This window comes from Ictalurus punctatus, chromosome 14 (genome assembly GCF_001660625.3).
Source record: "Ictalurus punctatus breed USDA103 chromosome 14, Coco_2.0, whole genome shotgun sequence".
Classification (NCBI taxonomy): Eukaryota; Metazoa; Chordata; class Actinopteri; order Siluriformes; family Ictaluridae; genus Ictalurus; species Ictalurus punctatus.
Window position 1 is genome coordinate 6,866,864 of NC_030429.2, and position 133,222 is coordinate 7,000,085.

General features: G+C 39.3%; 2 protein-coding genes and 1 long non-coding RNA gene across 6 annotated transcripts; all 3 read right to left on the reverse strand.

Moving 5' to 3' along the window:
• Positions 1-38,209: 38,209 nt before the first annotated feature.
• LOC108275127 (uncharacterized) lies at positions 38,210-39,870 on the reverse strand. Its single transcript, XR_001814631.3, has 4 exons — positions 39,733-39,870; positions 39,594-39,612; positions 39,138-39,241; positions 38,210-39,028 (listed from the first exon to the last, which is right to left on the reverse strand). It is a non-coding gene; the product is annotated as an uncharacterized LOC108275127 (long non-coding RNA).
• A 5,208-nt stretch (positions 39,871-45,078) lies between these two features.
• Positions 45,079-67,732, reverse strand: kif3a (kinesin family member 3A). Its single transcript, XM_017485732.3, has 17 exons — positions 67,542-67,732; positions 65,352-65,634; positions 62,147-62,291; positions 61,803-61,887; positions 61,009-61,114; positions 59,701-59,840; positions 59,408-59,605; positions 59,061-59,235; positions 57,507-57,605; positions 50,463-50,619; positions 49,592-49,772; positions 49,299-49,409; positions 47,953-48,078; positions 47,603-47,656; positions 47,453-47,521; positions 47,228-47,355; positions 45,079-45,864 (listed from the first exon to the last, which is right to left on the reverse strand). The coding sequence occupies exons 1-17, from the start codon at positions 67,545-67,547 to the stop codon at positions 45,816-45,818; spliced, it is 2,112 nt and encodes a 703-aa protein (XP_017341221.1). The 5' UTR covers positions 67,548-67,732; the 3' UTR covers positions 45,079-45,815.
• A 7,030-nt stretch (positions 67,733-74,762) lies between these two features.
• On the reverse strand, positions 74,763-119,240 carry sh3rf2 (SH3 domain containing ring finger 2). 4 transcript variants are annotated; one of them, XM_017485731.3, is made up of 10 exons: positions 119,074-119,240; positions 104,759-105,028; positions 102,444-102,539; positions 91,897-92,190; positions 84,896-85,017; positions 83,934-84,104; positions 80,981-81,237; positions 79,071-79,363; positions 77,752-78,038; positions 74,763-76,641 (listed from the first exon to the last, which is right to left on the reverse strand). In XM_017485731.3, exons 1-10 carry the CDS (start codon positions 119,083-119,085, stop codon positions 76,461-76,463), a joined length of 1,983 nt encoding a protein of 660 aa, XP_017341220.1. In that variant the 5' UTR covers positions 119,086-119,240; the 3' UTR covers positions 74,763-76,460. The 4 variants fall into 4 exon arrangements, with proteins under 4 accessions (XP_017341220.1, XP_047015717.1, XP_017341219.1 ...); XM_047159761.2 differs by lacking the exon at positions 119,074-119,240 and adding an exon at positions 114,457-114,735; XM_017485730.2 differs by lacking the exon at positions 119,074-119,240 and adding an exon at positions 114,254-114,450.
• Positions 119,241-133,222: the final 13,982 nt, after the last annotated feature.

Consider the following 133,222-nt stretch of genomic DNA (forward strand, 5'->3'; position numbering starts at 1 on the left):
CTTCATGCTGTTTAAGGTCACAAAACTCTGGACTTTTGATAATACCGAGGACATCAGAGTCTACTAAAGGAGGTCAAACTTACTCACACTTAGCTCCTAAACTCTGGAATAGCCTTCCTGATAATGTTCGGGGTTCAGACACACTCTAATTTTAAATCCAGATTAAAACACATTTCATTAGCCTATCATTCACATAACACATCTCATAACCTTGTACTCCAGTCATCTCTGATGAAATGATAACAACTGCACATGGTCATCTGTGCCTGAAATGCAATGAACAGCAGCAACTGTATGCTAATCCTTCTCCTTTTGTTTCCTGTTGCTGAGGATGGCCTCATATGGACAGCCTGGGGACACACGCGAAAACTGTGAAGATGGCATTGGACTGCAATTGATGCGGGCAATTTTGGTGCAGTGTCTGGGACAGTGGTTGTGATTATGGTTGGGACTGCAGTTGCTACAAACAATTGCACAAACAGACTTTGAGATTAGGTCTCCATCGGTGGACAGTTCATGACTTCAGCGGAATAGACTTCATGTTGAGACTGTGGTGAATTTCCTGATAACACAGTTGCATTTTTTTGTTTTATCATGTATCATGTCAGTTATGGAAAGGAATTATTTATAATTACACTATCCGGTGTCACCCAGATGAGGATGGGTTAATTTTTAAGTCTGGTTCCTCTCAAGATTTCTTCATCATATCATCTGTGGGAGTTTTTCCCTTGCCACCATCGCCTCTGGCTTGCTCATTAGGGATCAATTGATCAATTTAAAATTTTGATCTGAAATTTATATATTTCTGTAAAGCTGCTTTGTGACATTGTCCATTGTTAAGTGCTATACAAATAAAACTGAATTGAAATGAATTCTGACCATTCTCAGTGTCCCTGCTGCTGAAAAGAACCCTCATAACATGATGATTCCGCTGCCACCAACATGCTTCATTAGAGGGATGGTATTAGCCATTTCTTTTTGGTTTTGGTTTTGTCAGATGTAGCATCTGGAGTTTAGCCCAAAAAGATTTTTAAAAATTCTCATCAAACCAGATCTCCTTTAAGTTCCTGCCATATACCTTGTAAAAGGGTCAAGGGAAAGCTATAAAACCATTTATAATTTGCATGTTTCCAAGAGCAAAATTGGTTCCATTATTGAGAAATGTAAGAAGTTTAGAAGCACCAGGAACTAGCCCTGTGCTTGTTAAAGAGAAGCTTCATGCCACTACTATAGATCAGTCAAAATGTCTTCAGTTCTCATCATCCTCGACCATTTCACTTGATCTTCAACACAGTCAATGAGAAGACCCTCTTGTCCATCCCCATGAGTCTTTCATGACACAGCAAGGCAATAGTTTTGTTTTTATGTCATATCAGATGACATAGAGGAGATCCACATCTGCTTCATGCACACTGTCCATTGGTGTGCCATAATGCTCAGTGCTGCATCCTCCACTATTCTCCATTAATAACCATTCTCTCGGAGAGGTCGTTTTTATACCACTATGCTGATGACGCTCAACTCATCTTTTCCTTTCCTCCCTCAGACACTCATGTTTCTGCATGGATCTCAGCATGTCTGGCAGCAATCTTGTCAAGAATGGCAGTTAATCAACTGAAACTAAATCCAAACAAAACCGAGTTGCTGTAGATCCCCATGCCAAGATCGTGTCATATCCCGTGTGATATTCCTGGACAACTCTCAGATCTCGCCATCTGTCTCTCCCCACACATTGTCACAGCCAATAGGCAACAACTTCCCTCATTACCTCATATCACTAAACTGACTCAGTCATGAAGGTTTCTCTTTCAGGACATCAGGAAGATCCAGCCAATTCTATCCACTCAGGTGCTTGTTCAGTTCCTTGTCATTTCAAATCTAGACTATAGAATCAGTATTTTGCCAACACTTTATTGCCTGTGAGTTGTGCTCACAGGGATTGGTTTTGGTTTGGTGCCATTATGCAACATTAAACAATACTTCAAAATATACAGTGTAGCAAAATCAACAGTGCAAACAGTGACAGATCCTGGCATTGGCCATATACGCAGCCACGTAGGAGGCGGCATTGGGTGTCACACTTTCAGACACAGGAGCAGTTTCACACAGGAAAATTCATTCTTTAGCTTGTGGTACATCTCCCCTTTCTGCCAGCCCTCACACCTATGCTATGCTGTTGTCTGTCTGTTCATGAAAAGTCACCTGCTGGAAGTCTCAAATGTGGGATGGATGATATTTTAATAGTGCCCCAAAAAAATTAACTAAGTGAAATTGCAAAATAAAAATTTATCTCTACTCCTGATGTACATCCAGTGACATACAGTAGCAATTTCCTTGGATTACTATAAAACATTAATAAATGACAATGAGTGACTGAACAGCACAAATGTGGAATGGTTTAGTCTTGACTTTTGATTGACGGCTGCAGAATGGGATGGGCGATGTTTACATGCGTGTGTGTGACATAATGAAAAGAGAGACTGTGAGTGAGACTAAAAATATCTCAGAATGAAAAGATCAAAGCCAACAGGATTTCAATTTCGAAAAAGAGAAAGGAGGACAATGAGAAACGGCTCAAAGATAAAGGTATGCTATGATGTCATCTCATATGATGTTTTGCAGTAACTTTATTAATGTGTAATTTTGCAGTGCTAACATCATAATAGTCAGCAATAAGTCTAAGACCAAATTACTTGAAACTTTGGATTATGCATTATAACAATTTTAATAACCTAAATTGCATAATTAATATAAGCATCTTAATGTTATGTTTTTATATTATAACAAACTCATTTTTTCCCTGTCACTTTCACTGCAGTATTACCTTGTCATTATGTCTCAGTATTATTGATAGTACCTCATGTACTATAGGGGGGACCCTCTGAAAGTATTGGAACAGCAATTCTATTATTTTCACTATGCATTGAAAACATTTTGGTTTGAGATCAAAAGATGAATATGAGGCAATAGACCAAAATTTCAGCTTTCATTTCCTGATATTTATATCTGGATGTGTTAAACAACTTAAAACATGGCACCTTTGTTGGCAGACCACCCAACTGAATTAAAATTAAGTAAATTCCACTTAATATTTGGTTGCATATCCTTTGTTTGCAATGACTGCATCAAGCCGGTGACCCACTGATATCACCATACTGCAGTTTTATTTTGTGATGCTTTTTTAGGCTTTTTCTGTCACTTATTCAGTTGTTGTTTCTTCTGGGGGGTTTCTCCCTTCAGTCTCCTCTTCAGGAGGTGAAATGCTGCTCAACTGGTTTAAGGTCTGGTGATTGAGTTGGACAGTTTTAAGTCTTCCACTTTTCCACCCAAAAGTCCTTTGTTGTGTTGATAGTGTGTTTTGGGTCATTGTTTTGCTGCATGATGAAGTTCCTCTCAGTTAGGTTGCATGCATTTCTCTGTAATTTGGAACACAGATTGTTTCTGTAGACTTCTGAATAGTGAGCCTGTTCCAGATACAGCCATGCAAGCCCACGCCATGACACTACCTACACCATGCTTTGGATGTTGAGGACCTTGAGCAGATCTCCACACTTTGGCCTTTCCATCACTTTGAAGAAGAAGCCTTTATTTGTCACAATAGAGCAAAGTGAAGCAGCGCCCCTGGAGCAGAGATGGTTTCTTAACCCGCACATGACAGCTTGGTGGTACTGGGGCTTGAACCCACAAACTTCTGACCCAGAGCCATAACCATTGAGCCACCTTGTAGAGGTTAATCTTGGTTCCAGAGCATTTGTGTCTCATCTCTGTATTTGTTTGTGAATTCCAATCTGGCTTTCTGATTCTTACTGCTGTTGAGTGGTATACATCTTATTGTATGGCCCATATATTTCTCCACGTGAAGTCTTCTTCAAATGGTGGATTGTGATACCTTCACCCCTGCCCTGTGAAGGTTGTTTGGTGATGTCACTGACTGTTATTTTTGGGTATATCTTCACAGCTCTCACAATCTTTCTGTCATCAACTGCTGCTGTTTTCCTTGATCAACCTGTTCCATGTTTTTTTGTTAGTACACCAGTGTTTTTTTTGTTTGTTTGTTTGTTTGTTTATTTTCAGGACATTACAAATTGTTGTATTGACTATGCCCAATGTTTGTGCAATGACTCTGATTGATTTTCCTCTTTAATCAGCTTCAAAATGGTTTGCTTTTCTCCCATAGACAGCTCTCTGATCTTCATGTTGGTTTATCCTTTTTTAACAACAATGCAGTCTTCACAGGCAAAAACTAGGGATCAAATCAAGAGTAAATTAGAACTGTCTTGATTGCCACAAACAAATAGTGCTGTAGTGCAGTAGACACAAAATTATAAATTGGACAGACAAAGACAATAGACATTGCAACAGCATTTATGATTACACAGAGACAGGACATGAAACAAGAGACATAAGACAAGGTGTGTGCAAAGTGCAATGCATCCAGAAAGAAACTGTTCTGGTTGTGTTTACAGTGCATCCGGAAAGTATTCACAGCACTTCACTTTTCCCACATTTTGTTATGTTACAGTCTTATTCCAAAATGGATTAAATTCATTATTTTCCTCAAAATTCTACAAACAATACCTCATAATGACAACGTGAAAGAAGTTTATTTGAAATCTTTGCAAATTTATTAAAAATTAAAAACAAAAAAAAGCACATGTACATAAGTATTCACAGCCTTTGCCATGACACTCAAAATTGAGCTCAGGTGCATCCTGTTTCCACTGATCATCCTTGAGATGTTTCTATAACTTGATTGGAGTCCACCTGTGGTAAATTCAGTTGATTGGACATGATTTGGAAAGGCACACGCCTGTCTATATAAGGTCCCACAGTTAACAATGCATGTCAGAGCACGAACCAAGCCATGAAGTCCAAGGAATTGTCTGTAGACCTGCGAGACAGGATTGTATCGAGGCACAGATCTCGGGAAGGGTACAGAAACATTTCTGCAGCATTGAAGGTCCCAATGAGCACAGTGGCCTCCATCATCCATAAATGGAAGAAGATTGGAACCACCAGGACTCTTCCTAGAGTTGGCCGCCCAGCCAAACTGAGCGATCGGGGGAGAAGGGCCTTAGTCAGGGAGGTGACCAAAAACCAGATGGTCACTCTGACAGAGCTCCAGTGTGTCTCTGTGGAGAGAGGAGAACCTTCCAGAAGAGCAATCATCTCTGCAGCACTCCACCAATCAGGCCTGTATGGTAGAGTGGCCAGACAAACTCCAGCCACAGCCTGCCTGGAGTTTGCCAAAAGTCACCTGAAGGACTCTCAGACCATGAGAAACAAAATTCTCTGGTCTGATGAAACAAAGGTTGAACTCTTTGGCCTGAATGGTAAGCGTCATGTCTGGAGGAAACCAGGCACCACTCATCATCTTTCCAATACCATACCTACAGTGAAGCATGGTGGTGGCAGCATCATTCTGTGGGGATGTTCTTCAGCTGCAGGAACTGGGAGGCTAGTCAGGATCGAGGGAAAGATGAATGCAGCAATGTACAGAGACATCCTTGATGAAAACCTGCTCCAGAGCGCTCTGGACCTCAGACATGGGTAAAGGTTCATCTTCCAACAGGACAATGACCCTAAGCAGAAAGCCAAGATAACAAAGGAGTGGCTACAGGACAACTCTGTGAATGTCCTTGAGTGTCCCAACCAGAGCCCAGATTTGAACCCGAATGAACATCTCTGGAGAGATCTGAAAATGGCTGTGCACCGACGCTCCCCATCCAACCTGATGGCGCTTGAGAGGTCCTGCAAAGAAGAATGGGAGAAACTGCCCAGAAATAGATGTGCCAAGCTTGTAGCATCATTCTCAAAAAGACTTGAGGCTGTAATTGGTGCCAAAGGTGCTTCAACAAAGTATTGAGCAAAGGCGGTGAATACTTATGTACATTTGCTTTTTTTGTTGTTTTTTATTTTTAATAAATTTGCAAAGATTTCAAACAAACTTTTTTTGCATTGTCATTATGGGGTATTGTTTGTAGAATTTTGAGGAAAATAATGAATTTAATCCATTTTGGAATAAGGCTGTAACATAACAAAATTTGGAAAAAGTGAAGTGCTGTGAATACTTTCCGGATGCATTGTAGCTCAGGAGGTGATGGACCTGCAGTGTCTCCACAATGGCATCTTAACAAAGAGGTGCACTGCACTCCTCTTTGCCATGATGGTGTATAGGTCCTTGATTTATAGAAACTCACTCATGGCAGGTCTGCCACATGTGCCATCTGACCTCTACAACTAATCCAGAATGTTGCTACATTATTTGCTTTCAACTTCCCCAAGTTCTCCCTCAACACCCCATTGCTGCACTTCATCCAATGGCTTCTTGTAACTGATGCTTGGACAAGGGCATCTGCTAAATTCCGTAATTGTAAAATGTGTTCCCGGGCCAGGCTCTGGATTAAAATTAGTAGAATGCTAGATTTAAAAGTACGATCTACAAAGATGGCACGATTGTGCAACCTGCATTTACATAGAAAAGTGTTGTACACTAGTGATACTCATGGATAACCAGAAAAAAAAGGGTAAATCAGCTGTTTATGCGCTAGCCCAGGTCATGTTTTTACTGAACTGGGCCAACTTTGACTGCCCCAGGCCCCATGTTTCATTGACACATTTCTATGTTGGTATTCTTGATAAAAATTAAACGAGCTATAAAATGAACAGATGGTCACACTGCATCTCTCCATGACCCAGCCTTTATACTTAGAATTCAGAGTGAGTCCAATTAAAAATATTTCACCCTTTTTTAGGAGGAGAAGTTGGTTTGCATATGCTTTGGACTTGTCAAGAGAATGCTTTTATGTTAGCAAAAAGGTGAGTAGATTTTTACCGTTTGACTGGGAAATTTTAATTATTATTTGTAATGTGAATTGTGGAGTATCTTTTTTATGAAGGGTACCAGTTATTCTGGAGGGCACTGTATGTGCTGCAGTAACTGCCATGATTGTCAGAAGGCAAATCAGAAGGTTCATCAGGTTTGAGTTCACTGTTTTCAGTGCTGATTTTATTCTACCTCAGTCTTTTTGTTAGGGGAAAATGATGTGACTGAGATCTCGTTGTGACTGGTGGATGAGATCTCGATGATTATCTGTTATGAAGCTATCACACCACCTCTCATGACATTCCAGTGGACATAGTATGTCTTATGATAAGCATGAAAACTAAATGCCAAAAAATGTTTCCACAAATTGGAAGAAAATAATGCATGTTTTGGATTATAAACCTTAAACACGTTCTGAGAAGTGAGAAAATGATGTATTGAATTGCTTATCTAGAACAGTGTATAACACAATGCTGATAACAGTTTGGGCCAACATCTTTGTGCTGTAACAGGAACAGTCAGAAAAGACTATGTATCAGACACGTTACACAGAGCCACAGTTTTGTGATTAGGATTAGTCAGCACTTTCAGTTTTCTGAAGGCTGCCTTATCAAATTTTTATCATTGCATCTCTTCTGCAAGCAGTTGCAGGAGAAGATGCAGTTACTGCACCTTATCATTTGCCCCTCACTTAACAATGCTAAACCAAACTACACAAACTTCCTGGCAAAAATTTGGGTAGTAGTCAATTACTTTGCCCTCATGTGCGTATGATGATAAATGATAATCAGCTGTAAATTACTAAGCATGTTACGGCTCAGCTTATTTACATTTAGTGACAGCCAAACAACACCATAAAAGGGCAACAACTTACAATGAGCTGAAAAGAACAAAATGAAGACTAAACGATAAGAGTGCCTCCCAAGCATAGTACATGAAAAATGTCCCAGTAATGCGGCTCTACCACTGCAGCCCCTCAGCTACCACAAATACACACTAACACATCCTTTTTTTTTATAGGATGCCATTTCTTTTTTCCTAATTGAATGGCTAGTTTTATTTGTTTCAACGAATACTATTTTCATTAAATTCATGCATGCAACTGAAACTAATCAATTCTATTAAACATAACAGAGTAATCCATATAAATTTGCAGAAAATTGCTTGTTATATGATTTGAAGCCAATCAGTCAAAGTTCATATTAGCAAGTCTCCTTATGCATAAATTGCATATTAAAAATATGCTTCTTTTTTTTTTTTTTTTTTTTAGGAGAGGAGCTCTCGTAGGATAAGAAATGTTTTATAAATTAACTGGATTCTCATAAATACTATATGTCTTGTGTAAATGCTCTTTAGCATTTATTTTGATAAATGAGACCCATTATTCTTAGTTTTTTTACTATTAGTACCTCACAAGATGGTGTCATTAGTATGAAATTGGGGCAGCATGCAACAAACAAGCAAAACAACTAATTAAAGAAAATGAGTACTTGAATTCCTGGTACCTCTGATGTAGCACACTGTATTTGACTCTCAACAAAAAGGCAACATTTCATGAGCCATGTGTTTCTTTCCTTGTATTGCACATCAAAGACATTTTTTAAATCTGGCTAGAATCTTTATCTTTAGTTTGACTTGTGTTTTAATGCATGGTGTGCTAGTAGTAGATCATCCATCAATTGTGTAAGCTGATGCTCATACTCAAGTTTCTGTTAACACAATTAGCACTATTTGATAATAGAAATGATTTATCCGGTGTCACCCAGATGAAGATGTGTTGCCTTTTGAGTTTGGTTCCTCTCAAGATTTCCTTCTCTTTCATCTCAGGAAGTTTTTCCCCTTCACTGTTGCCTCTGGCTTGCTTATTAATCATAAATTGTATATAAGGATTTCTATTAAGCATCTTTGTGACAATATCGATTGTTAAAAGCACTTCATGAATGTAAATAAATTATTCGAATTAATCTAAAAAAAAAAAAATAGTTCCTATTGTTTTTGTGTCTAGTGTGTCATGCAGTTGGATTTGCCTAAATGTATTTTCTCACTAATTACAGCATTAATCATAGACTGTACTTATAACAACTACAAATAAAGAACTAATGTCCTGAACACATTATCTAGTGATTTCTCCACAAGTATTCTTAAATTTATTCTACCTGTAGATTTACACTTTAGGCAGATACCTTTATGTAAAGGCATAAAATAATTCAAGTACAGAAACAGATCCATCCATTCATTTTCTACACCACTTATCCTTCAGGGTCGTGGGGAACCAGGAGCCTATCTCAGGGAGCATTGGGCACAAGGCAGGGTACATCCTGGATGGGGTGTCAATCCATCGCATGGTACACAGAAACAGATTTCAGTGAAAAATCTCTTTTAAAAATGTCAGATATTCATATACCGGAATACTGTACTTGGTGCTGTGTGGTTAACTTAAATTTCTCTCTGACGGGTAATCAATAACATCTTAATCAAGATATCAGAAGGTACGAGCAGTATGCGCAATCACATCCTCTCTCCACACTATAAGAAGAGAGAGAGAAAGAAGTCACACAGCACTGGACCCACTGAATTCTGACAGTTCTGACAGACTGGAACAAGCTACACCATGAAGATCTTCTTGCTTTTCCTCACCACCATGATGGTTACTGCAGCACCTCATGCACCTTCATCAGATGGACATAAACTTAAGCGTTTGATTTTAGAAGAAATCATTCAAAGTATAAAGGACGTGAAAGACAGCCTAACAGCAGAGGTAAGATGAATTAGTCTTTTAATTTAGTCACTGAATAATTACTAGAGAACATTTAAAATACAGAATAAAGTCACTGATCGATTAACATTTCACCTTATAATTTCTCAGATTTTTGTCCAAAAAGTTATAACAACTGAACACTGCACTGTAAGTTGGAGAAAATAAATTTCACTTTCTTTTATTTTATATTATAATTTCTGTTGAAGCTAACAATACTTTGATGCAATATTCCAGCATAAGAACTTCTGCAATGCAGGTAATATCCTGTCGGTGTATAAAGCAGAGGATCTCGGACTAAAAGAAAAAGACTGGCTGCTGCCCAGGAAACTTGTAGCCTACACCAGGGTGAGTGACTATTATGTACAAACATGTCTTCTAAAAACCTATTCTAAAACGTGGTTCTCCATAGTTCAGCATAGTCAGGGGGTCTGGAATTTTGTTTGTTTACCCATCATCATCAAAATGTTTTTTTTATTAAGTTCTTTTAGGTTAAGGTTTTTCCTAGGCTGCTACACATATTGCCAAAATATTATTGCACTTATTTAAATAATTAAAATAATATTGACTATTTGCATTATGTTCATAAAACAGATATGTACTGATGGGGTTTGTGGAATTTCCCCTTTAAAGGTGCAAAAAGGTTGAACAATTGTCCTCTTGAGAATTAACACTACTAATACAGTGTAATTCAAAATCATCAAGACATATAAAAGAAAGCACTTACAAGCACTTTAGAAAGACATGTGAGCACAATGTATGTGGACCTTCTAATCTGAAAAATCTTAATACAATAGTAAACACATCATTTTAATTTAAATGAAAATAACTGTGACTGTTTCACCTGCAGGACATTACCTGCAAGGAGCCAGCATCAGTGGACAAAGTTAAACTTCACCAACTTCTGGATATCATACGGCAGTGCGCTCAGAAGGAGTACACAAATTCTTAAAGTTTTGAGATCTTAAGGTTTATTTAACCTTTGAGTGTTTTAATGCAAACACATTACATGATATATAGGCATTTTGCATATTGCTCACAATGTAGCATTAATGATTAATCTTTCCTCTTTTTTCACAATTCATTTCATAATGTGGTTTTAAATTAGGGATTGAAATATTTGCAAAATGTAAATACAAATGCTATTTTAAAAATAAATTCTAATAAAAAACAAGCAGTATGTGTCATGTCTCATAGTAAATGTACACACTTTTAGTGGTAATTAACATCACTTCTTTTTTTTTTACAGTGCATATTATTATTATTTGTTGTTCAGCCCTCTATTAATAATCCATTTATTCACTCATGTATATAAACAAGGTGTTACACATCTGCACATATTCAAATTATACACATACATTGAGGTGTCCATAGTGTACATATTACCATTGTTATTATTTTTTTACTAATTTAATTCTTATTTCTCTATTCCTATTGTGTTTGTGTATATATATATATATATATATATATATATATATATATATATATATATATATATATATATATATATAGATAGATAGATAGATATATAGATAGATAGATAGATAGATAGATAGATATAGATATAGATATATAGATACTTTATTTCAATTCTATTCCTATTTAATGTGTATTCTTTCCTATCTGTTTTTTGTGTAATTGAGCTGCTGTAACAAGGGAATTTCCCCAGTGTGGGATCAATAAAGGTTATCTTATCTTATATTATCTTATATAATGTAAACAGGCAAAAAAAAGAAAAGAAAAAAAAACAGCTGTTGTTAAATGGTGCTACAGTTGATGTAGAATGATATGAAGGCTCACTAGCTAAATGGCATTGAAGTAATTGCCATTCATTCATATTCAAAGTAATTTTTAAAGAGGAAGAAATCATTAAGGGAATCACAACTAATATCTTGATACTGAGAAATTAGGGTGCATTGACATTTTTCTGTTTCAACATCTTTACTGAGGGAAATATTTACATAATATTAATAATCAAAGTTATAATCCACATTTCTAAAGCATTTCTCAATTTGGGTCAAAACTGCTTCACGATAAATGTTTAAACCAAATATTCATGATGAAACATATTAATGATATAACTGACAATGATTAATGAAACTGTTCAGTAAGGGGTGTTCAGCAAGGGCCACCACTAATGAACAGATCTGATGGAAGATCTCAACAAAGGACTTTCATCAGGGGGAAAAGTGGAAGGTTTTCGACTGACCAAGTCAATCACCAGAACTTACCCCAATTAAGTAGCATTTCACCTCCTGAAGAGGAGACTGTTAGGAATGTGATCTTCGTATTGTGATTATTAAGAAAAGAGAAGGTGAAAGTACACGAGAAAACAAAGCGCCCCCGCCCTGCTACACACTTCTTGTATCAAGCGCTTGGGAGAGTTACCAAATGACATACAGATACACAAAATTCAAATGGCAAGATCTCTCTTTATTCAAAGAAAAACAGAGTATATATACTGCTTGTCACACAACAGAGACAATGGGTTAACTATTGATTGGCTAGGCAGAAGGGCATATTTGCACAAAACAGGAAGTATGTCAATGTAAGATAGGAACAACTCCATATATGGTATTTGGAGGACATAGGAATGCGCATAAATGGTATTCTGGAAGGTAGGTAAATGCATGCAAATGGTACTTGGGGAGACAAAGGAATGCACGCATATGGTGAGGGGTTTTATCTGTCTGTACCCGATTAAAAATGTTAACAAGGGAACAGAGAGGGAAGAGTGTTAACCTATAGTAAACTCGAGAAACCCATAACGTAAAAGCCTGGAAAAACATCACAAAAGAAGAAAATGACAATTTGGTGATGTCAATGAGTCTCAGAATTGATGCAGTTATTGCAAGCAAGAGATATGCCACCAATATTAAGTGTTATTTATTTTAATTTACTTATTTGTTCCTATACTTATACTCACTTCAAATTTGCGTGGTATGATGCAAAAGGTTATATGTTTTCTATTGTCCAACACATCTAGCTGTATATACCAGGAAATAAAAGCTGAAATCTTAAACTCTCATCTCATATCCAGCTTTTGATCTCAAACCCAGATGGTGTACAGCACAAACAGATTAATTGGCCTTGCCATTCCAATAGTTTCAGAGGCGACTGGATCTATCAACATTAAATAATATTAAATAGATTAAAAATGTAAGACCATTAAAGACTGCTACACATGTCTGAGCATGCAACATATACTTCCTAACCTGGACCCATTTCCAAATGTGTACAGCTGATTAAAAGACGAATCACTCCTGATAAGCGATATCATGGATGTTTATTTCATAATCATTGTCATCATTTTATCATGGATTTAATGTTACCATATTTATTCCTCACAGGACACTCACTGCATTGACTTATCATCAGCTGACAAAGTTGAACTTTGCCAACTTCTGGAAAACATATAACTGTGTGCTAATAAATACTTTGGGTCAGTGTAATAGGAAGAGCCATAAAAGGCATTGCCTAAATTGTCAGATGTTGCACTACACTCAACCAGAATTTTACAATTAGGATGTCATCATTTTCAGTTTATGTGAGGGCTGCCTTATCGGTTTTTATCACTGCTCCTCTTTTTGCAAGCAGCTGTGGTTGCTGATAACTAGATAACTCAACTACAAATGGCATTTTCAGTGTATTCCTTTGTTTAGTTATAATCACAGAATTGGTGAAATACCAGTGGTTGATGCTCTGATAAGTTCGTGTAAGTTAATGAAATCTCTTTTTTAACCCATTTTGGATCACTCTTGAATGCACATTTCTTTACGACAAACACAAGACTCAGCTCTCCATTGTTTCTTGCAGTTATTCATTACTTTATTGTTGTTGTTAGTCTGTTGTTATTACTATTAGAATACTTTTAGTATTTATCCTGGTCAGGGTGAATTTGGGCTGCACTACCTGCTGCACTACCACGCCACCCTAGAATATATCATGGTGGTGTAATTATTCGTTTGTCTTCACTGGGGCAGAATACAAAATACAAGCCGACATAGTAATCTGTGATTAAAGATATTTTACTTAAATAAGACTTATCAGGAGCATGGTGGAAAGGTGGTACAGTGAGTAGTATTGCTGCCTCACAGCTTCACTGTCCCTGGTTTAGTCTTAGATGATACTGTCTGGGTGAAGTTCCACATGTTCTCCCTGTGTCTGTGTCGGTTTTTTCCAGGTTCTCTGGTTTTCCTCTACCTCCCAAAAATATGCTGGTAGGAGCACAGGGCTATGACAAATTGCCACTAGTGTGCAAATGAATATACTGACAACCCCTACAGGGTGTATTCTCAGAGTTCCTAGAAAAGACTCCAGATCCAACAGATCCAACCCTGATCAAGAAGAACTTAGTAAAGATAAATGAATGAATTGACAGCTGACAGATTTCAGTGACAGATTAATGATTTTTTTTTTTTTTTTAACTGTCAGATATTCAGATATTCACTGTATTTAGTGGTGTGAGGTTAGCTTCAATTCTTTCTGACGGGTAATCAAGAACATCTTAATCAAGATATCAGTAGGTATTCCCAGACACCAGGGCTAAGTCGCTAAGTCACATCCTCTCTCCACACTATAAGAAGAGAGAGGTAAAGAAGACACACAGCACTGGATGCACTGAAATCTGACATTTTGACTCAAACAAGCAGCATCATGAAGATCTTCTTGCTTTTCCTCCTCACCCTCATGGGGATTACTGCAGCACCTCATGCATCTGCATTCACTGAACATAAACTTCAGCAGCTAGTTTTAGCTGAAATAGTACAAAATATAAAGGAAACGAATGATAGCCTAACAGAACAGGTGAGCTATGAATTAGTGTTTTATTTGATTATATAATTCAATTTATAATACAGAATAAAGTCACTAATCTATTAACATTTAACCTTATTATTTCTCAGATTTTGGTTCAAAAAGTGATAACGACTGAAGACTGCACTGTAAGTTTTTGTTACTTTCTTCCTAATATTATTTTACAATTTCTATTAAATCTAACAATACTTTGATGCAATATTCCAGCATAAGAACCTCTGCAAAGCACACAAAATCCTGTCGGTGTATAAAGCAGAGGATCTCGGACTAAAGGAAAAAGACTGGCTACTGCCCAGGCAACTTGAAGCCTACATTAAGGTGAGTGACTTTGACATATAAGCATCAACCTTTGGTTTGTCTATTGGTTGTCCAAAAAAACATTTTAGATTTCTAAACATTAGTTTTCCAGCCCAAACCACCATTATCAAAGCTATTTGTTATTAAGTTCTTATAGTCGTTATCCAGTTTGACTGGATATTGAATCAATTGAATGGGTTTATTCCTTACCTTAATAATTAAAAAACAAGTCAGCCTATAAATCATGTAAAATTTAAAGTAATGTGTTCTCTCTATGAATAGTTTAAAAGGATTAAAAATCTGTTTGGTTCCAGTATTTGTGTGGTCGTGTGGGAAAAACAATCAGATGTTGGTATGATTTAATTCTAGAAAACAGCCAAAAAAAAAAAAATTAAATAGAGATCATATAGAAAATAAAGTTCAGAATTTTACTGCCAGTAATATACTTTGACATTTCTGTAATTCCATGACTTAATGACAGCAGACAAAGTTTTAAAAATGTTTAAAAGACCTAATAAAAAATGGGAAATTTAGCCAACAGTACAGAAATAACTGAAAGAATCAGCTGTTATTTTCCACTGATGTTAGAACAGATATAAATTGAATTACAAGATGATTATGACTTGTATTTTATTTTTCTATAAGTAGATTAGATAATAAATGTAGAGGAAGGTGGGGCATCTTTCTGGAATTGGAATAAAATCTTATCAAACAAAATTTTATCCCTTTTTACTTTTGGTAACCAGTACTTAAAATGCTATAACTTTGATTGTGATTGAGATACATGCAAAAGACAAAAAATTCAGTTTGGAAAGGTTTTCAGAGCAACCCCTTACTTGACTTAATCCATGGCCTGTAGGTAAGAGATAGGGTGACTTTCTCTAGTCTAAGGCGAGTAAGAGTTACAACTTCTATGGGCATTCCTGTAACCAAAGTGAATCCACTGATGAGTTGGCCCTCCAGCTTCACCAATAACCCATTTGCCAACCAAATGTCATTACCAGGCTCCATGATGATAAGATAAGATAAAATAACCTTTATTGATCCCACACTGGGGAAATTCCCTCATTACAGCAGCTCAATTACACAAAAACAGATAGGAAAGAATACACATTACATGGGAATAGAATTGAAATAAAGTAGTAAATACACACACACACACACACACACACACACACACACACATACACAATAGGAATAGAAAAATAAGAATTAAAGTAGTAAATAATAATGATAATAATAATAATAATAATAATAATAATAATGGTAATATGTGCACTATGGACAACTCAATGTATGTACAGATGAATACAAATTTGAATATATACAGATGTGTAACACCTTGTTTATATACATGAAAGGATAAATGGATTATTGCACAGTTAACAATAGAGGGCTGAGCAACAAATAGTAATAATGTGTGGGTTGATGATGCAAAAAAAACAGCTAGCAGTGCTACATTATGTTGTTGTTGCATTAAAGAGTCTGACTGCTGTAGGGATGAAGGACCTGCGGTAGCGCTCTTTCTTGCACTGAGCGTGCAGCAGTCTGCTGCTGAAGGAGCTGCTCAGGGACCCCAGTAACTCATACAGGGGGTGAGAGGAATTGCTCATGATAGACGCCATCTTAGCTAACATCCTCCTCTCCCCCACCACCTCTATGCAGTCCAGAGGACAGACCAGGACAGAGCTAGCCTTCTTAACCAGTTTGTTGAGACGTTTCCTGTCCCTCTCTGTGCTCCCGACTCCCCAGGAACCTACTGCATATAAGATGGCGATGCAACCACAGTGTCATAGAAAGATTTAAGCAGGGTCCTGCACACACCAAAAGACCTCAGTCTCCTCAGCAGGTGGAGACAACTTTGGCCCTTTTTAGTACAGGACATCTGTGTTTGTGGACCAGTCCAGTTTATTGTTGAGGTGAACACCCAGGAATTTATATGAGGGTGTGGGTTGGACTTTTGAAGCCCTTTCAGAGCTCTATTTAGTAGAAAATGGGTGTCACACATATTGCCAAAAATGTTATTATGTACATTTAAATAATGAATCTAATATTTGAATATTATTATGCTCATGAAATAAATATGCACTCAGGGGGATTTTTTTTCTTTGTGTGTGTGTGTGTGTGTGTGTTCACAAATACATTTTATGTTGTATGTTAGTTATATAGACCTCCAAATCTGGAAGGTTTCACATTGAATTTGTTTATACAATAGTAAACACATAGTCTGAATTGAATGTGACTCTTTCCTGTGCAGGACATAAACTGCAAGGACCCAGCATCAGAGGATCAAATTACCCTTCTCCAACTTCTGGATAGCATATACCATTGTGCTAAGAAGGAGTACTCAAAACCTTTTGATGTATCTACCAGATCATCTCTCAATTAGAGAAACTAATTATACTTGTATGTTCAGTTAATCATAAATTGTTGTTTTTTTAACCTTAAAGTATTTCAATGAAGGCACAGTACATATTACATTGGCATTTTACATATTGCTTATAATGTTGTGTTAAATCTTTTTGTTCTTTTTTCATAAATTTACAGCTTTCTCATGTGGTATTTAATTAGTCAAGGTTTGAAATATTTGATAATTGTAAGAGTTATTTTTAAAATAAAGAGAATATGCTATGCCTTGCAGTTAATACAAACACTTTAATGGTAATATACATTACATGCTTTTCTATGGTGCCCATGTGGTAGCTCATATATGATACACACACACACACACACACACACACACAGTAATTTGCCATTTATTCATATCCAAAGCAATTTTGTAAGATGAAGAAATCATTAAGTGAATCCCCTGACTAATATCCTCATTAATCTAATTTCTAAAGCACGTCTCAATTTGAGTCAAAAATAAACACTAAAAGATTTAACAAAACATTCATGGTGGATCATATTCATGAAATTATTTACAATAATTAATGAAATGACTAGGTAAGAGATGTAATCATAGGCATATTTTTAAACTCCTCTTCATTTATTGAGGATTTTGTCATGAAGAAGGGTATTGTGTACTTTAGTGAATCTCAGGGCTATATTACTGGGAGCGTAAAGCTTTCAGTAAGGCCACTCTTGGTGAAAAAATCTGAAGGGAAAGGTCAAACAAAGACTGATCTTAAAGGTGAAGGGTACTGAAAAGGTATTTTTAAAAGACTTGAGTGTACCCTGTCTGAATTTTGGTTACTGGTTACATAAGAATTTAAGAATTTAATTTGATTCTCAGCTTCAATGGGTCCATCAAGTGGAGTGTGTTTGTAGACGAGTGTCACGTTCCAGAACGTAAGGGAGTATTAGGTCGGATTCAAGTGCAGTAAAAGAAGTTTATTAGAGAGATAGGCAGACAAATCCAAAAAGGTAATCCTAAGCATTATCTAATAACATGCAAAAGGTCAGGTGATATACAAACAGGCATAAACAGGGCAAGGCTAGAATCAAAACAAGAAATGAGAAACAAGGTCAATAACATGAATCAAAATGAGAAACGAGAAACAAAGAACAACTGCTTGGTAAAGAGATAAACACAATACTATACAATGTGCACAGAAACATGAGGGGATTATATAACAAACGTAATCATGGGTTAAACACAGGACAGTTAAAACCAATGATGGCACACATTTGGGAAACAACCAAGACAGGGGCGGAGACAGGACAAAATCCATAATAAAAGCACATGCCCAAAGCAAACAAAGTCAATGTCACTCAGGATTGTCCCTTTTTCGGAGACTTTGGACATTGCTGTCTTTGTCAGGCCATTTTTTAGTTATTACCTGCTTCAGCCCTGCATTGGCTTTCTTTTGGTTGTGCTCCCTTATGAAGACACTAAATAAAGACAGCATTTATATTTCTCAAAGTCCTGCTTCCAGTGTCTCTCTGCACTTGGGCCCTCGCTCCTGCATAGTGTAGTTGTTAGAGCACTGGGTTTCCAGCACCACACCCAAGGTTCAATTCCCATGACAGCAAGACTGAGTAATGATGGACCCAGCAAAGTCTGAAGAGCTTCAGTAAGCAATAGTAAACAAGGAGCCTTGCTTGGAACACACCAGGAACAACTGCAACAGCTGGCAGAGGCTGTGATCCTGATTGCAAAGTCCTCTCCAAGAACTTCAGGCACGTTCACCTCAGGACTCTGAGGAACCCAAGATCCCAGCCCCTCAGCATTATGATGCCTGGCACCTGCAAGGGTTTCCTAACCTAAGTTTCCCTCATCTTTAAACTCCAACCCTCTGCCCTTACATATGTAATCCTCCCTGTAATGTGATCGTGCACTCAGGACCTCTGGAGACAGCAGATCCCTGTTTGCTGGGATCTAAAAGTGTTCATGGACACCATTCAACAGGTGTTCAAGCATCCAGTCAGTGGCCATGAAGCAGAGAGGCAGCTACTAGACCAATGCCAGGTATACCCATCTGTGGCAGATTATGCCATTTGAGTTCTTCACTCTGGCATCTGGCGGTAGATGGGATTCAAAGACTCTAATATGGTCTTCTTTTTCTTTCCAAAAAGGTAAAGGATGAACTTGCTAGTAGAGAATGGGGTCCTAACCTGGAGGAACTCATAACTATAGCCATCCGTATTGATAACCATGTTTGGTAGAGGAGGAAAGAGCGCTGCACTACCTGAGCCATGCCCATGACATCACCTCTGAATGCACTAGCTCCTGATGTGAGAACCTTAGCAAGGGGATGTGAGGACCTTAGCAAGGGGATGTGAGGACCTTAGGAAGGGGATGTGAGGACCTTAGCAAGTGGGACAGCCCAGTTTGACACTCCTCACTCCTGGTTATTGTTGTCAGCTAGCCTTACTTGGAGGAACACCAAGGAAAGGACTGTCTCAGTAAGAGCATTTGTAGAGTCAGGTGCAGCTGACAACTTTTTGGACACTGAATTTGCAAGAAAGATGTGCCTTCCATTTGAGGCTTGTCCATCATCCTGGAAGGTGCAGGCCCTGGATGGCAGACCTATCAGGTCTGGAGTGATCAAATTCAGAGTAAGGCCTCTACATTTGACCATTGGAGGAAGCCACCATGAAATAATTTCTCTTGACCTTCTTGCATCTAATAAGAAACCCCTGATTCTTGGATAACCCTGGTTGCAGCTTCACAACCCTCAATTTTCTTGGACGTCTGGGACTCTGCTTCATTGGGGGCCTGTGTACAAGGAATGCTGCATCCAACATCCCACCCTTCCTGCATCCTCTAGTTAAGACTCAAGGGATTCAATCAGCAACAATCAGTGAAGTGGGTGTCTTCTTTGAAGAATCCTTTAGGATTTACACTTCTGCCTCTTGAATACCATGACTTAAAAGAAGTATTTAGCAAACAGTGTGCTACCAAACTGCCCCCCATAGGCCCTATGATTGTGCTATTCACCTCCTCCCTGGTGCTCTCCCACCTAGAGGTTGTTTATATTCCCTCTATACCCCAGATACTAGAGCCACACATGAGTATATTCAGGATGCACTGGTGCTGGTTTCTTTTTTGTTTCCAAAAAATATGGTGGTCTTCACCCCTGTATAGACTATTGTGGGCTTAACAAGATAATAATTAAGAACCGTTACCCTCTTCCTCTGATGTCATCTGCATTCAAACTGCTTCAGAAAGCTATGACTTTTTCAAAACTTGATTGCGAAGTGCATACAACTTGGTACGCATCTAAGAGGGTGATGAATGGTGGACCGCCTTCAGGTCCCCAACTGGGCAGTGGGAATACCAGGCCATGCCCTTTGAGTTAGCCAATGCTCCAGCAGTGATTCATTCCTTTTATTAATGATGTTTTGAGTGTGATGTTGAACCACTTTGTGTTTGTTTATCTAGATGATGTACTAATCTTCTCTAATTCTCTACAGGAAAACATTCAGCATTTTCTTTAAGCTTTAAAAATGTGAGTTCCTTGTCTCCCAAGTTTCATTTTTATGTTATGTTGTCTCCCAAGAAGGCATCCAGATGGAACCAGGGAAAGTATCAGCCATCACCAACTGGCCCCAGCCCAAAACATTGAAGCAGGGGCAGAGATTTCTTGGCTTTGCCAATTTTTACAGGAGGTTCATTCGTAACTTCAGTACTATTGCAACACCCATTTCTGCTCTCACTAATGGCTCACCAGCTCATATTTACTGGACCACTGAAGCTCAGAATGCTTTTGAAAAGTTAAAGACATTTCTCCTCAACCCCCAACCTGGTACACCCTAACACTGAACTACCATTTATTGTTGAGGTGGATGTGTCTGAAATGGGTGTAAGAGTGGTTCTCTCACAAAGGTCTATTACAGATAACAAAGTTCATCCTTGTTCCTTCTTTTCCATATGCCTGTCTCCAGCAGAGATAAATTAAGATGTTGGTAACCGAGAACTCCTAGCTGTAAAACTTGCACTAGAAGAATGGTGCCACTGGTTGGAGGGGTCCAAGCATCCATTCACTATATGGACAAATCACAAAAACCTGTCCTGTTTACTGTTAAAACCTGTGGTAACCTCTCCTTTGTCTCCTCCAGCTCCCGATCCCCCCCCCCCCCCCCCACACACATTATAGATGGTGGCCCCACATATACAGTGAGGAGGTTACTAGACTCTCGACACTGTGGCTTTCACTCTCTGGTTGACTGGGAAGGATATGGACCAGAGGAGCATACCTGGGTGCCTGCACAACATATCCTGGACCCAGACCTGACCCAGACCTTCAATCGTCAGTACTCTGATTGCTCTGGGCTGTCTGGAGCCAGGCTTGGAGCGAGGGCCCATGTCACAACATGATCTGTCCAGCAGAGGGAGGCAGAGAGCAAAAGACCAACCTACCCCTGACTTCCCATTACTCCATTATTAGTTCAGTGAGATCACCTACGCCACGTTTGTTTGAATTGTTGTGCAGTCTTGGAGTTTCTTTTGTTCTCAGAGCTTCTGAGAGTTCATCTTGAACTTTTTTGGACTTTTTTTGGGATAGCTATCTAACCCTTTTGTCCTGTTTTTGTTTGCTCTTTATTGTTCTTTATTTTACCCTTTTTTTTGGAGACTTTGGACATTGCTGTCTTTGTCAAGCCATGTTTGAGTTGCTAACTGTTACAGCCCTGCATTGGATGCGTTCTTTTGGTTGTGCTCACTTATGAAGATATTAAGTAAAAACTGTTTAGAGTTCTCAAAGTCCTGCTTCCAGTGTTTCTCTTCACTTGGGCCTCACCCTTCCATAGTGTAGTTGTTAGAGCACTGGTTTTCCAGCACCACACCGAGGGGTTTGAGTCCTGCCTGTGACAAGTGTGATTGTATGTACCCAACTGTATGAGTGTATTTTTTCATATTATGCCTGTTGAATTGAATCACACTAACCAGGAGTATAATATTTTGCCTCTGTTATACTGCTGTTTGATAGACATGACAATAAATCTGAATCTGACCTGAATTGAAATTCACCCGATTTAACAAATTGAATGTTGCTTCATTGCCCACCAAATGCTCTGTGGTGTGTTTGAGGGATTATCACTAGTTTTTGGATGTTGCTATGGCTGTAGTTGAAGATGGTTGTTTAACTGCCAGTTCATTATTAGCTTGGAAAAATTCAAAGGGTCTCTGCTATTTCTAAAGGAAAATACCCTGGCAGGACCGAATGTAAGGCAGTAGAATGGAATGTTGCGTACATAACTCTGAAAACCTTTTCAGACATTGATATGTTGCTGTGATTATTTTAATTATCATTTTATATAATTTCATAGCTAGGTGGTCATATGACACAGTATGTGAATGTGATTATATTAAATGAATCTACTTTGGTAGAATTACCAAAAGATATTTACTTAGATAATGTGGATTTTCTGACACTCTATTGCATCATGTTTGTGGCTTTTCCATTTTAAAGATAAGGGAGTGCTATGAGTGCTATTTTCAGTGTATTAATGTGCATTACTCTGAGATAATGATGAGTGGTAAAACATTTCTGATACTTAAAAGGGCTTAATTGAGACTTATTATATGCAATGGTGTCCTGGTTTTTGCTATATAATTCATAGTGTTTTCTCAGCAAAAACACAAACTTAATTACATGCCTTACTCAAGGACCCCAAAGAAGCTTTGCACCGCTATGTCTTGAAATCTCTATCTTCTGATCAGTAGCTCAGAGCCTTGCTCACTGAGACACCATCACCCCACAGCCACTGACTTGAAATTATTCACACTTTGCATGATTTCTACTAAATTATATTAATGGTGTTTCATCTATTTCCCATGGCAATGGTCAAAGGAAAAGCATGAAGATATTCATGGTGTTGCTGATTCCCATCCAAGAGTGTAGCAAGTGCTTTGTTTATCTTCTAAACCTGTCTCTTCCAATAATTTAGATAAACGATTCGACTGCATCACTTAACTCTTGTGTCTGGTAAAAGATATCTTGACTTAGATGTTACTGATGTAACTCTTCAGAAAGCTCATGTTTGGATAAAAGAAAAATGACTTGTTGATAATAATTGCAAGCAAGAAGAATTGCTATTACAGTGAAAAGTGAGAAACCGATTTATGAAATCACAGATGTAGGATTTAAATGCTAAATAGGATAAAAATGCTAACACTTCAGTAGAGAATATTTGTGCTGTAACCGGAAGCACCATAAAAGGCCTTTTGATCAGATATGACAGAACACTGAGCCACAGCTTGCGCCTCTTCATCAAGCAGCTGTGGTTGCTGATACTTAATGAACTAGGGAACACTTGATTTTCAGTTTATTCCATTAATAAACTGGCTCTGACTATGACTCTGAGTCATAGTCATGAAATTAGTGAAATATCAAAGGGATCACTCTGACAGATATAATATAAAATAAAGAAAAATGAATTTCTTTTTTTCTTAGCTGGGTTTAATTTGTGCTGTTTCATCACAACAAACATGTGTCTCAGTTCTCCGTTGTTTCTTACATTTACTCATTGCGTATTACTATTAGTATGTATCGTTCATTTGTTTATCTTCAGTTAGTGCTTTATCCTGGTCATGGTTGTGGTGGATGTGAGGAAGGAATACACCCTGGATGGGATGCCAGTTCATCACAGGGCACCACACACACTCGCACACCAATGGTCAACATGCACAGAAACGGCACACAGAAAGAAACCTGAGCTTGGGATTGAACCAGGGACCCATTAGTATGCATAGCTTACCACCTTCTACCCATGTCTGTGTGGCTTTCCTCCACGTTCTCTGGTTTCCTCCCATCTTCCTAAAACATGGTGATGTGAGGTTAGCATAAATGTCTCTCTAACGGCTAATCAATGACATCTTAATCAAGATATTAAATGAGTTTCCCACACAAGAGGTACGTCATGCAGTCACATCCTTCCTCAGAACTATAAGAAGAGAGAGTTATAAAAGACATACCCACTGAACTCTGAGATCTGACAGCTATCAGCACCATGAGGATCTTCTTGCTGTTGCTTCTGACCATCGTGATGGTTACTGTAGCATTACATGTACCACGTGTATCAGACAAATGTAAGGTTCAGCGTGCACTTTTAAAAGAAATCATTGACAGCGTGAACAAATTTAAACAGGTAAGATATATTCATTGTTTTAATCCCTGTGCAGCAATTTTAAAACATGAGTAAAACCCACAATACAATGATTACAGTGATCCAATAATTATATATTTCCAGAGTTGTCCGATTTATGTTGAAGATGTGATATCCAATAACTGCACTGTAAGTTACCATTGGTTTTGGCTTTTTTGTTTGTTTGTTTGTTTGTTTGTTTGTTTTGCTTTAACAAATATAAAGTTTATATCTCATAAATAAATGTGCATTACGTTACATTAGTTTTACTATAATTACAGTACATCTTACACTATGCAATATCTATCTAGCATGAGAACTTCTGCAAAGCAGGGGTAGTTCTGTCTAAGTATAAAGCACAAGAACTTGGACTGAAGGAAAAAGACTGGCGGCTTCACAGGCAGCTGTCATCCTACACCGAGGTGAGTGACTGTGATGTGAAGGCCTTTAGGCAATTAGTTTGAACAAACAGCAGAGACTGATTTTAAACATGAGTGTTTAAAAAACAAGTGATTTTTACACAATGCAATCAAATATCAGGCCAAAATATTAAGGAATGTTAAATATAATGAATTAAATTGAAGAACAAAAGACTATTAAAGTCTATTACACATGTTTGAGCATGCAGTATACACTTCTAATCTGGAGCAATTCCTAATGTGTACAGCTGATTAAAAAGCCATTTAATTCTGATGAGATATTAATTAATAAATAATTCGTTCATTTTAAAAACCCTTCTCAGCATTTTACTGCGGATTTAATGTGATTTAATTTATTCCCCACAGAATATCAAATGCGAAGTTAACTCTTCATCGGCTAACCAAGTTGAGCTTCACCACTTTCTGCAAGAAATAAGACAGTGTGCTCAATATCATTACAGACAATTATGTAACTTCTACTCTATGCATTAAGATTTATGAATGCAGTATTTATATGAATGTATCATCTGTTCTAATCAGTTACCATTTATTTATAGAAATTATTTATAGGTATATTTATGTTATTGAATTCTAATTAATAAATATGTTAAATATGTACTGTTAATGTCGTGTGATTAAAATGTTAAATTAATCAATGATTAAAATGTGTTCAAAATGTAAAGAGAAAATGTGCAATATGTGTGTGTGTGTGTGTGTGTGTACATACATGTCATGTGAAAAAATAATTACACCCCATGGAAATTGTTGGCTTTTTTTTTTCTTTTCTTTTTTTTTTTTTTTACATATTTGGTAAAGCAAATATCTGATCATCTTTGAAACTGTCTCTATTAATAAAGTCGTTACACTCTATCAAATAACATACTTGAATGAAACCACAAGGAAACATAGCTTTTTCAATCATTTAGACATGGTTAATAGGGAACAATTCTGACTCTTCGGTTGAGCTAGCTGGATTTACACTAGTGCGAGCAGACAGAGGAAAACAGAGTGGCAAGAAGAAGGGAGAAATTATACGTCTTTGTTAACTCAAAATAGTGTAATGCTGTACACATAATGGTGAAAGAGAGCATCTTTACTTCAGATCTAGAGCTACTTGCTGTGGGGCTGAGACCATACTACTTGCCCAGGGAGTTCTCTCACGCCATTGTTGTGACAGTCTGCTCTGTCCCTTCTGGTAGAGAGCTTCAGTGTTTTCCGACCAGTCCAGCTTGTTGTTTATGTGCACTCACAGTAACTTGTATGAGTCCACCATCTCTATTTTCTCCCCATGAATGGTAACAGGTGTTGGGGGCTTTCTGTTCTGGTAGAAGTCCACTATCAGCTCTTTGGTCTTGCTGATGTTGAGCTTATTGGTGGTTATTCTCAGAGCATCTGATGAAGCGCTACACCATGTGTACTCCTCCTCCTAGGAGGAGTCATCAGAGAATTTCTGGAGGTGGCATGTTCCAGAGTTGAAGCTAAAGTCAGAGGTGTTGATAGTTAATAGAAATGGTGAAAGTACAGTTCCTTGAGGTGTGCCGGTGCACATCACTGCATTTAACAGACTGCCCTGCAGTCACACATACTGTAGTCTGCAGGTAAGATAGTCAGTGATCCAGGCCAGCATGTTGCATCTGTCCAGAGCACATTATTCTAGAAGTCCTTCTCTTTGCCTATGTGCTCATTGGCAAACTGTAGTCTTTCTCTAATGTTACTTTTTGACAGCAAAGGCTTTTTCCTGGCACGCCTCCCATGCAGGTCAAATTTGTGCAATCTCTTTCTGATTGTAGAAGCATGTACTTTCACACCAACAGTTGCAGGACTTACTAGCAGATCCTGTAATGAAATGTTGGGGTACTTGGAGACTTCTTTTTGCATCAGATGGCCTGCTCTTGAGCTGAATTTACTGGGATGGCCAGTCCTGGTGAAATTGGCAGATGTTTCAAATCTGCGCTATTTATAGATTATTTGCCTTATAGTGGAAGTATGCATTTCAAATAATTTGGAGATCTTTTTAAATCCTTTGCCAGACTCCTAGGCATCCACAACCTATTTTCTGAAGGCCTTATAGAAGGGCTTTTTCAATCTTGGCATGATGACATCACAGACCTCAATAGCAAAGGGAACACCAGACACTAGATATGAGAGGGGTGTAAATAAGATAGGTTACACCTGCACCCCGTAAACAGGTTCTAATCCAACTATGAAGATTTGTAGGCCTTGACATGCAATAATTGCCCTCTCCTACTAGAATGTGCTGTTAGAAACACATTAAATATGTTCATTACTTTAAAAATCTTTAATATTTAATACATATTTTAACCTATGGAGGTTGCCATTACGTGACATGTGCGATGCGCTCGGATTCGATGATGCAAAATGGTTCTGTAATCTGTAAATATAATCAAACCTGTAAGCATCTTGTTAGTGTGTTTTTTCTGAATAATCTCATATTGAACATCCATGGTTTTGGTCTCTTTTGAAAGGAGGGCTAAATATTTTTCGATCGCATCGTTTTGCTCATAACATGGTGACAGTGTGCTGGTGGGCCGTCTGTATTTTAATAGGGTGAAATATATGACAGCGAGATGGCTGATAATCTCTAAAATGATTGATATTAGAATATGTTTCATCATAAAATGCTAGTTTAATCCATATGCTTACTTTGAACAACAAACGCTCTCAGTTGACGTGTAGTTACTATACAGACACCATCGATTTTGCCCCACTCTTGACTCCTCACCTCTCTGATCATCTGATCATCATTTTGATATACATTTTGAGTAATGTTTTCTATATTAGCCTCCTCGCTTATGTTACGCTCAGGTTCAAATTGAAAAGGCGGAATACATGTTAACATCGCTGTAGGGTCGCTGGAGAATTAAGTCCATTTCAACCATTTGACGTCACTGCCCAGAATGCATTGCAACATAATCAGCAATGGCCACCTAAGAGTGCAAGGATTTTTATTATTTAAAAAAAAAACTGTCATCTAGAGTGTTTTTGTATAGCAGTATATATCAGATATCAGCGTTAATCTAATAAGCAATACAAGTCTTCATAGTCGGGGTTCCCTTTAACTGGAAATGTTATGAATCAACCTGGAATTGGAAGTGTGCCTATATTGTCTCAACCCACTGTGAAGAGGATGGTTTGAGTGGCCAAAAAATCTCTAAGGACCACAGCTGGAGAATTGCAGAAGTCTGTTGTATCTTGGGGTCAGAAAATCTCCAAAACTACAATCCGAAGTTGTTCGGATGGGTTTAAAAAAAAAAAAAAAAAAAAAAAAAAAAAAAAAAAGCCTCTACTCTCATCCAAAAAAACAGTACTAGAACTTCAAGTACTAGAACAGACAGTACTAGAACTTCAAATGTGATCAGGTTCTATGGTCAGATGAAACCAAACTAGAGCTTTTTGGCAATAAATATCAGAGATGGTTTTGGTGCACAAAGAGAGGTAGCCATATGAAAAAGTACCTCATACCCACGGTTAAATTTGGTGGAGGCTCTTTAATGTTTTTGGCTGTTTTTCTACCAGTGGACCTGGACATTTTGTTAGGATACATGGCTTCATGGACTCTATCAAATATACAGATATTAAATAAAAACCTGACTGCTTCTGCCAGAAAGCTTAAAATGGGCCATGGTTGGATCTTTGAGCAGGACAGTGATCCAAAACATAAAAAAAAAAACAACAGTAATTGATGGAGACTTTTGGCTTTTCTGGCTGGGTGCACTATCAAGATGTGTTATGAACCATTCTAAGGGTCTCCACTAGTTCAGAAGGAAAATGCAACATGTAAGTCACTGTGAGAATGGAAGGTTGCATATGTAATCATGAAAGCTTTTGCTCAACATATCCTAGCTTGTAAGCTGAGCCTCCATTATATTGCATCCCTGGAGCAGACAGAAGTAATGGGCTTGCTCAAGAGTTCCACATTGGCAGCTTGGCAGTGCCTGGGCTTTGAACTCTCAATCTTCTGATCAGTAGCGCAGCATCTTAACCACTGAGCCACAACTACCCATTCACCACTGCCTTCATGTTATTGACACTTGGCATTTCTGCTAAAGTTAAATGAGAACCTATAGGTTCATCTGATGTACTGTAGATGCTGCAGTAACCTTTGCAATGTTCAGGAGGAAAATCCATATGGTGTTGCTGTTTCTTATCCAAGCATTCTGTGAGTTTAACGTCCTGTCCGTCTTCTATACCCCTCTTTTTTGCATCGTGCTGAGAGAGGATGTAACTTACCCCTTTCGTGCTTGGGGTATGCTATCTTGATATAGATGTCACTGATTACACGTCAGAGAAGTTTCATAGTTAAATGATGCCAACTTCTATGATGCCAACCTCAAAACAACCCAGTGTGGTCTTCCGGTGGATGGAATATCTGCACATTTAAAATAATTTTTCATTCAAAAATTTGAATTTTATATTTGTTCAATATAAAAAAAAGCACATGTTGGAATAAAAGAAAAAGGACTTTTTGATAATACATCTGAATTTGACTTTGTGGCCCTGATACTGTTATTCTGGTCCAGACAAGCATAGTTTTGGAGCAAGAAGAACTGTTATACAGTGAGAAGTGAGAAACTGATTTATGAAATCACTGATGTAGGCTAACACTGCTAGAGAGGATAATAATGCTAACACTTCAGTACAGAGTATTTGTACTGTAACATGAACAGCCTTAAAAGGCTATGTATCAGATGTGGCACTACACTGAGTCACAACCTTGTGATTAGAATGTCATCATTTTCAGTTATGTGAGGGCTGCCTTATCTTTTTTTCATCATTGCTTCTCTTCTGAAAACAGCTGTGGTTGCTGATAAATAAGGAAGGAGGTGACATGGCTGTAACTTATTTTCAGATTATTCTATTGTTCAGCAATAATCATGAAATAAGTGCAACAACAAAGGGATTACTCTGAATATAATATAATGAAAAGCAGTTTTCTAGACCAATTTTCTAACCAAGCTGATATTAATTTGCACAGATAGGAGGTATAATTACTTTTGAACTACCTATGGATTTCAGCTGGTTCCTTGCCTTGGAGAACTGCTTTTTCTTAGCGTGTTCAATACTTTTTTCCTGTGTCATTCCGCTTTATTACACATAACTTCATTTATGAACTTTAATGTTTGGATTTCATTATATGTGTGGATTTCTTCAGTTAATACCAAAGTCTGGTGAAAATTTCATGTGAATAACCTCATTGGAAATATATTTACTGAAAAAAATGTTGACGCGTTCAACAATATTTCCCCCTACTGTAAACATTTATTTTGAAATTGATGCATGCAACACGTTCCAAAAAAGTTGGAAGAGGGGCAATTTAAGATTAATAGCGATGTGACGAGTTGAAATAAGAAGGTGATGTGAAACAGGTGAGACAATCGTCTAATCGTAGTATATAAGGAGCCTCCAGAAAGGCCTAGTCCTTCAAGAGCAAGGATGGGTCGAGGCTCACCAATCTGCCAACAGATGCGTCAGTGAATAATCCAACACTTTGAGAAAAACATTCCCCAAAGACAAATCAGTAGGATTTTGGGCATTTCACCTTCTACAGGTAACCACATTCCCACAGGAACAATACCATATTTGATTGTCGTTGCAGAACTTCTTCTTCTGTTGTCTTCCTCCATTTCGTGTTTTAACCATTCCCATTTGTGTTTCATTTTACTGATTGATTAGTGCTCCTATTTAAGTTCCCTGGTTTTTCTCATCAGTTGCTGGAGCATTGCATCAAGTCAGGTTATGTTTGTGGTTTGTCGTCGTCATCGTCGTCATCGCGGCCCTAGTTTGTCTACGTTTCTGATAGCCCCGGTACCTAGTGTGTTTTATTCCTCTTGTTTGTTTCCCTGAGCCTGTTCCCTGTATCTGTCTCTCCATAAAGTTCTGCATGTTGTGTCTGCCTCTCTGGACTCCCGTCACGACAAATAATGTGTTTTCAATAAGTGAACTGAATTTTCAAATGATTCTCTTTTTTTTTTTGGTTTTGTATTTTCCATACTGTCCCAACTTTTTTGGAATTTGGGTTGTAATATAAGTATAATATAACTGAATAAAATCTCTTTTCTTATATTTCTTATACCCAGTTCACCTTGTACATTCCCTCAACAAACACAAGTCTCAGCTTTCTGTTGTTTCTTGCAGCTACTTTATTGTTGTGAGTAGTATTTATCATTCATTCATCTTCACTTTATATTGAACAGGATTGTGGCATGAGGCAAAAATACACCCTGGTGGGACACCAGTCAATTCCACAGCAGCGTGCCCACACTCATTCACAGCTAGGGCAATTTAATGTACTCAGCCCCCATCCTGGTATTTTTTTTTTCTTTGTTGGAAGATGAGAGGGAACTGGAGAACATGGAGGAAACCCATGGGAGATCATGCACAGAAAGGGACCAAGGTTCCGTGAGCTGTCTGGTAGCAGTGCTACCCACTACACCACTGTGGTGAATTAATGATTGAGAATACATCTCAAGCATAAAGATGGCTTGATCAACACTTTATCCACCAGAACACTGTACTTGGTGGTGTGAGGTTTACTTTTGTTCTCTCTGACGGGTAATCAATCATATCTTAATCAAGATATCAAGAGGGTTTCCCCACACACAAGGTAAGTTATCATGTCACATCCTCTCTCAGCTCTATAAGAGGAGGGGCAACGAAGACATACATACAGCACAGGACCCACTGAACTCTGAGAACTGACCAGCCATCAGCACCATGAAGATCTTCTTGCTGTTTCTTCTCACCATCGTGGTGGTTACTGCAGCAACTCATGTACCATCTGCATCAGACAAATGTAAATTTCAGCATGTGCTTTTAGCAGAAATCTTAGAACATGTCAAAGGCATGGAAGGAAAGGAGATAAACAAGGTAAGATATATTCGTTGTGTTGTATTTCCAGTGCTGAAAGTACTCTTTAAACATGAGTAAAAACCATTATACAATGTCAGTGATCTAACAATTGTATATCCCCAGAGTTCTTGGATTTATGTTGAAAATGTGATAACACCCAAACACTGCACTGTAAGTTACTGTTTTATTTTTTGGGTTGTTGTTTGCTTTTTGGTTGTTTTTTTTTGTTTGTTTGTTTGTTTTTTTTGCTTTAACAAAAAAAAAAAAGGTTTATATCTAGCAAATGAAATTCATACTTTAAATGTTATATTAGTATTTCTGTGTTTACATCTGACTCTATGCAATATTCTAGCATGAGAACTTCTGCAAAGCAGGGGTGGTTCTGTCAGCATATAAAGCAGAAGAGCTTGGACTAAATGAAAAAGAATGGCTGCTACCCCGTAGCCTTGTAGCCTACACCAGGGTGAGTGACTGTGTTGTGAAAGCCTTAACAATTAGTTTGAGTCAAAAAATAATAATAAAACGCACACACTGATTGCACAAAATAATTACGATCTTATTATTATTGCTGCAAATACAATGCAATAAAATATCAGGCTGAAATGTTAAAGAATAGTAAAAAGAATTAATTCATCAAATGACCACTATTAAAAGTATATTACATATGTTTGAGCATGCAGCATATACTTCCAAATCTGGAACAATTTATAATGTGTCCAGCTGAATCACTCCTGATAAGAGATCCAGTGGATCTTAGTTTGATAACACTTCACAGCAATTTACTGTGACTATATTTCTTCCTCACAGAACACGCAATGCAATGTCAGTTCATCGCTGGACCGAGTCGAATTTCCACAACTTCTGGAAAACATAAAACTGTGTTCTCAAAAGGAGTACAAAAAAAATTGTGATCAAAAGGAGCACTCCAAACCTTAGGATTTATGAATACAACATTTATATGAATATACAGTATATCTGTTCTAATCCATTACCCTTTAATCATGGAACTGTTTATGGTCTGTTATTTATAAATGAGAAGTTTCAAATGTTACATATTAAATTTGAATTAATAAAGATGTTTTTAACATAAAGTTGTGATAGTGCTGTTCTTTTTTCCTTTTTCTTTTTCATAATGCTGTTTTGTCATAAGACAATAAATTAGTCAGTAATTAACATATGTATTTACAAAATGTAAAGACAAAATGTGTGAGATAGATGCATTTACACCACAGCATGGCAGAATTCTTGAGTCTGGTTGGTTTTGAACTGATTGAACTGTTTATTATTTGTTTTGGGGGGAAAAAAATCGTGAAGTCGATACATTGTCATTTATGGAAGGAATGCTGGTAGTCCGTGCTTTGTAAGTTTCCATGCAGGAGAAAGTTTCTGAGAGAGAGAGAGAGAGAGAGAGAGAGAGAGAGAGAGAGAGAGAGAGAGAGCAGCTTTGTCATCATTGGCAAATCACTATTGTATAAGGGGAATAACAAGGGGAATAACACACTCAATACTGTGCGATTATACAAAAATAATCCAGTTTGGTCTGTTCCTTTAGCTGTTCATTGTTGGCAAAGTTTGGCATTGTTGTGTGTGGATAAAATAATATTGTATTTTGTGCACAAATACAAAAAAGTGATTGTTGTCATATGTTGCTGCAATCGATGGAGAACACCATACAGGTTCTCCAGCTTATGGGAAACATTGCAGAATTTGCCAGTGATTCATATCCAGATGACTTTTTTCAAAGTGGCCTACACATCTCATTAGTAACATCCTGCATCTGAGGTTTTGTGGTGCACTGACCTACAATGGCTGACTGCATTACGTCACATTGCAAGGTTGTATACGTGTGCTGATTTTGTTTTCGGATTTTCGCAGGCAATCCAAATAACAAAACAGTGATGTATGCATGCATGCATATATGTATGCATTTGTTTGATCAAACCTAAAACCATCACGACACATTGTGGAAGGTTTTTATGCCTCTACCATTAGACATTAAGACATTATATTTTTGGTTGTCCTTGAATCTGTCCAAGATTTTCTTTAGTGCTGTATCACAGGAAAGACTGGATGTTTGTAGGATTTATGTGAAATTATCATCGTAACCAACAAATGAGCCGATTAGATTTTTGAATAGATTGGAAGTGGTTTGAGGTCACAGCAAGGTTAAATGTTGGAAATATTTTTTTCTTCAATAGCTTCCTTCTTGTTTGAAGTATATTTTAAAGGTATTTGAAGTAAAAAAATATATTAACAAGATGGACAAGACTTGGTGCTGGAGGCATCTCCGTTGACACTGTTTGCATCAATTTCTACTTGTTTACACAGTCTGCCTGGCTGTGGATTGATGGAGTCCAAACTCTTTGCTCACTCACAGCTGATTGCCACCTCATTCATTAAAAACACCTGACTCATTTCACCTTCAAATGAACTGCTAATCCTAGAGGTTCACATACTTTTACCACTCACAAATATGTAATATTGGATCATTTACCTCAATAAATAAATGACTAAATATAGTATTTTTGTCTTTTTGTTTAATTGGGATCTCTTTGAATGCTTTTTGGACTTGTGTGAAAATCTGATGATGTTTAGGTCATTTACAGTGGGGGAAATGAGCATTGAACGTGTCAACATTTTTTTCAGTAAATACATTTCCAATGAAGTTATTCACATGAAATTTTCACCAGGCTTTGGTATTAACTCAAGAAGTCCACCCATAGAAAGTCCATAAATAAAGTTATGTGTAATAAAGAGAAACGACACAGGAAAAAAGTATTGAACAGGCTAACTGAAAGTTATTTAATACTTAGTGGAGAAGACTTTGTTTGTAATGAAAAGTTTAAGACGCTTCCTGTATGAAGAAATTAATGGACCGCAGTATTCAGGTGTGATTTTTGTCCGTTCTTCTAAACATATAGTCTTTAAATCTTGTTTAATTGGATTCGAGTCAGGTGATTGACTGGGTCATTCTAACACCTTGATATTTTTTCTCTGAAACCATTTGAGAGTTTCCTTTGCTGTATGCTTTGGATCGCTGTCATGCTCCACCCACATCTCATCTTCATCATCCTGGTGAACTGCAGCAGATTCTTCTCAAGAATCTCCTGGTAAAGGGCTCCATTCATCGTTCCTTTAATCATATATGAAGTCTGCCAGTACCATGTGATGAAAAACAGCTACACAGCATGATGCTTCCACTTCCAAACTTCCCTGTTGGTGTAGTGTTTTTAGGATGATGTACGGCACCATTTCTTCTCCAAACATGGTGTGTAGTATGACAACCAAAAAGTTAAATTTTGCTCTCGTCTGGCCAGACCACACTCTCCCAGTATTTCATAAACTTGTCCAAATGAGTTGTAGTAAACTTTAAACGAGCCTCGACATGCCTTTTCTTTAGTAATGGAGTCTTGTGGGGTGAGCGTGAGCAGTGGAGTGCACGTCCTATTGTTTTCTCTGTGACGATGGCACCTGCTGCCTCCGAGTGTTTCTGGAGCTCTTTCCGAGTGGTCCCTGGCTCTTGGGTACTCTTCTGACTATTCTTCTGACTCCCTGCTCAGAAATCTTGCGAGGAGCTCCTGTGCGTGGCCGGTCGATGACAGAGTGATGTTTCTTCCACTTGCGGATAATGACCCCAATGGTGCTTACTGGGGGATTAAGAAGTTTTGAAATACATCTGTATCCGATTCCATCAATGTTTTGCAACAATAAGGTTGTGAAGGTCTTGGTAGAGCTCTTCGCTTTTACGCATCATGAGATATTTCTTGTGTGACACCTTGGTAACAAAAAGCCTTTTTATAGACCATCAGTTTACTAACCCAGCTGATATTAATTTGCACAGATAGGAGGTATGATTACTTTCTAACTACTTACAGATTTCAGCTGGTTCCTTGCCTTGGAGAACTGCTTTTTCTTAGAGTGTCCAATACTTTTTTCCTGTGTCATGCCACTTTATTACACAAATTTATTTTTGGACTTATTGTGCTGTAATGTTTTGAATGCTTTATATTTCCAGATGCCTTGAGTTAATACTGATGTCTGGTGAAAATTCCATGTGAATAATCTCATCGGAAAAAAATGCTGGCGTGTCCAATACTTATTTCCCCCACTGTATACATGCAGGTCACATTTTTGCAATCTCTTTCTGATTATCGAAGCATGCACTTTGACACAAACAGTTACAAGACTTAATAGCAGATACTGTAATGAAATTTTGGGGTTCTTGGAGACTTCTTTTTGCATCAGACAGTCTGCTCGTGGTCTGAATTTTCAGAGATGGCCAGTCCTGGACAAACTGGCGGTCGTTTAAAATCTGTGCCATTTGTAGAATCAAATAATTAGATCTTTTTAAATCCCCTTGCCAGACTCATGACTAGGCATCAACAAGCTTTTTCTGAAGGCCTTACAGATCTCTTTAAATCTTGGCATGATGACACCACACACCTCAATATCAAAGGGAACTCCAGACGCTACATATGAGAGGGGTATAAATAAGACAGGTTCCACCTGCACCCCCTAAGCAGGGCCTAATCACTGGCACTCAATCTTGAATACCTTAATTGTCGGGGAACACACAGTGGCTTAGTGGTTAGCATGTTCGCCTTACAGGGCTGGGGGCTCGATGTTCTCCCTGTGCTGCGGGGGTTTCCTCCCAATCCAAAGACATGCATGGTAGGCTGATTGGCATGTCCAAAGTGTCTGTAGTGTATGAATGGGTGTGTGTATGTGATTGTGCCCTGCGATGAATTGGCATCCCGTCCAGGGTGTACCCCACCTTGTGCCCCATGCTCCCTGGGATAGGCTCCAGGTTCCCTGCAACACTGTAGGATAAGCGGTATAGAAAATGGATGGATAAATGTAGGCGTGTACTTACTTTTTCCATGTGGCTGATCTGTTTGTTGTTGTTGTTTTTTTTTATATTTAAACTGTGAAAATTACTACAAAATGTCATTTGAAAGTGTATCAACTTTATTAATACATTTACAGTATTTGGCAGATGCCCTTATCGAGAGCAACTTACAGAAGTGCTTTGAAGTCTCTATCAATAAATGCATCCTGATACTGGTTCGCTAGGTCACGGGCTAAGGATACCATTAGTCTAAAAACTCTGTTGGGAGGTAACATAGTAAGAAAAACACACTGACTACACAACTTTTTTTAAACAAAAAATGCTAATTTAAGTATTTTAGGAAGAGGTAGGTTTTTAGACGTTGTTTGACTCAGCTGTTCAGCCATCTAGGGGAAGTTCATTCCACCACCTAGGTCCCAGAACAGAGAAGAATCTTGATGCATGTCTTCCTTGTACCCTGAGAGATGGTGGCACCAGTCTAGCGATGCTAGAGGATCGGAGGGAGTGTGGTTGAGTGCGGGATGTGATAAGTGATTTGAGGTAATTTGGTTCTGGTCCATTTTTAGCTTTGTAGGCAAGCATCAGTGTTTTAAATCTGATGCTGGCAGCTACGGGAAGCCATTGGAGGGAGCACAGCAGTGGAGTGGTGTGGGAGAACTTAGGAATGTTAAAAACAAGTAGAGCAGCTGCATTCTGGATCAGTTGCAGAGCTAGCTTTTTCCATTTCAATTACATCAACAAGCATAAAGAAGAATGCACACACAAACCAGCTAAATCCTTTTTTCTTTTTGAATTTTCTGCCCCAGATAGATATAAACACTTCATGATAACCACTTTTTCATGCCCTTCTGATGTTACTTACATGATTTACCTAATTTAGTTGCATTTATTCTTTGCACACCACAAGGGGTCCCCTGTGACTGCTTGATAAGTAATTCCATTTGTGTAATGTGCTTTTTGCATATCTATTTACAAAATCAAGTGGCCCCCTGGTGGCCCCAAGAGACACTGTATATTACTTAAAGCAAGAAATAAGCCTGGTGTCCCTATTGATTTAATGTAGTAATTGTTTTCTCTTTAATAGTCTTTAAAATATCCAGTCAATTAAAGTATGTACATTACTAAATGAAAAGTCTAAATATTGCAGCTTCCACTCAAGGGAGTAAATGTTCCTCAAGGGAGGAAAGTAAAATCTGCTTGCATAATATTTGTCTTAATCTCTGTGTTCTCCCTTTGCTCATGTGAGTGTCCTCCAGCTGCTCCTGCTTCCACCCACCTCCCAAAAACATTACAGTAGGTGGATTGGCTATGCTAACGTGCCTTTAGGTATATCAGTGTGTGAATGAATGTGCAACGGGGTGCAACACAATGCTCGGTGTGGCAAATATCTGTCTCTATTTATATTTTAACCCAAAGTGACACGGCCTAAAGCATAAATTTGGGGGGTGGGGGGGGGGGGGGGTCTATGACTGGAACACTCTGGGAAAAATTAAACTCAGAGGTAAAAATGGCAGTATGGTTTGTGAATTCTGGCTGTGACAGTTCCTCAACCTCAGCTACAGCACTTCATTTCATACTCAGGTCTCAACTAGAGTTTACATACCCTTGATACTGTTAATACTGTGTGTTAATCGAGTTTGTCCTGAGCAGTTAAACTACCCACTGTTCTTCAATTCAATTTCAATTTTATTTGTTTAGCACTTTTTACAATAGACGTTGTCTCAAAGCAGCTTTACAGAAATATCAACATGGTATACAGATATTAAAGGTGCGAATTTATCCCAACTGAGCAAGCCACCGAGTGGCGACGGTGGCAAGGAAAAACTCCCCAAGATGTTTTAAGCAACAGATAGTGTGAAAAAGTTCATTATGGATTTATATGAAGTCTGTATGGCGTTAGGAGCAGCCGTAGTCCCAGCAGTCTAGAATTAAAGAAGATTTGAGCTCCATCCAGAGGCAGAAAGGATCTGGATCTCTAGTATCTCCATAAATTCGTGTGGGGCTCGGCGAAAGGAGAGAGGGAGAGAAAAGATAATTATGACTGCGAAGTAGTAGAACAGAATCTAGTCAGGGTAGGCTTGAGTAAACAAATACGTTTTAAGCTTAGACTTAAACACTGAGACTGTGTCTGAGTCCCGAACACTAATAGGAAGACTGTTCCATAACTGTGGGGCTCTATAAGCGAAAGCTCTTCCCCCTGCTGTAGCCTTCACTATTCGAGGTACCGTCAGATAGCCTGCATCTTTTGATCTAAGTAGGCGTGGCGGATCATAGAAAACCAAAAGGTCGCTTAGATATTGTGGCGCGAGACCATTTAGTGCTTTATAGGTGCTTTATAGTGTTCTTCAGAGAAATCCTCCAGGTCCTGCACATTCTTTCATTTTCCAGCATCTTCTACATATCTGAACACTTTCCAACAGCGACTATATGATGATCAGATCCATCTTTTCACACTGAGGACAACTGAGGGACACAACTGTTACAAAAGGTGCAAACGTTCAAAAGCTCAACAAAAAAAAATTGAACAGGATAATTGGTGTGAATTATTATTATTTTGTTTAAAGATCTTAATTTATTTCATTTAGTACCGCCCTTCAGAAGCTACATAACATATTTAAGTTTCCCTCCTGGTGAATCCTGTGAGATCCCAGTCCCGATGCATACATCTAGTCGCAAAGGGGAAAAAAAAAACACCTCATTTTTGCATCTGTATTTTATCCATACAGAACATATTATCTGTTCATTCCGAGTACGTATTCATATTTGATTACATACCTAGTGAACGACAGAGTGGCATCACTTCCAGGGTGTATTACCACCTCGTCTCCAGTGTTCCTAGGAGAGGCTCCAGATCCACTGCACCTGACCAGGATAAAGCACTTATAGAGAATGAATGAATGAATGAATGATTTCCATGTACTTGTTTCTGTTGTGTTATGGTCAATTGTATTACTGATGGCATGCTTAAAAAGCTTGATTGGATTCTACCTGACTAAGACACTTTGGATAAAAGCATTTGACAAGTGAGCAAATATACTCAAATGTACATGAGTAGAAATCTTACCACTCCATGCTTTAATAATAGACAACAAACTAGATGTATTGTATATGCATTCTCACTCAACGAATGACTAATGACTTATTAATAAGACTCTGAACATTCCCTACAATCCTTTTTAGACCATCACTTTAAATAAAAAAAAAAAAATAAAAAATAAAAAGCCAACTTACCACTTCACAAAATCTTGACCTAAAAAAACACAAGTAGTGTGAAAAGAGCATGAGTCTGACGTTGCCAATACCTCAATCAAGATATCAAAAAGGGATTCCCAGACACGTAAGTCATACAGTCACATCCTCTTGCTCTCACCTCTATAAGAGAAGAGAGGCGGTATGGTATAAAAGACAGTGACAGCACCGAGTAAACTGAACTTGAAAACTCAAAACCAGGCAAATAGACTGGAACCACGCACGACGACATGAACGTCTTCATATTTTTCTTCCTGAGCACCGCAGTGGTTACTGCAGCACCTCATACGGCATCTACATCAGACAAACATCAGCAGAAAAGTGGAAAGGCGGTCAACTTCACCAACCATGAATGCCACCGGAAATCTCAAGAAGGCAAGAAAGAAGGCCAACATCTTTTAAAAGATATCATGCATCATGTGAAAAACTTGAAAATGAACCTAACAGCGAAGGTAAGATTCACATCACCCGTATGATTAATAGAATTGTAGACCAGCAGTGATTAAAAACTCAATCTAACAATATAACCTTTTTTTTTTTTTTTTTTTAATCAGACACTTCAGAAACAAGTCCAACATGTTTTTATGAATGAAGAATGCAGTGTAAGTAAAACACCAACATGCAAGCATACAATTGATTAACATAACATTCAAATGATATATTAATATGAGAAAACCTGAAGATATGAGCCCTTTTATATGTGTATTCTAGTGTGAGACGCTCTGCAAAGCAGGGAAGGTTCTCACAGCATACAACACATCGGACCTCGGACTGAAGAGTCAGCGGGACTGGAGGCTGCACAGAATGCTTCAATCTTACTCAGAAGTAAGTGACTGTGATTTTGAGAAAGCAACACCCTTTTACCACAGCGCCTCAATTCTGATTGGTCAGAAGTTTCTCTAACAACCCAGCCTAGACAGGTTGATCCGTCTGTAAGCTAAATCACAGCGCGCTCTTTCTAACACATTTTCAATACACGCTCATGTTTTCTGTATGAAGACGTTTATTTAGCATTTTTGGAAGGAGTCTCCAGTGTCAGCACTTGGTACTAATCAGAGCTTAAACGTTAAGATGTCCTGCATAAGCAATTCTTTGGGACAGACGGCTTTGTGTTTCGTGATTTCTCATTAACACGCTGCAATTTGGTTTCGTCTTCAAGAAGATTTAAGGGCACGACCGTTTATAGCCACTAAATGATAACAGGAGCGAACCTATTTTGACATTCCTCAACATTAAATGTAACTACAAACGGATAAAAAAGTACGACGGGTCTAAATAACTAAGTCATTTTATTCTGGGATGTGCCATTATAGCAATGTAATTTTAAATGGATTTGCTTGTTTGTATTGCAAATGTGATGCATATGACTACAGATGCACAGCAACTCTAACATCTCTGTATGTTTCACCAGCAGAACTGCTCATACCCAGAGGAGCTAAGCACGGTTTCACTTGACGAGCTTTTGGATAAAATACACAGCTGTGCCCAGAAGGAGTTTGCAAATTATTTAAAAAAAAAAAATGTATTGTAATATTTATATGTATTTATATATCTTTATACTAATACATTATTTATGGGAATGTGTTTATACTTTAGTAATTTATTTGTAAACTGATTTACATATTTATGAATAAAATATTTATGCACATGGCATGAATTTTGTTGTCGTTTCAATTCAATAGCAGTCACCATGCAGTTTCCCCAAACATACAGCCTACCTGCTGTACAATACACACAGCAAACAAGGGACTTCAAATTCATCACACTATTGCAGTTAAATATTTAAATACAGCCAGGAGACATATTAAATTAAAAAATAATTTAAAAAATTAAAAAAAAAAAAAAAAAAAAACAGTAGCTCTATTATTCTGTAGGCATGACACGGTGTGGGTCCACTTACGAATCTCCTTAGACGGACACTGCAAGTCTCTACAAAGCTCTTCAGATTGATCACCTTTATACGGAAGTCCTAAGAGGCCATGCATTATTTTTCTTCTTTCTTGGTTTCTTGTGATAACAACTTAATTTTCTCATGATTCCGACAGATCAGAAACGGATTTCTCACGATCTCATTTTATAACGAGAAAATCTTGCGCCCTGTGAACGGGACTGGTGTTTCATGAACGTTGCCATCTTCGCCACGGGCATCATAAATTGCATAATTGAGATTGAAATAAATTGACTGAAAGGAACAGAAATCGAGATCACAAGAAAACAACTGTTTACTATGTCGAGATCACAAGAAAATTTATTTTAAAAAATTTAAAATAAAAAAAAAAAGCTTTTATCCAATGTACTTTTATCCAATAATGCAACATTTCTAGCATGATGGGAGTGGTCTTTTCCAGGATAACTGCACACACACACACACACAGCACAAAGATTCACTCGATCTTGACCTAGTTGAACCAATTATGTATCTCTGCAGCCTGGAGTCAGCTCCAAATGGGCGGGACTAGCTCCAATCCGCCTACATATGGGATGAGCTAAGGTTAGAGAAGGTCGCTTATTGGAATTATCCTCAACAGCAGTGGTCACCAACCCTGTTCCTGGAGAGCTACCTTCCTGACGACTTTAGCTTCAACCATAAGTGTGCCCACCTGACCATCTACTCATTGCCTTAAGACTTTCATGATCAACTAAAATAAGTGTGCTAGATTTTGGAGATCAAACCTGCAGGAAGGTAGATCTCAAGGAAGAGAGAGTTGGTGACTACTGGTCTACAGAAACATGCGATCATATGTACAGGTGCATTTAAAAAAATTAGAATATCATGGAAAAGTTTTTATTTTCCTTGTAATTTAATTCAAAAAGTGGAACTCTGATGTATTCTAGATTCATTAGATAAAGTGAAATATTTCAGCCATTTTTTTTTTCCTGTTTTAATCTTGATTACGGCTTACAGCTCATGGAAATCAAACATACAGCATTTCAAAATATCCGAATAAAGAATTTATAATACAGAAATGTCAACCTGAGAAGAGCTCTAATCAGTTATTTAGCTCAAAACACCTGCAAAGGTTTCCTGAGCCTTTAATCTCTCAGTCTGGTTCACTATACACAATCACAATCATGGGGAAGATGAAAGTAAATGTTGCGTTTCATTTAGAAATCAAGGTCCCAGAGTCTGGAGGAAGAGTGGAGAGGCACAGAATCCAAGTTGCTTGAAGTCCAGTGTGAAGTTTCCACAGTCAGTGATGATTTGAGGAACCATGTCATCTGCTGGTGTTGGTCCACTGTGTTTTCTCAAGTCGAGAGTCGATACAGCATCTACCAGATTTCAGAGCACTTCAGGCTTCCGTCTGCTGACGAGCTTTATGGAGATCCTGATTTCCTTTTCCAGCAGGACTTGGCACATTGGCACCTGTGCTTGATTGTCCAGCCAGCTCGCCTGACCTGAACCCCATAGAGAACCTATGAGAGACACCAGACCCAACAATACAGACGAGCTGAAGGCCGCTATCAAAGCAACCTGCGCTTCCAGAACACCTCAGCAGTGCCACAGGCTGACTGCCTCCATGACACGCCGCATTGATGCGATAATTCGTACAATAGGATTAAAGCCCTGACCGAGTATCAGTGCATAAATTAACATAATTTTCAGAAGGTCGACATTTCTGTATTATAAATTCTTTATTCGAATATTCTGAGATGCTGGATTTTTGACTTCCATGAGCTGGAAGCCGTAATCAAGATTAAAACAAAAAAAGGCTTGAAATGTGTCACTTTGTGTAATGAATCTAGAATATATGAAAGTTCCACTTTTGAATTAAATTATGGGACAAAAAAAACTATTTTTCCATCATATTCTAATCTTTTTGAGATGCACCTGTAGATATGCTGGCCTGTTTGGAGCTAGCCCCACATATATTGGATACCTATGGGAGATTTTAGAGCGATGTGTTAGACAGCACTCTCCAAGACCATCACTGAAACACCAACAGGGATTATCTTTTGAAAGAATGGTGTTCATTGCTCCAGTACAATTCCAGAGACTTGTAGACCCTTTGCCAAGGTGCACTGAAGCCGGTTTTGCAGACAAACACCTTACTCTATGTTGTTTTTTCATTCGTTTGGCACCTGTCTGGAAATGTTTGGAGGTAGTCCATTTAAATCAAGACTATGTATCCTTTTCTCCATTAGGTGTTTCACATTGCTTTAACATTTACATCTTTTCATTTGAAAGATGCTTCCATCCAAAGCGATTTACAAGCTAGACCACTCCAAGCATCTGAGCTGTTAAATGCAAGGATGTTTACCAACTGATCAAGAAGAACAGAGCGATGCATAATCTAAGCCTACCAATAAACAGCTTGTCATTCCAACCGAAATTTTGCAATCATTGATATGGCGAAGCTTTTCATGTTTACCATTTATGGAAGGAGTCTCCATTGGACATTGGGAAGTCTTTAGGATTTACACTTTATGGTTTCTCTGGAACATGCTGGAGAGGGAACAATTGTTATAGCTTGTCATATTGTAAGTGAGAACTAACGTGTCTTGTAGAAGTTCCCGAACATTAAAATGTACCTATAAATGGATAAAAGTATGACGTGTTGTTCTTTAATGCATTTCTGTGGTATAAGAAGGATAACATGCATGCTGTTTTTGGAAAATATAATACATTTTAGAGTGGGAACAGTAACTCCTTTATGTGTCGGGCTGCATCACACCACCCCAGCATTCCCCAGTGTGTTTATTGCTTGCATCAAAGATATAAGAACAGAGTCTGCATGATGGCCTTTGATTTTCAGACCAAAAACACTGTTCATGCATTGGATCTTTAACATCATATACCGGTTCGGCGGAAAACATTGTGATTACTTACAATATTCGTATAATCTCGAATCCATCTTTAATATGTATTAATCCAATACTTACTTATCCAATCAGCTTGCTTTTCTACTTTCAGTTCACAGCTAGAGCTGGGAAGGTGGTGAAAATACGCCACACAACACACAAGTAAGTTCAGTTACCGTTCAAGTTCACAGAAAATTCATGAAAATGTCTGACTACCAAGCATCCGGTTATTTACTACCCTATCCACATTCCTCTTTGAAGATCTCCACATCAAACACACACACGATCATCACTGCAGTGTTGTGCATCATGTGCAGCTTTCCCGTGTCACTCTTGCCCTTGGCTGGCTTGCTGACGGTTCATTACGACACTGTAAAATGTCTAAATCTGCTAATTGTATTGTAACACGATCTAAAAGTGTATTTATTTTTAATCTGTACTCAGTGTCCAGAAAAATGCTCCACCATTCATTCACTGTGTTTGCTCACTTTATATCACTCTCTACTCTTCATGTTATTAGGATTCATGAATGTTGCTCATTAATAATCAGTGTAGTGGCACTTATTTTTGGGTGGATGTTGCTTATGTAAAGTAAATGATCAATTTATAGCACCATAATACTAATAAATAAAAGCACCATAAATCATTTTCAGAAAGACAACGGTAGTATCGGACCATATTATTCGTATATCTTTAATCGACACATACCAATGTGATCGGGACATGTAAATATGAGGTAAATAATTTAATAAATTAACAAGTATACATGGTACAGCATAGTAATTGTAAACAATTTTATGGCAAATGCAAAGTTTCATCTTCGACTACAGTGCGCATGTGGTTGCTGATGAAATGAAAACAAAAACATTTCGCTAGTGTTAAGTAATGCTACAGTTGATGTTGAGCAGCATGCACGTTCTCAGGCCAAATCCCTCACCAAATCAGGTTAGGAGCACACATTACATACATCAAGTTCAAAGACTAAAAAGAACCTCAAAAAGGCCAGTGGTAGAAGCATCAAGCATGTGATTCATATCTGAAGTAGCTTGCTTAAGACTACAAGCTAATCAGCTAGGGCATCAGTGTAGTAACATCCTGAGGAGCCGTGTCCTGCCTGAAACTACCACGTATCAGCCGAAGCTCAAGTAACACTTTCAGTTGTGTGTTGAGGTTAAAGAAGAAATTTATCATCATTTGCTGAATGCACATTCTGAAACGAATAAGTGTTTTTACAACAAGCATAAAGAACTGCAGTACTCCAGCACATGTACACCGAATACCTGTTTCTCCACCAAAACTTCAGTATTCTTTGTCCTGATGCTTACATCTTTACACATCCAACATCAATTCGTTCTTATGCAAATGACTGGCCTGGATCCTGCAGTCAGAAACTAATGAAGATGATCACTGTAGCAGGGACTCGATGGCAGTCTCTGGCCTGGACGAACGCTTCCTACAAACATCGAGCAAATGGATTTAGTACACGATTGATTTTATGCTTCTAAAAAGAAAACCCAGATCAGAGAGAAAACATGTGCTTAGACCACATGAGCACTATTCCAGCTTTTTGGAATAGTGACTACACATTGTGTTGTGACTACAGTTACTCTCAAACTTTTGAGATAAATAATTACAATTATTCACATTTTAAGATTAATCAGACCAACTTTGATTCATGTTAGGCTTTACACCAAGTTGTTTTGTTTTTTTGGTAGATTAGTAATGTATAATACAATTGTACACTCATTAAGGTATCAACAATCTCTGCTACTTCCTTCCGAGCTTTATTTTATTTTTTAGCAATGCATCTACACATTTAATTAGATAGATGATAGACAGATAGATATGACGGAATGAAGCCACAGTTGAGAATCTTCCACTCCACTTTTGTGTCTTTTTTTAAATGGCGGAAAACAGCGTGTCGACTCCTTTTTAAAGTATCAAACCTTGATTAAACGGGACTTTAAGAATACCTGAATAAATTGTTAACTTGTTGAAGGTTTAAACAAGAAGACAGTTGTCAAAGCGTCTGAAACCTTTTTTGTGATCTCCATCATGCCTAATCCGGCCAATCCAACGGCAACAATTTTACCTCAGCCTGTTAACCCCGCCCACATTACATTACTAATTCAGTTAACTTTCCTGATGTGCGTTTTGCCGTTAGTGCGGTGGCTTTAATCTAGTGGTCGCTTTAAGATTTTTGTGTTTATGACGATGTCGAAAATCACATGACATCGCCATCATGGCGGATGTAGTATGTTTGGGATTGTAATCACGTATACCGATTAGTACGTACTGTTTCAACGGCCGTACGGTAGGTACTGTCACAGTACGCGATTTCAGACGCAGCCTAAATGAGAACCAACTGTGGGTAGGAACTAAAGTAGTCAGTGGGGAACTGAAGAAATGTCAGACCAGACGTGCGTCATAGGATTGCTCAGAGGAATTATTTGGGCCAATCATGTAGAATCGTAACTTTACTGAGTCATACCTAACTTGCATAGAATTGAGAAAAACCTCAATTCGCTTGTTGTGCCGCTGTCCTGCTGAAGTTGCGACCAGGTCAAGAGCGTGTTGCACTCTGGACATTTATTTATTTATTTTTATATAAAGTTGAACTTTAAAAAAGCTCCACTGCGATCCGAAAGAAAAGCATTCAGCTTTTCTGCCCACATGATTATGCGTAAAAATGTGCAGTGGGAGTTGAGAAAATGCTTACAGTGACATGCCAATAGTTTTCAAAGTTAAAGGCGAGCGTATTCTTATAGTGTGTTTTATTCTTGAAGAAAAGCAGCAGATAAGAAACACGATCTGACCTGCGTCCAGTCCTGGGTCTGGCCTTGCCACTCTTCGAGGTCCTGGGCCTCTCCAGCCTCATCAAGGACTGGCGCATGCTCTCCTCCGTATACGCAAGATACACGTGAGACAGATCCACCTCAAACGGCTGAAACGCATACAAACAGCACACTCGGTAAGCCTAATCTCATCAAGCTGTATAAAGCGCATTACAGAATTGTATTCCGAATCAAAGTGACATTTACATCCTTTTCTTTCTTATCTGGCACAGGGGTTTGTTTTCTCATGTTGTTCCCGGTGTACGCCACGCATTTCTAAGGAAACAGAGATGTTATTTTAGTGCAATACACCCACAATATAGCCACATGGAGTGAAACAAAACTTTGAGTACGCACCAGCTGCCATTCTCCTATGTCTTCATTCCAGTGTACATAATTCTCAATCATTTCCTAGAGCACACAAAGGTTACACTGATTAGATCTTGGTAGACAAACCCAAATTCAGTTTATGAAATCTATAATGTCAAATCAGCACTCTTTACATATTTCAAAATGATATATTAGTTGCAAGTACAGTCAAGACAATCAAAATTACGCACAGTTCAAACTTGAAACCATTGAGAAATGTTCGGTATTTTAAGATCTTCAAGCTTCTGTATGATCCCAGTACATTTGTACATTTTAACTTGAAAGAACGTATTAGATTCTACAGATAAGAACATGCAGCACTAGGCATATAATCATACCTGATATTCCTGAGGGATAAAGTTGTCAATGATCAGCATTTGCAGACGGAGTTCTCTGCTGAGCTGGCGGATGTTCTCCAGCAGGCCCTCGATCTCTCTGTGATGTTCCTGTTGCAGATCTGCCATCTAGAACAGAAAAGCATACTTGGAGCTTTTGCTTGCTTGGATATTGTAGATTTGTACCAAAGAACTGAAGCTATAATCATAAAGACCATTCTGTACTCATCCCAGGACTCTTATTCTTAATATGCACATACTGAAAAGCCTTTTCATCTGCCTCTCTTTCCTCTATATTACTGTATACTATAATAATAATAATAATAATAATAATAATAATAATAATAATTTATAATCACACTATCTGGTTTCCTTTCGAGTCTGGCTCCTCTCAAGGTTTCTTCCTCTTTTTTTGGCCCAGCCACCTTTCGTTTGCTCATTAGAGATCTAAATCTACATCTGGATTTCTTTACAGCTGCTTTGTGGCTAGGTCTAGTGTCTAAAGCGCTATACAAATAAAACTAGATTAGACTGCAAATCATTTTAAAACGTTTCTTATAACATTATTTACCAAGCATAATGTAAACATGTCTTAAAAAGTATCAAAAGGACTGCCAAGATACACTAAGGCCAAATGTTTGTGGACACCTGGCCACCACACCCATATGTGGTTCTTCCCCAAACTGTTGCCACAAAGCTGAAAGCACACAGTTGTACAAAATCTCTTTGTATGCTGTAGCGTTACATTTTACCTTCTCTGGAAATAAGAGGCTCAAATCTGTTCCAGCATGACGACGCCCATGCGTACAAGGCGAGCGCCATGAAGACATGGTTTGAGAAGGTTGGAGTGGAAGAACTCGAGTGTCTGCACAGAGACCTAACCTCAACCCCACTGAACACCTTTGGGATAAATTGGAACCCCAGAGCTCCTCAACCAACATCAGTGCCTGATCTCACTAATGCTTCTGTGGCTGATTGATCACACATTGATCCCCAAAGCCACGCCCTAAAATCTAGCAGAAAGCCTTCCCAGAAGAGTGGCGGTTATTATAAAAGTGTGTGTGTGTGTGTGTGTGGTGGGGGGGGCTCAATCTGGAATGACATGTTCAACAAGCACATACAGGTGTGATGGCCAGGTGTCCACAAACTTTTGCAATTTAGGCCATATAATGTAAATTGTGTTGTATTATGATGTTCGCTCTGAAGAACCTTTAAGGCAAATAAGTGACCAGTTCTCATATACATTAACAACAGGAATGCTCTGCTGTTGCACATCAAATTGCAATTCAGGCAGAAACAAAAAGCTTCAACACAGTAAGATAATAAGATAAGGAATATTTTTAGCATACCTCTGACTTTGCTGCCATCAACATGGTCCAGACTTTCTTCAATTTCTTGGTCTTCCCTTGGGCCTCCTCCTGCAAACTGGTGTATTTTTCCTCAATGTCCAAACGCTCTTGCTATTGAGAGACACAACAGGGAAACACAAACACAGTACTGAATAGTGTAGAACAATCCAGAACAAATCCAATCTTGACATGAACTAAACTTGTGTACAAAGTTGATTGACCTGCTCTAATTTCATTGGTGCCAAGTGTATCCGAGGCGCTAAATTGAAGCCAAGCCTAAATTGAACGCCTACCTCCTTTTCTTCCAGTTCTCTGCGGAGTTGCTCGGCTCTTTTCCGCCGTTCCTCCAGCTCGTTGTTGGATTCTTCGAGAAGCTTCTCCTGCTCCTCTGCCTTGGCCAGCAAGTCAACGCCTCCAACGATCACCTTCTTCTCCAAAGCAGACAGCTTCTCAAGTAAAAGGTGGTGTTCCTGCCTGAAAACCAAATGAGATCGTTAAAGTGTTGGCAAGAAAGTAGAACTGAAGCACAAACAGAAGATTTTATTAATAATAAATAAAATAACCTACTTAAACATTCAAGGTCAGGTTCTATAAATTCGGCTTTTTCAGATTAAAAAAAACAATTAAAATAAAAAAAATCCATAAAGACTTATTCTGCATTCTACTGAAGCTTATAACCCAGCATTTCTGACTTCCGAAAATGAAGATCCAAACAAGACACAACGTATCACTTCTTCACTTTTAAAGAAGCTATTCTGTACCTACTAGTACTTAACATACAGACACATTAGCTTGTTAAATCTATAACGATGACAAGTATTAGTAGCCGTTCTGAGGAGGTGAATACATCACTCGTAACACTAGATTAGATCAACTAGATTGTTGCTGACAAAAGATGAACATAAAAAAAGGTGTCCATGTTTTTGTCCACGTTGTAGCTCATGCACATGGAGGTTGAAAATGACGTGATTCCCAGTTCTAACTTCCCCAGTTCAGAGTCAACTCGAACGCAGCGTTAATAATGATGTAAATCGGGAAGAAGTCTTTGAAAAGCAGTCTTGTGTAAATACCATTTAGAAGTCACAAACCACAAGTACTGAAAATGAAGGCTTCTAGGACGAGTAGAAGCGTGGTTATTTGGAAACTGGCTCGGCCAGGACTCACTGGGCTTTGAGCAGGTCTTTCTCCCTCTTCTCCAGCTCTGCTCGTGCCTTGTTGCGCTCCTCCTCCTCCATGTCTAGCTTGGCCTCCAGGGCCTTCCGCTCCTCCTCGATCTTCACCTGCATCTCTGCCATCTTGTCTGGGGACACCTTCTTCCTTCCTGTCAGCAGTGTAGGGGGGAAAAAACAAACAAACAAAATAAACCTAAATGTCAAACAACACGTCAACATAGTAAAGCAGTGGAATTTTAACGCAAAGATCTTACACCATATACCAAAATGGTACACCACTTTGGTATGCATATTAGCCAGGGACAACCCTATACCTCCTCGAACAACTCCCAGAGTGAGCATGTCAACGCCTCACCCACTTCCACATCCATACTCCTAACTCTTACACACCCTTATCACCCACTATGACCGGTACCAAAATTCAGTGGAAAATTATTACATGAATTGAAATCTTTGCATTTTAAAAACAATACTATAGACCCGTGTTCATCCACTGCACACCATTTTCCATATTCAACCACAGAAGAAAAAAAGAAAAAAAAAGTGGCAGAAAAACAGGGCCAATTGGAACGCGGGAAACATCGATTTGTCTTTACGTAGGTACTCGAGTAAGTACTAAAAACTAACCCTTACTAAAATTAGTATCAAATGTCCTGTTTATTTAAGAAGCCACTGCTGTTTGATATGTTTACATTATAAACATGGGACTGAGGTGGTCTCGTTGAAAAAGACGCGTCTGAACTTTTCACTAGCAACTCCTACTTACTGACATTTAGCACATTTTCTGTCTAATAGTCAATGATTAGAGCAGTTTCGGCTGTTTGCAAGTGAATATTTTTGATCCATGACATTACAAGTCATCTGTGTGGGCACACACACACCATAACACCAATATTGCTCATATGTAGTTATACATTTCTTACTCATTTTAATTTGATGCAGAATGTGTGGGTGGATTGGTTCATGCCAAATAAAACTTCCCATTTGATGATCCTGGCTCGGTGTCAGTTAATTTAAGCCAGTTAAGTATAAGCTTGGTTCACACAATGCTTCAAAATAATCAAAAGTATTTGTGAACTTTGCACTGAAAATGTGGCGCTAGGTATACAGAATAAGCCTGAAGAAATTATTAGACTGGTGTTTCCTGGAACCTTCTTACGGAACCAGTGCAGGTCATGTGTGCAGTTAATTATGAAACCACAATCCATGGTGTTATGTAAATCAATAGCATCAATATTTCCACAAAGTCTATAAAAAAACAGTTCTCTAACAGGTAGTAGATAAAGCAGAGACAGCAAATTCAGCAGCATACTTGCGTTGGTGTTTTGCACTAGGAGAGATTTACATTTACAGAGCACTGGGTTAATAGAGGAGAGGAGGGTTGAATTGCTGCCGAGACTTCAACACCAAACTCGATCTTGAATTTAGATGAGAAAAAGAAATTCATGCAGTATTGAGGAGGACGTTTATATTCTTACAGTTGAGGTCAAAAGCTTACACCTAGCCCAAAGATATTCAATCTCAGTTTTTCACAACTCCACACATTTCATGTTACTATACATCTCCTTTAGCAAGTCAATTAGCGCCTTTATTTTGATCACATCAGTTATTTAATTTTTTTTTAAATCAATGAGACAGCTTTAATTCACTATAACCAGATTTAGAGTGGGTCGACACGTTGACTGTCTTCTGCTTGGCCAACTGTCGTAAGTAGGAGGTAAGTGGGAGTGCACCTCTGGCAATACCAGGGCCTACGTTTAAAGACAGTGCCTTTGAGATCATAAGAAAATCCAAGCAACTTGGCCAAGACCTTGTGGATCTCCACAAATCTGGTTCCTCCTTAGGAGCAATGTTCAAACAACTGTACAATGCATCATTCAGGAAAGAGGCACAATTTAAGTCTCAAGTGATTAATGAACATGGTTCAAAAGATTCAACCAAACCCCAAGAAACAACAAAGAATCTGTTGAAGGAGCTGGAAGCATCTCATCCAATTATGTACATCCACCATTAAGAGAGTCCTACATGCCCATGGCCTAAAAGGTGGTTGTGCAATGAAGAAGCCCATACTCAAAGACCAGAATAAAAAAAGCCAGACTGATGTTTGAAGGTGATCAGCAGCCTTTTGGAGGAATGTTCAGATGTGTCAGATGAAACTTGAAATGCTTGGCCATAATAAAATCAGTGCTACGTGTGGGTGAAAAATGGTGAAGCTTTTAATCTGAAGATGACCATCCTATCCTGTGAAGCATGGAGGTGGCAGCATCATGTTATGTTTTGCTGGAGAAGGGACTGTGCCCTTCGAATATAGGCAGCATGATGAGTAACAAGAAGGATTATCTAGAAACACTGAAGCAACACCTCAGGAGACCAGTCAGAAAGTTCAAATTCACTGTCAACTAGGTCTTCAGCAGGGCAATGATCCTAAGCATAACTGCAAAAGTTGTCATAAAATGGCCTAAAGACAACAAAGTGAAAGTATTAGAGTGGCCATCACAGAGCATTGACCTGAACCCCATAGAAAATGTGTGGACTGAACTGTAAAAAGCAAATCTGAGCAAGGAGACCTACAAACATGACCGAGTTACAGCAGCTCTGTCAGGAGGAATAAGCAAACATTTCCAGCAAAGTACTGTGGAAGCCTAAAGCGAGCATTTGATTCAAGTTCAAGCGATTAAAAGGCAATGCAACCAAATACTAACAAAGCGTATGTAAACTTCTGACCCACTGAAAATCTGATAGTAAATAAAAACGGCAATAAATCTGTCTCTTAGCTGTTATTTTAAAATGGCCTCTTAAATGAGAAATAAATGAGATGCCATAATCAACGCAACATAGGAAACGTATGGTAACATGAAACGATGTGGTGAAAAGTTTAGTTTGAATGTCTTTAGCCTAGTCTAGGTGTATGTAAATTATGGCCTCAACTGTATAATTAAACGAGGTGTTTAAAAGAGTGAGGATACGAAATCAAAGACAGCAACATGACCACAACAAAAACAATAACGTCGACTCTGCAGTAAAGCAAGGAACACACTTAAAAGAGAAGACGAGTGAAAAAAGTAGATACATTATAGATCAAAAAGATTTGAAACAATTTTTCCCCCTCAGATCCTGTCATAATGCCTGCAACTGACCCAGATTTAAAGATTCAACTTTTAATGTTCGGCGTTCTCATTTCAGTCAGCTGTCCGCTCTAACAAATACAGAGACTGATACACGGAGAAGTGCTCAGAGTGTGTGTGCGTGTGCGTGTGTGTGTGTGTGTGTGTGTATATATATATATATATATATATATATATATATATATATATATATATATATATATATATATATAAAATGTATGTATGTGTATATATACACATACACATATACACACATATATATAAAAAATATTTTTTTTAAGAGCTGCAACTTATGATTACTTTGATAATCGATTCATCTGTCGATTATTTCTTCAATTAATTGGATTAAAAGGCAATTTTTATTTTCTGTATTTTGAAAAAAAAAAAAAAAAAAAGAGAGACCTGATTGTCCATAGGCTTTAAAGCAGAAGTTAAAACACTATTAAAAATGCTCTTAAAAAAAAAAAAAAAAAGATAAATAAATAAAAAATTCTAAAAAAGCACAAACTAAGTGTTAAGAGGTTGGACGTTCTGCAGTAACACACACATTCACTCTATTCTTGTACGACACTTCTTACATAGAAATACAAGGACGTGTTCTAATAATTACTGCTCTCATAAAATACACAGTTACTTTTGTTTCTAAATATCGCTAAAAATACAATCAAACAACATATTTGATCAGAATGACTGTTTTAGTCAGAGTTAATGTGCTTCTTTTCTATTACACGCTGTTTGATTGACGTGTGGACTCGCGCTCGTTCAGTGATGTTTAATGGAGACTCGCTTGCTGTCAGGACGAAGCTTTACAGTGAGGGAAAAAAGTATTTGATCCCCTGCTGATTTTGTACGTTTGCCCACTGACAAAGAAATGATCATTCTATAATGGTAGATTTATTTGAACAGTGAGAGACAGAATAATAACAAGAAAATCCAGAAAAACGCATGTCAAAAATGTTATAAATTGATTTGCATTTTAACGAGGGAAATATGTATTTGACCCCTGCGCAAAAAAATGACTTGGTACTTGGTGGCAAAACCCTTGTTGGCAATCACAGAGGTCAGATGTTTCTTGTAGTTGGCCACCAGGTTTGCACACATCTCAGGAGGGATTTTGTCCCACTCCTCTCTGCAGATCTTCTCCAAGTCATTAAGGTTTCGAGGCTGACGTTTGGCAACTCGAACCTTCAGCTCCCTCCACAGATTTTCTATGGGATTAAGGTCTGGAGACTGGCTAGGCCACTCCAGGACCTTAATGTGCTTCTTCTTGAGCCACTCCTTTGTTGCCTTGGCCGTGTGTTTTGGGTCATTGTCATGCTGGAATACCCATCCACGACCCATTTTCAATGCCCTGGCTGAGGGAAGGAGGTTCTCACCCAAGATTTGACAGTACATGGCCCCGTCCATCGTCCCTTTGATGCGGTGAAGTTGTCCTGTCCCCTTAGCAGAAAAACACCCCCAAAGCATAATGTTTCCACCTCCATGTTTGACGGTGGGGACGGTGTTCTTGGGGTCATAGGCAGCATTCCTCCTCCTCCAAACACGGCGAGTCGAGTTGATGCCAAAGAGCTCCATTTTGGTCTCATCTGACCACAACACTTTCACCCAGTTGTCCTCTGAATCATTCAGATGTTCATTGGCAGACTTCAGACGGGCATGTATATGTGCTTTCTTGAGCAGCGGACCTTGCGCGCGCTGCAGGATTTCAGTCCTTCACGGCGTAGTGTGTTACCAATTGTTTTCTTGGTGACTATGGTCCCAGCTGCCTTGAGATCATTGACAAGATCCTCCCGTGTAGTTCTGGGCTGATTCCTCACTGTTCTCATGATCATTGCAACTCCACGAGGTGAGATCTTGCATGGAGCCCCAGGCCGAGGGAGATTGACAGTTCTTTTGTGTTTCTTCCTTTTGCGAATAATCGCACCAACTGTTGTCCCCTTCTCACCAAGCTGCTTGGCAATGGTCTTGTAGCCCATTCCAGACTTGTGTAGGTCTACAATCTTGTCCCTGACATCCTTGGAGAGCTCTTTGGTCTTGGCCATGGTGGAGAGTTTGTAATCTGATTGATTGATTGATTGTGGACAGGTGTCTTTTATACAGGTAACAAGCTGAGATTAGGAGCACTCCCTTTAAGAGTGTGCTCCTAATCTCAGCTCGTTACCTGTATAAAAGACACCTGGGAGCCAGAAATCTTTCTGATTGAGAGGGGGTCAAATACTTATTTCCCTCATTAAAATGCAAATCAATTTATAACATTTTTGACATGCGTTTTTCTGGATTTTTTTTGTTGTTATTCTGTCTCTCACTGTTCAAATAAATCTACCATTAAAATTATAGACTGATCATTTCTTTGTCAGTGGGCAAACGTACAAAATCAGCAGGGGATCAAATACTTTTTTCCCTCACTGTATGTAAAATGGAAACACTGGCGTGAATTTCTAACATTTACAGATAAGGATACAAAGGTAAAAATGTCATTTCTGTGCTGAAGAAAACACGTCCGGAACACATTAAACATCACATACGTTTAACGTCGCAGGATCCGACACGACGAGCCACGTTAATACACTTACGTATTTGTCTGAAGCGCTTAATATAAAACAAAACACTCATGTTTTGGACAACCCGGATCATGCGCTTTTTCCGCAACAGCTCACTCTGTGACTTCCGCGGTTTTTCAGATGGGTTTACATCACTAAACCTATGACGTAAAAGAAAGCTTTAACATATGCCACAGTCTGTATGTGGTGCCAGTGTGACTCAGCAGTAGACTCATTAGAGGTGGCATTCACTTCAGTTACCATAAGGATGAACCTTATTTGATCGTTATCCGTTTGCCTTGGTATACATTTTATGCCTGGCAGTGATGTATCTACCATCTCTTTGTGGTCTTGACTGCTAGAAAACATCCATTCAGCTACTCCCTCCTCTGGTTTGCAGTGAACTCTTTCTATGCCATCTATCTGTGCCTCTGCGCTCCTTATCCCTCTTTCTCTCTTTGCCCTTGCTGTGTGCTTTGGCAGTGTCCTGAGATTAGTGCACAGGCTGAAAGACAGGGGGATTTATAATGGCCATATGGGAGGAGTGTGCGCAACAGAATTCACATTGGATATGAAGCGTGAGTGACCTTCCATCCCGTCCTCACCGCCTGAGACTCACTTTTGTTATGCGAGCACTACCGATGGGAAGCCAAAACCGTTATATCTTTAAAAACCTTTATATACACAATAATAATGCCCATCTGTACAACACCACCAGCGGTGGATCATGATGCTTAGAGATAGCAGACATTTTAACAAATATACTGTAAAAGGTTACAAAACACTGTAAGACAACGAATACCACATGATAATGTCTTTTGTTAAAAATACCATACAAATAAGGCTCTGAATAGATATCCTGGTTCCCTATGGTAGTGTAATGAGCAGCATTTCTGCAATACTCTGCAGCAACAACCACTCAATCATAATTTTTCATCACGATATATATAAGACTAATTCTGTAAGGAACGATGTGTACATTTATTAAAGTCAAAGATATTCCATGGTTAAAATCATTCATTTAATTTAGACTAGCACACAATATTATAGAGTTGTTCAGTAGTGAAACAAATTTTCATTATTGGCATAAAAGGGATACCAAATCGATCATGTAAAGAAACGGTAAACCTTGCATCAGAAAAATAATGGAACGTCCTATTTCATCGTGTATTTATCCTTGTGAGTTCAGAGGTAATGGAGCGTGTTCAGAAATCCCCCATGCACTTTACTGGTATATGAGTAAGAGTGTAGGTGCAATTCATCACTGGGAGGATCAACTCGATCAACCACAAACTGTATCACATGACTAATTCGCTATCTGATTATTAGAATCCGGCTAACACCACATGTGTGACAGTGGGAGACTCTAACCTCGTCGTTTCCTGCGTCTCTCTCCACCATCTGCAGTCTCATCCTCCCCTTCGTCCATCTCTTCAGAGCCGCTGCCCTCTGACCCCGAGATCTCCTCTCCTGGAAATAAGACAGTCGAGCCTTATGTATTAACAACACAGAGTTAGAGCCAGTTTTTAGTTTTTGTACTGTTAAAAAAATAATAATAATAATAATAATAATAATAATAATAATGCTGACTAGACAGACACATTTCAGTAACCCTACTCGTCCTTATCCTTATCATCATCATCATCCTCCTTATTATATTTATAGCGTTGTGAAAGTGTTTGCCTTGGTTTATCTTAGATTTTTTCTTCATTTCTGATACAATTTTGTAGGAGATCTGCACAAAAACAGAAGAAATCAGCACTGTATATTTCCATATCCTTATACTTAAAAATGCATTATATCTGTTTATTTAAAAATTTTGCCCTAGACGTAAATTGCAACGGCAACAAAAACATTAAAATCCCTTCAACCTCAAACCAAAACCCACTCCCTCTGCTAAAACTTCTGAAGCCCCATTTCAAATGGTGCACTTTTTTTATACTGTAAATTTACTGAAAATAGTGTGTTCACATCGGGGGGGGAAAAAACAATGAGGTGTAGTGCGCTGTTAATACCTGCATGATGTATTACTATATTATTAAATCTGTGCCAAAAGTATTGAGCGTAACATTTCAAGAAACGAACAGAAATATACAATGAGAAAGAAGAAAACACTCTGAAACGGTAAACAGTGAACTCGGAGACAAAAATGTAACACGGTCCTTAAATAAACAGCGTTCTTTGTTAAGTTTTCCAAGCTTCGTTTTTGTTAAATCGTGGTTTATGAACGCGCTGCCGGAGTTTTCATTTACACTTTCAAACTTTACGTTTACGATCCGCAAGTTTACATTCGCCATTCTGGGATAAATCTCTCGTGTGGGCGGGACCGCGATTTCCTCTCATTGGCTAGTGGGATTTGGATCGACAGCTCGAGTGTCCAGCTGAGGAGGAGGAGGAGGTTGACGATAAAGATGCTTCCGAGAGCTTATCTAAAACAATTATAATAACAATAAAATAAAAAAAATAATCGGAGGAGACTACCCAAACCTCAAATATTAATTACCAACTAATTTACTAAGTAAGTAAATAATTTCCACTACATAGTACAAACACTAACTATACAGAGAACTGCATCCAGAACACTCTCCAAAATTCACGTCACTACTTCCTGGACAGGGAGCTGTCCATCCCAATCTCTCTAGCCAATGAGAGTAAAGCTTTAAGCCCTGCCCACACGAGAGGTTTTCTATTTCAGATTCAGATCAAGTATACCTCAAGGGTGAGAGCTGTTGCTCTGTTTACATACCGGCCGACAAATTGGGCTGAAAGTCAGGAAATTGGAGCTGTTGCAAAACAAATAACTGTGTAATAATTTGATTAGGAACAGGTCTAGAATCGTTTTAAACATTAGAAATGGCACGTTTATCCTTTACTCATTCATAATTCTAATGAAATGGTGCAAGCCGGTTGGTTATTCTAGTGTACCTTCTTCCAATTTTTTCTTGAGCTCTTCGATCTCCTTCTGAAACTGGCGCAAGAGCGCATCTTTAGGGTCTTCGTTGATTCTCGCTTTATTCTTGATGTTCTTTGCACGGTTTGCATAGCGCAAGGTGCTGATGGTCTCATCATAGTTGTAGTCCGCTGGTCCGATGTTTGCGCACTAAAGAAGAAGCACCGATTGAAGTTAATTTAGAAGATAGACAGATTTCTATTTTATTAGTTCTGCCTTGTAGTCAAGCTGGCTGTGCCCCCAAAACAGAAAAAAACTCTAGGTCTATGAATTTAATTATGTGTGAAAGAGCACCGAGAGCCTAAATTGTGTGTGCCTGTACCATCATGGTTTTAGAGTTTCCTCCCAGAGAGTCTTGCAGTAGGCGCGTGAGTTTGGAATTCCTGTAGGGCACGTGTGTGCTCTTCCCGTCCACCAAAGCGGAGATCACATTGCCCAGAGTGGACAGGGACAAGTTGATCTTTGTGGCCTCTTTAAGACGCTGCCCGGTGGCTCCTGTCTTACCCTGCCTCTCAGATCCCTGACAAGCAAGAAACATCCATCGCAGCACTTCAGTTTAATTAAACGATGAAAAACATCAAATGTTATGCTTGTTTTTAGGCTTGTTCTCCTCACCGCAAGATCCACCAGGTGCAGTTTGCCCATGCGTACATGCTGGTTTCCGTCGATGCCCTTCTCACTGCACTCAATGGTGATGGTGAAGATGGCGTGAGATCGGGAGCTGTGCTCGTTCATGTTGGTAGCACCGACAGAACCTGCAGAAACAAACACAACACCAGTTAGATGTTTCAGCATGTAGGAAATATAAAATGTTTATCAGAATGCAGCTGACTCTGACTTTCTGTAATCGATTCCCATAATTATAACCGTTAATTTGTCATTGTTGTGTTTGTTTACATTCGGATGAATAAAGCGGGTAAGAAAAAAAATGAAATTTTCTTAATGATAAATATTACCATCTCTTAGAAGATGGCGAAGTTAAACTGGTAAAATAATAATAATAAAAAAAAATTATCATATTAGCACTACACTCACTGGCCACTGTAATAGGAACACTTCTATCCCTGCTCATTCATATAATTATCCAATCAGCCAATCATGTGACAGCAGCACAATGCATAACATCATGCAGATATGGGTCAAGAGCTTCATATCATGTTCACATCAAACATTCAGAATGTGGGGAGGCAGGGGGTGATCTCTGTGAGTTTGATTGAGGTATGGTGACTGATGTCAGACAGGCTGGTTTAAGACCAGGCAATGTTTTTCTCCTATCTTGAACTGTCCAGATGTGGTGACCTGCTGTTGTAGCCCATCCACCTCAGGGGTGTGTATTCTGAGATGCTTTTCTGCTCACCACTGTTGTAAAGAGTGGCTATGTCAGTTGCCATAGCTTTCCTGTCAAGTCCAACCAGTCTGGCCATTCTCCTCTAACCAGTCATTTCCGCCTGCAGAAGTACCACTCACTGAATGTTTTTTGTTTTGCCACATCATTCGGTGTAAACTCTAGAAATTGATTGTGTGTGAAAATCCCAGGAGATCAGCAGTTTCTGAAATACTCAAACAAACCCATCTGGCACCAAAAACATGCCACGGTCAAAGGTGCTGAGACGACCAAGATCTCTTGACCTAAATCCGTACGACTTTATTCATTGCCCTGATGCCATGTGACTGGCTGATAGGATAACTGAATAAAAGAGCAGGTGTACAGGAAGGTGTTCCTAATAAAGTGGCTGGTGAGTGAACTTAAGGCAGCGTTTTCAAATTAATGTAATGCCGTAATCTGAAACCATTTAATAAGCATATGAAAGCAAAATTTGAGAATATCTGAAAATTGTATAGAAGCCCAGATCCAACATCCAGATGTCGTTGACGTTAATAACAAGTATCACCAGAAATATGCAAACAGTAATACACGCTTACGGTTCTTGTGACCCAGAGTCATAATTCGGTCCATATCATCGGCATTGTTCACAACGTAGCCGGATAAGTCTTTAATGTAGACGCCCACGTCTGGCCTCTCTTTCACCTGTTTGGGGGATTTTCAAAAAATGTGCAATGTGTTCATGGAACTTATGAATACATTAAATATATGAATAAAAGTTGAAGGAAATAAGAAGTTAATGAGAAAAAACATGAGAAAGAAACTACTGACAGGTCCATATTTTATCAAACCATCAAGTCATAACCACAGGTTACTAAAATCGGTTCCTGGAAACTCTTATCAGATATCAGATATATATATATATAAAAAAAAATATATATACACATTTTTCAGGCTAAACACATCACTCTGAAGCTGCATTGAAACTGTCTACTATTAGGGCGTGAGCATAATTTGCTAGTAAATTCCAGTGTGTTGTTATTTTAGGTGGATTCTTGCATTTTGGACCGTTTTAGACCAAAAATGTCAATCTTCTGCGAGCATCTCTAAGTGGAGATGCAAACGGTATATTACAGACCATCTTGAAACTAAAAGGCGAGACTCTGGTCTCTTTGGCCCATAAAAAATAAGGCAAAACTGCTGATTATTAAGTAGCAGACTTTTCACCTCATTATTGTTATTATGATGGGACATTAAGTCCCATCATATTTAGCATTTCTGTATTAACAGGCAGGTCATGCAACAATAAAAAGAGCAAAAGTAGGGTGTGCCGTGTGTCAGCACTTAATATTTTCCATCACTATGTAGGCAAGTGTGAATTTCTGTTTCTCACCTCCAATCTCTGCATCTGGTCCTTCCCCAACAAGTCCCTCACTTCCTCATTATAGATCTCCAAGTATGAAACTCTAACTAAGAACCTGTCATTTTTTAAAATAAGCAACATTTAGTTAGCAGTACATCTGTATTGGGTTTTTTTTTTTTTTAGACTAATGAAATGAAAAATATGCGCCTACGGGTAGGTGCAAACTACATCATTTGCATATGGCGAGTAAATACATTAAATCTAATGGAAATTGTATTATAATGGATTTTATTGTGGTCTGACAAAAACAAAGGTCAGTTTACATTTGTGAATTGCTCACATTAAACAAGTTTCATCACTGATGATGTGCTCACCTGGTGTCTCCTTCTGCTTTAGCAATGTGACCGAAAATGTGAGCGAACGAATTTGGAATGATCCCTCTGAGCTCAGGAACAGCTCTCACACCCTCCATGGTGAAGGTTTTCCCAGTGCCGGTTTGTCCATAAGCAAATATGGTTCCTGGGAACACATTAGAGACAACATGCAAGTTTTCACTGTTATTCTACGTACAAAGATCAGGCCTCAATTATCAAGGTCATTTATTCGTAAATCATTTGTATGCGTATTCATGAAAATGTTGTACATTCAAAAATCGTCTGCAAGAGACGCAAACCTCGAAAATCATATAAATTTGCATGGATTACTGCACTTTTTTATACGGAAAATACCGTCGAGTTTAAACGGCTTTTTTTTTTTTAAATAATGTTTAGAGCATTTAGCAGACATCTTATCCAGAGCGACTAATAGAAGTGCATTGGGGTCTCAATCAAAAACACATCCTCATGCTAGTTCACTAGGTCAGGGACTAGGAACCTCAGTGAAAACTAATACCAACACAAACCCATAAATTAAGACAAACTAAACTAATCATTCAATTATCATCATCATCATCGGCATAGACGTTAGTCAAGATAACTTCCACTTCTGTTTTTCAGCATTTACTCTGCTCATTCAGTTAGTGCTTCCAGACGTCTGTGCACTTGAACTTTTATGGAGTTCTGTAGACGTCACTACGTGCAAATGAGCTGCGTCGAGAACGTGCTTTGCACTTCATGGGTGACCAGCGCCCACACGCACGAAGAAAGTCAGAAACTTTTGTAAATCTGGAAGAAATGTTTTTTTTTTAAGTTCACTTTGGATTTACACCCAAATTTACTGAAAGATGCCGAAAAATTTAACGAGACCTAATATTCATGTTCTTTTATATAACTCAACTAGTAAGCAAATATCAGGTGCAGTGCAGCATGAACAACTCTTTAATTTAAAAACATTAAGAAATGAATAAATAAAAATAAATTAAAACAAACAAACACACACACACACACACACACACACACACACACACACACACACACACACACACACACACAGGACCTTGTCTAAATCCTGCACCTAATATTCCACAGGATTGCAATTTTGCTTAAATTTACTCATACGGCCGAGAATTTCATCCAAAGCAACCTACAAACGAGGCAGAATACAAGCATTGACCCAAGCTGATGAAGGTTTATGGCCTAATTCATAAACAACTTTCTGGGATGTAAACTCATACATACAAAAAAAAAAAAAAAAAAAAAAAAAAAAAAAAAAAAAAAAGGCGCAGATGTCCAGTACTTTCCAACTGCACTTTTTTTTCCGTTCTTAAACTGACCAAAGAGAGTACAGTCCTGCCTTCTAGCTTTCTATTGGCTCACAAGAGCAAGAATTGCGACATTACAGGTTTAAAGATCAACTAGATAAAAATCAGTGTGAAGTAAAATTAACCACTTCTTGAAGCAGAGGTATTTTCATTTGCCACTCTCTTTTACATGTCAGTAAATGCTTTAATGTTTCTGCTTTGCAAATTTCATTCACACTGCAATGTAGGTTTCTCCCATACAGACAAATCAACTCTGAAGTCTGAGCATCTGCAGAGGTGCTACATTTAAACTGGCACACCATAAATATCAAAGTGGCTCCTGAAGAGTAACGGTGGATGATATACCAGTGTCAGTATTGAGTTGTAATAACAAAGACTAACACCACTGACAGTCATAATAAAGAGCAGTAACTAGTTATTTTTTACTCATTCTTTCATTATTCCACCTTTCCTTTGTCAAGCATGTTAAGCATCTACGTTTTGTTTTTTTTTACTAGAAAGATGTGTACTTGACATCCAAGAACAACTGCACTGTGATGAATAATATGTGCAACATGTAGTGCTGACGTTTACCAGTAACGTTTTAGCCAGAAAAGGGGGTTTTGCCGTTTGTTATCAAGCAGTGAGGTTTCAAAAACAGCATACTGCTTTTATATTACTGCACACAATCAAAATTATTCAACCCCCACTGCAAATCAGGCTTATTGTCAAAATTTACAGACTTTCAGCCGTTTGCAACGAACAAATCAAACAAAAGCAACCGAAATAGTTCAACACAATGAATGCTTCAAGTGGTTTCGCCAAATTCAACTGAAAATGCAACTTAACCTGACTTAAACCCCATAGAAGATCTCTGGTGGGATTTGAAGACGGCAGTTGCAGCACGCAAACCCAAGAATATTACTGAACTGGAGGCCATTGCTCATGAGGAATGGGCCAAGATTCCTCAGGAGCACTGCCAGAAGCTCTGCATCTCGTTTGTAGCAGGTCATAATAGCAGAAGGGTGCTCTACTAAGTACTAAAGACGCTTGCCATGAAGTGGTTGAATAAGTTAATAAGTTATAAGATGCATTTTCAGTTGAATTTGAGGAAACAACTTGAAGCATTCGTTGTGTTGAACTATTTCAATTGCTTTTGTTGGATTTGTTCATTGCAAACAGCTGAAAGTGTGAAAATTGAGACAATAAACCTGATTTGCAATGGGGGGTTGAATAATTTTGATTGCAACTGTATGTGTAATATATTTAGTACTGAAGCCGTGATGGGTCACGGTTAAAAACTGGCTTGCGTTCATTTAACTGAAATGTATTCATTAAGAATAATACAAACTGTAGCCTGTTGCATATTGCAGGCATTTGCAATTGCCAGTAAGGAATAAAACATGACTGTGCATGCTGTTATAGGAAAATAATCAACAAATGGGAGATGTGATGAAACAAGGTTAAGGTTCACACCATGTCGTAATTATCTCAATTACAGTATTCTGACTTGTATAAAGTTCACGTATTGGTATAACTCGTAATTACAACTTGTAAGCTAGGAATTTTCTGGGAGCTCCAAACGCTCAAAATGGCGGCGGCTTCAGTTAAAAGTAGCTATCTCGTAACATTTGTGTAATAACTTGTAGAATTGACTAATATTAATGTCTTAATAATGAAAAATAAATCTGGAAATAAACAAAAGATGTACAATACAATACATGACGTACAAAAGACGTACAATAATGTTTAATGTTGCTAGCACAGAACTGGATATCTAGCTAATGTCCCTGTAGGAATGCATCATCCCGAGGCCGAGGACATGAACAGCTCCTAATCATTATTTAGGTCATTGTTCAAGGACTGCATGTGACAAGCACTTGTTCTAGTATATCACATACCATTATATCCCTCTAACACCGAATCGATAATGGGCCGGGCTGTTAAATTGTACACGTCTAGCTGTTTGCTGTCGAGACCAAACACGGTGTCGAAAGTGAACGTCTTCGGTGGCTCATGGGGCGTCTCATGTTTGCTCACGGTGATGGTTCCTCGGATTTCGTCCACAGTGACCGACTGCTTGTGCCCCATCATCTTCTCTTTTTGGTTGAGAGGTCGACATCGGACCACCACCTTCACGTTGTCGCTCACCTCCAACTTTTCTGGCTTATCAAGCTTGTTGCTCTACGAGAAAACACAACAGAGATGGTTGAAAGAGCAGGTCACATGCATGACCAAATCATTAGTCATATGATTCAATTCACATTTAACAGTTAAAGTCCCCAGGAAACGCAGCACATTATTGGATGTGTTGACATAAGTCAGGGCGAAACATTGAGTGGCTCCTCCCCCTTGTTAAATAGCCAATAGAAGGGCTAGGTGATACGACAAAAATATCATATCATTCTTATCATTTCATATCATATACTTGAGGACATTTCTACGATACACGTTGCACATTACGATATATATTTAAGCTAACACACTGTCGCAGAACAGTAATAAATTAAACAAAAAAAACTGTTCAACTGACTTTGATGATACTTTCTTTAATGCCTACAAAGACTAAGATTAAGTTTTAAAAAAATTCCATCAAAACAACAGCAACCATTCAGTACCATTTAATTTGCAATTATTAAAAATAAAAATTAAAAAAAAACGCATAACCATACCAACGATATCTCGGAAAAGTGTATCGCGATATTATAAATCGATATATCCCCCAGCCCCAGCCAATGGCGTTTAGCTTACCCAACAGCCAGGAAACTTCGGTTGCGTTCACGCCATGTCGGAAGTACCATAATTACAACCCGGACGTTCTACTCAGAGCTGTTCACGTCCTCATGCCAGCTACATTAAACCGTTTTGTACATTTATTTTCAGATTAATCTTTCGTTATTAAGACATCAATAATAGTCAATTACACAAATTATTACACAGAAATGTTAGATAGTAGATAGCTACTTAACTACATTTTACCACTGAAGTCGCTGCCATCTTGAGTGTTTCCGCAGAGTTATACCCATACGTGAACGAGTCAGAATACCGTAATTATGGTAATTACAGCACAGCGTGAACACAGAATTAAAATTGAAGGGGGTGGGACACTACAGATTCTAGAGAGCGTTTGATTGGACAGATAAACTGATGAGAAGCCGCAGTGCAGAATGAGGTCGTTAAAATTGTTGATCCATATTAGTGGTAGAGAGAGACTGTCAAAAAAAGACTGAACGCTTACTAGCTTACAGATAAATTTCAGGCTGACACATTCATACTAAAAGTCACAAGACGTTCATTGAAGTTGTTAAAAAAAAAAATGCACATATTACTGACAGCTACAAAATGAAGGTTTTTATTTATTTTATTTTTTATTGAAAATAAATGGAATACATGTCTAATAACAACACACTTCCTGACAAAAACGATAAGCAGGACAGCTATGCTGCAGTCTGTTCAATACGTGCTTTGAGGGAACCAACAAGGATGCTAAACAATCTACACATTAGCGGATATGACAGTTAGCGGTTAATCCATAACTGTGGCTATTGTTTGTTTGTTTAATAACAGCTGCATATACTAACCAGCTAAATTTTGATATAACTATAGCTATCTTCTGTGAGGTTTGGTCATATATATATATATATATATATATATATATATATATATATATATATATATATATATATAAAAACTCAGTTTTGCTTTAGAATAGTTGACAAGCTATGGTAAACTAAGCTAAGCTAACATAGCTCAGTAGCTACCAACATGAAGTTAGTTGTCTAGACAACCATCGGTATTTTGCTAGCGGGGTTAGCTAGCTAGCTAGCTAGCTATCTGGCTAAACACAAACAAACGCTCTTTCCCAGTTATATCTTTGTAGAATTAACGACATTGTCAAGACGCCATTGCAACAAAAAATAATATATATATATATTTATTTATTTTTTAAAGAGTCTCAGTGAATAGCATCAAGGCGATGATAACTATGACATTTATCGTTTATATGTAGCACGGAAGCTAGCAAGCTAATAGGATAACAGATGAAGAAGGGAAAAACCTCGGGATGAACACAACGCTGGGAACACTCTTACCGGCATTTCTGAATCTTCGGTGTGTTGTTACTCGAGTACGGAGAAACGATTCACTTCCTGTTGGGTGATAAACAATGTGTGTGTCCGAGGTGTTATTTCTCCATACTCAGATGCCCATCCCAAACAGCGGCCCTTAGGGGGATTTTATCACCAGGATACACTGAGGCTGCGCACCGACACACACACACACACACGCGCGCGCCTGCCTGCCTGCCTGGATCAGCACTGTCTCTGCACATCCACAAACAACTACAAGCTCATTAAAGTTCGATAAAATGATTATTATTGTTATTATTGTACACAAACATATTCTTCTGTTCAAGGTTCATCTGCACATCTTCTAAGACCCTAAAACAAAGCCTGTTTGAACTGCCTCAAACTGCTTCTTATCGGTATACAGAAGTGTCATGCTCTGTGTTTCATATATATAGTAGTGGTTCAGCACAAGCACTTTAGAGCACTCTCATGATTCTATCCTGTATTAACCATTTTTCTGTAATAAACCTTTTTATCTTCAGAGGACGAGTCTGCGAGTGTTGTCTAATTTCTACGACAATTTGGCATCTCCTGGCTCGGCTGCACGAGTCTTTTCAGCTTTTCTGGACAACAAGCACACCGGAGGATGCCCATGGAAGAGTTTCACCCTGAAGTGTGTGTTGACAGACAGACGGTCTGCCCTTTGTTGTGCAGAGCGAAAGACCGATGCAGCCTTACTACTGACTGGTAGGAATCATCAAACATTTAGAATTAGAATCAGAATTTTATGAATTCATTGTGTATTGCTGTCTGTGTGGAAGGGAGTCAACGATATAGGAAATGCGTGTATTACATTGAGAGAAGTATTAAATGGAGACGATTTCTTTAGAGCTGCAACAACTAATCGATAAAATCGATAATAATCGATTATGAAAATCGTTGTCAACGAATCTCAATATCAATTAGTTGGTCTGCGCGCGACACGGGGCAGATTTCGGTTCAGAAAACAAGCTTCAGAGAGTAAATACTAAAGTTGTGTCCCAAATGAAGTACTCTACACTTACACTATGCATTATGCACTCGACCCTAGTGTGTGGATTTTAGGAAGGTATTATCATCTCATATATAACACTAGCGTCTTTTTTTTACTAACCGGAAATATAAGCAGCTTCCTAGGCGAATGCGCATGACGTCATACGCACGCTAGCATTAGCAGACACCCGAGTCACCGATAGTGACTTTCTTCAGTGTTACCTTTTATTCCCAACATGACCTCAGTCTCCATCAGACGGAGACGAAATCGTCACGTGACTGAGGAAGAAAGTCAGAAAGGCAGGGGGGCATTTTATATTAAACACCGAGGAGATCGAACAGTGCTGCACGAGCACAAACTTATGTTTATATCCAAAATGCTCCACTGTGTGTAAGGGGCAGGGGAAACTGGTGCACGCTGTTTAAAAGGTTTAGTTTAATTTAAGTTTCTTGTCATTATATGCTGTATTTGCGCACTTCCAGTGTAAATTCTGTTGTTTATTATAACGGCAGTGATGCGTTAGTAACGAGGCCGCGTTGCTGATCACGCGCTGTGTAGACATGCAATAGGAGCGCGAGTAAGATCTGTAATGTCAAATGTCACTATGATCAAAAGTAAACACAAGTCAAATAATATGTCTAAAGGCAGTGAGTAACAGAAACCACAAGGTGCGGTGAAAGGGAGTTTTTGTTATTAATTTAGGACTGTAGTTTAATTCGGTGCTTTTTGTACATCCATAAAAAATAATGCATAAATACTATAATATTATATATATTTGTTTTTGTTTATATTGTGTATATAAGTATTTATTCATTATTTTTTATGGATACACAAAAAGCACCAAATTAAACAACAGTCCTAAATTAATAATATATATTCTTGTGTGTGTGTGTGTGTGTGTCTGTGTGTATTGAGTTCTTTTCTGTTTTGTACAAACGGTTGTGTAAATTTTAGTCTGAATTTATATTTGTAACACTCAGTTTGTGGATTTTATTTTAAATAAACAATAAAAAAAAATGGTACTGAAAGTTTGCCCCGCCCCATCCGATTAATCAATCAATAAATAAATAAATAAATAAATAAATAATCGGCTGACTAATCGACCATGAAAATAATCGTTAGTTGCAGCCCTAGATTTCTTAAAAGAAGTTCCGGGGAACTTCGCCTCTGCGATGGCAGAGATATTGGTGTTTCTTAGATCACAGCTTCAAAACTAAGATATATACTGACGGGTATATATATATATATATATATATATATATATATATATATATATATATAGAGAGAGAGAGAGAGAGAGAGAGAGAGAGAGAGAGAGAGATAGTAACAGTAAAAATATTTGCTAACGGAAAGAGTCCGGTTCGAGCAATAAATAAGTAAAGACAGTACTTATTAAGAAGCGCAAGAAGCGCAGTATTTTCACGGCGGATTATTATCAAGTGGCATGCCCCACTGACTCATTCCATCATATCAGCGGTACATGATACATTTGGCAAATTTAACGCACAAGTAAATTTTACTGAAATAAAAATAATTAATAAATAAATAAATAAATAAATAAATAAAAAGAATGGAAGAGAAAACTGTAAGTTCTACCAAATTGCTGTATGTTGACTCGCCCTCACAGGTAAACTCTTTTACATTCTTAAGGTTTGCTCTATTGAAACTATAGGTTATATGATTAATTGAATGTCTAGAGATTTGGCACACATTTGAACCTTTTCTGTCTGTGCACAAGAAAGCATATTCACTTAATTTTCATAGCACGTTAAATTGATTAAAACTTTGAAAGTTATAGAAGCTGTAAAAATAAAATGAAATAAAATAAAATATGGGGAAAACATGTAGCAAAGCACATCCTGTGACACATGCTATGGTATGTACAGGGTATATGTATATATTGATCCTAATATCACATTTATGCGTGTGAATTATGGGGAAGGATGTTTGAACCAATATGATGTATGGGTTAAAGAATGTGCTTTCCCTGAAAAAGTTAGTTTTAGCCTCACAGTTAGAACAACTGAAACTTAATTTAGAGACAAAGGAGAGAGAGAGACCCCTAAAACAAAGAGTGAAGTGCAGTTTTTGGCTGACTGGAAGGGATTTGCTAAATAGCAGAGCGAGGCACATAAAAGAGAGAAAAAATGTCAGGCAGGGCCCTCACCTGTTTCTCAGTGTGTTAAATTGCAGAAAGCCGATCCCGACCTGGACTCCGCCCCACCGTGACGCCCACAGCCAGTAAGGAAGAAGGAACCTGCAGTTTCAGAGGCACCTGCGCATGATGAAGCAGCCCAGCCTACGCCACTCTATCCGGACCTGTCAGAACTGAGCCAACAATCCCCACCGAACTATGCACCAGCTCTCCTACTTCACATGTGGCGTTACACACGAGATCCCAAGTGAAGAGACCAACAACATTGCTGCCTGAGGACTTCAGACCTGGCAAAATTAGTCAGACTGACAATTCACAAATGTCTGAACCAGTCATGACCCTTAACCTTTTAAAGTATAATGCCTCTCCTTTTACAGTTACCATGTATATCTCTTCTAGTTAACGGACAAAGTGTCACATTTTTGGTAGATTCAGGAGCAACGTATTCAGTAATAAAACACTGCAAATTAAAAGAATCCCCAGAAATGAGTTCACGGTCACTGCACTCCATGAGCGTGACAGGACATTCAGTATTAGAACGTTTCTCTGAACCGTTAAGTTTGTGAATGTGAAAATGGGAAAAGAATAACCCAACAATTCCTAATTTCGTCTTTATGTCCAGTCAATCTACTGGGCAGGGACTTAATGTGTGTTTTACACTTAAATTTGATGTCCTCACCTCAGGGAGTAACAATAACTGATGACTCATCTTTGGAAACTCCATTTGTTAAAGAAACAAAACTCTGTGTTTATTAATGGTCCATGCATAACAAGCCTAGAGCCTGTGCTCGTTTGTTGACGTTGGCACATGATAAGATGAAAGACAACTATGTTGATTTTATGCTGTCCTCTGACCTTCATTGCACAGCGCATGTGCATGAAGAAAGAGACTTTAATTTTGAGATAGAATGGTTTATGGATTTCCCCGAAAGTGAAGAGCTGTGCCTATATTGGTGTGACAAATTTTGTGCATGTTCAGTCAAATTGAGTGACATGCAGTTGCGTGTATTTTTTGTCCCAGAATCAGCGCCTCACGTCTCATTAGCAAAAATAAAGAACAAACAGTGGAAAGACGTGGAACCGTGGGTCAGATTATGTGAAAATGAAAGAATGAAAGAATTACAGATTGGGAACATGAACCTACCTCCAACATATGGTACAGCCCGACGCTGGGAGTTCATAAAAAATTCTTTCAGGAAATGTGCAAGTTTAATCGGGATGTCACTTGTCATGTCAAGGAAATGTTGATGAACCTTGGGACAAGCCCCACAAACCCCTAGAGATACACCCACAGTTGAAGAAGGTGCCTCTCGGGCTGTGGGCCCAAGGGAAACATGACGTAGGCCTGATTAGAAGTGCACCACCAGTCGTGATCACGCCAAAATCTGACTTTAGGCCCAGACAATCTCAATACCCTCTTAAATCAGAAGCTATTGAGGGCATTAGACCAGATTTCAATTCATTATTGAAGGCAGGGATCATTGTTCCCTGTCCTGATTCATCAGTGCACACTCCAATATTTCCAGTGAGAGAAGCAAAAAAAAAAAAACCCCCTACAACCTGATGAATGGAGATCTGGACAAGATTTGCAAGCAGTTAATGCAGCAGTCAAACAGAGAGCTCCAGATTTGCCAAATTCTTACACTACATTAAGCCAGGTTCCAGTAAATAGTGAATGGTTTTCAGTCGTAGATTTAGCTAATGCGTTTTTTCAGTATACCTATTGATAAAGACAGTGAGTTTTGGTTTACATTCATATTTGATGGACGTCCTGACACTTTCACTCACTTGTGTTACAGGTATTGTGAGTCAAAAACGATACACGACCAAATGCTAAGGGACAGCTTAGCACCTCTACCACTATCTCCAGGGCACAGTGTGAAAGTGACACCATTAAGGCCACAAAGCCAGTCTCTCCAAATTACAGTATGTACAGCAAGAAGTGAGATTTCTTGGGTCATGACATTTCTGCAAAGGGAAAGAATCTCTCCGCTGAAAGAGTATCTGCAATCCAGAAGATTCCCAAGCCTCTGACGAAGAAACAGGTTCTATAATTCCCTAGGTATGTGTTCATATCGCAGAACTTTCATTCTAAACTATTCCATTCTAGAAGCACCAATCAGAGAGATGGCATATGTGACAGGTTGTACAGCTCATTCTCAGGTAAGTTGGATCCAGTCACTGCAGAGTTTCCCCCATGTGTACGTGCAGTAGCAGCAGTTGAGAAAGCTGTGGTGGCATTCAGAGACCTGGTAGGTTACTCGTAACTGAACCTCTTGGTTCCACATGACGTGTTGTTACTCCTACTTGAACAGAAAACCTCACACCTGTCCACCCAACGATGGCTGCACCATAACACTATACTACTAGACGTGCCGAACGTCACTATAAAACGATGTACTGTCCTTAACCCTGCTACTCTTCTTCCAACAGAGAAAGACGGGGAAGCACATGACTGTGTCGTACTGACTAACGAACTCTGCTCCCCTAGAGTCGATCTGAAGGATGTTCTATTGGAAAACCCAGATTTGATCCTTTTTGTGGATGGGTCTGCGTCACGTGACCCAGAGACAGGTAAAAATCGAGTGGGCTATGCAGTAGTGACCGCACACGAGACAGTCTGTCAGGAAGTCTCCCGTCAAACCTGTCAGCACAAGCAGCTGAACTATATGCCCTCATAGAGGCATGAAGACATGCTGAGGGACCGTGAGTAAATATCTACACAGGCAGTAGATATGCCTTTGGGGTAGGACATGATTTTGGAACAATTTGGAGACGCAGGAACTTCCTGACAATTTCAGGGACACACATAGCCCACCACAAACTAGTCTCTGAGCTGCAGAGAAAGAACGAAAAAAAAGCACAGAACACATTACCTTTATGGTTCCTTCAGCTGAGCGGCGACTTATCCTTGGGATCAAATGGAGGCATTCCTTAGCTGAACGAATTCTTCAGCATAGGGCTACATCGCTTCAGGATATCATCTAGGTTTCAGAGATAAAACCATTCAAAGCTTTAAAAATCATAACCAGGACATGCATTTTACTCAATGTGGAACTTAATATGCAGCCAGTGGAGCTTAAGTAAAGCAGTTACTGCAGATGAATGAATGAATGAATGAATGAATGGTACTGTTCTGTGCTTTTCTTGGTAAGGCTGTGGGCTATGCATTCTGAATTATTCTCACAGAAACTGGACAGATTAGAAAAAGATAGATGTTTTTCCAGTCTTCAGTTGTCCCGTTTCAGTAAGCCTGTGCCCACTGTAGACTCGGATTCCTGTTCTTGATTGACAGGACAGGAACCTGATGTGGCCTGCTGCTGTGTTAGCACACCTGCTTCAAGGGTTGACATGTTGTTGGTTCTGAGATGCTTTTCTGCTCACCACAGTTGTAAAAAGTAGTGAGTTACAGTAGACTTCCTGTCAGTTTGAGCCAGTCCGACCATACCCCTCTGACCTCTCTCATCAGCAAGGCATTTCTGCCGACAGGACTGCTGCTCACCAGATGTTTTTTTTTTTGTTTTTCACACCATGTGTAAACTCTAGACTGTTGTGTTTTGTTTTGTTTTGAAATCCAAGAGCAGCACTTTCTAAAATACTCAAACCTGCCCATTTGGCAACCATTTTATATGCAAAGTCATGGAGATTAGATTTTCCCCCCATTCTAATATTTGATGTGAAGGATTAATTGAAGCTCTTGATCTGTATCTGTATGATCTGATGCACTGCTGCCACATGATTGGTTGATTAGATAAATTCATAAATGAGCAATGGTACAGGAGCTCCTATTAAAATTCCTATAAATGTGTCTGGTTAGTATAGATACGAAGCTTGTTTAAAGAGACAGCAGGGCAGCCAGAGGATCTGACAAATTGTCTACATACGCAGAAGTCCTCCCAAGGGTTAGTTAGTAGTTAGACTATCTTTTGCTGATGAAGCTGTGCTATAACTGTATCTCTTACATAACTTTAATCTTAATTAATAAGCATAACACACCATACATAAGAATTCCATCAAAGCAACAAAAAAAAGTCAAGAAAATAAAAACACCACGCTGTTCTATCATAGATCATTTATTTCTGTACTACAAAAATAAACTAGCAGGGATTGCTGTTGATCAAACTGTGCCGGGTTGACAGGTTTTACAGTGTTATATTGACAAAAGTATCCCACACTTACTGCATTTATACAACAGGAACATGTGCTCTGAGACAATCCATCATTCAGAGCTGTGTCTCAGATCATATACGTATGTACTCAAGTCTTGGTATGAAGAAGGATTTGAGGGACACCATGACCCTGGTTTAAATAAAATAATAAAATTAGCAACAAATCCCATTTGCATGAAATTAATATCGAAGCAGTAAAGTTAGAATGTTAACTGTGTGGTTAAATAGAAACCCAGGTTGCCAGATTTCTATATAAATCCGGGTTTCCACATTTCTACATAAATCCGGGTTGCCATAACACTGAGCTGTTTCCAATACAATCTATAGGAAAGGAATTAGTGCGCAAGTCTAGATTTGTCAAAATCTCCTTCAAGTTTAGGTGTTCAATTTTAACTACAAACTTTTTTTTTTTTTTTTAAATCTTATATTTATATATATATATATATATATATATATATATATATATATATATATATATATATATATATATATATATCTCGATCAGCACAAGGCTCTTCATTTTTATAATTTTATAATTCAGCTGCAGAGATTAATGGTGCAGTGTGCAATAGTTTCAGAAAAGGCAAAGCGAACAGTATGCAGCCAAAAAAAAGTAAAAAATAAAACGGTGTATGTCCCCTATACCCCACCAACAATTTTAAGCCACCATCCCACTTGTTTGAATTGTTGAAATTAATTATTAAAAGTGTAGAGTTTTCACACGGAGAAATACGAATAGCTGAAGTGCTGTAAATACAAATGGGTGATGGACAATATTTGCTGAATATATTATATGTTGGATCAATGGACATTTTTGCACTACCCTTGTCCAATCAAGCTCCATAAAACAAAGACAGGACTTGTAGCAGATATTGGATAGAATCAAAATGGCTTGCAATGACAGCGATCTCCATTTCAAAACGGTTACTGTTAGTGAGCTGTACAAACACAAACAACAGATATGCAATTATCAGAGAACAACTCATCGCAATACCACATAGTGCATTTTTAATAAGTGCAAACCTTTCATGTACAAAACCAATGTAAGTCTTACAGACTAGTATAGAATATATACTTTAAATACAAGGTCATGTACATGATCTGAGACACAGCTCAGCAGTGTCAAACTCAAACCCTCAATAACCACTGCCTTATAGAGATGTGTTTTCCTTTTAACAAACACACCCAGTTCATGCCTTTCTTAATTAACTGCTGAGTTCAATCAGCTGTAAGGATACTAAAGTCTGCTGTGCTCTGGCCCTTCAGAATGGGAGTCTGAAACGGTTAGCCTTGGCCATATCAATGTGTTAAAAAAAAAAAAAAAAAACAACAACATTATCCCAATGTGCATGTGACCTTCATAACCACAAATAAAGACAGCGATACGTCCCAGAAGTGACAAATGACACAGGGACAAATTTGAGGAGGACCTGGGATGTGCGTTTGTGGTTAGATGAGGCATGCTGTTCATTGAAACACACTCAAATAGATAAAGAGCATATTGCTTTGGTTCCAAAAGCAACACTGAGGGTGTTCTTTTTGATTGCAGATTGTGCACGCATGCACACACACACACACGCACACACTCAGGCAACTTTGTCCAATATGTCCAGAATGCTGCTTTGGAAGAGGCCAGTCACTCCAGTGATCTCCTGTTTCACCAGAACCCTCCCATCTGGCCGAGGCTTTTGGACCAGGACCAGCTCTCCCTCCAGCAGGTTCAGCTCCGCATCAGTCTTTGCATTATATCCCATCAACACCCTGTGTCTGAAACAACAGTGAACGTGAATGCATCGACAGCCGCCATCCAAGTGCAAGATTTGGCAATGTGTTATAAAGTGACACAGTAGTGTATGTGCTACACTATATAAGAATATCGAGTCAGTACAAAAAACATGTTAGATTCCCAAACATTCGTTTTATAGCACAAAAGTAAATGTTACTGAAAAAATGTTTGTTCAACCCCAGTTCCAAAAAAGTTGGGACGCTGGGTAAAATGTAAATAAAAACAGAATGCAATGATTTGCAAATCTCATAAACCGGTATGTTATTCCCGATAGAACATAGAATACACATCAAATGTTTCAACCGAGGAAATTTACCATCTTAAGAAAAAAAAAAAAAAGGTAATTTTGAATTCGATTGCCGTAACACATCTCAAAAAAGTTGTGATGGGGCAACAACAGGCTGGAAATGTAAGTGTTACTAAAAGGAAACAGCTGGAGGAATATTTAGCAACTAATTAGGTTAATTGGCAACAGGTCAGTGACATGATTGGGTATAAAAAGAGTAACTTGGAGAAGCAGAGTCTTTCAGAAGTAAAGATGGGCAGATGTTCACCAATCTGCGAAAAACTGCGTCTACAATTTGTGGAACAATTTCAGAATAATGTTCTTCAATGTAAAATTACGAAGACTATGAATATCTCATCATCTACAGTACATAACATCCTCAAAAGATTCAGAGAATCGGGAGAAATCTCCGTGCGCAAAATATCCCAATTAGACCATTATCCAAAATGGATATTTATTTGAACGTATGTTCAAAATTTCTTTGGATAATTTCTTTCAGCCATCATAAACACTTTTATCTCACATTGTTACTCTTGGGTCAAAAATAAGTGAACATGATCTCCATAATCTGTTCTCACCCCCCTCATTGGTCACTAGAAAAAAAAGTAAAGAAATGAGTGAGAAATATCACTCCACGTTTAATAAAAATTCATATCTGAGCTGCACATCTAAACATGACTAATAGCGTAGAGGCTTTTCTGTTTATTCTCATTACTGGCTGCTGACTGGATGTCTGAGATGTGGGTTAAATCATGAAAAAAGTGAATGGATTTCCTCCAAGACTGCACTGATAGGTTGCACTCACCTGACGGGACTGGACTGGCTGTTCAGCGTGTACAGTTTTGTACCTAAAGGCAGATAATCCCCACTGGCATTATTCTGACCAAGACCCTTTCTTTGCATGAATGTCTTTGTGTCTTTAAGGACTGAGGTACTTCCATCCCGACCTATGATGGCTGACGGGTTCCAGTGCTCCAGAGCCGCAGGTCCGCTTTGAGAGTTACCCACAACCTGCGCTCCAGATGATACGGACGCCAACCTTGTTGTGGTTTGGGGGACTTCTTCAGTTAAGAACCTCACCGACTTCACAGGCTAAAAAAAAAAACAAAAAACAAATAGTCCGAGATCAGATCCAGAGAATCATAATAGAGCAACCTGCAAAACAAGCGATGGAGGCTTGGTGGTTAAGCCTCTGGGTTACTGATCGGAAGGTCAGGGGTTTAAGCCCCAGCACTGCCAAGCTGCCACTGTTGGGCCCTTGAGCAAGGCCCTTAACCCTCTCTGCTCCAGGGAAACTGTATCATGGCTATCCCTGTCCTCTGACCCCAACATCATAACAAGCTGAGATATGCGAAGAGTAAAGAATTCCACAGTGCTGTAATGTATACGTGACCAATTACTCAGTGACTCCTTATTTCCTTTTACCGTATTTTTCACCCATTTTATTCATTGCCAATTTCCACCCACTAGCTAACCCACTTCTACTTCTATTGCACAACCACTATGTGCTTCCTCTAAAACACATGAAGCCAGTCACTCCGCTAGCAGAAATAGATTCCGAAAAACTCACTTTATAGTGTAGCTAGCTCACACTGATTTGTACAATCACGTTAAAAATTAGCTTCCCTTCTTCTTTTTTTTTTTTACTCTTTATCTGATGCGCTTTCATATTCTAAGTCAAAAGTTATATTCATGAAAAATGTATCGTTTGCCATGTCCGTTGATGAGGTCACTAACTCTACTGTAGTAAAGTTGACTGTAGTAAACCCTACTTTAGTAGGAAGTGGATTTTTAGTAGGAGTGATCCGTAACGTCTCAGTGCGGTTATAGGATATAAAGGTACTCTTGAAATCAAATTAATGGACCAGAATTTAAGTGTTGTATATACGGAAATATATCTCAATATCCTGTTCACACACCATCTGCTTAATATTGTTTCAACTGTCGTGATTCTACACAGATTTAAATAATTTATTCAAATACCAATTTATTCAATGTTATGGTAACGTAATTATTTTTCAAATAGTGTTTCATGACTGATGAAGTAACAAATCTCTTCATAGTGGTCTATCGGATCCTACTCAGTATAAAAAAAAAAACACATGGAAATGTAATTCTGGTTACCTTTTCTGTGTTGTGCCTGTGAGTATCTGGTTTCATCAGAATAGACTGAGGAGCCGTGGAAGTCTCCTTCGGAGTCGTATATCTGGCATCCATTGTCTGGTATGCGCCACCAGAGGGAGCTGTTCCTTCATAAGTCCAGTGCTGTGACCTGAGGGGATTTGTAAACAAGCCATTTCTCTTCCTGGGAAGGACGGGAGAGCGGCCAAAGCCGTAGATCTGTCCCAAATCCTGAGGTGGAGGATGAAGGCTTGAACCTGGATTTTGGGGATGGTAGCCGTTATGCCGGAGTGAGCCTAAGAAAATATAATTGTATAAACAGTCCATGAAAAACAGAACAAACCGCTTTCAATTTTAATGAATCTAAAATATTCATAAAGAATGTTTACGGCTTTGTATAGAGTCTAGAAGACTGAGCCCGCTAAGGAGTTTTTACTTGCATCATTTCTCAAAAAACTAATCTGAAAAGTTACTCAATTGACAAAATTTCCAACCAGATATTCTACGTTAAATCATTCAAAATAATTATGGAGAAAAACAAATGCTTATTAAACCATTGCTTGATGCCTTAAAAAAAAACACAAAAAAAAACCTGTAGGTGGACACAAGTGAGATTTCAGTATCCAAGTCACAATTTACGTCATATTCTCAAAGATTTACTCAACAATAGGCAAACCTGTTAAAATAACCCATAACAACCAAACCTCATTCACCAATAATATTAGCTAAATTAGCATCTTAGCTGGTGTCCCACAAATGTTCTTCTACTAACCGTTTCAGATTGCATGGTGTTAACAAATCTGACCCGATATCAATCTATTGTAGGGGTCATTTAAAAGTGAAATATTTAGTGGTTTTAAATATCCCTGCAGAAAACTGCAATATATCTGAATATCATGTTTGCATAAATAAACAAAGTATAGGCGATTTTTATTTATTTGCATGTTTTATTTTAAATATTGACTGAATTAGATAGCTATAGATCCACTATGCTTTCTAGAATTCAGTGCAATGTTTGCACTTTTATTAGTGAAGATGGATCTCTAGGCCAAACTACACGGTTGAGTGCAAAAGTTTGCACCCCCCTTGATTTCTGGTTGAAATATCCACCTATGTTTTACAGATTATTTATAAAATGAAAAAAAAAAAATGATTGCTGAAAACCTGATGTAACACCACCTAAATATTATAGCAACTGACTCGTTTCCCTCGAGTGATTTCCATTAGCGAGCTCAAACGTTGATATACATGCTTTTTGGTTGGAATGTGCCTTGTTAAAGTGTCTAATGGCTTAAAACGGTCCGTATGTTTTGTACGTTAGGTCTAATTTAAAAATCAAGTCAAGTGAAGAGTTAGTGGGATCAGAAAAATAGCCATCAGAAGATCTAAAACAGAAAATAAAGAGCTTTCATGAATATTGAGCAGCAGAGGGAGATAAATGAATGAATGAATGCCTTTTATTGTCACTATACATATGTACAATGAAATTAAGAGCCACTCCTTTTCGTTCCGTGCAAACATGTACATTCAATAAACAAGAAGATATCAGATAAAAAAAGATATCAGAGTGCTTAGAGATACCTAAGAGTCAAAGAAAATATCTATTTAAAAAAAAAATAGAACTTCATAGATGCGAGTGGAAGTCCACATGTATTTCACATTCAGAAATATCTTACTGATAGTTTCACGCTATTTGGCCGTTTTTGTTACTTGCAATAATAAAGGAACATTTGTAAAAACCACACACGTTAAATGTGCAGGAAGGGGGTGCAAAGTTCTGCACTCGGCTCTATGTCTAGAACACATTCCTACATATTCCATGTGTGTGAACCCATACTAGAGCTGAAGGGTAAATTGTAAACAGAGATGTTTTCCAGTGACCCAAATGGCTGCAGCATGCTGATATTTCTCACCTCTGTGTGAAGTCTGGAAGGTTCGTCTGACCGTGTCCCAGCCCTGCTTTCCTCCTGCCTGAGGAGATTTTGCTGCACTGCCAGATGGTACAGCTGCCTGTGGGGGCATGGCACCGACTGGAGCAGCGACTTCAACCTTTACTTTATCCAGAGGCAGTGATGCTGCTTGGGGATTCTGGGGTGTGTATCTCTTTGCTGATGCTATGGCTGCACTGGGAACAGCGAGCTTTGGCTGCTCAACAAACATTGCAGAGGTTCTGTGAGAAGAAAAAATACACCAAAATAATCACCTATTTTTTAAGTAACTTTTATTGTGTTTAATACATCAGTATGCATCTGTTTGTGTGTGTGTGTGTGTGTATGACAGACACACACACATACATATATAGTTTACTGCTTTGTTGTTGGTTCTCTGCACAGAATTTCACTCGCCTTTTATACTTTACTTAGTAACTTTGTAAACTCTGATGTGACAATCATTCTGAAATCCATCAGACCATAAAGGTGCAGTTTGTAATATGTAGAGCCCTCTGCTGTCTGTAAGGGAAATAGCAATTGCAATATAACATTGACAGGACTTCGTCTTCCCCACAACCACAACCAACCTCACAACCGACCCCACAACCAACTTCCCAAGCAAGCCCCCAATCAAATGTACAACCAAGCCCCCAATCAAACGTACAACCAAGCCCCCAACCAAATGTACAACTAAGCCCCCAACCAAGCCCCCAACCAAATGTACAACTAAGCCCCCAACCAAGCCCCCAACCAAATGTACAACTAAGCCCCCAACCAAGCCCCCAACCAAATGTACAACTAAGCCCCCAACCAAGCCCCCAACCAAATGTACAACTAAGCCCCCAACCAAGCCCCCAACCAAATGTACAACTAAGCCCCCAACCAAGCCCCCAACCAAATGTACAACTAAGCCCCCAACCAAGCCCCCAACCAAATGTACAACTAAGCCCCCAACCAAATCTACAACTAAGCCCCCAACCAAGCCCCCAACCAAATCTACAACTAAGCCCCCAACCAAGCCCCCAACCAAATCTACAACTAAGCCCCCAACCAAGCCCCCAATCAGATATACAACCAAGCCCCCAAGCAAGCCCCCAATCAAATATACAACCAAGCCCCCAACCAAATCTACAACTAAGCCCCCAACCAAGCCCCCAATCAAATATACAACCAAGCCCCCAATCAAATATACAACCAAGCCCCCAATCAAATATACAACCAAGCCCCCAAGCAAGCCCCCAATCAAATATACAACCAAGCCCCCAACCAAATTTACAACCAAGCCCCCAAGCAAGCGTACAAATGACCCCATAACCGATCACACAATCAAGCTCCAACCAAGCCCACAACTAAGCCCATGACCGACTTCACGAAAGACTTCATAACCAACCTCACAACCCCATAACAATCCAGCAATTTAAAGTTAAAAGCGCCTCTATCCCGGCTGGAGCTGCAGCCATTTCAGGTGCTGGCACTGAAGATAAATAGCCAAATCCATTGCATGGTCACGCTGCCGATATTCTCTGATGTAAAACTACATACTTTTACAGGTCTTTAAATACTTTACAACATCATAAACTGCACCTTTAACCTACACACACTTTCTTCACTACTCAGCATAGTTTACATTTACCCAGGCCCCCTCTTTTGAGGTTATAACAATACAATTGTAAACTGTATTTTATTATCACCAATCTATCTTAGCTTCATGTGTGCACAGGTGTGAGTGTAAATAAGGGACGGAGGCAATGTTAGACCAACTAAAATCACCTTTGTGCCTCATATCTGTGCTTCTTATAATATAATTCATGACTGTTTACACATACACTAAGCACATGTCAGCAGCACCGGCTCATGACCATTGATTTTGATGAGGCAGGACAACAATAATTACAATATAGCCTCGAACAAAATTAATGTGAGCAGCTGTCACACTTGATTTATGCTATATGCTACTATCTACTGAATCTTTAGTGTAACCCTCTAAGATTCTACAACATACAGTCTAGCAGCTCGAGTCTAACAAGCTTTTCACATAGGAACACGTGAGAAGCTAAGATCATCAACCAGAGTTGCCAGGTTTCAGCTAAATTTCCAGCCTTACTGCAACTCAAAATCCACACAAAAGACCTGAAACTTGGCCCCAAAAAATTCGGTCGAAACACATTTTTCTTGTTTTTGTCGGCCTGTGTGTGGAAAATAAGGTCACTGTGGTGTGCTCACATTTCTAACGTACGGACATCAGACCCTTCATAGTCCCCTTCCCCTTCTTCCAATCTTTGCAGTACACAAAAGTATATAATAGAAATAGTTCTGCACATGATAGATGCACTGTCTGCACTGTTTGTGGAAATTAATTGCGTTTAATTCCAATTATTTGCTATAAAACACGATCTCGGTGGCGGTGGAGTATTGTTAAACTAGCCAAATTTGGCAACCCGCTCATTATCAGTCTTACTCGGTGATCCTTCTCTACTGAAAATGTCCATAGAGCAGTATGGGGCAGCATGATTCCTGCCCCAAACTTGTTTGACCGGCAAATGCAATAATAACTCTATGAACAAATGAGGGTGTAAGCATGATGCCATAGACTTGGGCAACTAGAAAGGTGAGCAAATCACTGGAACATCAGCTTAAATCTCTTAAACAGCAGTATATTTTTAAATAAGTGGTCATTCAAAAGAGGTAATTAGTATTTCAATAGAATGTATGGACAGACTGCTGATATACTGCATATGGTGGTGTTTTTTGGTTGTTGTTTTTTGCAGAAATGGGCCATTTTTCACCAGAACACATCAGGTAAGCACACCCCACCAAAACAAATGTGAGTGTATTATAATCTTTAAGATGAGAGGGTGTTGAACGGACGTCTGAGACGGGTGTGATTGTGCATACAACAAAGCATGCGCACAACGGTGCGCAAACGTCGTCTTACCTAAGCACAGGGGTGACGTAGTTGGCAGGCAGGATGCCTACTTTACCAGTTCTGAGGGAAAGACCGCGTAACCAGCCCTCCTTAAACTTCCCGTAGACCCCTACCATCTCGCCTTTGCTCAGTTCCAGCTCCTCGGCGCGATGCGGAGTGTATGAATACAGAGCAGCACACCTACGGAAAGAGAAACATCTGCATCTCTGCACTTTTTGTTGCTTGCCTACAAGCAAAACTAGACTGATTTGCAGATAAGAGATTTCCACTGAGTGACATGCGGTCTGTGGTCCTGCACAAGCCACAGTATTTAAACACAGAGCTCAGAATGAAATAAGGAGCACTAGCAGATAAGAAATCCTGCCGCTGATGAGCTACCGTTGCCTGTTGGGTTTGCTTTGTTTTGGATTGTTCTCTAGCTGCAGGACACGCCCTCATTCCCTTTGTAACTTTAAATCTTTTTCTTTGTAGGTAAATTGTTACATAGATGTGCAGATCTTGCAATTTCCTCCCCAGTAATGACTGCTAGGGGAACTTCGCAGTAAACTTTACATCACTTCTTGCATCGCATTCTCTTTCTACCGAAGGAAGTGACGGAATGACTCTGAACTTCATTTACCTGAGAAATCATGGTTTGTCTGACTCATACACTAGAACCCCATAGGTTGACATAATCAAAGTACGGGCCTGAATGAGGACCTCATTATCAGATGTTAATTAGCAGTTTAAATCATTAATACGGACCATAAAAAAAATCTAATAATAATAATAATAAAAAAAAAACGTTCATTATTTGTATAAAAAAGAACAAGCGTAATGAATGCCCTCATGATATCACAGACGTGTCAGATTAGGATTGGAGCTAATCTCAGTTAGACGTCCAGAAGAGCTGGGTTGGGAACCTGTCTTTTCACAATTACAAACCAACTCAGGAATGTGAAACAACCAGGAAAAGACTCGGAGACACTTACACACTGATAGAAAGCTGCTGAATGGGGGACTGTTTGCTCTCTGCTTGTGGTGGAAGAGTCTGTGGGTTGATGAGGGCCATGGTGATTGTTGGAGGAGTGTCGCCGTTCATCTTTCTTTCACCCTGTGAAAAGAAATACATATAGAGTTAATATGTCTGGCAGTCTGGGGGGAAAATGCCCTGCGTCACTTTTACTCAATCCTGGAAAACGGCCAAAAATGACGAAAAAACTGGGTTCGGGCCAAAACTGATCCTAGATAACGGCTGTCAAAATGACTGTGTTTCTCCTGCTCCGTTACGGCATCAAAACAGAGATGACAGCACACAGAGTTTTAAAATGTTGAAATAACCTAATAAAAAAAAAAAAGCAAGAAATTTTGCTGCAAGAACAGCTGACTTTATGAATCTGTGATTATTTCCCCAGTGAGATCACTCGAGTAGAAGTCGATACCGAGGCTCGTGTTTAAAATCCATGAGTGACTTGTACCGCAGGTGATGAGACTGATGTGGATGATGCTGATGATTAAAGTGAGAAAGTATTTCCTGTTGTAATCGTATCATTCTTTAAAATTCTGCAGTAATGTTGGTGGGGGGTTTTTTCCCGCAAGTATAATACAGTAGAGGTACGTGTAGAGGTAGACAGGCTTTTTGCTTGATTGGGAGGTGATTCTGGGTAATATTAAAGCAGATTCATAATGCCATATTAGATAATACAGTGATGACCCATCAGCGTTATTAGGGACTTATAAAATACTTTATAGCTGCTATAAAGAAAGATCATACGTTTTAATGGTCGTACTTCTGTCTTATATATACTTATCACTTTAAATGAAATGTAATCAATAAATAGAAATGTTTTGGATTTTAGTAAAATGTCAAAAATCGGCCCACGTGAAGAATTTCATACGTGGCCCGGACATGGGTGATTCGGGTGTAAGGAGTGCTCAATAATCTCCAGTCAAATTGTGTTTAAAAAGAAAAGAAGGGCCTCAAACATCTTCCGACCGAAAGAATATTGCACGGAAGGGTGGTCAAAGCTTCCAGCGAGCCTGGTGGACAATTACGCAAAACGCCTACGAGAAGTTATCACTGCTAATGGGGGGCAATACTAGCTTCTGACGCCGAGGGTGTACTTACTTTTTCCACAGAAGAATCTCGCATCTATCGCTATTTCTGTTGAATAAATGATTGAAAAAGCTCATTTTCCTCGTGGTTCTGTTCAAGTATATCAACTTCATGAATAGCAAAGAGGGTCAAATGTTCGCTTGTCCAAAAAAAAAAAAAAAAAAAAAAAAAAACCAACAATTTCCATGGGGTGTACTTATTTTTTCGCATGAGCGCTCTAACTTGAAAACACTTTCAAAACCACACCAGCCCTTCCAGTATCGCATGAAACAACGGTGCAATGATCAGATATAAATGATCATCCTGTTATAATGATCAAGATTGACACGGGGCAAATCCGTGCTTCGTTGCCTCATACATGGCAAAAATATTTTCATCTCCATTTTATATTCAGCTTTAAATGTTACCCATGACAATGTTTCATCCTCAAGAGGAACTGTTTAGTTACATAAGAAAACACTTAGCATGTCAGTGACAGCGCTGACTCAACCAGGGAACAACCCAGAGTGTGGCCTCTCCCGAGGTGTAAACTCTCGTCAGGGTTAAAAACAGCGTTTGAGTCATGGGTAATTTTTTTTTCTTCTTCGTGACTCAGATCTGAGCCGCATATTTCCACACGCCCCGGCTCTAGAATGATCACTGCTGTGTTCCTGATGCAAGCGGGAAGCTAATCTGATAGCCTGCCTTTGCCTTTCACGAGATCTTGCGTCGTGTCATTGTGTATTATTGCTCGTGCGATTTGCGAGCGGTTACTACGGTAATGCTTCACGACGTGAAATGGCTTAGAGAGGATAGAAAGAGAGAAAAAAAAAAGTGTAAAAGTTCGACGGAGCTGAAGTAATCGCAGTGGAAGTCGGTGCTTCCGATTGTGAAGGAACGATAACGAACTTGTTTGACCTTCTTTGACAGGAACTGGAAATACAGGATCTAGAAAAGATCTTGAACACCCTGTGCAATGTGTTTGTAAATAATAGCGCAGATTCAGCCTTGAGCCAGAGCTCACCTTGTTAAGAAAAATGACTGGCTTCATGATCAGAAGTGACGGAGTGTAATGTGGTTACTGGATAATCTGAACAGACACAGATTGCCCTGTTAGTCACGCAATGTCTTATTCAGATGTGCCGTCGGACCAGACGCTGTTTGTACTCCGACTGCTGACGTTCATCCGCTAATCCAGCTGAGAATGTGTCTTTGCCCCCCAAACACACACACGATTAACACTTAACAGCATGCGGTGCATGTTCCTAATACATTAGTGGCATGATGACATTCATAACTATTAACAGTGATTATAATAATGGAACGGGTGGACACTAAACTGACTACTTTAAACTAGTGGACCGTCGCGTGATTGCAGGGAAAGTTTTTAAAAGTGTTTAAATGATGTACATCAAAATATATTCAGATACATCATACGCCCATCAAATGTAAGAATGTTTTAAAATGAACCAATCGGGTTATAACAAATGGAATGATCATTTGCAAAAACCTCAAATAAATATATAATGAAAGTCGCACTGACGGATAAAATAAACAAAAGATCATTCAGAGAGTCACACCAACAATAAATAAAAAAATAGTAATAATAATAATAATAATAATAAAATGATACTTTCTGTTAAATGTTTTGACTCAATTTTAAATGTCCAATGTTAATATTATTCATGTTACATATTAATAAAAATAAAGCAACATATTTAGAAATGACTGTTTAATATATAGCCCATAATTGTTGTAGAGTGAGGGGGTTCTTGTGGATTGTTCGAAATATGCTAGGGGTCCAGAGCTCACAAAAAAAATATTGGGACCCACTGACTTACGTTAGAACAGCTATAAACCTCCATTCACTCACCGGCCTGTCTTTCTTTCTTCACTCTCTTCAAGCTAATAAGACAAAATAACACGACTTGTCGCGTTATCCGTACACCTCAAAGCGCAAAGTCCTCTGACTCTGAAAAATGAAGCTTACAGCTTGAACTCGGACTGTTACGAAGCGCTGACGCCGGAGCCTCCTTTCACCGACGTTAAATAAATATCGCCTGACAGAAATCTGCACCGGATCAACAGTTACAGTGGTGCTTGGAAGTTCGTGAAACCCTTTAGAATTTTCTACACTTCTGCACTAATAGGACCTAAAACATCATCAGATTTTCACACAAGTCCTAAAAGTAGATCAAGAGAACCCGATTAAACAAATGAGAGAAAAATATTACGCTCGGGCATGCATTTATCGAGGAAAATGATCCAGTATTACATATCTGTGAGTGGCAAAAGTATGTGAACCTCTAGGATTAGCAGTAAATTTAAAGGTGAAATTAGAGTCAGGTGTTTTCACTCAATGCGATGACGATCAGGTGTGACCGAACGCTCTGTTTTTATCTAAATAACATGGATCCATCAAAGTCTGATCTTCACAACACGTGTTTGTGGAAGTGCATCATGGCCCGAACACGGGAAAGATTTCGAACCGTGAAATGATTTAACTGCTAACCCTAGACGTTCACATACTTTTGGCACTCGCAGATATGTAATACTGGATCATGTGCCTCGATAAATAAGTGAGCAAGTGTAAAATTTTCTCTTTCGTTTGTTTAACCGAGTTCTCTTTTGTCTACTTTTAGGACTTGTGTGAAAATCTGATGCTGTTTTAAGTCGTATTCATGCAGATATACAGAAAACTCTCAAGGGTTCACAGACTTCACACACAAGCACCACGGTATACACATTTTTAAGGCATCTGTTTATGTGGTGCGTCTGCCGTACAGGTCCCTGTGTAAGCTGGTAACTATTATTAAAACAATGATGCATTATAATGAGCGCAAACTAATGAGACATACACAACAGGCCTGTTGTACAATGGTCTAAAACATACATACATAACGCAGTAACTATGTGAAATGTTCTGTATCGATGCGTGTTATTATGTGATGTGCGTTTCGGTGGGGGGGGGTCGGACTGTTCATTGGTACAAGTTATTAAAAGATGAAAACAGTTTTGAAACTGTCAGGAATGGGCAAATATTAAACTCCCAGGACACATCAGATCACCTCACGGTCATAATGACATACCTTTCCTACTAGTTACGCAATAAGGTCTTTTGAGAAGAACAACTGAATAACTAAGGGTTAACGAGTGCTTAGCGGGGTGCGGTTTTCTTTGCCATTGACTTGATTCCTGTCAGACATGTGTCATTTAATGCCACTTTGAAATGTATACACGCCGGTTATTTTTAAAAAAAATTTTTGCACTACAATAGTTAAAAGCCATGGGAAAACAGGTATGCTTTAAGGTGAGTTTTGAAGAGTCTCGGTGACTCACTCGATAATTTCACAGCTTAGTGGTGCAGAAATGAGGCCCTGCCACTGCGTTCAGGTTGGAAGCTCAGCTGTGTTATGTGGAGATCATGACCAGGGCTGCTGAATGCATGCTCGCTCTCTCTCTCTCTCTCTCTCTCTATGTGAGGGCTGAAGTAGAATTTGCATTAGAGGAGGCGTGTGCAGCCTTCAGCCTCCTACACTGGTACAGCTGACATGTGCTACATGAGAGTCAGGAGGTATGTGAGAAGAGGACTAAAATGGCAAACGTTTTAGTCGAGGAAATAGAAACAAATGGATTTTTTTTTCTAAAATAACAACACATACGGGTGGGTGACGTGCCAAAAATATTATTACTGTATTAGTTATTTCAATTTCTCAATTTCACAAAAATGTAAGTAATCAAATGAAAATTCATACAAAAATAAAAATAAATACTTACTGTACTCAAAAAAGTACATCATGATGTTATTATGTGACAATATTGGTATCATACAATTTGGAAAAGGTACAGTTTGTAATATGCAAGTCTTTCTAGACTTGCTATAAATCATATCATTTCAATATATTGCCACTCCAAGGGTCTGGCTAGTTTTTTTTTTTGTTGTTTTTTTTTAACCCAAGACTTCTATTTACTTTTTTTTTTTTTCCTGGGCCAGAAATCAACTGCACCCCCTCCTCAGGCCTGGAACACTTTTGCTTAAAGTGCACCTATTATGGTTTTTCAGATATTACCTTTCATCTAGCGTGTTATAGAGCTGTTTGTGAATGTAAAACGTCTGCAAAGTTTCAAAAATTAAAAAAGTTATTGACTCCTAAAACAAGGAAACGATTCTGAACAGCAGAAACGAGTCGTTAGCGATTCCAGACTTTACTTCCTGTACTAACCTACATAGGTTTGTAACAAAAAGCCCCGCCTCTGGTCTTCATCGGCTGCTCGCTGACAGCGGTAGACCAATCACAACAGAGTATGCCCTCTGAAAGGAGGAGTTTCGAATGAATCCTTTAAAACGGATCACTGAACGAGTCGTTTCTGACACTGGGGGGGAAAACGGTAACGCTTCAGATCAAATTATGAGCACATTAAAGTGTTTTTTTTACCTCGGATGCATGTAAACCTATTCCATGAGACCTTTAAAACAAAATTAGGCACGTTTCAAAAACATAATAGGTGCGCTTTAAAAGGCAATCATGAAGCATACAGAAAGGGTGTGGTCTGACTGCAGTTGTAAGCAAAAACTAAAAATTTTACAGACTGCTCCTTTAAAAAAAAAAAAAAAAAAAAAAAATCTTGCGCAGCCTGAGCACCAACAATAAGAAAAGACAAAGATCAGTACGTGTTTCAGAGAGGGATGACACTAAGCATAATTCAGCCTACGTGCACGTCAAAAGTTGGAGGCAGCGCGAGTCCTCTACGTGTGATAAGGAGCTCTGTAATTGCGCAATCATCTATTAACGGAGCACCCCATGCACGAGATGAAGGAGGGATGGAGGGAGGGAAGGAAAGCACGAGGAAGAAAGGGCGAGAGGAGGGAGTCACTGCTCAGGCGGGAGAAATAAGCCTTTCAACCAGATAAGAAGGGGGTGTTACATAACCACATGAGTCATGAGATTACAAAGTAGCAATAGAGAAAAGGGGAAGGTTTTTCAGCTCTATAAATAGAGATATATATATATATATATATATATATATATATATATATATATATATATATATATATATATATATATATATATACACACACACACATACACACACATACATATATATATATATATATATATATATATATATATATATATATATATATATATATATATATATAAAACAAACAGTGACATGTATCAAAAGGTATAATAAAACATTTTTTTTTAGCCATGCTGCTACAAAAAAAATAACAGTGAAGGCGTGAAACTGGCTTCAAACCCTGTTCATAATTCAGGACTTACCTTTAAATTGAGTTAAAAGGGCACCACACACACACACACACACACACACACACACACACAATCTTACAGTTTAAAGCACCTGACCTGGATCTGACTTTCAATCCAAGATAAATCCATAAATCAGGTTTCATAATCATACAGTGGCAGCTTTTTACCACCGGGGTGGTTAATGTCCAAACCACCGTGGTGAGCGTTGGGGGTGTGTGTGTGTGTGTGTGTGTGGGGAGGGGGGTTAAAATTTATATCACTATATTATATATTATGGCAAACTACCATGGTGTGGTTGTCATGGCCACCATCACAGCCCTAAATCACAGCTTCAATGATTTAATCAGCCAAATCCATGGACTTTTAATAAATAACTCACTCACGGGTCATTTACTCGGCATCGCGGATCAATTCTTTAGCATGATCTCGGACCGTGCTGATTGCCTTTCACAGATGTTGTGTTCAGTCTAAAGGAAGACACTACTGCTCTGAAACGTACTGCATGCCAAAAATACCATTTTAAACGTCTCGTTTCGCACTAACTGTTCAGGAAGAAGAGCAAAACAAAAGCAAAACAGGTGGCGCACACATTCCCACGTAAACTCCCCACACACTGCTTCCTCACCTTTGACGGGCTTTTCCGAGTGCTTCCGGACCGCAGCTGGGAGACTGTGGAGAGTCGGACAGGCTTTAGAGGCGCACTAGGAGCTGGTGAGCTCTGGACCTGACCGTGGTTCAGAGTGTTCAGGACGCTGACGTCGGGAGGCCTGGCCGTGCTCGCCTGCGTCCTGGAGAGCCGTCTGTGGCTGCCTGCATCTAGGCTCGTCCTCCTGCTGTTCCCTCTCGCGTGCCGTGGGTGAAATTCTGCCAAATCACTCGCCTTCGCACTCGCCAGGAGTTTGAACGCAGCCGGATTTAGCTTGAGGAGCGGGAAAAAAAAGAAGCAGAGATGTTAAAAGCAGGCAGAGAGACAGAGTGAGTGTGTGTGTGCGTGCGTGTGTGTGAGAGAGAGAGAGAGAGAGAGAGAGAGAGAGAGAGAGAGAGAGAGAGAGAGAATGGAAATGACTGTGCTGAGATACAGTGCTGAGCTTCTGCCCGGGATGTTTCACCTGCTAAATCTCTATTCAGCATGAAGTTTTCTTTCAATAAGTAAGACGACAGCACAAAGCCATTAGTCACGTCTGGGTGAGTGCCCTGCTCTTTCTGATCTGCCCTGCTGTGAGTTTCAGAAAAGAGTGTGTGTGTGTGTGTGTGTGTGTGTGTGTGTGTGTGTGTGTGTGTGTGTGTGTGTGAGAGAGAGAGAGAGCAAGAGAGTGCTGCAGCTACAGTTGATGTTCCCTCTCCCCCTACAGTGATGTGCTGTTATGCCACCAAAGCAAAGGAAACATTACTGTGCCTTCACGGCTGGTTGGCCAGCGCCGAGAAGTTGTTTGCCAGGAGGACAGCGTGCGAGGAGACTAAAAACTCTTTGATTTGACCAACAGCGAAGACAGTAAACAATTGATTTAAAAACTGTGAAAATGAAATAATGACTGTAAGGTGAAAGTGTAGAATATCAGCTTTAATAAAGTTTCGTCATTAGACAGGAAACCATATAAAGATCACAGGTGGGGTTAATATATTATCTATATTATATTTTATATATATATATATATATATATATATATATATATATATATATATATATATATATATATATATATATATATATATATATATATATATATATTCCTTTCCAATCTGTGATTTTACAGCAATGAATCTTCCTTCCTACTTTAATAATTCTTTACATTCATATAGCACTTTTTTAATTTTATTTTATTTTTATTTTTTTTTAGAAACTCAAAGCGCTTTACATAGTATTGGGGGGGGGGGTCTCATCAACCATGTAGCGTCCACCTGGATGATGCGACGGCAGCCATAGTGCTCCAGAACTCCCACCACACACCAGCTATTAGTGGAGAGGAGAGAGTGATGTAGCCAGTTCAGAGATGGGGATTATTAAGGGGCCGGGATAGAGAAGGGCCAATGGGGGAATTTCACCAGGACCCTGGGGTTATACCCCTACTCTTTTACGATAAGTGTCCTGGGATTTTTAACGACCACAGAGAGTCAGGACCTCGGTTTAACGTCTCATCCGAAAGACGGTGCTGTTTTTACAGTAATGTCGCCGTCACGATCCTGGGGCATTAGGACCCCACACAGACCACAGGGTGAGCACCCCCTGCTGGCTATACTCCAGCAGCAACCTTAGTTTTCCCCGGGAGGTCTCCCCAGACTCAACTCTGCTTAGCTTCAATGGGAAACCAGGCGAGAACTGCAGGGAGATATGGCTCTGACCTTCCTCCCAACAGACAAGGTCATGCTGTTAAAAGAGGCAGAGCTGAGCAGCATTTTTCTGTCTGGGGCAGAGCAAATTTAAAGGCCTGAAATATGTGAAGGTGAGATTTCAACTCAACAACGAGCAAGATCTACTGCATGGCGATAATGTCGCAAAGCATTAAGGTAATCTAAGAAATTCTGTGATATGGAAACCGCTTAGAAATGGCACTTTTAAAACTGGTTGCATTTCTGAGGTCATGCAACGGTTGACACGTGTCCGTGTCTACGCCACGTGTCTATTTCTCCTAGACAACAGTAAATCCTGGCTTTCACTTTATTGGCGATGCAATGATTTCATAAAACGCATAAAATGTTGGTTTCCACATGTGTCTAGTCAACAACATTCCACTTTTCTGGCTCTGAAAAGCAGAGTCTTTGTCCTATGATGAGTTAAAGAAGAATGTTCTGGTTCATTTTCTTACTTCAAACTGATCTGAAAAATGTTAACCTAACGATGACTAAATGATCGATCTCAAGACATATGAGAGAACATAATGGCATTTCCTCGATGAATAAATGACGGGACCGGATGTGTAGAGGACGGTGTCATATTTTTCCCCAATCACGTCTGTGCACTTGGTTTACAAAGGTGATTAGGAGAAAGTTCATTATGAAGCTCTACACATTGAGAGAGAGAGAGAGAGAGAGAGAGAGAGAGAGAGAGAGGTGAGGCGAGAGGGCCAGTGCTTCATTTGTAAAATATGAGGTACTGGAACACCAAGGGAACAGCAAGTGTGTACCGAGAGGGAAAAGTTCCCAGAACATACACACACACAACAGAGCTTCAATACAGTAATGCAGTAATACAGTAGTGTTGAACATCGTCATAGATCTACGGCCGATAGCATGGATATGATGACCGCAGTTCGACGAGAGATCGCAACCTTAACATCGCCAGCGTATGGATGGGCGATATGGACTTAAAACAATATCACAATATTTTCTGTTATTTATTGCGATAACGATATCAGTGACGATATAAATATAGTATAAATACAGTACCGTGCACCACTGTTTTTATCTGCAAGTGATGGCTGCGATCTTGAGCGCCTCAGAAACACAAACACTGATCTAAAAGTACAACTGATCTTCTGTAACCGGACCAGTTCCAGGTTGTAGCGGTAGCTCCTCGTTTAGCGATAAACTCCTCCTCAGGTTCACGTCCGCCTTCCGCCGTACTCGTTTTCGCCCCGCACGTGAGCTGCGAACGGGTCGCACACAGAAACACGTCATCAACTAGGCTTTATCGTTAATATCGCGGGAAGACTCATTCTTATCGTGGGGAGAATTTCTACCGGTATATCGCGAACCATAAGATATCGCCCCATCCCTACGTCAGAGGATCGAACGTTCGGCTCAGAACACTACGTCTTACAAAAGCTGCATTCTGCCCATTAAACAGTAAAACACAAATCCATCAACACGAATGTCAATATCAATGCAAAAAGACTTTCCTGTCTGTCTCATCACTTCTTTAAAAATGGACAACAATATCTGCTGCCTTTTTTTGTTTTCACCATATCCATGCTGCGTAAGCACATGTGACTGATAACACCATTACGTCATGATCACCAGTTACCAACTGGTCATCATGGAAATGAGCCGGAGCTGACGAATAAAGCATGATCGCTCAGTAAATGATCAAATTATTATTATTTTATTTTATTTGGATTAAATTAAGGCATCTGATCCACTTTCCAGAACGCAGGCACTCCAAATCAGAGAGATGCTGGATAGCATGAGCCAGCACAAAGTACTGTAGAGCAGTGTTTCGTGACCCAAAAGTGTCTGCCTGGTCTCGAGATCTTTTCCGTCATGAGTATAAATGACCAATTAGAACTGTATCTTTGAAATGTTTCGGGAAAAAGTGACCTCTATTGTCAAATCGTGTTAACACCTCCAGGTTTACGTAAACAGTCCAATCATAAACCAATCAATCGAGGTCTATTGACGTAGCGTTGCTCTTACGCATACGCTAGCTCCATGCACCATGCTGGTACGAACACAATATGAACAAAGCATGATTGCCATTCAAAAAAGAGTGGGTCGAGGTCGGCGAACGGTTGAGAAACCATGCTGTAGAGGGCACCGCTGTGGTTGCCTGCATTGCTGGATAGATTATAGATCTGTCTCTTTAAACCTGCATATGGATGCCAACGTTAAAGCTTTGTGATTAGAAAAGGATGCTGCCATATCCTAACTTCAGTGATGTTATGTTTGTGAGAGAATGTTTTACCCCTAGGATAAACTATAGAGTCGGTATAATTATGCCGTTTAGTTTATCTTGAGGACAATGCAATGCTTTAGAAGTAGTCTTGTGATCCTACAGGGTGTATATATTTTTTCACACTGTACACAAATATAGAACTATAATAATAATAATAATAAAACATTCTCAACTAGACTAGACTATTACTCAGCTTACCGGTCCGTTATTGCTTCATAAAGGATCGATGTTGATTTTTTTGGGCTTGTCTGCAATCGATTTCTTTCTAATTTTATCGGCCTCATAAGAGCTTCCCTTACTGGCAACATTGCTGCTTTGTTCCTCTTGCGGACAGACAATGATAACAGACTCCAGGTCTTGATGCTACATTTAGAAAATCAACTCTAAACCTAATGGAGGAACAACACATAGCTGGCCAAAAACAACAAAGCTGACAACTGGCCATTAAGTTCTGTGTAGAAAATGAGCTTTGATTCCTGGCTGGCTCACCCCCGTACAGCTGGTTCATTTCAGATTCACTGTGCTGGACTGTAGAGCCAAAAGAATAAACGCTGTGTCACTGTCCATTAGAGTGACACGATTATAAACTATAAAACCCTGTTTTATATCTACAGTTGAATTATCTCCCTTTATCTTGACCCAGCCACTGAATAATGAAAATATCCGTCACTATCAGAAGCCAATTTAAACGCCGAGAGCATGCAAAACGAGACACTGTGTTGGCAGTGAAAACTTATTTTCTAGAAAACTAGTACACACACCAAAGCTTGCGACGCACTCACAAGATTTGATTCGGCTTTACATTATACAGTCATGGGGAAAAGAAAAGTACACCTTCCTTCAATTCTCTGTCTTTGTTTATCAGCGTCTAAATAACAATTGTGTGACAGCAAAAAAAAAAAGAAAAAAAACCACAACAGATTTCGATATATAGTCATGCTTTTTTTCCCCAAAAAGTAAAGCAACCTTCAGAAACCAGGTGGGGGAAAAAATAAGTATACCCTTCCTACTTCCACAGTAATTAAGAGCGTAAATAGCAGGCAGGTGTTACTAATAAAATACACAAGATTAGTTAATCATCAAGAAGCAGGACTGCCTACATGAAAGTAGAACTACTGGCACTGTGGTGTTCTGGAGCACTCGGGTGTGTGTCTACATCATGCCAAGAAAAGAAAAAAAAAAAAAAAAAGAACATCAGCCATGATCTCAGAGAAACAATTGTTGCTGCTCATCAATCTGTGAAGGGTTATAAGGCCATCTCCAAACAACGTGAAATTCACCATTCTACAGTGAGAAGGACTGTTTACAAATGGAGAATTTTCAAGACAGTTGCCAGTCTTACCAGTACTGGGCATCCCAGCAAATTCTGTCCAAGGTCAGACTGTTAAAGGTCAGAGATATAAAGAGATATATACAGGCATATGTACACACATTAAATGTTTATGTTTATGACAGCACAATCAGAAAAAGACTGAAGAAGGATGGATTCCAGACTGCTGGGACTACGGCTGCTCTTAACGCCATACAGACTTCATATAAATCCATAATGAACTTTTTCACACTAACTGTTGTTACCCAGATGAGGACGGGTTCCCTTCTGAGTCGGGTTCCTCTCAAGGTTTCTTCCTCTTAAAACATCTTAGGGAGTTTTTCCTCGCCACCGTCGCCACTCAGTGGCTTGCTCAGTTGGGATAAATTCACACCTTTAATATCTGTATACCGTGTTGATGTTTCTGTAAAGCTGCTTTGAGACAATGTCTATTGTAAAAAGCGCTATACAAATAAAATCGAATTGAATTGAATTTCATGGAAGGGTGGGTAGGGGAAAAAAAAGCCTCTTCTCTCCAAAAACATGGAGCACGAGTTTATACGGAGTTCATATGGAGGTTTGAACAAACATCAAAAGATTTGGAACAACATCCTTTGGAATGATGAGACCAAGGTGGAGATGTTTGGTCGTCTTGGACACGGGAAACTTGCAGTCATTGAGATAACCATGAACTCCACTTTACACCACAATATGCTTGAGATGAACGTGATCTTTCCAGCAGCTGAAGCTGGGCTAAAACTTGGGTCATGCAACAGCACAATGATCCCAAGCACATCAGCAAGTCGACATCTGAATGTCTAAAGAAGAAAAAATTAAGGCGTTGGAATGGCCAAGTCAAAGTCCAGACCTCAAACCCCATAGCCATGCTGTGGCAGGGTCTTAAAAGAGATGTTCATAAATGAATGCCATCAAACATCAATAAACTGAATCAATGTTGTAAAAATGAATGGGTTAAAACTTCAAAAATCATATGAGAGACTGATAAACTCCTACAGAAACCATTTACTTTATCCATTAGTTATTGCTGCTAAAGGTGGCTCTACACGTTACTGAATCATAGAGTGGACTTATTTTATCCAACGGGTTTCTGTATGTTGGTTTACTTTTTGCCTACATATTGAGATTTTTGTGTTGTCAAATGAGGTAATTTGTTGGTATAGGTCCTGATAAATAAAAACAGAGAACTGAAGGAGGATGTACTTTTTCCCCCATGACTGAATTACTTCCTATTTATCCAGAACTCTTAAATGAGGGAGTTTACAGTCTATAATTTGTTATAATGTTTATCCTTGTGTTGTATAATTTGGTATGTGGCTGTAGCGCGTGTGTGTGTGTGTGTGTGTTGTCTTATACATCCAACACATAGCCATGTGCATGATTCCAGTTCATATACATACTTGAAGACATGCCACACTCCTACCACTGCAAGCTACTTTCTGTCCTTTTTTTCCCCCACACCTGCTCACTTGGTGTGTCTCTTTTTCCTCAACGCGACGAAATTTAATACAAGAATATGTGGCAATGCAGCCTGTTGCTTTAACTCACACATATGAATAGAATAATTTATCAGGAAAGATGACAGACAAGTACGTTATATAGCTTTAAAAGCAGCTAAACAACTCATTTTATACACTTCATACACTCTACTTTTTATTATTATTATTATTATTATTATTATTATTATTATTATTGCTTTCTGTATTTTATATTATCTCTTCTGGTTTTATTTACTGTTGTTCCCTAATGATTTATGTGTTATTATTCTTGATTATATTACGTCCCTGATTAATACTACTTATTAAAATATAAATATATGATTATATTTTTATTGTGTGTATTTTTAATGTCCTTGTGAAACATTTTGAGATGCATTTTACACATGAAAGGTGATATAAAACTTTCTTTAGAAAACCTCATAAAACTTTTATTATTATTACTACTATTATTATTATTATGATAATGAGACTTTATTGGTCACATATACATCACAGCACAGTGAAATTCTTTTCTTCGCATACTCCAGCATGTTAGGAGGCTGGGGTCAGAGCGCAGGGTCAGCCATGATACAGCGCCCCCTGGAGCAGAAAGGGTTAAGGGCCTTGCTCAAGGGCACAACAGTGACAGCAGTGCTGGGCCTTGAACCCCCGACCTTCCGATTAGTAACCCAGAGCCTTAACCGTCAAGCCACCTACTACTACTACTACTACTACTACTACTACTACTACTACTACTACTACTACTACTACTACTACTACTACTACTACTACTACTACTACTACTACTACTACTACTACTACTACTACTACTACTACTACTACTACTACTACTACTACTACTACTACTACTACTACTACTACTACTACTACTACTATCATCATGACCCTCTGCCTGTCCTCCATGTCAACATGTTTACCTACTACTACTCTTGACTCAGGGTAACTCTGTATATAACTTGTCTATAAGCTAAATATTTTTGTAAAACATACAATGTAAAACAATATTTGTAGTGTGTATGTGTGGTTACCACAGACAAGAATTTTGACCTTTCCCCAAAGTGAGGAAAAAAAAAACCCCAGGCAGCCGTTCACTTCCCGAAGATCTAGCCTGGAAGAAAATAGGCTGGAATATTCCGTTAAGGAAGCTGAAGTATTTCTGCTTACTCATCTCCAGCGTTTTGACTTTGTTTTGGCCTGGTTGACTCCCACAGGCAGCCTCCTGTTATTCCATTACAAACTTTTTTTTATTTAAAAAAGAAGAAGAAAACAACAAAGCAAATGCATTCCCTGTTTTTCTACATTATTTTTATTACATTTTTAAGGTAGCCCTGGGGGTAACAAAGCATAGCACCGAGCAGCTGAGATTTAAAGATGGGGTTCGAAATCTGTAGGTGGAAGTACGTTTTGCTAGCGGTGAATAAGATATTAGCTCAGAAGTAGGGATATATCAATATCGTAGTATTAAGAAAACATGTTGGTCAATGGATGCATCATATGGATGCGTCATATTTGCTGAAACTGAATGTTTACTTATTTAGCATTGTTAAATTACGATGTTAGATGTAACGATAAAGTATACAGTGGTTTCATAATTGAATGAAAACATTAAAAAAGCAACAACAACAACAAAAAAAAAAACACACCTGATGCGCATTCTTTGTTCTTCATCTTCTAGAAGTAGAGTTTTTGTCGTTAATTAAGAGAAGGTACACTGCCATCTTGCCCCAAAGTCACTGCAATACACCTGACGTCATAATTACGACTTCCCAACTCGTAAATATGAACGTCCTAGGAGGACTTGGACGCACAGTTAGTGCTCAGTGCTTGCAGAACTGAAGTGTTCTCAAGAGTGAGAGTTTCTCCCCATGCTCACTTCACTGTTTCATACTCGTGAATACCTTAGTGTGCAAGTAAGTCATGGCATCTAGCACTCATGGCATGGCTACAGTCTCTAGAAATGTCTTCGGTGCTCAGGATGGCCATCCATATACTCTGGCATATTAAACAGAGGTCGACCGATAGTGGATTTTACTGATGGTAAATGGTCTGCACTTATATAGTGCTTTATTAAGCTTATATCGCTTTACGCTGTGTCTCATTCACCCGATCACACGCACTCACACACACACCAATGGTAGCAGAGCTGCCATGCAAGGCGCTAACTTGCCATCGGGAGCAACTTGGGGTTCAGTGTCTCGCCCAAAGACACTTCGGAATGTGGAGTCACGTGGGCCAGGAATCGAACCGCCAACCGTACGATTAGTGGACAACCCGCTCTACCACCTGATCCACAGCCACCCAATAACTAAGTTACCGATAACCGATTAATCAACCGATTATAAAATTAATACTGACTGAAAACATAACGCTCAAGTAAAATACTTCTGAACTTCATGACAAAAATAAACAGTGCCGATGTCATGTCACGGCAAATCAGTGACTCCATTTCCCAGAATGCACCACGATCTACAAACATGGCCGACGACTACAACTCCCAAAGCTACACACCGTCACCTTCTCTTGAGAACTAATCAGACACACCTGTTCCCAATTACAATATCAATGACACCACACTACTTAAGAGACTCTCACACACACAGCCATTGTGAAGTATACACTCAGTTACGTTTCGTCTCTGCCGTTACAAAGCCTTGGTCCCTTGTTTGTTTATTCTGGTTTTTGACTTTGTTCTTGTTTTCGACCTCGTCTTTTTGCCTTGCCTTGTTTGGACTGTTTGCCTGATCGCCTGACCTTGATTTTATTGTTTACTGATTTCTGATCCCCTGGACTTGTTATTTTATTAAACTGCCATACCTGCACTTGCTTCCGTCCTAACACTCAATACGTGACGATTTACTACCGTGAAAATGTACCGTTTTTTTTTTTTTTTTAATGAAATAAATATAGAAATATTAATATATATTATACAGTATTATAGAACAATTAATAAATAGCAAAGTTAATAAAGATATACATCCAAACTGAACCAAAAAGTAACAAACAACAATAGAGACAACCAAAATCACTTCAAATAATAATTAAAAAAAAAAAAACACTTCAAATAACACAACAAAATTTTGCCTCTACAGTCCACTCTCGTACTGTATAACGACAGAGGCCTGTTCTCAGCTGCTCCCGCAACGGACGCAACCGGGAAAAACTATGTATGGATTTTTGCAGATAACTGATAGTTCTATCAATCAAACATCGGTGCGGATTAATCAGCGAAACTGATCAACCAGTCGACCTCTAGTATTAAGGATACTTTTTAAATGCCATAAAAATGTTTTATCAGGCTAGTTATGTTGCAGGAAGAAGCTCTTGATATTTTCATTTCAGTACCTTCACGCCAATCATTAATTGAAAAAAATTTACTTCCAGACCACATCTCTACACGGAAGCTAGTCACTGTTTTCCCAGCGTATTTCTAAATGGAGGGGAAAAAACAAACGATTTGGACCAACAAAGAGGCAAATCTCACGAAGCCTCCGCCTTTTCCACTATACTTCAAGAGTTCTAAGCTCTGCATCTTTCTGGGGGCGTGGCTGTTTGTGTTTAGGTTTTGTGTTTCCGAACAGCTAGCTTTAGCTACCAAACAAGCTCACTGCATCTTAAAAGGCCAAAAGAATCATTCCACATGTGAAGGCACTATTGAATAAACGTATAACCGAGTTCTCGGATATAAGAAGAAGAAAAAAGAAGAAGAAGAAGAAGAAGAAAAAAAGAAAGAGTCTCACCTCTGTAAACTGCAAAGGAAAGATTCCGACCTTGTCCCCCAACTTCCCTTCACCCCAGTTCTCATCCACTCGCTTAATCACAGTGATGACGTCTCCCTGAATGCAGATGAGAAAGAAACAGACACACAGAGACAGCGTGAGACGAGCAGTACATACGAGTGTGATTCACACGTGATGCAGGGATGTCCCTGAACAGCTTTACTTAGCTGTAATTACTCCGAGCTGAAGACAAGATGTGCCTTTTGTGTCTGCAGGCTCCAAACTCCTTCCCTTGAACTCTATTCCAAATCCATTTAAACCATCTGGTCTCAGGAAACACACACACACACACACACTAGGAAGCTCTCTTTAATGGACTCCACCGAGTCACAGCTGTTACACAACATCCTCTGAAACAGTCTCGGCGTATGTGACTGTAGGGAAACGAAGGCTAAATCCCATTACTGCCAAAACCTTACATATTTATAAGGCACAAGTCAGCAGTGTATAAAAAGCATCATGCATTTTTACTGAGGTGATTTAATACGCTCGTGTTCAATTATGAGTTCTACCAGTACCTCGGTAAATCCCATTACATCCACACACACGTGCACCAAAAATTAGCTTTCGACTCATCGCGAAGAACAAGAACAAGAAGTTTTTCTGTGTGAATAAATACAAACACTACAGCAGTGCAGGGACGGGGTACCAGGAGGTAGAAGAGGTACTGAGGAAGTTATACGTGCGTGAAAGTATAAACGTGTCAAAGTCTTACTCTATTCAAGTGAAGGAATCCAAGTTGCTACTATTCAGCGTACTCCAGTATTACAAAGTAAAAACGAAATGTTTTACATTACGAAATGATGTCGTGTTTTCACGGGAAAAGTCGATTTTATTATTCGTCAGTACCTCCGGGATTTCGTGATGAAGAAAAATGATCATTTGCAGAAATGAACGCAAAAAAATCAAGCAAACGCCGCAATATTTAGACGGAGAATAAGTCTTCATTGGCCACGTATACATTACAGCACGGTGAAATTCTTTTCTTCGCATATCCCAGCTTGATAGTAGGTTGGGGTCAGAGCGGAGGGTCGGCCATGATACAGCGCCCCTGGAGTAGAGAGGGTTAAGGGCCTTGCTCAAGGTCCTAACAGTGGCAGCTTGAACCCCCGACCTACTGATCTGTAATCCAGAGCCTTAACCGCTGAGCCAGCACTGCCCTATTTTTCAAAAATGTTCCAAAATTACCGCCGATTTTCTGCGGTTTCAGGCCGAGCAGCATCGTGTGACATCACGACACACATTCAACCAAAGGCCTCTTCGTTTCCTGTGTCGAACAGGAGTACAGCTACAAGGTCTCATTTACCAACAAACATCACTGCAAAAGACCGTGCAAAACTATTTCGTGCAATTGCCATTTCGCCCCTTTCAAGTAGTTTTGCACACACACACACACACAAAAAAAAAAGCACAAAAAGCTCCACAAATTGCGTCGCAAATTTTTTTTAAAAAGCCGCCGCAAAATCCACAACCATCACGGTCCATGAAATCCTGTATGGACTGGGTTATGTAAAACGATGCCACTCTGCCTGAACGCCTCATTCAATCTCTGTATGTTTGATGTTCATATGCATGACTAAGTTTGTTAATAAACGAATCAGAAGTTAAATAAAAGGAAATAACCAATATTTAATCATTAGCTAGAATCTGACTTGCTGCCTAACCAGTTTATGTTAGTTAATGGAATCGATCCTAGTCTAACCAGGCATTAGCAATGAAACCGGGCTAGCTTCGTTAGCATACCCAGGTGACACTGGTAACTTTGAGGAACTCTCCTCAACGTGCTTTTTCAGGTTCGATGGAGTCCATGCTCTTTAGGGAGTCAAAGAAGACACCTCGTTTTATAGGTGTCTTTACTTTCCCCGGCATATTGAAACATTTTACTGTGGAAGCGCCGGGGCACTCGTCCTCAAGTCCATATAGCGATATTCGACACGCACAGGAAGCTGTAGTGTATGATAACGACATTGTTTAGCATGACAAGGTCACCTCAAGATTCTTCATAGTTTTTTTGTTTTTTTTTCCTACACTGATGAATCTGATCGGATGCGAAATCTAAACTGTGTGCAGAAACCCATCGATGAGAGAAGAAGAGACTTCTGCCATTTGTAACGAGTGCTTTAAATCTACAAATAGAAGTCTTTAGAAAGCGAGGTTTACTTGGATCTGTAAATAAGCAAGCATACTCCATCTCAATGACGCTCAATACTTGAGTACAGTAACGAGATATTTCTTCATCCCTGATGGAAACTGCTTAGAAAAGCATACACACAGACCTTCATGAAGGCCAGACACTCCTTCCTGTTATCTGGATCCAGCCTGTTCAGGTCGAAGTCGTAGAGAGCGCGGCACAAAGGCGCAGGAGGCTGCGTTTGCTCGCCCAGGACCTGAACCATGCTGGTGGGTACGAACCCACTGTTCCCTTTAACGTCGCCGAAATACCAATTGTCATCCACTCTCCAGCGCAGGCCGACCATGTCGCCCGATCTCATGCTGAGCTCTCCGGGTCCATTGCCCTGGTAGTCGTACAAGGCTTTAGCCAGCACCTGGAAAAACAAACACAGATAACGACAGATAAGCTGAAGGACACGAAAACACAAGAAACCAGGTATATTATAAAAAAGTAAAATCATTAACAAAATAAATGATATTTTACCAAACTTTACCGATTGACTGGATTTAACCGGTGAACGTTATATACTAGTTATTAACTACATTTGCCTCATTTATATGTTTAAACATATTTACTTGCATTTGTTTAATTACAAATAAGCTTAATTGTGTTTATATGTAGCACTAATATCACTACAGAGCAGTCGTTTCGGATTCAAAGAAGGAATGTCGGTCAGAAAGAAGGAAATGATACGCTTATAATGCCCAGGGTGAAAAGTCTGATTCATGTTTACTACATTTCCTGATAGCGACTGGAAAATTGAGCAACATAATCAAGCATTTTATCCATTATTGTGAAACTCCTTTTCATATTTACATTGTTTAGCGTTAACGCCTGTCTTTCCGGCAGCTGCGTTTCCTTATTTACTCCGATTCGTACCATGCACTTTATGTTGGTCAGAGCCAAACAGTGCTTTATGCTGCCTGGATCATCCTGTTCCTGCTGCTGTTGTTCAGAGTAGATTATTGTGCTCCACTTTTTGTCTTGCATCAAAGCGTGACTTAATTTTAAGGCAAAATGAGAACGTCCAGATCCCGAGTCCAAACACGGTATCGGGGAAACGTATAGGGTACGAACGCCAACCCTTCAGCATTGTTTAATAGCTTACGATATACATGTTCAGTGTTGCACGAATGAAATTAAATAAAGTCTGAGTATTAAAATGAATTTTTTTAAAAATAAATAAATAAAAAAAACAGACTTCACATAACTATTCAGAGGTGAGGCTGGAAAACAGCTTGATAGAAGGACAGACAGGACATGTCGTTAAAAATAAGGTCTGTCTGAAATTGATTATTCTCTCACCCGTTATAGAAAATATTGATGAAGGGTAATCGATGTGTGTAACTAACAGAGATGAACCGATGCTAAATTTCTCAGCCGATACGATAACCGATTATTCAGAGTGACATCGGCCGATACCGATACCTCTGCCTTTTATACCTTCTTTTAAATTAATAATTAATTCCACAATTCTGAAAGAAATGCAGATAAAGACTTTATTCTCTCCGTTTCATCAAGGTGTTTCACAGTACCTGGTCTCATAAACACAAAACACATGACTCACAATAACATGAACTCAATTCTGAAGATTAAAGTAAGATTATGAACTTAGTGAATGTTATTAATTCATATTAACAGAATGAATCGACTGAGTTGTAAAGATCCTCCTGTTAGTCTCACCTTCACTCAGCACAAACACAAGCATTTCATTCATCATTAACATCAAACTGCTAATATATAATATACACTTTTTATATATTAACATTAACTGGATATGAAATATACGACTCTATAAATATACATTTGTGTGCAATATATACTTTTTTTTATCAATTCCTCATCATTTAAATCTTTCAACGGTGTACTGGCGCTTTAATTCAGCGCGGCAAAGAAAAAAATAATAATAATTCGACTCGACGCTGAATCTCCCGCTTCACTGCTGCAGCGTCCGGTGTATAATTTTACCAGTGCAGAGATTACAGAGATTACACACTGCAGTTTTATCATCATTCCACGCAAGAGACATCATCTTTACACACAGCACGAAATCCATGCGTTTTCCCGCCCTCTTTTGATTGACAGGATATAACCGGCCCTGATCGTTAGATGTTTTTAAACCACCTAGGCCGGTTATTGGCCGATATATCGGTGCATCTCTAGCAACTAACATTTGGATATGTTAATAAAGTACAATCAATATGTACAACCAACATCCAGAATTATTCCTTAAGCATAATCTAATAATCAATATTAATTAACAAAGCATAATCTGTACGAATAATCAATATTTAGAAGCATAATCTAAATCCATAGAACACTTTGGGACCGAGTTGTTTTCCAAGTGTGTATTGAGTTAGATGAATTCTGTCTTACGGTACAATAGTTGTTTTTCTCTATCGTCCTGCACCTTTCTGCACGGCAATAAATTGGCATTGGACATTCGCTGAAACTGCTTTTGTACGTAAACAACCTTGAGGCTGGATACCAATTAACGAATTAGGCTAGGGCCTCAGGAAGGGGGGTTGATATCAGCCAGGACGGCAGGTAGAAACAGACAGAAGCTCGTTGAGACGTAAGAAGGGAGTGTTGATCGGAGAGAAACTATTGAAAAAAAAAAAAGACTCGGTCTGAGTGAAACCTTTTTTTAAAAAAGGAAACCTTTGTCCTCATAAAACCTTTTCAAGAAAAACAACTAACCGTGCACGCTCCACAAACTTAAGATAACACCCCGACATGAATAATTAATTGCGGCGAAGAAGATCGGTCTGTTTTTAAAGAGAAACGGCAAAACCCCGCCTAAGAAGAGTACGCTGTGGAGAAAGGTATAAAAAATAAAAAAATTTTAATTTAAAAAAATAAATAAATAAAATAAAAAGGTTTATTGTTTCAATAAAGTTTGATTACTTTTTGACATCTACAAACCCTCGGTCTCTGAAGTGTTTCTTAGGTTGGAAAGATTGTTTTCCACGACACCGTCTCTCTCTTGAACTTGATACGATTTTTAAACGCATCTGGTCGTGTTAAGCCTTCTGGCCTAAAGACTTGCGTCAGGAAACCCTGAGCGTGGACACTTTCCCAAAGACTGTTCAACAAATGTCTCTTCACACAAAGCGTCGTCGTACCTTTATTGATTTTTAATCCGTCCATGTTGAACATCCTCCATACAAGTCTCTCTGCAAGCTGGTGCTACAGAAATGATAGCGTAGTACAGGGGTTCCCAAACTAGGGCTCGCAGGCCGTCGACCTCCGCCGAACAAACTAGGAGTCGTGTCTCGAAACGCATACTTGTGGATGACTCTGGATCTTTAAGGAATTTTAAACACCTCTCCGTTTTGCCTATCCGCCCTCGGCGACGGTCACGACGACAGCAGAACGTTTTAAGCGAGCTGTACGTTACGAACATAATAAAGTATTTCAATAGTCCTACGTTATAAATCTGAAAGGGGAAAATGATTGTGTGTCAACGCTTGGGGTTCTTGGGGTCTATTTAGGGTCAAACATTGTGAAATTGTATTATTTTTCTTTTCCCTGCTCAAGCTACTGAATGGAGAAACCATAGATTCACTTTATTTGAACCTGGAACAATCTAGATCAAATCTAATTGGAGCTGGACTCTAATCTATTTAGGCACTTTATCTATAGGATTAACTTTTTTTATATATATTTCAAAATCACTCGTTTCGTGCTCCGTTAGGATCTGAGAGCGTTCACTTTACACGTTTACATGCACATCAAATTCCGTTTAAGGTCTATAGAGGGTATACACTGACGTCTCTTTCCTGCTGGAACACGTCCCCCTCGACCGGACCGGACTGAGCGGCAAAACATCCAGCAACATGGCTGGTTTTTACAGGGGAAGCTGCGAAAACGCTCGCATAACTAACGCTTATCAGCTTAAATTAAAGGCAGTTGGACTCGACAGTGACCCGTACAACTTGCCCCGAACCTGTGGTCCATGCACATTGGCATGTGGCCAGAAATCGGTTTTCCCGACATTTATGTGTACCTGATTTCAAGGCCCGGGGAAATACACTGAGCAAAGCCTGAAGGCATACAAAAGCCTTGACGCTACTTCAAGGCGGGATTTGTTGGCGAAATTAAAGTGATAAGAACACCAATAAACATTCTGGTTGTAAGTTGACAGGTATGTACCAATATGTTTTTTTATTTCATTCTATAATTTTTTATCTGGTAGGCTAGAAAGTCCTAGTTTGTTTGTAGTCGAACACCGCTTCCACTTTCTTACGTTATATATATTTGTGAAGGTAAAACAGTCAGAGAATGAACGAGCCCCCATTGTTCATCGGAGGAAATAGGCAGGGTTTAAAAACACATATGTAGCAAGTGATTCATTATTGTCCGACATGAACACCACATGCCAAAAGAGCTTAGACTTACACTGCTGGACTCGGTAAAAAAGGACTGAACGGTTTTTTTGGCACTCTGTAAGAAAACAGCTCAGAACTCTTGTTGAATCTTTTAGCACGGTCAACACTGTGATCACACAACAGGGTTTTCCCCATTTTAGATGCGTTTTCTTTGTGTTTTCGAATAAATCACGCTGTACACTAATGCTGCCGCTCAGCTTTTTTGCCGCTCAGTGGGCGTGTCCGTGGCGAGTCCCATCTACCGTGCACACCCTCTATATTCAGGTTGCAGCCATATTCCGAATACAGTGTCTATATGCTTCTAGGCGTTGGAATATTCCTCTATACATGCTTGTTGTAAGTATTTCAGTCTACACATGCTTTCTTCCTTTCCCGCTGTTATTTTCCGGGAGATTCAAGATGCTGCCGTCGCTACCCAGAATTCCTTGCGGTGGATTTTCTGAACACGGTATTTACGTGCCGACGGATTTCCGCATTTAAAACTGGCTAAAAGTTCCGGGGTGGGAATCAGAATTTGGGGAATCAGAATATCGCCTTAACTTGAATCGGGTGATGGAACTGCGATGTTTACGTGACTCAGTACTAATCAGAATATTGCCAGATTCTGATTAATATCGGAATATTGATGTGCATGTAAACGGAGTTTCCACAAAGATTTGTCTTTCCTTGTGTAATAACTGTTTTGTATCATCTTCATCACAGTGATTGAATTGATATAGAACATAAAAGAAAGCTCAGAAACTTTCGACTGACAGGGTCGGGTTTGTTGTCCGTAATAATTGATTCTACTCAACGGCTCTTGAGTCCGGGGAAACCCAAAACTCCTGACCTGCTTAAGCCGACCGGAGTGCCAGTGTGGCACGGCTTTGTTAACAAGCACCCAAGAGGCACTGAGCATAAACACACGCCGCTTTCACACCGTTATAATGAGCGCGTTTACAGAGCTGCGCCGAAATCGAGAACCACGTCGGCGCATATCGGTCGGTGTTTTCACTCTTCTCTCACGGTCACACTGTGCTTCAGGATAAACAAATTCATTCAAAACAAGGGGACTTTTTTTTTTTTTTTTTTTTAAATGACTGGGATATTTTGGATTAAGATCAGAGTAAAATGTCAATCAGAAACACTACCATTAGAACCATCCATGGTGCTTTTCGGACAGCTGCGGGGCAAACAGATGTGAGGTCCTCAAAAACGGCACCCAAAAAAAAAATGATGGCAGTGTAGTTAAAAAACAACAGCGAATGTGCTTGAACATAAACCATCATTTTTCACACCATGTTTAGTTTGTGAACGTTCAGTCAGGCTGATCTCGTCAGTCTGGGCTTCGGGGTAAACGATGAAACCAAGGACGAACGAAACACAGTCCCTGATTTCCTGTCTCCCCGATCCCGATCCGAGTGATTTAATATTGCGCAACTGCCGATACAGTGTCCCGACCCAATACCTGTATTTTCCTAGAGCTAGGTGTGCAATTAAACAACTCTGCAATGCATTAAGAAAAGAAATTGCCTGAATTCAAGCTGCTCCTTATGTTTTTAAATGTATTTATCTTCTCCAGGAGAGGAAATTTCTCTCTCCTTTTAAAAGTATCCTCCAGTGTGCGTCGCTTCAGTGAAGCCTTTGCCCGAGTCACCCGAGTGAACTCGCAGTATTCTGCTGAGTGTTTAGTTTTCAGCTATCACGTTTCTAGTGTCGAACGCGGCTCTGTTGCCGCCGCCTCGCGAAATGCTCGCGCTGCAGACGTCGCAAGTCTCTGTTGGACTGCTTTCGTTTCCCAATTTAAAATATTTCCACATTGCAGACATTTTAGCCGCACAGTCCTGCTACAAATTGTGCTCTCCGTGACGGCTGACACAAAACAAAGGATCGGGCTTAGGTTAGTGCTCGATAAAGCCGATACCGAGCAGTTAAAAATGCCTTAATCGGGAATGATTCCGATCTCTGATATCGGCTCGGGACATCCCTATTACCTGTACAAATAAATGTAAAATGTGATTAAATGTAAAACGTTCAAGCCATAGCCTTAGCACATGTATATTAAGTAGCTGTTTAGAAAAACGATTTGCGGTCTGGAACGTGCCCGTCAGTCAACTTATAAGCACTACGCTACAGGCTACCGTAGATCCTGGGGGCGGAGCTTCATGAACATGGGTGGGCTTAAAGAGTCAAATTAAAATGATCATTCAAATGTCAAATCCACCTGCTTTACTGTTGGAGACCTAATCATTCCAACGCATATTCAAATATCCGGGACAGTTTCTGTAGATAAATCACGACATAAATGCATCCATGACCTGAGGAGTAAATGTCACTTGCAAGCTCCACCTTTGCTTGTGGTGAAAGCGGCATTCGAAACAACAGAAACAACCTCAGTTTCCAAATCAGCTTACTTGCACTCTTGGTCTGGTCTGGTGGTGGCATTTAGTTTGCAGATCCTCAGATTTTCCTCACTGATCTCCCTGGCATGCTGGAAAGACTTGTTGGGTAATATAACCCGATAGCATTGTAAACTGTCCCAACAGTGCATTCTGGGGTATAGTCAGCTGATCTAGAGCAGTGTTACACCTACAGATATACATTTAACAGACCTAGACAGCTAGTGTGCAGTACCGAAGCCAACTCTATAGTAACACGAGCTCCTTGGAAGTATGTCTCACCCATAGACCTGCGTTCAGTTTCTTTCATTTTTCTTTCAAGTTATGTGACTCACAGGTATTTTCATGTTTCTACAGAGAATGATATTTGTAACTAAAAACACGTTATTATTTAATTTGAAACTGCAAGTAAAACGTCATAAGAACAAACCCCACAGACTCAAAATATCGGTGAGCCGACCTGCAGTTCTCTCATTCTTTCAGTCCGACACCTGTACATTTACTCTGCGGCAAAGTGTGTGTCGAGGAAATTGTCTAGCTGACTTGGCTAATGATTCTTTTTTTGATTAACAGTGACAGAAAACGTACATTGTTACTTACACTTGAACTGTCTTGTTACAACATTTAAATTGGGTGTGGCTGCATGTCTCCTGGCATGTCTGGACTTTTTTTTGTTATTTGTGTATGCTGGTTTTACCTCACAACTTTTTTTTTTTGTCATAGACAACACTAGCTAGTTCATCCCTACTGCATTACATTAAGCACAAGAGCTGACATGCTTCCTATGAGACTCATGAAGCTACAGTACTATGTTTTATTTTATTTTATTTCTGAAAACATAACAGGCCAGCTAAACACACTCGGAGGAGATGCTTAATGATTTTCTTTCATATATGTGAGCGCACAGATGTCTGCTATGTGCTAGAAAGGAAATGCCTTCCTTCCTACCTACCCACCCAGATAAGGGCCAGTTACAATCTCTCAGACTTCCATGAATGGGTGGCTGTGAGATTTGGGATTCAAACTCTTAATCTCTTAACAAGAGGGTAGGCTTTTAGAAATGTTTACTTTCTGCCTAACGAAAATCCACTCATTTTTTAGTGTGAGGTTCACACTATTTAATGATGACCGTTGATGCATTTTGGAAACCCAGCCCGGATAAATAGAAGGCCACACCTGAGTCAACATGGGTGTGTTAGAGAAAGAAAAACAACGAAATATGCAGGATCACAGTGAGCTAAATCATTGCCAGACTGCAACCCTCATAAAACAGAGATTAAGGGAGCTGGTTAGGTTGTGATATTAGGCTAGACTAGGGATAAAGAAACTACTACTGTTGAGCAATGCAATGTCGAGCAATCTGGTCACTAGTTAGACTACGGGTGCTGCTGGAAGTGGTATTAGTGAGGCCAGTAACTGGTGCTCACCCTAATACCCGGGGGTTCTAAAGCCCCAGTACAGTGACGGGAACACTATAATGTAAAAACAGCACCCTTTCATCTTTCCTGACTCTCTGTGGTCATTAAAAATCCCAAGACACTTCACATAAAGATGAAATTCCCCCATTGGCCCTTATCTATCATGGCTCCCTAATAATCTCCTCCCTGAACTGGCTACGTCACTCTCCTCTCCACCAATAGCTGGTGTGTGGTGGGCATTCTGGTGCACTATGGCTGCCGTCACATCATCCAGGTGGATGCTACACACTGGTAGTGGTTGAGGAAACTTCCTCCCACCATAAGGCGCTTTGAGTGCCTAGAAAAGCGCAATATATATATATATATATATATATATATATATATATATATATATATATATAACAATCTGTCCTTTTGTGTAATTTGACCTTCCATTGGATGAAGTGTCCTTAGTCTATTCATTCATTTAAAAAAATTAAAAGTATGATAGAATGAATAATCCACCTCGTTCACATTCACTGCACCCTATTCTGCTTCTGTCTTCTGAATCACTGCTGATCAGTGTGTCACTGATGTGTCAGTGAAAATGTCAGCCCAAACAGAAATCAAATCTCAGGGGTGTTCCTCTCCGTATGATCACGTGGCGTGACTGTTACTGAATCCACAATCCGGGCTAGAAAGAAACTTCTTCATACCATTCATAAATCAATGGTTCCAAAAACATCCATCCATTTTCTGTACCACTTACCCTACACAGCGTCGCAGGCAGAACGGAGCCCATACCAGGGATAGCGGGGCACAAGACGGGGGACACCCTGAACAGGGTTCCAACCCATCACAGGGCACCAACCCACACACACTACGGACAATGTGGAAATGTCAAACAGCCTACAGCGCATATCTTTGAACTGCGGAGAACGTGCAAACTCCACACATACAGGACGGAGGAAAGAATCGAACCCCCAACCCTGGAGGTGTGGCGCAAACGTGCGAACCACTGCACCATCGTACGAAACCCTGGTTCGGAGAAATTTAACGAGAAATAAATGAAATAAAAATGAAAGCTTATATTGATATTTCAGTGTCTTTCTGTTAATCTTTGAAAGACAGGAGGTTATTCGTGCGAAACCAGTGACACCAGCTGCCTCAGTGATAGTCTACAGAAAATGAAGTCAAAATAAAACTGAAATAAAGCTGTAAACTTGATATTAACTTTTGTTGTCGTTGTTGACGTAAGAACAATAATACGTATACAATCTTATTGTCTCGGTTGTCTTATTGTAACCCATGGCACTACAGTGCTTTTCCAGTGTTACTTTGTTTCTAAACCTCCACTAGCTACAGTAGTAAAGTAGTACCGTGGAAAAGCCTTCCAGTATCGCGATATTCTAGGGTTTTTCAGATCTCTCACCCCTCCAGACCCGTCCAGGTCCCTCATGGTGGTCATGTTGTCCCTCTGTATGTCGGCCACGAGTGTGAGCAGAGAACAATCCTTCATTCCTCTAACATCTCTACGTAACGAGCCCTTTTTTAAACCTCGTTTAAAAAGTTACATCATGAACACTTCAACACATATATGTATATCTCGACAAAAAGTTATTTTGAAGCCGTTACCGCGATATTCACTCTGAAGGATGAAGCACTTCCGTAAACAGTCCGGCTTCCTCACAGGTGGCTTCGTCACTCAGACAGGTGGTGCAACCGGACTGGAAATCACTACGCCTACTCCACCTCTCCAACAACACTATTCAATCATAATACAAGCTAAAAGGGCAGCTTTTTTTCCCCTTTCTTTTTAACCACGATTGCTTCTTTCACGCTGAAGAAGGCGAAGGACATGCTGTTGTTTTTATTTGTATTATTATCGCTTTCTGAAAGATAATGATTCACCATTATGTAGTGAAGGGAGATATTAAGGGAGCGTCTAAAAAGTGCACAAAATTGACAGGTGTTTTTTCCCCAAAGAGTTGGTTAAGAAGGCAAAATATATAAAATCACTAAGTAAAGAAAAGGTCATTCATTGATCCTACTGAATATCAACCCCCGCCACCGCCAAAAAGGGCGATATTTTACTTGACATAAATACTATCGTGATACTCCTATTAGGCGTACAATCAACCGTAGCAAAGGATATCGCTAAGGACTATTATTGTCCATCCATCCATCCATCCGTTTTCCATATTGCTTATCCTACACAGGGTCGTGGAGGATCCTGGAGCATATCCCAGGGAACTCGTGGCACAAGGCAGGGGACACCGTGCTATCTTGCCGATTACATTGAGGGCGCAATCACACATTCACACACTAGGGACAATTCGGAAATGCCAATCAACTGGACAGAAACCTGTCAGAAACTGAGGAAACCGTGAAGCACGTGGAGGTGCGAGGCAAATATACTTTTTAAAAATTATTATTATTATTATTATTATTATTATTATTATTATTATGGGAAGCATGGTTATGCAGTGGGTAACACTGCCACCTCACAGGTCCTGGGTTATTTCCTAAACTCAGGTTACTCGGGCAGAGCATGTTCTTCCAGTATTTCCATATGGATTTCCTATTGGTTCTCCAGTTTCCTCCCACTGTCCAAAGACATGCAGATAGGCTACATTAAAGGTATGATCACACTAGTGAGTGACAAAGCAACAGGTGGGCTGGCACATAACATGTAAATCAAACAACCAATTTTCCCATTGATTAGTGCATTATTTACTTTTTTTTAACTAATTAGAAGTGTGTGTGTGTGTATATATATATATATATATATATATATATATATATACACATACACATACATAGACATTTGGTGTGGCCTCATAGCAAGTACATTTAGCTTGTCCTGCTAACGAAGCTAAAACAAAGCCTGGCATGTACATCAAAGAACGAATTTTCCCACTTTTTTCACTTTATTAAAATCTTGGAATTCATTTTAAGTACATTTTACAGACAAATAAATTATACTCAGTACTAAACCATGTGCTGTAGGCTATATTTTGGCCACTACTCTTTCTCATCGGAGCTAAAAACTCTGGACGGATGGTGTACGCCCACAAGCGACAGCAGTCGCGATTGCTTTACGCCCACAAGAAACAAACTACGTTAGGGTAAGTTGTCACTAGGCGTGAATATGTGTGTGTAAATAGTGCCCTGCAATGGATCAGCATCCCACTGGGGGTGAATTTCCCCACTTTCCACGCAGTGTTAGCTCGACTGGCTCCAGACCCTGAATAACACAAATCGGTTACTGAAGAGGACTAAATGAATGTTATACACAAATGCGTAAACTGGCTTGTGATTAAATAAATTCAGTTCTACTACTGTATACCTTTAGAGTTAAAGTTGTCTTATGTCTTATAGGAGGCCGCTGTCTTTCATACTTTTTAATATCCATGATTTTATTAGTTTCTATAAAAGTCTTATATCTATGGAACAATAACACTAAGATGGCTAATAATTGTTATGAAAAATTAAAGCAGTGAACATTTTTGAAGAGCTGAAAGATTTAACAGCCCGTTAAAGATCACTCTCATTTACATAAACGATTCCGGTTATACCGTGGGTCGTTTTGTATCATTTCAAATTTTCGAGTTGTGTAAAATACTGGTTCTCTTTCTTTCCATGAGATTTTCTGAGTTTTGCATGTTTAGGCTTATGAATATGCATGCCAAATGTAAACACACTAATGTGTTGTGGAATGTCTGTACACAGTTTCTATACAGAGAGGATGTTGTGGGAAATTTTAGTCATTCATATGCATTCAAGTACAAAGGTAACTGCACAGACCCTAAAATCAACCTGTCTTCAATGTACAGTAAATTGATGTTTTTTTTTACTGATTTTACTGTTTTGACTGGGTCTGACTGCACCTGCTCAGGGGATAAAAAGAGCTCTCCCAAGCGTCTTTCTACTGCAACAGACTTTCTCAGTTGCAGATACTAGAGACTGGCAGTCAAAGAAGACCTATCACAGCTTTTGGACTGTGATAGCAAAATCAAAGGAGATGTTTCTGGCACAGAATACAAAGGTAGTGGACAATCCAGATTTTGAATCTACAGATGACGAGAATTCCAAGAATGAGTCTGGCATAGTACCCTTGCTAAAAGACAGAAATGATGGGACACAGCAACCATCCTCAACAAGACCATGGAAAGCTAAAGATGATAATGTATTATACCTTTCACCAAAACAAAACTGAGGCAGGCCGTCAACCTCCAAAGTATACTAAATGTATCCTACATGATCTGGTGGACAATAATGATGGCAAGAAGAGGAAAAGATGCCTTTCACAAGATCATACAATTAGCGCCACATTGGCGAACAAGGTGCTGGAAATAGGCCTACATTTGCAAAAAAAAAAGCACTCGTTTACACTGTGAGAGTAATCACAAATAAACAAAGGTGGAATAATATCCACAGTATGTGCCAATGGGCTTAAAACAGGAAAAAAAAAAAAAAAAACGTATACAATAGTGAGCAAAAGTCTTCTTGGCACATGCAAAGAAATGCTGTAGAGCAAAGATGGCTTCAAAAATAATGAAATTAAATGTTTCTACATTTTTAAAACAATACTATAAAGAGAAGTAAACTCTGATAAATGAAACAGTCAATATTTTTTGTGACGACCCTTTGCTTAAAAAAATAGTCTCTGGTACAATTTGTGTAGTTTTATAAGGAAATGAGCTGTAAGTTTTTGAGCATCTTGCAGAACCAGCCACGGTTCTTCTGGAGACTTTGACGGACTCACTTGTTTCTGATTTTTGCTGCAAAACCCAGCAGCCTTCATTTTGTTTTTAGTATGTTTTTTGAAAACTGGTCTCTTATGTAATATGCTGCTTTCGTTACTGACATAGAAACAGTTTTCTGTATCGTTTAATTTTGTGCTGGAAAACTAATGTTTGGAAATCAAAAGTGTTTTTGTACTGACTCAATATTTAAGTCATTAAATAAAAATCCATAACAAAGTTTGTAGTTAAAAAAAAATAAAAAATAGGGTGCCTGGCCTGTCCACGGAATTCCAGACGCTGGCTGTGTTAGTGCTCGTCGCATGACGAAGTCCATCATCATGAGGAAAAAAAATATATATATACACACACACACACACACACACACACACACACACACACACATATATATATATATATATATATATATATATATATATATATATACACACACACACACACACACACACACACACACACACACACACATATATATATATATATATATATATATATATATATATATATATATATATATATATATACACACACATATACATATATACACACATATACATTATATATATATGCCAATCCATCGCAGGGCACAAGCACACACTCACACACCCATTCACACACTGCGGACAATTTGGGCGTGCCGATCAGCCGACAACGCGTATCTTTGGACTGGGGGAAGAAACCGGAGAACCCGACGGAAGCCCATAGAGCACAGGAAAAACATGCAAACTCCATATACACAGGTCAGAATTGGGACTCGAACCCTCAACCCTGGAGGTGCGAGGCAAACATGCTAACCACTACACACCCAGTGAGTAACAAAGGAAATTTGCATATTAATTGTATTACATGTTCTGTTTTGCTGTTTTTAAGTAATTCTTTGCTTTCTTTTGAATGTACTAAACCGTACACGTCAAACCCTCTGACATCAAGTATATCATTAACTTCAAACCTAACAAAACAATTTTATAGCCTACTTGTAAAAGTAACCCCATGACAACAATAACATTTAGACATTAAGGATTTACAGATTTAAAATAATAATTTGTAGATTTTAAACACAGCCACACCACTAACAAAAATCGTTTTTATCAGTAATGTAAGGTTTTTCCTCTTTGAATACATTCATGTAGGGGGGAGGACCTCCTCCTACATCCTCTGTGTGCACTTTGTACACGGTCCCTTACTGACAAACGTCATCTACTTTCTTCTTCTCTCTTTCCACGGGTGAGAAAACGTGAGTCGGTCGGATTAGTTGTGCACGTTTTGTTTACGAGGCACTGAACAGAACATCCCGATGACAAGGACAATGTAAAACTCACTTTCCTGCGGTTATGTATATGCCGAGCAGCTGATAGACAGAGGAAGTGTAAACACACAGCGCCTCAGTAAACACAGACTAGTGCTCTTATACCCAACTCTTACACTGTTACAAGCATGAACGATTACAGAAAATCAATTCCCAAACTTAAAATTCTTATGTACCTACCTTAATTTCCATATAGTCCAACCGAGAATAAAGGGAACATAGCAGCTCTGAAGAGACCAAACTAGTTCCTGGACAGACGGAGGTGCATTGCACACGGCTCAACTTTCACTGCACAGGGTTCATTCTTACTGAAAGGCACTGCACAGTTCACTCTCACTGACACCACTGACTCTGCTGGGGAAAACAACTCAAACCAGACTAAGCTGGTTGGCTGGTCTTAGCTGGTACAGCAGGCTGGTTTTAGAAGTGTTTTGACCACTTTTTTTTTTTTTTTTTTTTTTTTTAAGCTGGTCAGGCTGGTCTTAGGTGGTCAATGTTGGTCAGGCTGAAATTTTCCAAATTAAAACGCTGACTATATTTATTCAGACAACTTGGCAGAAGCCCTTATCCAGAGAAATTTACATTGGTCATATTTATATAATTGAGTAGTTGAGGATTAAAGGCCTTCGTCAAGGGCCTAACAGTGCTGGGATTGATCTTCAGAGCTGTAGTCCAGTGTCTTAACCACTGAGCTACTGTATTTGTGCAGCAACTTTAATCATTTAAAGTGGAAGCTTAGCCAGTCTGGGAAATCAGCTGACCCACCATCTAAAACCATTTGAACACCAACTTTGCCAGGCTGGGAGACCAGCTGAACACCAGCTTGACCAGGCTGGGAGATCAGCTGACCCACACACCATTTAAAACCATCTGAACACCAGCTTGACTAGTCTGGGAGACCTGCTAAAGCCAGCTGAACACTAGTTTAAACTAGAAAAGATCAGCCTAGTCTGGTTTTAGCTGTGGTTTTTTTTTTCAGTAGGGATTGCACAGTTTACTCGTGTTCAGATTCACTGCACTGTTCACGCTCAGAAAAACCGAACAGTTCACTCATACTGGGATCACTGCATCTTTTACACTGCCCATGATACCTGAATGGTTCTGTGCACAGTTTACTCACCAAGAGTAATGAATAATTCTGTGCATAGTTTCCTCACCAAGATATCAAAACAATACGCTGTCACTAGAATTCACTGCATAGTTTACACTATCAGGACACCAGACAGTTCACTTTTACTGTGTATAGTGCTGTTGACAGTCACTGAGACTCACTGCGCTGTTTACTGTCACTGAGACTCACTGCAGTGTTTACTGTCACTGAGACTCACTGCAGTGTTTACTGTCACTGAGACTCACTGCAGTGTTTACTGTCACTGAGACTCGCTGCGCTGTTTACTGTCACTGAGACTCGCTGCAGTGTTTACTGTCACTGAGACTCGCTGCAGTGTTTACTGTCACTGAGACTCGCTGCAGTGTTTACTGTCACTGAGACTCACTGCAGGGTTTACTGTCACTGAGACTCACTGCAGTGTTTACTGTCACTGAGACTCACTGCGCTGTTTACTGTCACTGAGACTCGCTGCAGTGTTTACTGTCACTGAGACTCGCTGCAGTGTTTACTGTCACTGAGACTCGCTGCAGTGTTTACTGTCACTGAGACTCACTGCAGGGTTTACTGTCACTGAGACTCACTGCAGTGTTTACTGTCACTGAGACTCGCTGCAGGGTTTACTGTCACTGAGACTCACTGCAGGGTTTACTGTCACTGAGACTCACTGCGCTGTTTACAGTCACTGAGACTTACTGCGCTGTTTACTGTCACTGAGACTCACTGCAGTGTTTACTGTCACTGAGACTCGCTGCAGGGTTTACTGTCACTGAGACTCACTGCAGGGTTTACTGTCACTGAGACTCGCTGCAGTGTTTACTGTCACTGAGACTCGCTGCAGTGTTTACAGTCACTGAGACTCGCTGCAGTGTTTACTGTCACTGAGACTCGCTGCAGTGTTTACTGTCACTGAGACTCGCTGCAGTGTTTACAGTCACTGAGACTCGCTGCAGTGTTTACAGTCACTGAGACTCGCTGCAGTGTTTACTGTCACTGAGACTCGCTGCAGGGTTTACTGTCACTGAGACTCACTGCAGTGTTTACTGTCACTGAGACTCGCTGCAGTGTTTACTGTCACTGAGACTCGCTGCAGGGTTTACTGTCACTGAGACTCACTGCAGTGTTTACTGTCACTGAGACTCACTGCGCTGTTTACTGTCACTGAGACTCGCTGCAGGGTTTACTGTCACTGAGACTCACTGCGCTGTTTACTGTCACTGAGACTCACTGCGCTGTTTACTGTCACTGAGACTCGCTGCAGTGTTTACTGTCACTGAGACTCACTGCGCTGTTTACTGTCACTGAGACTCGCTGCAGGGTTTACTGTCACTGAGACTCACTGCGCTGTTTACTGTCACTGAGACTCACTGCGCTGTTTACTGTCACTGAGACTCACTGCAGTGTTTACTGTCACTGAGACTCACTGCAGTGTTTACTGTCACTGAGACTCGCTGCGCTGTTTACTGTCACTGAGACTCGCTGCAGTGTTTACTGTCACTGAGACTCGCTGCAGTGTTTACTGTCACTGAGACTCGCTGCAGTGTTTACTGTCACTGAGACTCACTGCAGGGTTTACTGTCACTGAGACTCACTGCAGTGTTTACTGTCACTGAGACTCACTGCGCTGTTTACTGTCACTGAGACTCGCTGCAGTGTTTACTGTCACTGAGACTCGCTGCAGTGTTTACTGTCACTGAGACTCGCTGCAGTGTTTACTGTCACTGAGACTCACTGCAGGGTTTACTGTCACTGAGACTCACTGCAGTGTTTACTGTCACTGAGACTCGCTGCAGGGTTTACTGTCACTGAGACTCACTGCAGGGTTTACTGTCACTGAGACTCACTGCGCTGTTTACAGTCACTGAGACTCACTGCGCTGTTTACTGTCACTGAGACTCACTGCAGTGTTTACTGTCACTGAGACTCGCTGCAGGGTTTACTGTCACTGAGACTCACTGCAGGGTTTACTGTCACTGAGACTCGCTGCAGTGTTTACTGTCACTGAGACTCACTGCAGGGTTTACTGTCACTGAGACTCACTGCGCTGTTTACAGTCACTGAGACTCGCTGCAGTGTTTACTGTCACTGAGACTCGCTGCAGGGTTTACTGTCACTGAGACTCACTATTTTCTCATAAATACAAACATGTACATACATGCTACTCACATATTATTGTAGCCCTATTTGTGTGTGAATACAGTGTAATTGGACTTTAGCCATTAATACGTTTATAAGAAACTGTAAAAATAAATAAATAAATAAATAAATAACCCACAAATGTCAAGGCATGTCAGAACGTCTCCAGGGCCCAAAAACACCCTCAGGCCCTGAAAACACCCTTTAAATGGAACACAGTCTCAATATGGCATATACTGTATGAATCATATTCAATATTGCCTGCTGGTTCCTCTCTATCCACAGCTGACACTCAACCACACCCCCTCTGCCCCATTCACTTTTACACATTTCACTTTTTTATTCCATCTTAACAGTTCACTGTTACCGAGACTTACTACACAGTCAGTGAATTTAAAAAAAAATTATTTCCCACATTCAGCAATTAAACAACTCATTTCTGCCAGTACAGAATACAGTTAAATCTTAGATTCAATTAGCACATCATCTACTGTTTGCGACCTACAGTGTTTATGTAACACCAGCTACACACAGATACAAATGTACAAGCATTAAAGCAATTAAAGCTGTCTTAATTAATTCAACTATGACTAAACATTGTATTAATTAATTCAACACTACGAATGGACTCAGCACTGTTCATGTAGCACTGCACAATGTCAATGTAAAAATATCCTGTCGCCTGTAAATTATTTAACCTGAATTGCAATGTCAAAGGTAATACCACTCATAGTTATCACACACACACACACACACACACACACACACACACACACACACACACACACACACACACACACTTGTTGATTTACACAAGTTTCAGGACTTTGCGCCTGTCCTTATGTCTAATAATGGAATAAGATTTCCCTCTAGTGGTATACTAATGAATCAGCTCATATCCAGCCACGTCAGATAAGTAGTCCACCTACCCTTAAATCTGACATGAAAGTAAAATATGTAGTACAGTCATGCATTTCCACTGCCTACTCTAAATGATGGTGGTGATGATAATGGTGTTAGTTTGCTGGGAAAAGGTGGTAATTACAAGTAGTTCGGCAATGGGAGTGCGCTAAACAAAAATTAATAATTTAATAGTGCAATATGTAGAGGCTCATAGGCTCACATGGGGAAAAGGACTCGTCAGATATATAATGGTGTACCCATGTGTGTACCCACACATACGTACATACATACATGCATATATACATATATACAGTGCCCTCCACTAATATTGGCACCCTTGGTAAATATGAGCAAAGAAGGCTGTGAAAAAGTGTCTTTATTGTTTAACCTTTTGATCTTTTGTTAAAAAAAAATGATATAAAGATACTCTGCTCTCATGGATATGAAATAATTGCAAACACAACACAGGATTATCCAAAAAAAAAAAACAACAACAACAACAACATTTGTCAAATACATATGTGCAACAATTATTGGCACCCTTTTAGTCAATACTTTGTGCTACCTCTTTGCCAAGATGACAGCTCTGAGTCTTCTGCTATAATGACTGATGAGGATGGAGAATACATGGTAAGGGATCTGAGACCATTCCTCCATACAGTATCTCTCCAAATCCTTAAATTCGGGGGAAGAGACCCACCTGATTGTCATTCCATTGATTGAAAACACCTGACTGTAATTTCACCTTCAAATGAACTGTTTAACCACTGAGCAACCATTGTTTCAGATATGTAATATTGGATCATTTTCCTCAATTAATAAATGACCAAGGATAATATATTTGTCTCATTTGTTTAATTGAGTTTGTCTACTTTTAGGACTTGTGTGAAAATCTGATGATGTTTTAGGTCATATTTATGCAAGTATATAGAAAATTCAAAGGGTTCAAAAACTTTCAAGCACCACTGTAGGCTACTCTGACAGATACTTTGAGCGCTTACCCATCTGACACACTTTTAAGCCATTACTGGATTTCAGTTTCATACATCTCAAAAGCGCAAAGTTCCTCAGACATCTCAGAGTTAAATAATTTATTTGAATTGCCTCTCCCTTATCCACAAGCTGAGGAAATTCATTTAAATTTTTCAAAGCAAACATTAAACTTTAAAATGCACGTCTGCAGAATATGGGCTTTTTTTGGGATGCCTCTTTAGGAAATTATTTACAACTGATTACGATTTACGATTCTTTAAATAGTTGTAGGTTAATGGAGTCTACAAACTTCGTACAGAACATTTGATTACTGGAAGCTGCAATCCTGCCTCCATTTGAGTGCTTTCTCCTCTGCTGCTATAATGTGTTTGGATTATAGCCAATTCTAGACACCATATTTCTGTGGAGGCTTGACACTGAGTGAGGTTTTATTGGACCAGGGAGGGGCCTAAGCTCTCATTATGGCTCTGAAACAAATAAGAAATGTGTGTGAAAGAGATAGAGAGAGAGAGAGAGAGAGAGAGAGAGAGAGAGAGAGAGAGAGAGGGAGGCAGTCCAGCAGATGGAGCAGTTCTTTATAAAAGCTGATGGCAAAAGCTGAACACTGGGGTTGAGGCGGGAATACACCCTGGACGCTAATTCTTGGTGGGGAATCATGCACATATACACATTGACACATTCACACACCTAGTGGCAATTTAGAATTGTCGGTCCAACTACTGGTATATTTTGGGGATTGAGAGGGAACCAGAGGACAGAGGAAACCCACGCACCAAAGAACATGCACTGGGAAACTCCACAAAGACAGTAACCGAACAGGCTGCACAGATACTAGTCCAGGCTCTTGTCATATCAAAACTGGACTACTGCAACTCACTACTCTCGGGCCTCCCAGCAGCTCCATCAAACCCTTTCATATGATTCAGACTCCAGAATCACGTCTCATCTTCAAGCAACCCAAAAAACCCATGCCACACCCCTCTTCATCTCCCTCCACTGGCTTCCTGTAGCCGCCCGTATCAAATTTAAGGCCTTGATGCTCACGTACAAGACCTTGTCTGAAACAGCACCCTCCTACCTCAACTCTCTCCTGAAGGCTTACGTTCCCTCGCGCAATCTGCGATCGGTTAACGACCGACATCGTGGCTCAAGGTCCCTCTCCAGAACCTTCACACTAACTGTACCTAAGTGGTGGAACAAACTTCCAACCTCGATCCGGACCACAGAATCTGTCACTATTTTCAAAAAACAGATAAAGACCCACCTCTTCCATGAACACCTAACTAACCCCTAAAATGCCAAACCCACATAATTGTTTTTTTTAAAAACAAACAAAAAAACCCTTACTCTGGCACTTACATCTCTACTCTGCACACTTTGCTTCTTCTGGAACTCACTTAATGGATCTTGTATGGTAGCACTACTTGTATTGTTCTCCACTTGATATATATATATAGATAGAATATATATATATAGATATAGGTAGAACTGGGGACCCATTGCTCCCCAACTATGTTCCTTTATTTAACAGTGACCACGCTGATCACGTGAAAAAACCAATCCAAAATCTGTTCTGTGAAAATGCTCTTTTGTGGTTTTCCATTACAGTCTATCAATTATTCAAGGACTGATTATACATGCCTGTCATTATTTCCTGTCATTATTCCTTGGCTGTTTTTCTAAAGTATCTGCATCCATTTTCCTGGATGGCTCCAGCCTTCTACAGAATGACTGTATCCAATAATGCTCAAGCATATTAAATCTGTCAGCGCAGGATTTTACAGCACTTATCCTGCTTATGTAAAGATTAACAACAAATCTAATTGTAGTTTATGTACGGCGAGGCTGCGTAATTATCCTGCAGTGTCAAAGGGACCGCATCTGTCTTGGAGGGACCTTTTCCAAAGCTTCCATTTGAGTAGGATCCTATGTGTATCCCTGGTGAAGCTAATTTATCTTTATTTATTAAAAACCAATTAGAGCGAGAGCAATAGTCCCATGAATATCATCTCTCCATTTAAAGATGTTTTTTTTTTTCCCCCTTGATCCTCACGGTTCAACAAGACGCCAAAGAACAAGACCAAGCAAAATATCAGCATTTTAAATTCCCAGTCTGTTTGGCCAAGGATTTTTAAAAATATACATAAATACAGTACTGCAGCTCTTGGGGGGGATACCACAGCTGCCATTGGACAAAAGGATGTCATATCCTATCAACTCAGCGTTCCTTGTCCAAAAGCTATGAATTTAATTTGGAATCCAAATGTTAGCAGGCTTCACAGAAGGTGGTCTCCTGCCAAACGACTTTAACGTCCATTTGCAGAGCACCTGCTTTCTAATTCAACCTGGACACAGGTCGTTCTCTGCAGGCCAGCATTGTCACACGTATTTAGCACATGCTATTATTGTTTGCACATGCAACTTTGATATTTTAATTAATTATTAACAATGACAAGCACTTTGATCAATTACTGGCTCACTTGCTGATTTAATACTGGCAAATTGCTTTCCTTGCATTTTTATTAAACCTGCCACAACATGCTCAAGGGTTGCGGTTCCATGTTGTTTTGTGTTTCTACACTGCAACCTTTCAAAAACCCTCTTATTATAAGAATATCAATTTAGATTAGATATGCAACAGGATGTATACGTTGCCAAAATGGATGTCCATGAAGGAGCTTGTGTATTTCAACCTGATGGGAATCCTGCATGGTGTCTCTTCTTCTGGTTGTCATGGTCATGGTTGAGGGACTGTGATGAACTCTGGGCTGCTGTGCTGAGCCCATAGCTGCCTCTCTGGTACTGACAGGCCATCATCACACATAACCCTCAACTGCCTCCATTATATTACACAAACACGATCTGATATTTGCGGGCTGTACGTGTGAGTGGACCGCCTAGCCACGTTTAGCTTCACACACCAAGATGAAAAAGGTGAGAGTTATGAGTTGTGAAAATACATTTCATTTGTTCCTGATGTCCATTAATGTTATCATTCAGACAGGAAAATAACAAATGACAGGGTTCTGAAGTGTTTTATTCCTCTTAGAACACATCAATTTGGCAGTGGGACAACACGGCACGTTTTATCCGTTCTTAGTTATGTGTAACATTGTGGAGGTTATTTCTTGTTATCACTTACTTCGACAGTGGTACCTCCACTAGACTCTGGTTTTTCTCTTGAAGTTAATAAAAAAAAAATTTTTTTTAGCTTGTTCTTTTACAAAGAAACTGCAAAGTGCAACATCCTAAAGAATATCCTATGTCAGCAAGAACAAATTAACCCCTGACTGTTACAAAGCGAAAGATAAATCTTAATCGGAGCAACAATTCCACAAATGATTTTAATTCGCTTATGTGGCATTTCCACTATACAAGTCCCTGTATAATTTGTATAAAAGTTGTTTAATAAAGAAACAATAAAGTACTACTAGAAGCACGAGCGCATTAATATAGACAGCAAGAACTACTTTCAGAGCTGCTGTTATAAAAAAAAATAATAATAATCAGCACCTTTTGACTGATCAGAATCAAGACGTCAACAACAATGTGTTATATGTACACTTGTTATATGTATACTTTAGTATATTAACCATTATGCTCACACAAATCCACACAATTTTTTTTTTTTTTTTGGGGGGGGGGGGGGGGGGGGGGTCGTTATGTCTTTCAAATATGCACCTGGGAATGAGGGATGGCTCTGAACTTTACAGATAAAGTTTATCTTTATCACAAAAGATCTTTAGCAATATGCATCTCAATGGATTCTTCCACCTGCGCTAGTGCATTAACAATGCATCACAGGAGGACGTGCACCAGATACATGATGCAAGTTCGAGATCAAAAGACGATAGATCTGAATTTCAGTGTTCATTTCCTGATATTGGTTTGAGGCTTGGGTTTTGCCCTGCATTCGTTGTTAAAAAGCATAAACCAACATGACGACCAGAGAGCTGTCTACGGGGGATAAGCAAGTCATTTTGAAGCTGAGAAAAGACATAGAATCATCCTGAAAAAGAAAGAAACCACCCGTGTGGTTTGTCAAGGAAAATAACAGCAGTTGATAACAGAATCATTGTGAGAACTGTGAAGAAAAACCCAAGAATGACAGTCAGTGACATCACTAACAACCTCCAGAGGTCATGGGTGAAGGTATCACAATCCACTCTTCAAAGTAGACTTCGAGAGCAGAAATACAGAGGCCATAACACAAAATGCAAACCACATCATCAGCAGTAAGAATCAGAACCAGATTGGAATTCGCAAAGAAATACAGAGATGAGCCACAAAAGTTCTGGAACCAAGTTGAACCTCTATTGACGTGATGGAAAGGCCAAAGTGTGGAGAAAGAAAGGATCTGCTCATGATCAAATACATACAAGATCATCTGTGAAACATGGTGGAGGGAGTGTCATGACTCAGGCTTGCGTGGCTGCTTCTGGAACATTCTCACTAATCTTTATTGATGATGTAACTCATGATGGTAGCAGCAGAATGAATTCAGAAGTCTACAGAAACATTCTGTTTGCCAATTTACTGAAAAATGCATACAGTCTTGAGGAACTTCATCATGCAGCAAGACAATGACCCGAAACACACTGCCAACTCAACAAAGGACTTGATCAGGGGGGGAAAGTGGAAGGTTTTACACTGGACAAGTCAATCACCAGACCTTAACCCAATTGAGCAGCAGAGACTGAAGGAGAAGCCCTCTAAAAACAAACAACAAATAAAAGAAGCCGCAATACAACCAAATATTAAGTGTTTATTTACTTTAATCTACTTTAAGACTCTGTTCCAATTCTTTTGCTCACCTAAAGATGTAAATAGATGTAAATATCAGGATATGAAAGCTGAAATTATGATTTATCATCACATATCCATGTTTAATGTCAAACCTTTAGTGTACAGGAAAAATAAAAGAATTGGCCTTGCCGTCCCAATACGTTTGAGGGGGACAGTAAGTTAGATGCAGGGTTAACATTTGTGCCTTTTCAAAAATGTACAAATGCTGACTTGTCCTGTCCTTAGGGTTCTAACCTTCGTGACTTAGTAATACCAAGAAAAGGGATCACGTCACCCTTGTTTTATTCTCTCTCCACTGGCTCTCTGTCCATTACAGGATCCAGTTTAAGATTCTTTGATTTGTCTTTAAAGCCCTCCCTACATCACCGATAAAGTGTTTTGCCTTGACGTCTCTGAGATCTTCATGCTTTAGGCTGTTTGGTGGTCCAGTCTAAAACTTGCTACCTTGAGGCTGTAGAACAGCTTAGCATTAGGTTTGCTCCTACTGCTACAATTTGCAAATCGTACCTCAAAACGCTGTCTGTTGTGCATAGTTGTTTTTAATGCTCGCTTCAGTTGTATTTGGTTTAAAATGTGTTTTTGAAATAAACTTTATTTTTCATATAAATTCGTGTCATGTCATAAATACACACAAGAGAAACCATGTTGCACTGAGGAGCTAGTCGCTACAGTAGCGCCAGGGTTTTGCATTCTCTCCCCTTGTACACATGTGTTTCCGCTGTGTTCTCTGGTTTCCTCCCAATGCACTTAAACGTGCCGGTAGTGGATTGGCTATATTAAATTTCCCCTAGGAGTGTGTGTGTGTGTGTGTGTGTGTGTGTGTGTGTGTGTGTATGGTGCCCTGTAATGACCTAGCAGGGGTGAAGTGTCCCACCTTGGGCCCAGTGGTATCACGATCCACTCAGAGATGAATGAATGTAGAATTGTACTGCTTGGACCAATATACTTGTGTAGCTGTTCACTCTATAGCAGCCTGTTGGAAGCTTGGAAGATTAAATTAAATACCATTTGCATTCAATTGTAATCTAATTTACTTGCATAATTGCAGCATGTTGTTCTATGTTAGTGACTGAGATCTGATAAATCTGCTTAGTCATTGCTCCTAATGCCTCCTATGACCACTGAGGCTTTAAGATGAGCTCTGCCATCACTCTTTATTACTTTCCTTCATTCGATTTTTAGGCACTTTAAAGTCTGAAGAAATGCTGAATCAAAACTTTAATCAAACTTGTTCCCCCTCCTCTCCGTATTTGAAAATTGACTCCCAGTAACCTATCTGTTTTTTTATTCAGAGATCTCACCGTCATCCAAGATTGAACTTTGGCTGGAAAAATTACCCAACAGCTCATTTTTATGGGCACTGATTAAAACCTGGTCTTGAGCTGAGCAGGATTTACACTGTACTTTAGCCTGAAGCTAAATAATACCTTTATAGTTAAAACCTTAATCTGCATCTGGAAGCCTGGTCCATGAGGTGCGGTGACAAAATAGTAGACATCAAATATTCTGGCCTTATTGGGACTTGCATTCAATTCCCCTTTAACGAACACACACACACACACACACACACACACGCACACACACACACACGCACACACACACACGCACACACACACACACAGCTGTCTGAATAGGAGCATATGCAGAGAAACCTAAATATAGGACACACAGACACAAACACACCTACAGGCCAGCTGCCTCCTTGCTTCAGGAGCGCCTCTATTTTTGTTGCTTTTAAGGAAAAGAAAGAGGGAGGGAGGTCAAGAAAGAGACAAAACCAAAGCAGTAATCTCCCTCCTCTTATCTGTGCCCTGGGTTAGGGCTGATTAGCTTGCACAATTAGAAAACCACCCACAATGACGTCAACTCTGAACAGATTTCTGAAATGATTAATCTGCTCCAATTCCCTCTTGTATTCCATTGATTTCCATGGAGCGTTCTTGCTTCCCTCAGGGAAACACCTTCACTGCTGAATAGGAATGCAGCCCAGAAAATAAGGCCATATATAATGTCTGTCAACAGCAAACAGGCTGTGTACTAAATGAGCTTGTTTATTGCACAGGGCAAAAACTCAGATCTGCGTGTATTATTTTCTGGCTACTATACAAGGGTAGAACATTGGACTCTAAATGCACATAAAGGTGCATTAAAATGCTACGGTAGTGAAGATGAAATATCTAACACAATATGTACTTGTATATATCTTGCGTTTATGGCTTGTATGAAATGAATAGATGAATAGTTTATTATTTCCCCTGATACCATGCTCAGTTTTGAACATAAAACCAGTAACATGATTACGTCTCTCGCTATGTCCGTGAATGTGCTTAATCTGGTGTTGGACGTATCTCCTGTGGCCCACACCGACCCAATCGCAGCTTTGATGTGTGCATGTTTGCGTGTATCTAATTGCAATTCCATACAAAGTCGTCTCAGAGGCGCCTCACTCCGTCTCAGAGTAGGAACGAGGGACGCCGCGCTTTTTCTCCCAGTTTCATCCTGATTGCTTGCTTTTCATTTTAATAAACAGCTCACTCCATGTGTAATCTACAGGGGAAAAAAGAAAGCAAGAAAGTCAGTGCAATAAACTTACCATCCACACCATCCAGGGTAGCCCCTAGAGATCCTTGGATTCCTTTATCTTTAATAAGTGTTTCACCCTGGTCAGGGTTGCAGTGGATCCGGAGCCCAGGAACACTGAGTGCGAGGTGGGAATACATCCTGGAATGAACGCCAGTCCATCATAGGGCACCATACACACACACACACATACACATACACACACACACACACACATTCACAATTCGGGGTAAGTTAGCATAGCATATCCACATTCCTGCATGTTTTTAGGAGGTGAGAAAATTTTTATAATCTTTTATCAATATGACACTTATTTAGCAAAGAGATTTCTTCATCTTGAAATATATGCTGATTTTTGAGTCACGATGCATACATTAGTGAAGAAATGAACAATATAATATAATATAATATAATATAATATAATATAATATAATATAATATAATATAATATAATATAATATAATATAATATAATATAATATAATATAATATAATATAATATAATATAATATAATATAATATAATATAATATAATATAATATAGGGGGCGCACGGTGGCTTGGTGGTTAGCACGCTCATCCTCACACCTCCAGGGTCGGGGGTTCGATTCCCGCCGCTGCTCTGTGTGTGCGGAGTTTGCATGTTCTCCCCGTGCTGTGGGGGTTTCCTCCGGGTACTCCGGTTTCCTCCCCTAGTCCAAAGACATGCGCGGTACACTGATTGGCCTGTCCAAAATGTCCATAGTGTATGAATGGGTGTGTGAATGTGTATGTGATTGGCACCCAGTCCAGGGTGTACCCCGTCTTGTGCCCAGTGCTCCCTGAGATAGGCTCCAGATTCCCCATGACCATGTAGGATAAGAAAATGGATGAATGGATGGATGGATAATATAATAGAGAAATTAAATAATAATATTCGCCAAACCAGTGAGCACAAAGATCTTTAAAAAGACATCTTTGCCAGGTGGTGCTATAGAAAAGTATTTGTCCGGTCTAGACTTCACTAAAACTAAGGTGGACCAGGACTGACCAAAGAAAGACCCTTAACAACATCTTTTTATGGGCCAGTTTAGGTCAGACCCAGTAATGGACATCCATGGTCACAAATCACTGGGAAGGAAGTCATGTCATGTTTTTACGGAGTAAAAATGTTGAGCCTGTTTGAGGTAAACTGCCATGATTTCCATCTCACGTGGACTTTAAAAGACCCTTAAGCGTTTTGCCCCAGCTAAAACCTGGAAACGTTTGGCTTCTATTTGACAGTGATGTGCCATCAGTATTCCCACTATATCTCATCATAATCTCACAGAAAAATTAAACGTGGCACCTCTAAATATACAAACGTGGCTATGCCTAGCACAAGAGTCTCACTCTTCTTACTCTCTCTCACCTTCTCTCTCAGTCTCTCTATTTTTGTCTTCATCGCAGGACTGAGCGATAAATCTGGGCACTTAGAAGTAGCACTAAACTGCCTCAGACAGTCCTTTACTGCTCACTGCGATACATCCATATCTGTTAAGTGACCATGCTGACAGTGAGGTGCGACAGTGCAGTGACACTTCTCAATCTCTGAGAGCTCTTGGTCAGAGGCCAGAGCTGTTTATAGACACCCAGAGCACACAGCAGGCTCAAAATGTCCCTTGTGCCCTGCAGGCTTTGTGCTCTTGCGGTCAGGGTTACACGCTGGCCCTTTAACACCAGAAAATACATCACAACTTCTCATTTATCATCCATGACAATCTGGCCTCTCAGGAAAAGGTCAGAAAACCGGCCTGGTCATGTGCCATTTCGACTCTGTCAATGTT

Excerpts from the sequence above, each read along its gene's own strand:
- kif3a (XM_017485732.3), bottom strand. Across the intron at positions 47,522-47,602 it reads ACATAGGAGAATGGCAGCTG|AAATGCGTGGCGTACACCGG; the intron begins GTGCGTACTCAA and ends CTGTTTCCTTAG. Across the intron at positions 47,356-47,452 it reads CAGATAAGAAAGAAAAGGAT|CCGTTTGAGGTGGATCTGTC; the intron begins GTAAATGTCACT and ends TATGCGTTTCAG.
- sh3rf2 (XM_017485730.2), bottom strand. The coding sequence starts at position 114,340 with ATGAAGGATTGTTCTCTGCTCACACTCGTGGCCGACATACAGAGGGAC. Across the intron at positions 105,029-114,253 it reads ACCTGGACGGGTCTGGAGGG|GTGCTGGCTAAAGCCTTGTA; the intron begins GTGAGAGATCTG and ends TTGTTTTTCCAG. Across the intron at positions 85,018-91,896 it reads CTCGGAAAAGCCCGTCAAAG|GGTGAAAGAAAGATGAACGG; the intron begins GTGAGGAAGCAG and ends TTCTTTTCACAG.